The 144,179-nt window shown below is 40.0% G+C and overlaps 2 protein-coding genes and 1 non-coding gene across 3 annotated transcripts; 2 read left to right on the forward strand and 1 right to left on the reverse strand.

The window, feature by feature from the left end:
- Positions 1-314: 314 nt before the first annotated feature.
- Positions 315-71,327, forward strand: HOOK1 (hook microtubule tethering protein 1). Its single transcript, XM_025935232.2, has 22 exons — positions 315-572; positions 8,952-9,037; positions 15,849-15,921; positions 19,559-19,609; positions 21,017-21,149; positions 31,760-31,827; positions 33,724-33,786; positions 35,648-35,731; positions 41,172-41,338; positions 47,952-48,092; positions 49,837-50,038; positions 50,591-50,701; positions 51,763-51,850; positions 51,930-51,990; positions 54,427-54,567; positions 56,646-56,739; positions 58,409-58,443; positions 58,979-59,061; positions 59,680-59,780; positions 63,567-63,668; positions 66,018-66,086; positions 67,804-71,327. Exons 1-22 carry the CDS (start codon positions 510-512, stop codon positions 67,972-67,974), a joined length of 2,187 nt encoding a protein of 728 aa, XP_025791017.1. The 5' UTR covers positions 315-509; the 3' UTR covers positions 67,975-71,327.
- On the forward strand, positions 34,486-34,612 carry LOC112849174 (U6atac minor spliceosomal RNA). The gene has a single exon (XR_003222599.1). It is a non-coding gene; the product is annotated as a U6atac minor spliceosomal RNA (small nuclear RNA).
- Positions 71,328-81,716: 10,389 nt separating the features above from the next.
- CYP2J2 (cytochrome P450 family 2 subfamily J member 2) lies at positions 81,717-112,751 on the reverse strand. Its single transcript, XM_025934853.2, has 9 exons — positions 112,467-112,751; positions 101,588-101,750; positions 97,762-97,911; positions 97,198-97,358; positions 94,509-94,685; positions 92,302-92,443; positions 89,117-89,304; positions 85,926-86,064; positions 81,717-82,155 (listed from the first exon to the last, which is right to left on the reverse strand). Exons 1-9 carry the CDS (start codon positions 112,674-112,676, stop codon positions 81,977-81,979), a joined length of 1,509 nt encoding a protein of 502 aa, XP_025790638.1. The 5' UTR covers positions 112,677-112,751; the 3' UTR covers positions 81,717-81,976.
- Positions 112,752-144,179: the final 31,428 nt, after the last annotated feature.

Genomic DNA, 144,179 nt, shown 5'->3' on the forward strand with positions numbered 1-144,179 from the left:
GTCTCACATTGATTGGTCGGAGCCAAGAGGGTGCGTCCAATCAGCAATCCCTCCTGCGCAACCTATCCCCGCTCTTCCCGCCCCCTCCCGCCCCGCACGCCCCTCTCGAGCACCTACTTTCTTTGTGACTGGTGCGCGCCCTGGTCACTCAGTGCGGCGGGAAGAGGTGTGCGGGATAGGGAAGGAGGGGGGAAGGACGGGAGGGGCGGGAGGGGCGGGGAAGGGGCAGGAGGGGGCGGGGCTCAGGTGCAGAGCCGCGCAGCCGAGCCGGACCCGGCAGGGGGCGAACGGCGGAGCGGGGCGGAGCGGGGACGGGGGCGGTGGCGAGGAGGGGGTTACGCCGGCGACGTCGGCCGCGCGAGGCTTCGCGCGTGAGCCGCGCGGGCGCTGGGCCTGGCTACCGAGCTTTCCCGGCCGGCGAGCAGGTCGTCGACGCCGGCTCCTGGCGGAGCGCGGGGAGGAGGGAGGTGTCGGTGCCAGCGGCGGCGTAGTCGACGGCGGCCCCGGCCATGGAAGAGACGCAGCCGCTTCCGCAGTCCGAGCTGCCGTTATGCGACAGCCTCATCATCTGGGTGAGTACGAGGGGGCGGGGGGCCGAGGGGCCGAGGCGAGTTGCCCCGGGCCCCCGGTTCTCCGCAGGTGAGCCTCAGGAGTAGCCGGGCCACCTGCGCCGCGGACTCGGCGCGTCGCCCTCCGAGTCTCCTGTCGCCCTTGACCGCGAGAGTGCCACCTGCGGGTCGCGGGGCAGGTGTGTACGTGTGGGTGTTGTATGTTTGTGTCTGGGGACTAGGGGCAGGTAAAGGGAGCTCCGGAGCTGGGGCCGGAGGAGGCTCGTCTTACTGCCTTGATCTATCTAGCTTGTGACAGCTGTGGCTGGAGCCAGGCGTCCATCCCCTTTGCTCTTCGCTGCCCCCATTTTCTCCTCCCCGGACTGCCGACTCTCTCGCCTTCTGTCTGCCGAACAGCTTTCCTGTACGGACCTCTGTGCCACTTGGGAGCGGAGGCCCCCTCCGAAACTCCCCTCCTATCCAAACTACTTTGCTCTGCTTGGACACAGGTGGCCAAGAGGTGGTTTTGGTTCCTGGATCAGAGCTCCTCCAGGACCTCCGATTCTGTAGAAGTCGTTTCGAAGGGATATTTGCACACACTTGATATGTTGGAGGTGGGGGTTCCTATTCCTTTTTTCTTGCTGCACCCCCCCCCCTTTTCCTCCTCCAGTGGACAGCATTTTCTTTCAAGAAAAAGACTTGGCATTTTCATTCGCACTTGGTGCGTGTTTGGTATTTCTAATTAATTTTTGTGGTATTTGGACAGACAGGATCTGCCCCCAGTATTCCCGTCAGTAAAGCGATGTCTCACCTTTTGGAGGTGCTCAGCGCCAAAGAGCTGGCAATTCAGGTGTAGCTTCCAACCCACATTGGGCAAGGTTGGTGCTTGATGGTCTGTCCACAGGGTGCTGTTGATGGTGCCCATCCCTAAACTAGTTGTTTGGTTGTGTGTGGATGAGTGTGTGCATAATGGAATGTAAACAGACTGGATCAGGAGGTGATATTCGGTTGATGCTGTTCTCTAGCGATCTCCTCATTTGAGTGATTCAAAACAATGAGAAATCAGAGAAGGTTTCTGGCTGTGTATGAAGTCTATTGGAAATGACCGTGATGTAAAGCAACTTTTACAGTTTAGAGGTAAATAGCTTTGGTTATAAGTGGAATGCAGGTATATAGGGCTTCTGAGTTAAAAGCAGTTAGCTAACTGTTCATCTTTATTTTCATTTAGAGTAAGTATTGGGGTTGAGATGCTGTGTTTTAAGACTCTCATGAAATAAGGCAACATTACTTTTAGCGATGTGTTTTGCTAAAACAAGTGACTAATTAAAGGGGGTATCCTAATCTGTTACATTATTGCTCTAAACATCTGACTTAAGTAGTAAACTTCGTCTTTGTGATGTCATTGACTTATATGAGGTGGTGAAGTAAAGGATGTTTTTGAATTGTATTGCAATGTTTTAAAATACTATGTACTATACCCATTCTTTTAGCCAGTATTTATTGAGTTCCTGCTTTGTTCAAGGCACTGAGGAAGACATATCAAGAATAATCAAGGAACTTTCCATTTTTTCTTGGAGTGGTAGGCAGAGCTGTGTATTTTTATAATGAGAGGTAAAATTCCTTAAAAACTGCAAAAATGCTACAGATGACATAGTAGGTTATTTGCTTCTCCAGTTCTAAGGCTGCTGAAACACTGGAGAAAATGGAATTACTGTGCAGATTGTTGCCTTTAAAAATGCTCTACAGACAAATCTACTTGCTCCCATAACAATGCCCAGCTATATAAAGACTAAGAACAACCACACAGATCACCTCACATTTGTCTTTGCAAACCTCTACCAGTACCCTGTTTGAACCCCCAACTTTTCTCCCCTCAGAAATATGATCTCCTCCTTATCTTGACCCTAGCTCTAGATCCCATCCCTTCTACCTCTTCTAAAACTTTGCTTTTTCATTTCACTCTTTCTCTCCTTTGGATCCTTCCTCTTTACACATAAACTTACTTAAATCTTCCCTATCTTAAAAAGAAAACAAAGAGCCACCACTCCCTGTTAAAACCACACTCTATTTCCCCTTCCCTCTGCAGTCAAATTATTTGAGTTTTGTATACTCATCCTTTATACTTGAACTTTCATTCACTTCTCAACCCACTGCACACGAGATTCTTCTTTTAGGCCTTCACCTACTGGATTTGGCAAACTCGTAACTATTCTTTATTATCCTTATCTTACTTGATGGTTCTTTTGTGAGATCATCTTCTGCCTTAGTTTCTTGGGTACCTGTCTCTTGGCTTCTCTTTACCTCTCCAGATGATTTCCAGTGAACGTTGGTATCTGTCTTTGCCTTTGCCAGCCACTGCATTGTTGATGTCACCTCACTTCTCCAGGTTTTCCCAAACTCTCCCGATGCCCCAAGTCCTCCATGCCGACCATGCTGCACTGACTTTCTATTTCTTGAGGAATCTGCGCTTCTTAATTATACTTTCCTCTACCCAGAATAATCTCTGTCTAGTGAGTGACTGACTTCTTCTCACCATTCAGTTCTCGGATCTGTTGTCATCTTTCAGAGTCAGTAACAGTGAATGACTTACCTGTCCTCCAGTCCTATCTCTTTATAACCTGTCACCCCTTTTCTATGAGTCTGTAACACTTAACACTTTCTGAAGTCAGCCTATTTGCTCCATGGGGTCACAGCCCCTTTGTGACCTGTTTTCTGCTGTATTCCCAGGAACAACAACTGGCTGGGATCTCTAATACAACATTGAATCAAAGTGGTGATAGTCCATATCCTTGTCTTGGTCCTGACCTCAGAGACCAGTATTTCACCATTAAGGGTGTAGGTTCTTGTAGATACCTGGCGTAAACTTTTAACAGTATGATAGAGGATTGATGGATTTCAGCAAGTAGAAATCAGGGGAAATGAATTTTCTAGACACAGGGAAGAAACCCTGGAAGTAATGTAAATGGTCTTCTTCGGCAGTAGATCAAAAAGAAGTAGTGAAGGCACATCCTTGTCATGATATCTCTCATTTCTTAATGTGCTCCCTACCATAGTAAGTAATGTTACATGTTGAGGGGAAGTAGTAGGAGATAAAAGATTAAAAAGTTATGATGGGGCTAAATCATGGAGGTGAGAAGACAGCTGGTAGTAAACTCTGTTCTTTCAGCACTAGACAGTGTTCTAAGACAATAGAACCAACATTAATAGAATTTGAGAGGTCATTAAGAAAACCTGATTAGTACAGAGATGCCTCTTTTGGTGTTTTTTTTTTTAATTTTATTTTTTAATTTACATCCAAATTAGGTAGCATATAGTGCAACAATGATTTCAGGAGTAGATTCCTTAATGCCTCTTACCCATTTAGCCCATACCCCTTCCCACACCCCCTCCAGTAACCCTCAGTTTGTTCTCCATATTTATGAGTCTCTTATGCTTTGTCCCCTCCCTGTTTTTATATTATTTTTGCTTCCCTTCCCTTATGTTCATCTGTTTTGTCTCCTAAAGCCCTCATATGAGTGAAGTCATACGATATCTATCTTTCTCTAATTTCACTTAGCATAATATCCTCCAGTTCCATCCACATAGTTGCAAATGGCAAGATTTCATTCTTTTTGATTGCTGAGAAATACTCCATTGTGTGTGTGTGTGTGTGTGTACCACATCTTCTTTATCCATTCATCCATCGATGGACATTTGGGCTCTTTCCATACTTTGGCTATTGTTGATAGTGCTGCTATAAACATGGGGGTGCATGTGTCCCTTTGAAACAGCACACCTGTATCCCTTGGATAAATACCTAGTAGGGCAATTGCTGGGTTGTAGAGTAGTTCTATTTTTAGTTTTTTGAGGAACCTCCATACTGTTTTCCAGAGTGGCTGCACCAGCTTGCATTCCCACCAACAATGCAGAAGAGATCCTCTTTCTCACATCCTCGCCAACATCTGTTGTTGCCTGAGTTCTTAATGTTAGCCATTCTGACAGGTGTAAGGTGGTATCTCATTGTGGTTTTGATTTGTATTTCCCTGATGGTGAGTGATGAGCATTTTTTCATGTGTCCATTGGCCATCTGGATGTCTTCTTTGGAGAAGTGTCTATTCATGTCTTTTGCTCATCTCTTCACTGGATTGTTTTTTGGGTGTTGAATTTGGTAAGTTCTTTATAGATTTTGGATACTAACCCTTTATCTGATATGTCATTTGCAGATATCTTCTCCCATTCTGTCGGTTGCCTTTTAGTTTTGCTGATTGTTTCCTTCGCTGTGCAGAAGCTTTTTATTTGGATGAGGTCCCAGTAGTTCATTTTTGCTTTTGTTTCCCTTGCATCCGGAGACATGTTGAGTAAGAAGTTGCTGCGGCTCTTTTGGCAGTTATTAAGAAGTTATATTTTATGGGACACCTGGGTGGCTCAGTTGGTTAAGCTTCTGACTCTCGATCTCAGCTCAGGACATGATCAGGACATTTTGGCTCAGGACATGATCTCATGAGATTGAGTCCCACACCTGGCTCTGCGCTGGGCATGGAGCTGCCTTAAGATTCTCTCTCTCCCTCTCCTGCTCCCCAGCACACACTCTCTTTTCCTCTCTCCCTCTCTTTCTCTCTCTCAAGAAAGAAAGAAAGAAAGAAAGATAGAAAGAAAGATAGAAAGATAGAAAGAAAGAAAGAAAGGTGTTTTATTTTATGATTTGGAACTCATCTTAAAATAATTCGTTCTTAGAAATGTTGTACTGCTACTTAGCCAAAAGTTTAGAGCTGAAAGACAAATTTGGGCACCATTTACATGGTAGAGGGAGTATATGAGAGTTTGCAGTATTTGCATGAATATATATTTAATAAACTTGGCTTTGTAACATTTGGAAAATTAAAATTTTGGGACTTTACTTTCACCAATAAAATTAGAATTGAACTATATTTTTATTTTTATTTTTATTTTTTTTTAAATTTTTTTTTTTAACATTTATTTATTTTTGGGACAGAGAGAGACAGAGCATGAACGGGGGAGGGGCAGAGAGAGAGGGAGACACAGAATGGGAAACAGGCTCCAGGCTCTGAGCCATCAGCCCAGAGCCCGACGCGGGGCTCGAACTCACGGACCGCAAGATCGTGACCTGGCTGAAGTCGGACGCTTAACCGACTGCGCCACCCAGGCGCCCCAGAATTGAACTATATTTTTAATGGTTTTCTTAGTTCTTGTGTTCTTTGACCTTGACAGGCAGGTGAAGGAAAAACAAATGCCAAATATATGCCCAAAGGAACAACAAATATTAAAGGCTGAATCATTGTTATGAAAATCTTAAAACAATAATCTTTCTGAAATGAATATTTAGAGGAGGAGAATATGAGAATAGAGCTGACCCAAAGTTGAAGATTTTGGCTGTCAGTTGGGAAGACCCCCCCCCGCCTTTCTTCCTTGATTTTGGTGACATTTATATTGAAGCAATTCAGGAACAATATTTCCACATTTTTGATTATTTGCGTTATTTAATGATAAATAAGAAAGTAAGATTGATTTGCAAGAACCCTGTGGTTACTGATGGAAGCCCTGTCTGCCTGCCCCTTTTGGGCCACTCACCAAAAAGACTTCTGCTTCTTTACCTCTGTGAAGAGTAGTGTGAAAGAGGACGGTTTCCTTTGTCCCTCTGCTTTGGCATCACTACCCACACTGAGCTTTTTAATTTATTCACTCTTCTTGGTTATAAAGCCTTTCTGTTTGGCCAAATGAAATTACATTCTGTGTTATCTAATTTATTTTGCAACTAGGTTAAGAACTTTCAAGAGACACTCCAATTAAAATTTTTTTTTAATGTTTATTTTTGAGAGGGAGAGAGAGAGAGAACACAAGTGAGCGAGGGTCAGACAGAGGGGGGACGCAGAATTGGAAGCAGGCTCCAGGCTCTGAGCTTTCAGCACAGAGCCCGACCCTGGGCTTGAACCCATGAACCGTGAGATCATGACCTAGGCCGAAGTTGGATGTTTAACCAACTGAGCCACCAAGGCTCCCCGAGACACCCCAATTTAAATCCATGTCTAAGAGAAGGAAAAATTGATCTTAATCTGGACTTGGTCAATGAGGCAATACTTAGTATATGTACTACTTTTACATATTTCTTTACTATTTTGCTTAATATTCTGTGCTTCTTAAATCATTCTTTTAAAATAACTAATCCTATCCATTTTGTAAAAAGCTAATGATATAAAATGTAAGTAGGAAGGGTTGAAAAGGGGGAGCCACAGTTTACCTGAAAGTATATGATTATCTTCTTTTTAAAGATACCCTAACCCTGGGGTTTCTCTTTCCTGTACATCCACTTAATTGCAAAATCCTGGTTATTTCATATTTTAAATTCCATGAATTTATTCTGTCCTCTTGGTCAGCATTACCCTATCTGTAAGCCACCTGTTTTATCAACAAGACTATTACAGGAGCCTTCTAACGGACTCAGGTGTAAAAGTTACTCTCTTCCTTTCTCTGTGTCAGTATTGTTGCTATCCTAAATATGCTAAAGTTATCACTCTCTGTCTTACTGTTCTTCAGTGATTCATCATCATCCAGAGCACTGGTTCTAAAAAATTGTTGTGCATAAGAATTGCTGGGGCAGGGGCATATGAGTGGCTCTGAAGGTTAAGTGTCTGACTCTTGATCTCAGCTCAGGTCATGAGTTCAAGCCCCACATTGAGCTCCACACTGGGCGCGGAGCCTACTTAAAACCAACCAAACAAAAAAGAATCACTTAGGCATTTTCTGATTTAATGTGTCTAGAGATTCTGATTTGTATTGTTCTTAGACCCCAAGCTTTGAGGAACCCGAATCATAACTAAGTGCTAACAGCTGCTGAGCTCGTACCAGGCGCTGATCTAAGTTGGCTCTGTTTGCTAATTCTCTCAACCATCTTGTGAGGTATATAGATACAAACTATTCTGCTGTTTCCCATTATAAGGATGATACCATCAAGGGTAAGTCCATGCTTCTTGTCATGGACCTCCAGAGTTCTGACCCATGTCTGTTTTCTTATCTGCCCCCCCTTTGTTGTCACCTCTTCCCCGTTCCTCTTTGCCCTGAAAATCCAGTAATACTGAACTGTATGTTGCCTAAAAATACCATTTCTTTTCAGGTATTTGTGCTCTTATCATGTTCCTATTTCCTAAAGCTTCCTTCCCTTGGTTCTTTCTTTACTCAAGACCTTCTGTTCAGGAATCATCTCTGAGAAGTATTTCCTAAATACGAACCCTAATTAGTTAACTCCTGTCTATTTCTGAATGATTTGTGCATACTATAGTCATGAGACTGGGAATGGCATTTTCTAGAAATAATTTATGTCTTTTTCTCCTGTCCTTAACTCTTGATTGCAACTGCTTGAGAACAGAAAACAGGTGATTTTCTTTTGTAACCCCACGGTGCCCACATAGAGTAGGATCTCAGTAAAGTATCTTTGTGTACTTTGAAAGTAACTGTAGCTAGTGTTATTTGTCTGTGTCATTCTTCCATGTGTATTACCATAATGGAGACTTATTTGTAGAATCTCAAACAGAACCACTAAAGATGAATCATGGAGGGGAGAGACTTTTGTCAGATTAAGATAGTTAAGTGGCAAATTAAGGAATTATAATTGAATAGTAAAGGAGATAAATATATGTAGGAAAAGAGAATCATAGTGTATTTAATTTAAGATCATTATGGGTTGAGATTAGACTTCTAGGAAATATATGACCCATTGTAGCTCTGCTGTAATTTGCTTTTCAAAAATTCTTGTCTTGTATTTGCTTTTTAGAAAAAGACGCCACAGTTTCACTTCTCTTTTTACCATGTACATCAATGTTTAACAAATAGAGATTCGACAAGAATAATATGTAAAGCCAAACTAAATAGAAACAACTTGATGTGGTGGGTGGGCCCTGGACCATTCATGCCCTGAGACTAATTGTTGGATGGCAGGCTGAGGTCCTGCCTTATTTCAGGCCTCACTGGTTAATTAAGTAGTTTTAGACTTGACATTTCTAGACTTTGTTGTCCTACCAAATAATGTGAGTGAAATTTTAAGTTGAAATAGGTTACCTTAAAGTCCTTTCTGATGTTATTCTCCTAACAATGAACACAGTATAGTTGATCTTAAGGTCTGTGCATCTGGCTCTCAGAAATTTGAAGTACTTCCTACATTGCATCAATGTATTTGACTGTTTTAGGTGTGATTATTTGAATTGTTAAGTGTTTATGTTTGTAAGACTATTACACAGCCACGAAAACTTGTTAGTATAGTTGCATTTGTTCGGCCCAGTCTGAATTTAAACAAAACAGGACAATTTATAGTTATTTTTCTCTGTCGTGTTCATATGTTGGGGGAGGGGAGTTGGTAACACCATCCTGTAAGGATAAAGGAACAGTAAAGTCATTTGCTCTGTGTCATTTTAGCTGCAGACATTCAATACTGCCGCACCTTGTCAAGATGTCAAACAGCTGACTAATGGAGTTGCCATGGCACAAGTTCTTCATCAAATGTAAGTAGTAGTCCAGACTCTTTTTGAAGGAATTGTAAACCCAATACCAAGGAAGAAAACTTAGCCGTGTATTCTAAAAGTTGCTGAAACTTTATCCTATTAAGTCGTGACAGGCATTATTACATCTAGGGCACAGGAAAGTTCACCACCTGATTCTTCCTTGCTTGTTCACAGAGGTAATCTTAATTAAATGAGCAAACACGATTATTATCTAGCTAAGAGATTTTCATTTTAAACTTGTTCTGGTCACATTCACAAACTACAGTAACTGGAAAAGACGCTGTTTTAATGAATGGTATAATTGCTTATGATTTTTTGAGTTACTTTACTATCATTGGAAGGTATCAATGCATGGAGATTATTATTTTAGAGAGAATTGAAGTATATAATACTGGATTTGGAAAAAAAATATTAAATTTTAAAATCTATATTTGAGTTAAAAGTAGGAATTCTATGACTCTACCAATAATAAAATGAGGTATAAATGAATTTTGGAATCACAAATATTGGAGAATCTTAATAAAACGATTCTGTTTGGATTAGGCCCATTAGATATAATTATATAGTATCAAAAGTTCCTAAGTCCATTAGTTCATAATTTTTGCCAAACATTGTGCAATGATTATGGTTATAACATCTGCAATATGAGCTCTACCCTTAGTAGGAACAAACAGGGCTAATTTATTAATTGATAGCCCTACTGATTTTGTATTAGCTTACTTTTATGATAATGTATCTTCCATGAGACCAGAATCCTATCTCTGCTATTTGTTTTATAGTCAGAGATGTTTTTTTCAGTGGTTGCCATCATTTTGTCAACGTTTGTTGTGATTGACATTGAAAACCCTGTAGATGGGTTTGCGGAAATTCCTTATCACCCTCAGAAAAACAACTCAAAGTGTAAAAATTGTAGTTACTTTGAATTTTCAACATAATCTAATGTGAATAGACAGATTTTATGGTTAACTCAAGATTAATACATTAAGAGACAAACTTAACATGTTAACTTTTTTTTTTTTTTGGCAGTCATTCTAAAATATGCCTTTCTCCCTTCTTTTCTCAAACGTGTTTCTTAAACATTTTATTTATTTATGCCCTGATTAGTTTCAAAGTGATTTAATTGGTCAGAACCAAGCATTCTGGATATGACCCTTTATTGATGATGTGGGAAAGTCGTCATTATTTTTTATTGTTAGAATGTGCCCCTTGCCTTTTGTTATTGCAGTATGTTGTGGGTATTGGTGTAGATGGAGCTACATTGTGGTTGGTATGGATGTAAGACTGGTACGCATTCATTGACTTCAACAGGGCCATCCAAAGCTGTTATTTATATGTATTGTGGTGGCTCTGGTAGCTTTTATACTACAATACAATAGAAGAGACCTGTTTTTACTGTGATATGATGCATTGGCTCTTTGTCTCCCTGTACTCTACCACTGTACCTGATGTTTATTATTTTTTTTTTATTTAAAAAAAATTTTTTTTAGTGTTTATTTATTTTGGGGAGACAGAGAGACAGAGTGGGGGAGGGGCAGAGAGAGAGGGAGACACAGAATCCAAAGGAGGCTCCAGGCTCTGAGCTGTCAGCACAGACCCCGACACGGGGCTCGAACCCACAAAGCATAGGATCATGACCTGGGCTGAAGTCGGATGCTCAACCAACTGAGTCACCCAGGTGCCCCTGTACCTGATGTTTAGAGTAGGGTCAGTTCAAATTTAGTTAAACTCTACCCTTTATCACTAACTCATTTTCCATAATCTGTTGGATTCTGCTGTTACTGCCGAACCTCTGGCTCTCTGATTTTCCTTTTTTTCTTTTCCTTCTCTCATTTGTTGTATTCTAATGGCTTTTCTGCAAGAATAATAAAATAGCCAAACAATCAGAAAGCTCTCTTTCTTCATAAAATATATGACAGTGACCTAAAATGGGATTGAAACCTCTTTTTTTGCTTTGCCTGTTTTGGCATGTACTTAGCTGTCTTAGTCTCCTTATCATCCAAGAATTATTTAAACTTTATTTTTCTGTTGAATCCCCTTCTAGTTTTATAGCTTTCCAGAAGTCTGGATCTGGATAGTGAAACTTAGAAGCATACATTTTTCTCTAGTTGAATCAGTATATCATATTGTGGCTAGAAGGGCACATTTTACCATATTTCTTTGAACACTCAAAAGCACTTTGTATATGTTACACTCTGTTATGAATTGCATTGATTACTATTGTGACTCACATCAAATCACATCAAAGTTGTAACTGAAGATGAGAAGGGAAATTCTGCTTTCTAAGAAGTAGCAAAATTTAATGAGTAATTATTATTTACCTGAGGCAAGTATGGTAAATAATAAATCTTAAAAATCAATGCCCAAACTATATGACTTAGACTTGGAGAGTCATGGAATTATTGCTAGGGTTTTACAAGTCCTTAATTATTATCTTTGGCCTGAATACTTTTAAAAATATATGTAGATATTTAAAGAACACATGGGGAGAACCTATAATTACAGCTGCATTAGTGTCCCAGGATTGCCATAACAGAGTACCACAGAGTGGGTGGTTTAAAACAACAAAAATTTGTTTTCTCTTAATTCTGGAGGCTAGAAGTCCTACATCAAGGTATTGGCTGGGTCATGCTCTCTCTGTTGCCTGTAGGGGAGGATCATTCCTTCCAGCTTTGGTACCGCCGTTCCCCCCTCCCCCCTCCCCCCTCCCCCCCCCCCCCATTCCCAAGTCTGTGGCAGCATGGCTCCATCTCTGTCTCTTCTCTGCTTGGTTGTCTTCCCTCCATGCCCGTGTCTTTGTGTCCTCTCCTCTTCCAGTCGTATTAGTAATTTAGTTTGATCTCATCTTAATTTGATTGCATCTGCAATGACCCTGTTTCCAAATAAGGTCACATTGACAGATATTGGGGGTTAGAATATGAACATGTTATTTTGGAAGATACAGTTCAACCCACAACAACTATAAATACTATAGCATGTGACTTCCCCCAAAAGAAAGGCTTAATTTGGCCACTTTAAACAACAGATAACTTCTCTGCTTATTTCTTTTGCCTGTCTTGACTAGACATTTTTGCAAGAGGGAAAAGAGCGAGAACAAGAATGTAGAAACCCAGAGGCCTCAAGTACCATGCAGTTATCTCTTCATTCATTCAGTCAGATATTGGAGTATTTGAAATGATGAATCATGATAGCCAACATCTGAGTATTTACTAAGTTATAAGCCATTGTTATATACCCTACGCATATGTTATTTCATTTAATTTTTACTGTTCTGTGAGGTAGATATTCCTCAGTCTATACATGAAACAGAGGTTTAGAGAGGTGAAACAACTTTGGTAAAATCAAATAACGAGTTAATAGCAAAGCCAGGATTGGCATAGCTTTGGCCTGACTCTAATACCTGTGCTCTCCATCAGCTGTAATCCGTGAAATCTAGTATCTTGACCTTCTCCTGATAGATTATTCCTTTGGGGTCTTAATACATAAAAGGCCAGATGTGCATGCCCAAAGTACAGATCACAATTTCATGTGTTAACCACAGTAGGCCTTTTGATTGTCCAAGAAAAACTATGTCAGGGTGTCTCTTGGAGCAAAACAACTATGTTGTGTATAGTAACCGGCAGCTGTTAATTATTGCCTGTATTTAGTTGGTAAAATTGTTGAAGACAAACACTATGAGTGGAGTTAAATAATTTTATACTCATTCCTACTTACTTTTGTTAGACAACAATTGGACCATATTTTGCTTCCTCAGTCTTATGTCCCCTCGAGTTTCACTGAAGTTCTGGGAAGGATGAGATAAGGAGCTAATTGTTCAGGCCAGGAGTCTAGTTAAGACGTGTAGATGTGGCAGTGCAGAAGTGTAAGGAAGGATATGTCCAGAGTTACGAGGTTGGGTATCAAGGGGAAGGTTGGCTGCCGTTAAAAATGTTTCAGAAGAATGACTTGTTTATGAGAAAAGGAAGACGGCAGAAGTTACGAAGTATTTCTCAGAGTGTTATAGGCTGAATGTTGGCATCCATTCCAGATTTCTGTGTTGAAGCCCTGACCCCCAGTGTTGTAGCTGTACTGGAGATGAGGCCTCTGAGAAGCAATTAAGGTTAAATAAGGTCATAAGAGTGGGGCCCTGATCTGATAGGATTGGAATCTTTGTAAAAGAGACATCAGAGAGCTCACTCTCTGTGAGCACACCAAGAAGAGGTCATGTGAGCACACGGACAGATGCAGCCACCTACAGGCCGAAAGAAGAGAGCTGAGAACGAAACCTACCTTGCTACACCATTTTGATCTTGGGTTTCCAGCTTCCAGAGCTGTGCGAAGTAAATTTCTGTTATGTAAGCCACCCAGTCTGTGATCTTTTGTTATAGAAGCTTGAGCAGACTAAGACGTAGGGCTGAAGTTGATTTGGAGTAGAAAGAAAGACAAGGAGGAACACAAGATAAAAGGAGGAAAGCTAGAAGAGGTAATGTCTAGATCCATTTTCTAGAGGTAATTAGAACATAATTCTAGAAGCATATATGATGATATCTTTTAGAAGACTTGTGTAGTAGGGTTCTCCAGAGAAATAGAATTAATAAGACATGGATATATACAATAGGATGGACGCACACACACATACACGCACATGCACACGGGACAGAGAAATTTGTCTTTAGGATTGGTTCACATGATTGTGGAGGCTGGCAAGTCCAGAATCCACAGGTCAGGCCTGCAGGCCAAAGATCCAGGAAAGAGTGGATGTTGCAGCCAGAGTCCACAGGCAATCTCTTGGCAGAATTTACTCTTTCTTGAGGGGGGTTAGTCTTTTTCTTAAAGGCTTCAATTGACTGGATGAGACCCACCCACATTATGGAGGTTAATGTGTTTTATTTAAAGTCTACTGATTTTTTTTTTTTTATTAAAAAAAATTTTTTTAATGTTTATTTGAGAGAGAGAGAGAGAGAGCGTGAGCAGGGGAGGGGCAGAGAGAGAGGGAGACACAGAATCTGAAGCAGGCTCCAGGCTCTGAGCTGTCAGCACAGAGCCTGATACAGGGCTCAAACTCACGAGCTGTGAGATCATGACCTGAGCCGATGTCAGACACTCAGCCGACTGAGCCACCTAGGCGCCCCTAAAGTCTACTGATTTAAATGTTAATCTTATCTAAAAAAGTGTTTTCATAGCCACATCCAAGCATGTTTGAACAAAAACTGGGTATCCTGACCTAGCCAAGTTGATACATAAAATTAATCATCACAACTGGCTTACCTCTTTTACTTAATCTGATGTCGAAAGAAATGAATTTACTTTGATGACAGTTTTGACTTATTAGTAAATCAGAATTTTCAGGCAAGTGCTTGGTTAGAAATACACCATTCATATATTGAGCCAAGTCATTTTGGTAATTGTAGCCTTAGTATCTGGGAAAAGTTGAATATAATTAACATTAATTTGCTCAAAAGAAAATGGTTACATATTCCACATAGATGAATTAGAAATGAAGTCATTTTTGGTTACCCAGTCAAAGCAATATCTTCTGTATTAGAACATCTGAGGCAGAATGATTTGTGGAAAGCTAAGCACTGTGTTCTAGTTTTAGCTTTTCATTTTTAAATTCAAGTTTGGAAGAGGATCCCTTTAATTTCTTCCCTCACTTTTGTTGGCTTATGTGTAAAGTGAAAATCTAGACAAGACCTTGAAAACCTCTTCTAGCACTATTCTGTGATTTTATAGTGTTTAACTCTTTTCAAAAAAAAATTTTTAATGTTTATTTATTTTTGAGAGAGAGAAAGAGAGACAGAGTGCAAGCAGGGGAGGAGCAGAGAGAGAGGGAGACACAGGATCCGAAGCAGGCTCCGGGCTCTGAGCTGTCAGCACAGAGCCGGATGCAGGGCTCGAACCCTTGAACCGTGAGATCATGGCCTGAGCTGAAGTCAGACGCTTAACTGACTGAGCCACCCAGGCGCCCCTGTAGTGTTTAACTCTTAAAGAATGTCTCACATTCTCCTTTGAGTAGAGTTTTTGTGCTCTTTACTTTCCTGCTTTAATAGCTATTTCCCTGAGAGTCATGGTAGTAAATTATTCATCTTTATATTAATCTTGCTCAGTTCCTTACTCAGAGCAAGCATCCAAATTTTTGTTTAGAATATGTATGATCTATTAGTGGAGTTCACTATATAGTCAAATGTTATTCTTTAAAACCTTATTAAATACATAAAAAAATCAATATAGCAATTCATTGTCCTGGCCTCCCATGTTAATATGACTTCATGAGTTTAAAACTAAACTGTCCTTGTAGACTTCTCATTACACTCATTGTCCTCAGTTACAATCAAATAATTTTGGCCTTTTCTATATACTAGTGTGATTTGGGGCTAATTACATAGCTTCTCTCATCTTCATTTCTTTGAAGAGTAAGATTGAGGATAATCATAATCCTTTTCCAGTGACTACAATATTGAAAGTTACAGTATGGAAAAACATCAAGCCCAGTGCTTGATACAGAATAGACATATTAAAATGTTAGTTTTAATTTCTACCTCCCCCCCACTTTAGGATTGGGACTTATACATCTTCCTGCTACCAGAGTGTCTTGTATGAGATATTCAGTAAATGTTTATTAAATTGAAGATGCTAATGAATTAAGTAATTTATTATGAGAAATTCCAAAAGAAATCCTTAAGAATCACTAAAAATTCAGGGGGTTTAGTTAAATAATGTTTGCTATTCGTATTAAGGACAGGCTTTTAGATATAAAATAACTTTATTGATTTAATTTAGTACTTTCCATGCAACAAAAACATTTAAATGTTTTGCATTTGTGTTTTCATTTCAGAGATGTAGCTTGGTTCGATGAATCTTGGTTAAGCCGAATTAAAGAAGATACGGGTGACAACTGGAGAATAAAGGTATACAGAATGAGCAGTAGAAGCACTTAACCCAAACAGTGATTTTAAAATTAGCACTAAGCTCAGCTAAATCTTTTTTTAAAAATTAATTTAAGGGTGCATTTTATTGTGTGCAGTTTGTTTTGACACATGCATGTTCTTAGGTAACTACAGTCATAATTAGGTGTGGAACATTTCCATTAACCCAGAACATGCACTTACGTCCTTTCCCACTTAATCCCCACTCCTCGCTTGGCCCTGTGGATCTGCTTTCTGTCACTGTAGATTTCTAGAATTCTGTATAAATGGTAACGGACATTATTTACTTTTTGTTACTCTTTGTGTCTAGCATCTTTCACTCAGTGTGATGTTTTTGAGACTTACCCATGCTACCTGTATTAGGAGTTATTTATTATTATTATTATTTTCCTGAGTAGTATTTCATTACATTGATAGTCTACAATTTGCTTACCCATTCACCTGTTAATGGATGTTGGAATTGTTTCAGTTTTTAGCTACTATGGATACAGTTACAAAGAATATTTAGTATGAGTCCTTGCGTAGACATATGTCTAATTTCTCTTAGATAAATTCCTCAATGTGATTGTATCTGGTTATGTAAGTATATATTTGATCTTATAAGAAACTACCAAACTGATTTTGTTTCTTCATAAGTCAGTTTTGTTGTGTATTATAGGGCATTTGTGTGTTTCACTTAGGTTGTCCAATTTGTTGGCATACAGTTCTTAACTGTGTTATTTTGCTAGTATAATATTTGCTAATATAATATGCTGGTAACTCTGTGATCTTTAGTGATGTATCCTCTTTCTTTCCCGATGTTGGCAGTTTATGTGTTTTGTCTTTTTTTTCTTGAGAAGTTTGGTTTGATGTTTTTCAAGTTTTTTGTTTTTTGTTTTTTTTTTTAAGAACTAGCTTTTGTTTTTTTATAGATTTCCTCTCTGTATTATTTCCTTTCCTTTACCTACACCTTCTCTTCTTTCTTTATGCCTTAAAGTAGAAAATTAAATCATAAGTTTTAGGCACCTTTTTTTCCCCTAATTTAAGCATTGCCTTACACATCTCACACATTTTGACTTTCCATGTTAGTATTTTCATTCAGTTTAAAATACTCATTAATTCCCCATGTGATTTCTTTTGACCTACAGGTGGATTAGAAGTAGATATCTCAAATTATAAATATTTGAAGATTTTTTTAGGCACCTTTTTTATATTTATTGATTTCTAATTTCCATTTTTGTTTGATAACATAACTCCGTATTGAGAAATTCTTTTACATTTATTGAGACTTATTTTATGACCTAACATATGGTCTGTTTTGGTGAATGTTCCATGTGCCCTTGAACATGTATTCTGCAGGCAGATTATATCAAACTGACTGATAGTTCTGTTGCGTCTTTTATATCTTTATTGATTTTTCTTTGACCATCCTGTCAGTTATGGAAGAGGAGTCCTTAAATCTCTAACAATGATTGTGGATTTGTCAATTTCTCCTTTCAGTTCTGTTAACTTTTATCATGTAATTTGAATCTCTTGTTAGGTTTATATACATTATTTTTTAAATGTCTTCTTGGTGAATGAATCTACTTATCATTATGTATTCCTTGCTCTGAAGTCTAATTTGTCTGACATTAATGTAGCCACTCTAGTTTTATGATTATTTCTTGCTTTAGTGTATCTTTTTTTATTCTTTTAATCTGTATCTTTATGTTAGGTCTCTCATGTACACATCTAATAGTTGAGTCTTCCTTTTTTTATCCATAGAATATCTATTTTTTTAAGTTCGTATTAAAATTTATTTATTTATTTATTTATTTATTTAAAAAACTGAGTTGAATCCTCAGCAGCTTTTTTTTTTTTTAAGTTTATTTATTTTTGAGACAGAGAGAGACGGAGCATGAATGGGGGAGTGGCAGAGAGAGAGGGAGACACAGAATCGGAAGCAGTCTCCAGGCTCTGGGCCATCAGCCCATAGTCCAACACGGGGCTCGAACTCATGGACCGTGAGATCGTGACCTGAGCCGAAGTCGGACGCCTAACCGACTGAGCCACCCAGGCGCCCCTGTATTAAAATTTTTTTAGTGTTTATTTATTTTTGAGAGAGAGACAGACAGAAAGACAGACAGAGTGTGAGCAGGGGAGGGGAAGAGAGAGAGGGAGACAAAGAATCCAAAGCAGACTCCAGGCTCCAGCTGTCAGCATAGAGCCCATGTGGGGCTCGAACCCACGAACTGCGAGATCATGACCTGAGCTGAAGTCAGACGCTTAACCAACTGAGCCACCCAGGCGCTCCTGGTTTTTGTTTTGTTTTGTTTTTGTTTTTGTTTTTGTTTTTAAAGAAAATCTTCCGTTATTTTTCTTACATTCCTATTTCCATTTAAATCCTTGAACATTATTTCTAAACTAGCAGTTTTAACATTATTCTAATTCTTTCATCGCTCATTTCTGGGCTTGTTTCTATTGACTGAGATTTCTCCTCATGATCCATGTTTTTTTAATGATCCATATTTTCCTGCTTCTTCACATATGTAGTAGTTTTTTATTGGATGCTAAGCAGTGTTTGGATGCTAGAATTTCATTGTTGAGTGCTGGATTTTTTGTTTTTCTTCGAAGAGAGTCGGACTTTGTTCTTGCAAGCAATTAAGATACTTATGAATCAATTTGATTCTTCTAAAGTTTTGGGTGGGAGGCAGATCTAGGGTTATCTTTCTTCTAGGGCTAGTTTAGACAAACTACTAAGGTATGACCTTTTCAAAGTCTTTAGTGAATGCTTGTCTATACAGCATTGTCTCTTCACTCTGGCTGGTGGGAATTTCAACCATTTCTGGCCTTGTGTAATCTTTGGAAATTGTTCAGCTTAAAGTTCCCTGGCTTGTTTTTGCCTTGGGAGTTATTCTTGACTGGGGAAAAAAGTGAAATTTTTTTTGTTGAATCTCACTGAGTTTCTCTCGTGCACATGCAAATAAGTATTCAGCTGAAAGACACAAAACACTGTGTAGATTTCCGGAGCTCTTTTCCTCCATAGTGCTCACCTCTTCATTTGTCTGCCTACAAAGTCTAACTACCTTGACCTTCCTGAACTTCTGAAGTCTAACTCCTCAACTCAAGGAGAACCTCAGGCTTTGTTCAGGTTCTACCACTCCATTCCATGGAATGAAAATCCCCTCCAGAGAGAAATCTTGGACTAGAGTTGGACTCATCTTTTTGTTTTCCTTCTCTCAGAAATTAGAGTTCCATCCTGCCCAATGGCTAAAGCTTGGAAACAGTTGTTTCTTTGTGTTTTGTCCTGTTTTCTGTTGTTTTTGGCAAGAGAATAAGTAGAAACCTTGGTACTCATTCATGACTGGAGGTGAACATAGTCAAAGCTAAATCTTTAAAGTTGTACTTTTCCTCATTGTGTCTCATTTTAAATAGAATCACCCTGGTTAACCTATGTAAGCATGAAGACATTTTTAATCAAACTCCAATTAAAGCTTTCATGTTTAAAAAATATCATATGCTTGTATCTATAAAACTCTAATATATGTTTTTGTTGTCATTTTTATGAGGCCAGAGTTCTTATGTCTTTCACATTGGCATAAATTTTCCTTCATTACTAATGTGAAATAATTCATTGAATTCTTATTTTTTTTTCCATTAGGCTAGTAATTTAAAGAAGGTACTTCAAGGAATTATGAGTTATTACAATGAGGTATGAAAAACATCTGATTTGTTTAAATACCAAATCATATATGATGATTATATTGACACTAAAAGAAACTTGGATTTTAGTTTATAACATTTTACTGAAATGTAATTCATAATTAGAATATATTGTTTTTTGCCATGTTCAGAACACTCAAATTTTGTGAACATGAATAGGCTTAAACTAATATATTGGTTTGTAAAATAATGTTCCTTCTATATTGATACTCCTGAAATTGGTTTTTTTCTACAACTGAATTACTGTCATTTCTGTGTGACTTGATTTTAAAAAATGCAAAGTCTGTACAAATAGATTTTATAATTAAGTTGAAGTATTTCCTATGTAAGTATTATTTTGACATTTCTTTTCAGTGCAAGCAGCAGCAAAGGTATACTGTGAAATTATGCTTTTGTGCAAGTGAAATAGAAAATAAGCAAAATGGAAGTAGTATTAAAGTCACTTTAGATAGTACATTATTCAAGTAGGTTTTTTGTTTTTTTCTTATTCAATACCATAACAAGTTTTCTAATAGAGTTATTTGATATAAGAAAGTTTATCGCTTATGTTTGCAATCTTTTGGTTTGGTTTTGCCATTAAAATATTTGGTTTCTATTTTTACTCTTTTAAATTTTTTAATTTTTTCTTTATTTTTGAGAAGGAGAGAGTGCGAGCAGGGGAGGGGCAAAGAGAGAGGAAGAATCTCAAGCCGGCTATGCACTGTCAGCTCAGAGCCCAACGTAGGGCTCGAACTCACAAAACTGTGAGATCACTGCCTAAGCTGAAATTAAGAGTTAGGTGCTTAACTGACTGAGCCATCCAGGCGCCCTGGTTTCTGTTTTTTAAAGTTGTCACATATTTACACTTGTAATTTTTTCCAAATAATTTTAAAGACTGAAAAGTTTCAATTTATTAATGCCTAAAACTTATTTTGGAACTTTTTTTTTAATGTCAAGAAAATTTTTTAAAATGCTAAAAAAAGATAAGGAAAGATTAATCCATTGGATTTGTTAGATTTGCTGTTCTTTTGTAAGTGTGATGATTTATATTATGGTTTCTGTTATTCAATCATGCGTCAAAATATTATGCATATCTTTTGGCTTACGTAAATCTATTTTTGGAAAGGTGTAACTTTTGTCATAATAGATCAGGCTAGGGGTTTCTTAATCCCTTTGACAGTGGGATCAAAGGATATTGATGTAAAACCATTTTAGTTGCTGTTGGTTCGTTACTCAAAATTTTGGGATGCTGCTTGAACTTTGCTTACTGGTTGTAGTAAATAATTATGGATATATCAGTTTGTTGATTTATCTCATGATCCTGTTTATAATTTATTTTCCTTGTGATAATTAAATGTAATAAATTCTTTGTAATCTACATAAATGAGTGATCTAATTTATTGTCTCACTACTGCAGTTTTTGGGGCAGCAGATTTCTGAAGAACTCATCCCTGATTTGAACCAAATAACTGAATGTTCAGATTCTGTGGAGCTAGGGAGGTTGCTCCAGCTTATTTTAGGGTGTGCCGTCAATTGTGAAAAGAAGCAAGGTAAGTGAATTTCAATCAATTCAAAGTCAATCTGGGAATATTTACTTTCTAGGAACAACCTACATTGTTATAGAAAGTAGCCTAAAAATTCACTGTTGCATCTTGCACAAATCACCTGGAAATGTAGCCTAGGAGATCTTAATTCTATCCCTGTTCTGCTGTTAATAAGTTACAAATCTTAGTTGTACCTGGATTCTGAGATTTATATTCAGTGGCTAAATTAAATGTATTTTAGTTTAATTAATTTAATTTATAATATTCAGTGCTAGGACTTAGTGGATATTTAGTAAAAATTGTACTTGTTCATCTGCTACATTTTCTGATAGAAGATAGAATCTTAGGCTGATTCAGATTTTTATAAATAAATATGCAGATACTAAGTTATAACCCAAGCTTCCTCAGATGATATTCTGCTCTTTTCAGAAGAATGCCTGTCCAGCGTACCCTCCACTTAAGCAATCTGATGACACAAAAGGAATTGTTATATTGGTATATCCAAAAACAGTGACTCATATCCTAGTGAATACAAAAAGATCATTTTTGGTTGCATGTAGTGAATGAAATAATGAATGGAACACACCAAAATTTACTTCCTTCAGAGTCTTGCATTAGTCTGGGTGGTGAGATTTTTGTTGCTGATGTTTTTTGCAGGAGTCATCCAAACTTGGTCTCAGTACATCACCTTTATGAGAGAATGTTGGGTGCTTAAGTTTGTAAAAAACTGTAAGCCAGGATTTTAGAAGACAAGTTCAACATTATCTAGTGAAGTAATAATATGAGGCAGGTTAAATTCAATAAGAACAAACTCAGGAAGGAGAAAGATAAAATATATGAAATTTATTCCTTTGTTTTTTTAAGTTTATTTATTTATTCTGAGAGAGCTGGAGAGAGCATGAGCGGGGAAGGGACAGAGAAAGAGGGAGAGAGAATCCCCAGCGGGCTCTGTACTGTCAGCACAGAGCCTGATATGGATCTCAAACTCATGAACCATGAGATCATGACCTGAACTGAAGTCGGATGCTCAACCGACTTAACCACCCAAGCGCCCCAGAAATTAATTGCTTCTCAATAAAAAAGGACAGCGACTGGGTATCAGAAAATCTTGGTATTAGTTCATCTCTATCATCAACTAGCTATTTTTTTTCTAGGGCAAGTGAGTATTTCTCCACAGGCTTTTATTTTTCAGAGATAGTGTCAAAGATCTATGTATTGGGGTTTTTCACACAAATAAGGAGAATTTGGTCATCAAAAGTTATTAACCCTGTCATAAATTTTAATTACAAATTGACAAATAGCAATTAACTTATAAATCTAGCAATTTTCTGTTATTGTGATCCTTTTTATTTTTTATTTGTTTAATGCTTTGTTTTTCAGCTACTGGTTATTTATAACATCTGTTTGCTTAATTTTAGCACATTTGTCAGTTTTTTTATTGAAGTGTAATTGACATTCAATTTTATATTAGTTTCTGGTGTACAGCATATTGATTTGACACTTCTGTACATTACTCAGTGCTCACCATGGTTAGTGTAGTCACCATCTGTCTCCAATGTTATTACGGTGTTATTTACTATATTCCCTAGGCTGTACTTTCATTACTGTGACTAATTTATTTTATAACTTTAAGTTTGCACCTCTTAATTCCCTGTATCTGTTTCACCCATTCTCCCACTCACCCCTTCTCTAACAACCATATAAGTGAAATCATATGGTATTTTTCTTTATCTGACTGACTCCTTTCACTTACCATCATACTTTTTAGGCCCATCCATTTGTTGAGCCAGCTCTCATTCTTTGGCTGTGGCTGAGTAATATTCTGTCCTGTGTATGTAGACTTCTTCTTCTTTATTCATTCATCTATTGACGGATATTTGGGTTGCTTCCATATCTTGGCTATTGTAAATAATGCTGCAATCAACATAGGGGTGCATGTATCTTTTCAAATTAGTGTTTACATTTTCTTTGGTTAAATACCTTGTGGTGGAATTACTGGGTTGTATAGTAATTCTGTTATCTATGTTTTTGAGGAACCTCCGTACTGTCTTCCACAGTAGTTGCACCATTATATATTCCTACCAACAGCACATGAGGGTTCCTTTTCCTCCACATCCTCGCCAACACTTGTTATTTCTTGTGTTTTTTATTATAGCCATTCTGACTGGTATGAGGTGATATCTTATTGTGGTTTTGATTTGCATTTCCCTGATTGTTAGTGATGTTGAGCATCTTTTCATGTACCTGTTGGTCAGTTGTATTTATTCTCTGGAAAAATGTTGGGGTCCTCTCATTCTTAAATCAGGTTGTTTGTATTTTTGGTGTTGAGCTGTAGAAGTTCATCATGTATTTTGTATATTAACCCCTTATTAGATAGATAATTTACAGTTATCTTCTATTCAGTGGACTGTCTTGCCTCAGGAGACATATCCATAAATATGTTGCTAAGGCTGATGTTCAGGAGATTACTGCCTGTGTTTTCTGTTAGGAGTTTTACGGCTTAGGTCTCACAGGTTTCCCAGCACCATTTATTGGAGAGACTGTCTTTTTTCTATTGTTTATTCTTTTTTTTTCTTAATTTTTATTCATTTTTGAGAGCGAAAAAGAGAGAGAGAGAGAGAAAGGGAGAGAGAGAGAGCAGGAGGGGCAGAGAGGAAGACACAGAATCCAAAGCAGGCTTCTGGCTCTGAGCTGTCAGCACAGAGCTGGATGCGGGGCTCAAACCCACAAACCACAGGATCACAATCTGATCTGAAGTCAGATGCTTAACCAACTGAGCCTCCCAGGCACCCCTCCATTGTATATTCTTGACTTCTTTGTCATTGATTAATTGACCGGGTAGGTGTGGGTATATTTCTGGGCTCTGTATCCTATTGCATTAATCTATGTGTCTCTTGTGCCAGTACCAGACTATTCCAATTACCACAGCTTTGTAGTGTATCTCGAAACCTGGGATTGTGATACCTCCAGCTTTGTTGTTCTTTCTCAAGATTGCTTTGGCTATTCAAGTTTTTTTGTGGTTCCATACAGGTTTTAAGATTATTTATTCTAGTTCTTTGAAAAATGCTTTTGGCATTTCGATAGGGATTGCAATGAACCTGTAGATGTTTGGGTAGTATGGACATTTAACAATATTAATTCTTTCAGTCGATGAGCATGGTACATCTTTCCATTTGTGTCATCTTCAATTTCTTTCAGATTTCAGAGTACTGGTCTTTCACTTTATTGGTTAAATTTATTCCTAGGTATTTTATTTTGGCATAGTTGTAAATGGGATTGTTTTCTTAGTATGTTTCTGCCACTTCATAGTTAGTATGTAGAAACACACCAGATTTCTTTATATTGATTTTGTATCCTCCATCTTCACCTCATTTATTAATTGTAGTAGATTTTTGGTGGGGTCTTTAGTGTTCTCTATACACAGTAGTTTGTCATCTGTAAATAGTGATGATTTAACTTCCTCCTTACCAGTTTGGGTGCCTTTTACTTCCTTACTTTTCTGCGGTTGTCGCAGCTAGGACTTCCAGTAGTACTGTGCTGAATAAAAGTGGTGAGAGTGGACAGCCTTACCTTGATACTGATCTTAGAGGAAAAGTTTTCAGTGTTTCATCATTGAGTATGATGTTACCTGTGAGATTTTTTTTATATGACCTTTATTATGTTGAGATATGTTCCCTGCAAAACTACTTCGTTGAGGGTTTTTATCATAAATGGATATTGTACTTTGTCATATGCTTTTATGCATCTTTTGATGTGATCACATGGTTTTTATTAGTCCTGTTGTTGATGTGATGTATCACATTGATTTGTGAATATTGAACCACCCTGGCCCTCCTGGAATAAATTTCACTTAATTGTGGTGAATGATCCTTAAAGTGTTATTGAATGTGTTTTGCTAATATTTTGTTGAGGATTTTGGCATCTGTGTTTGTCAGAGTTATTGGCCTGTAGTTATCTTTTTTAGTGGAGTCTTGATCTGCTTTTGGTATCAGGGTAGTATTGGCCTCATGGGATCAATTTGGAAGTTTTCCTTCCTCTTGTATTTTTTGGAATAGTTTGAGAAGAATAGGTATTAACTCTTCTTTAAATGTTTGGTAGAATTTACTGTGAAGCCAGCTGGTCCTGGACATTTGTTTATTGGGAGGTTTTTGTTTTTTTTTTTTTTAATTACTGATTCAGTTTCATTACTAGTAATAAGTCTGTTTAAATTTTCTTTTTATTCCTGATTCCATTTTGGAAAATCATATGTTTCTAGGAATTTACCCATTTCTTCTAGGTTGTGTAATTTGTTGGTATACAATTTTTCAAAATATTCTGTTGTAATTCTTTGTATTTCTGTGGCATCAGTTACTATTTCTTCTCTTTCATTTTTTATTTTATTTATTTGACTTTTTTTTTTTTAATTTTTTTTTTTCAACGTTTATTTATTTTTGGGACAGAGAGAGACATAGCATGAACGGGGGAGGGGCAGAGAGAGAGAGGGAGACACAGAATCGGAAACAGGCTCCAGGCTCTGAGCTATCAGCCCAGAGCCCGACGCGGGGCTCGAACTCACGGACCGCGAGATCGTGACCTGGCTGAAGTCGGACGCTTAACCGACTGCGCCACCCAGGCGCCCCTGACTTTTTTTTTTTGACTCTTGATGAGACTGGTTAAAGGTTTATCAATTTCATCTTTTCAAATAACCAGTTCTTGGTTTCATTTCATTTCTATTGTTTTTTAGTCTCTTTCCTTAATTTTACTCTAATCGTTATTATTTCCTTTCTTCTATTAACTTTAAGCCTTCTTCTTCTTTTTCTGGTTTCATTAGGTGTAAGATTAGGTTGTTTGGGATTTTTCTTGTTTCTTGAGATAGTCTGGTTTGCTATAAACTTCCCTCTTAAAACAGCTTTTGCTGCATCCCAAAGATTTTGGATTCTTGTGTTTTCATTTCCATTTGTCTCCATGTATTTCCTCTGATTTCTCTGTAACCCATTGGTTGTTTAGTAGCATGTTGTTTAGCCTTCTTGTATGTGTGGGGTTTTTTTCCAGTTTTTGTTTTTAATTTGATTTCTAGTTTCATACCATTGTAGTTGGAAATGATGCTTATTATTATTTCTGTCTTCTTAAATTTATTGAGCTCTGTTTTGTATCAACATGTGATCTTTCCTGAAGAATGTTTCATGCACACTTGAAAAGAATGTGTATTATGCTGTTTTGGGATGGGATGTTTTGTATATATCTGTTCAGTCCATCTGATTAAATGTGTCATTCAAAGTCACTGTTACCTGGTTGATTTTCTGTCTGAGTGGTCTATCCAATGACATAAATGAGATGCTAAGTCCTCTACTATTGTATTTCTGTCAGTTTCTCCCTTTATGACTGTTAATATTTGCTTTATGTATTTAGGTGTCTCTTTGTTGGGTACATAGATATTTACAATTGTTATATCCTCTTGTTGGAATGATCCCTTTATTATTATGCAATGCCCTTCTTTGTCCCTTTGCCACAGTCTTTGTTTTATTTTTTTTATTTTTTTTTTTTTAAACAGGAATCGTGTGCACTTATTTATTTTTTATTTATTTATTTTTTTATTTATTTTTGGGACAGAGAGAGACAGAGCATGAACGGGGGAGGGGCAGAGAGAGAGGGAGACACAGAATCGGAAACAGGCTCCAGGCTCTGAGCCATCAGCCCAGAGCCCGACGCGGGGCTCGAACTCACGGACCGCGAGATCGTGACCTGGCTGAAGTCGGACGCTTAACCGACTGCGCCACCCAGGCGCCCCCACAGTCTTTGTTTTAAAGTCTATTTTATCTGATATAACTATTGCTATCCTGGCTTTCCCCCCCCCCCATTCCATTTTCATGGAATATTGTTTTCCATCTCTTCACTTTCAGTCCTATTTGTGTCTGTAGATCTGAAGTGAGTGTCTTGTAGGCTCATATAGATTTAGCATATAGATTAGTTTTTTCTTTTTTTTTTAATGTTTATTTGTTTTTGAGACAGAAAGAGCATGAATGGGGCAGAGAGAGAGGGAGACACAGAATCTAAAGCAGGCTCCAGGCTCCAAGCTGTCAGCACAGAACCCGATGTGGGACTTGAACCCACAAACCGTGAGATCATGACCCAAGCTGAAGTTGGATGTCCAACAAATTGAGCCACCCAGGCGCCCCTAGATGGGTCTTGTTTTCTTTTTTTTTTTTTTAATTTTTTTTAAATGTTTATTTATTTTTGAGAGAGAGACAGAGACAGAGCATGAGAAGCGGAGGGGCAGAGAGAAAAGGAGTCACAGAATCTGAAGCAGGCTCCAGGCTCTGAGCTGTCAGCACAGAGCTCAATGCGGGGCTCGAACTCACAGACTGTGAGATCATGACCTAAGCTGAAGTCGGATGCTTAACCGACTGAGCCACCCAGGCACCCTGGGTCTTGTTTTCTTATCCATTATGTCACTCTATGTCTTTTGATTAGAGCATTTAGTCCACTGACATTTAAAATAATTATTGATAAGAATATACTTATTACCCTTTTGTTAATAGTTTTCTGATTTTTTTTTTTTATAGTTCTTTGTTCCTTTCTTCTTCTCTTGCTCTCTTGTGGTTTGATGTCTTTCTTTAGAGTTATGCTTGGATTCCTTTCTCTCTATGTTTTGTGTATCTATTATAGGTTTTTGATTTGTGGTTGCCACTGAGTTGATGTATAATATCCTGTGTGTTTGACAATTTATATTATGTTGATATTTATATTAAGTCACTTAAGTTTGAACACATTTTGAAAGCACTAAATATTTACTTCCTTCTTCACATTACATATATAATGTAATAGTTTACATCCTTTTATTTTTTTTGTATCCTTTGGCTAATTTTTGTAGATATAAATGATTTTACTGCTTTTGTGTTTCATCTCCATACTGGCTTTATAAGTAATTAATCTACTGCCCTTAAAATACATTTGCTTTTACCTGTGAAACATTTTCCCTTCATAATATTCTTACATCTGGTTATATCTTTTGTTTCCCAAAGAATTCCTTTTAAAATTTCTTGTTAGGCTGAGTTAATGATGGATGAACTTGTTTAACTTTTGTTTGTCTCAGAGACCGTTTATCTTTCCTTCATTTCTCAGTGATAACTTTGTTGTGTAGCGTATTCTTGTTTGTAAGGTTTTTTCCATTCAGCTCTTTGAATATATCATGCTACTTCCTTCTGGTCTACAAAGTTTCTGCTGAAAATTCAACTGATAGCCTTATGGAATTGTCCTTATATATAACATTTTTATTTTCTCTTGCTGCTTTTAAAATTCTCTATCATTATTTCATTTTAATTATATTTATCTTGGTGTAATCCTCCTTGTATTCATCCTGTTGGATGCTCTGTGTGCTGTCTGGACCTGGATATTTGTTTCCCCAAATTAGGCAAGTTTCCAGCTGTTATTTCTTCAAATAATTTTCTGCCTTCCTTCTATCTTCTCCTTGTGGGACCCCCTAATAATATGAATGTTATGTGTGGTAATGTTGTAGAGTTCCCTTAACCTGTTCTTCTTTTTTTTTTCTTACTTTTTTCTTTTTGCTGTTCAGCTTGGGTGCTTTCTATCACTCTGTCTTCCAGATCGCTGATTTGTTCTTTTGCATCATCAGATCTGCTGTTGATTCCCTCTAGTGCATTTTTCATTTCAGTTATTGAATTTTTCAGCCCTGACTGGTTCTTTTTTTTATATTTTCCATCTCATGAAGTTTTCACAGAGTTCATGCACTCTTTTCTCAAGTCCAGGGAGTGTCTTTGATTGTTAGTTTTAATTCTTTATCAGGCATGTTGCTTACCTCTGTTTCATTTAGCTCTTTAACCATGATTTTGTCTTGTTCTTTCATTTGGGGTATATACTTCTGTCTCCTGATTTTGTCTAACTCTCTGTGTTTATTTCTGTGTATATTAGGTAAGTCAGCTACTTCTTCTGGTCTTGAAGATAGTGGCCTGGTATGGAAAAGTGTCTTACAGCACAGTCCCTCCTGGTCATCAGAACTAGGTGCTCCAGGAGTATCCTCTACATGGGCTGCCTGTGCTCTACACTTGTGGCTGGGCCATCATAACCTTCAGCCCAGCTAGCTGCAGTCACCTGCTTTACCTGCTGTGGATGCACTGGGCAGGATTTGCTCCCAGTGCTATTGAGAGGCCAGGCTGAGGCTGCCATGGGCCAGTTGGTGGGTGGGGCTAGTGGTCAGCCTAGCCACTATACCACAGTTAGCCTCTATACCACAGCTGTAAGTCTCAATGAAGAGCAGGGCTTACTCCCTGTGCAGCCAACTAAGAGGCCTGGCTGCAGGAATTGCAGCTGTGCTCATGTTTGGGATTATTTACTCACCTCCTCAGCGTTGGAGAACTATGGAGTGGGACAGGCCTGGCCAGTGCTACCTGTCAGGTGTGGCCGAGCTGGAGCTAATTTGCAGGGTTGCCTGCCAAAGCAGGCAGGTTGGGTGGGGCATGTCTGCAGGGTAGCACTGGGGCAGAGCTTGTGGCATCAGCGAGCTAGAAGGAGAGTGTTAGAACTGGCTCCCAGAAGCATCTCCTTAGTGGGGGAGGGAAGAAAAGTGGCACTAGCCAGCATTTTACCCTGGGAGGAATCTGCAGATCCTGCCCTTCATGCACATACTCTGAGATTAGTCACTGAATTTCCTTCATGTATACCCCAGGTGCTTTTCAAACGGCTGCTTCTGTGCTGTGTCTAGGGCTGAGTTATTTAGTGTGCTGGCTCTTTAGGGGGGTGGGGGAGGATGAGACTCTGTTTCCTATTGCCTTCAGTAGGAAACTCTCTTGGCGTTGCTGATTTTTAAAGCTCCCAGTGTTAAGTCAGATATTATAGGGACTCATCAGACACAGGGTTGCCCAGTGTGAGGTCTGATCTCGCTTCTCCATCCTTGTATTGCCTGTCCTGTTTGTGGTTGGTCCCACTGGGGATTTGGTTCCCAACCATGTCTTTGCCGCCCCCCTACCCTTTATATGTGGCCTTCTCTCTGAGACTAGCTAAGGAAGGTCTGTTTCACTAGTCTTTAGGTCATTTTCAGAGTTAGTTTTGCGTAGATGTAGCTGTTGCCTTGGTGTGTCTCTGGGACAAGTTTAGCATCCTCTTACTCTGCCATCTTTTCCACATTTATCAGTTTTAATAGTCTTTTTCAAAAAAGTAACTTTGGGCTTTCACTGTATTTTGTCTGCACTATTTAATATCTGTTCTTTTATCTCATTTCATCTCTTTTCTTGTGAATTAATCAGTTCTTCCTATTCTAAGTTATAATTGACATTTTCAGGTGTAATTTTCCCGCGTTATGATTTTGTTACCTTCCATGAATTTTAATATTATTTTCATAATTTAGTTCCAAGCATTAATAGAATTTTTGTCCCCAGAATTTTGAAAGGAAATTCAATTTCAGCATACGTAAATAAAAGTTTAGCAAGTGGTAAATATAAAGAAATAGTTTCACTGTCTTGTTAAACACATCAGTGTTACCTAATTGGATTTAATTTTGGAGATATGTGTGCTCTCAGATTTTAGGAGTGAGCAAATAAATGAAAAAAAAAAAAACTTGCAGTAATTTAATTGAAACCTAAAATACACCCAGCATGTAAAACAGCTTCCACACCTTTATACTTTCCAATGAGAATTGTTTCGAAATGATTCCAAGGTATTGCAGTAGTCTCAGTCTTGAAAGAATGAACTTGTTTGGTTAATAGTACCATATTTATCTTGGTGGGAAAAGAGATAATTTTTTTGAAGGTTTCAGCAGACTTGAAACTCTCCGTTACCCAGAAAATCCAGTTAAAGGAAATCCTTGCATTGCCTGTTGTTTCTCTACTTAACTCTTCCCCTTCCCCTCCCACTCCCCACCTACTGGTCAGGTGCATATCAGAATCTGTCAGAATCTTTGTCCAGTTCTTGACTTCACAAATAAAAGAAAGATTTAGAGAACTTTTGGGAGTGTTCCAGGACAATCATTTAAGCAATAAAAATATTTGAAAATAATGTTTTTTTGGAAATTTGGAATTATATGGAAATTGTTTTAGCTGGAGAACATGCCATCAAAGTTGATTATGTAAATATATGAAACACCTTTTCTTATGGTTCTTCATTTCATATTGGGACAGACTTAACTTATTGCATGTGTGTTTGTGGTAAGGCATAAGGATCTCCTTCAGATAAGACTTGATGAATATTGAGTATGTGTTTATAGGAGGCTGTAGAAGTCCCTTCTTTGAAAGCCTTCCTGAAATGAACTACATAGGTGGTCAGATTTAATTCTCTTGGCTGAAGATTTAACATTCATTTAATATGTATGAATTCATCCCATAATACTGAACATCTAAGAAGAGGGAATAAATTGTCATAATTGTTTTAAGATTAATCATAATTTCTTCTTTTTCTTCTTTTATAAGAAAAGTAGAGGTTTTCTTCTTTAGGAAAAATAAAACATTTAAAATTTGGGCATCTTAATTCTGCTTATATAATTTTGGTGGACTTATTTCTGGTGGAAAAATATACTTGCATAAAGAAGTATGTGTGGTAAATGACCTTTATACTATTAATTGAATGGCTAAAGTAACATGGGAAAGAGTAGATTCTTTTTATCATATGTCTTTTTTTTTAAATCACAGAACATATTCAAAATATAATGACATTGGAAGAGTCTGTTCAACATGTGGTCATGACTGCTATTCAAGAGGTAAGTTTTTATTATTTCACCTATGTATGAAAATCCTAAACCTAATGACACAAAAATTATCACGTAAATCTTATGGATGTATATTTTTCTACTTGTATAAACTTGCCCTTTGCAGCAGGTTTATTTACCTTAAATTAGTGTGCCTTCCTTTCTTTTCTTTCTCCAAAATATCTTAAAAAGACTTCAAGCCCAATTTTAGTACTTCTGTATTTTATTTATTTATTTTTTTTTATTTTTTTTTTTTTAAATTTTTTTTTTCAACGTTTATTTATTTTTGGGACAGAGAGAGACAGAGCATGAACGGGGGAGGGGCAGAGAGAGAGGGAGACACAGAATCGGAAACAGGCTCCAGGCTCTGAGCCATCAGCCCAGAGCCCGACGCGGGGCTCGAACTCCCGGACCGCGAGATCGTGACCTGGCTGAAGTCGGACGCTTAACCGACTGCGCCACCCAGGCGCCCCAGTACTTCTGTATTTTAAAAGATAAGTTAATATTGTCAGGTTCCCTTTTTTTTTTTTTAACGTTTATTTATTTTTGAGAATGAGAGAGACGGAGCACAGCAGGGGAGGGGCAGAGAGAGACAGAGACACAGAATCCAAAGCAGGCTCCAGGCCCCCAGCTGTCAGCATAGGGTCTGATGTGGGGCTTCGACTCACAGACCATGAGATCATGACCTGAGCCGAAGTCAGACACTTAATGACTGAGCCACCCAGGTGCCCCTGTCAGATTCCCTTAAATAACTTCACCTAAGCAGGATAACCTCTGACCAGATAGGAATCTTTTTTTCTTTTTTTTTCTGCCAATTAGAGTAGTCTTTCTTGAAATTTTAAAGCATGTGTGTAAACATATCTTACATTCATTTTCAGAATGGAGGAACTGTGAGCAAATATGGTGATAGGTTTGGGAGTCAGGTAGCCTGGGTTCAAGCGAATCTAGATGTGTAGGTTGAACCAGAACGGTTCAGAATTCACATGGTACATGTTGATTCTTAACATCAGACTGAAGTGCAGTGTAGAGGATGTCCAACGGGAGGTAGAATGAGGAATTAGTGAGTACAAGCAGTTTGACAGGGGCATGATTTGGAAGGAGGCATCTCACAGGATGTTAGCAGTGTGTGCTCTGAGTTTGCGTTGTTGACTTGAATTTAAAGCATCATAGTACAGGGGCGCCTGGGAGGCTCAGTCAGTTAAGCATCTAACTTCGGCTAATGTTGTGATCTCACGGTTTGTGGGTTCGAGCCCTGCATTGGGCTCTGTATTAACAGCTCAGAGCCTGGAGCCTGCTTTGGATTCTGTGTGTCCCTCTCTCTCTGCATCTCCCCTACTATCTCTCTCTCTCTCTCTCTCTCTCTCTCTCACAAATTGAATAAATATTAAAATAAAAACGAAAAGGAAAAAAAAAGCATCACAGTACATACATCTGTGTTTCATATGCAAAAAGGTTACTTTTATAAGATTTTTTTTTCCATATAATTGTAACTCCTACTTTTAAAATGACTTCTCAAATTAGGAATTTTGCTATATCACTCATTTAAAGGCTGTATTTTAAAAGTGTTAATTTTATGGGAGAATCTTTTTTTATTATTATTTGATGTGTTCAGTGTTATTCAGTAGTTCATCTTTTAGAATTTAGATTACAATTTTTCAGCATACAAGTATTTTAAATTTATCTGTGCATTTCAAGTACACTTTATTCCTGATGTCCCCACTGATGTAATAGTTGAAATGTTGTGTTATTTAGCTTAAGTCTCTAATAAAGTTTTTATTTAAATAATATTCTAAGGATCATCAAGGGAAACTAAATATAAAGCATTTTACTGCCCTTTTAAGTAAACTTATTTTTACTTCATAACTTAGTCTCTTTATTGTACTTAACATTGCTACTTTAATTTCCTAGTTGATGAGTAAAGAAATAGTGAGCTGTCCCACAAATGATGCTGTCGGAGAATTAGAGCAACAGGTAAGTATCTTAGTATGTGGGGAGAGTATTGAAAACAGTCATGCAGTTCCTTAGCCAATTACTGTCATAAGGCTTACATAGGCGAACATATGCAAGAATATTCTCCTCCATGAAATGTAGCTTGTTTATCCTATAATATCTCAATTGAATATTATTATGAATTCCTTCATGAATGCAAGTAGTGTTGGTTTCCAAAAGTTTTTATGATCATGTTCAGAGATGAGTGACATTGAACTTTCCTTCCAAAACTTCTGATATATATGTGGCTCATGCTAGATGATTGCACAGTTAAGTAGCAGACAGTTGAAAAAATTCTGCTAAGTTGTCATTTATCTAATATGATAATTTTTGTCATGTTGCTGTCCTCTCTCCTGATTGTGAAGAAACAGCTCCATGACCCTGCGCTCAAGTCCCCTTTCCCCAGTTCTAGGTTCTCTTGCATGCTGGTTCACACGGGGGAGGGCACTCTCCTGGGCTGTGGGGAGGGGCACAGGGACAGGCCGTTACATCTAGTGCTTTTCCTGCTCTACTTTGGAACACCTGTTTTTCATGAGTGTCACCAGGCATCTCACCAAGTATTCCAAACTAAAATTTTCCTAAGAAATTTCTATTTGAATTTAAACACTGTGTTTTTTCTAAATTTTGTGTAATGAAATTAAACATCCTCTAATATTCTGCTGTTTGAACATTTCATAAGGAGTGATGCGTGAAAGGGGAAAAGGTTAGCGCTCCCTGTCACAAGGCTGGAAGAGGCCCTCCGGCCTGACAGCACACAGCTCAGTTAAGGCCTTGTCACCCCCTTCAGGGCATCTAACCATCGTTTTGTTGTTGAATCACTGTATGATGTATGTCACTAATATAACATTCTATGTTAGTGATACTTCAGGTTTTTTTTAAAAAATGCACATTGAACCAGAAAACAAATTTTTTTTCCATGAAGATTTACCTAAAATTTTATTTCTGTGGGACCTTTGCTTTAAATATTAATGAGACGGTGTAAATATTCACACAGAAACAACAAACTGAGACTTATTTGTTAATAGATAAAATTTTCTAATGTTTTTGTTTAAATTCCAGTTTGTTGACATACAGTGTAACATTAGTTTCGGGTGTACAATTTAGTGATTCAATTCCATGCCACATTCGGTGCTCACCACAAGTGCTCTCCTTAATCCCCACCACCTGTTTCCCCCATCCCCCCACCCACCTCCCCACTGATAACCATCAGTGTGTTCTCTGTAGTTAGCTTATAAAACTCAGCACCCAAAAAACAAATAATCCAGTTTAAAAATGGGTAGAAGACATGAATAGGTATTTTTCCAAGGAGGACGTGCAGATGGCCAACAGACACATGAAAGGGTGCTCAACATCCCTGATCATCGGGGAAACTCAGACTAAAACAATAATGAGTGCCCTTCTTTACTGCAGCATCCATGCAGCTGATCTCTGTTAGAGAAAAGCACAGCCATTTATTTGAATTGAGGTCACTATAGATGCATGATTTCCATCTGCAGTTAGGTCTTCATCATTGTTTTATACTAATCAGCACCTTCTCCCATGACCAAACACCTTTTTCACACAACTGTCCATTTGCGTCTGGTCACCCTCTTAAAATCTTCCCCCTCACTCCGACTAGTAGTCGCTTATTTATTGACTGTCCACTACATCCCAGAGACCCTGTGCCGACTGCTTTTCCTATGCTGTCTAATTTGCATAGTAACCCTAGAAAGGTTCAAATGGAGACTTAAAGAGAGTAGACTTGTTGATGAATTTGAATGTCCGTGTCTATGTGTACATACACATATTTTTCAACTTGTGTCAGAACACATCTTTCTAAGAATCAGAACGTTTTCTGTTTCAGCTTAAAAGGGCCTTGGAAGAACTTCAAGAAGCACTAGCGGAAAAGGAAGAACTGAGGCAAAGGTGCCAAGAACTGGATATGCAGGTGCAGAAGAGAAACCTATCCGAGGGAAACTTCCTCTTTAAGTTTACGGAGGTTTTATTGTAAATAATTCATTGGCACAGTGGCTTGGAGGAGGGGTTCCATTCCAGGGAGGGAAATTTTAAAGTGTTTGTTATAGGCTTGAACATTCAAGCATGAACTTCCTAGTTACTTTTCTCTTTGAGTTGAAAATTGGTGATTATTTCTTTGAGAAAATCATTTTAATTGTGGAATTTCAAGTATTTAGATGAGCCCTTAGTTTCTTTTGTAAAAAGGAGAAATTCAAGTATCTACTGCATAGAGCGAATATTTAAATGAGGTCATTTATGGAAGTATTTAGAAGTGCTTTTCTCCCCTTCCCAGTTAAATGCAGGTACCAAGTTTGTTTTGCTAACATGTACATGTATCTGAATCCATGTGTATATAATTCTTATATTCACATGTATGTATATGTTAGCAAAATAAACTCGGCATGAGAGACAATAGTTAACGTTTAATAGGGTAGATGGTCACACTAGCCCACCTATATTCAGATGGTTGTATCCTCTCAAACAAATTACTTAATTTCTTTATAGTTCAGTTTTCTCTCTTGAGAAGTGTTGTGATAATAGTGTGTATCTCCCAGAGTGTTTTCATGAGGATTAAATGAGTTACTATGCATTAAGCACTTAGAGTAATACCTGACGCACATAAGCACTATGTGTATTTGCGCGTATTGTTGTTATTGTTATATGAAAAGTGCAAACGCACAAGTTATGCAGTAAGTCTTAAAAAATTATGCCAAAGGGTAAGTGTACTGGCATAATGTGCTAAATGTATATTGCACGTTTTTGTTCAAATAATGAGTTACATAAATAATTTACTCTCTGAAAAGTAAGAAGACAAGGAACAAGGATTGTGAGAGCATCATCCTGGCTTGATGAGATAAAGATCTAGACTGACAGGGCTGGGTAATATTTCTAATCTGTAAAGGCTTGCACATGAGGAAAAGAGAAGTGACTAGGTCACGGTGACTCAGCTACTTAGGACAGTGACAGCACTGCAGTTTTGGTCTTTTAATGTCATTCTTTAAAAAATCAGTCCCTCTGTGTTTGAAAAGAGTTAATGTTTATATTTGAACAAAGCCAGTACCTCAAAATTAGGGGGCTTTCTATATGTTCTTCTTTCATGTTTCTTGGCCACAGTTATGTCACACATTACAACAATTGCACACACACATACAAAGCATCTGAGATGAGTTATTGCCAAATAGGATCTTATTCACCTGCCAGAATACCTGATATAAAGAACAGAGGATTGAATTATTCAGGCCTTAGCAGTCTTATGTAGTATCTCTGTACATTTTCTAGAAATTCTTATTTGATAAAGAACACAAAATTCTATGTTAGAAGATGTGTTTGTTATACACAGTGAAGAGCATGTGATCACCTGATTTTAGCAGTAAAGTACAGACAACTCAAGTTTTAGCATTTTGATTCTAGTATTAAAATAGAATCAACCCTCAGATTAGCTGCACACAGGAAATGAATGATTATATAATAGAACAAAAAGTAATTAATTAACAACATAGAATCCACATAGGTTCACATGACATATATCCCAATTTTATAAGGGACATTTTTTTTCATTTTTTTTTTAATGTTTATTCATCTTTGACAGAGACAGAGCCAGAACACGAGCAGGGGAGGGGCAGAGAGAGAGGGGGGTGTAGAATCCGAAGCAGGCTCTAGGCTCTGAGCTGTCAGCACAGAGCCCTACGTGGGGCTCGAACCCACGGACTGTGAGATCATGACCTGAGCTGAAGTCGGATGCTCAACCGACTGAGCCACCCAGGCGCCCCATAAGGGAATTTGTTTTTGAGAAATCTTTACTTTTAATCATATGTTACTTGAGAGTTGTTTTTGAATTGGGGCAGAGGGGATTGTTTTAATACCTGACCAAATGTAGCAAAAAAAGAAAAATAAGCTGCACAGAAATGCACCAAGGACAGGTAAACAAGAAAAAGGACGTAACTTGTGAAGTCAAAAAACCGACAGTCAAGGAAAGAAGCAGGCATGTAATGTTGACAGAAGTGCTGCATAGCGAGCATCTGTTCTCCTTTCCTCATCCCTGACCCACGCAGGGGGATCCACGGGAATCTCGATACTTCTCCCTGCGGTCTACACAGTCAGGAGAGTCACCCTTTGATTCTTTTGTTTTCTTTCACTAGACTGGGGAGGAGCAGCTAAGACACTACGGGCCTGACTCCTGATAGGCAGTCTGTAGAGCTACACACTGCACTGGGGAGAGGGCTGATGTCCAAAGGATTTCCTCCCTGGGAGTGGGAGACACTGCTCAGCACTCTGGTGGAAGGTATTTAAACCTCAGAAGTGAGAGTGTAGCCCAGGTGTCGAAAAGACTGCGCCTTGCCTCAGCTTGCCCCCTCCTTCCCTGACCATTCCCAAGGCTATGGAATGGTGTGGAGGGAGAACAGCCTCCACCATAATGAGAGAGGAAGGCACACTGGATCTTCAGTAGAGTGGAGACGTGTTGAGGAGTCTTCAGCCCACACTGGAACATCTGGTGTATCCTGACTGCCAACAAAGCACAAGTTAGATGGAAAGAATAGAAGCGTGACATCCGTGCAAACAGTGCAGACTAAAGTGCACGTAAAAGACTTCAGCCGAGCTTAGAAAAATAATGTTTGCTTCATGTTGTGGAACAGCTTCCTCAGAACACATCAGTAAAATAGATGGGGCGTGAAGACAACAAAGTGAGGTTTAAAAGAAAATTGCAGATGCACAGAAACTAATCACCGAATAATGGGAAACACTAGGCTTTATCCTAGGTAAGCCATTGAACTTCATGAATAGGAGAAGAACGAGTCCTTGGTTGTTCAGGTAGAAGAGGCAAATCACCCACAAAGACCAGACCATCAGGCTTCCCTACAACTTCAGTACCAGAATTTGGAAGAGCAGGATCTACCAAGTGCTTAGGGAGGCGGCATTGTGGCCAGATGAAGAGCTCAGGTGCGGACTCACGAGCTGTTCTTGAAAAAACTGCTTGTTGATGGAGTCTAGCTAGCAAACATGTTTTAATCGAAATGAAGAATGCAAGAGTGGAGATTCTGTGGGGAAGGATCTGGTGAAGCTTGAATCCTTTCAAATACAGAACTGTGTTGGTTCTGTGCAAATTATGGTCATAAATTCTGATTCAGTAAATCAGGAGGCAGGTCTGATTATGTGTACTTAAAAAAAAAAGAAAGAAGAACTCCACGTGATATTTGGATGTGAAGTTTTGAGGAACTCCGTTCCAATCAGGATATTATGGGACCTTCAGGCAAGTTGTGACGTTTGCCACTAGCTTTATTCTGCCCTTCCAGCCACCATTCGTGACCCCCGGCAGCAGTCGGATGCGGTCCTTCACTTGCGGTAATAATGCCGTAGCAGTGGTCAGCCATTCTTGCCTGGGGTACATTAGAGAAGACATGCTCCTGTCCACTATTGTACAAGATACGTTTATATCTGAGGCAGTGATTTTCAAACTTTAATGTGATGACGTTTTTATTTATTTATTTTTTTAAGTGGGCTTCGTGCCCAGTGCAGAGTCCAACGTGGGGCTTGAACTCATGACCCTGAGATCAAGACCTCAGCTGAGATCACGAGTTGGATGTTTAACCAACTGAGCCATCCAGGCAACCCATATATTTGTTTAAATAAGCAAATAGGACACAAGTGTTACGTTAAATCTGGGTAATATAAGAAAATGGTGTTTGTTTTTTTTTTTTGGTTTTTGAATTTTTCTGTCTCATTTTTAAATAATTTGACACAGCAACAAAGGAGAGAGAAACAAAGAAATAGAGAAGAAAAATAAAAACAGAGAAGGATAAAGGCGGTACATAACCTATGGAACTTGTTAAAGGAGATGTGTAGAACCACCACTGGACATTCTGTGTCATAGATGGGAGGGAGGGTGTGCAAGGAATTTGCATGTTTACTACCTTCTCCTTCACGTCTGTGGTTAAAGGTAGCTCTGGAGCCACACTGCGAAACATGGATAGGACCCAGGTTGGTTACACACCAGGTGTTGAAAACTGAATTTGCCCTTATCTACCTTATTTACGTGGTTCTTACACAGGTTGGAAGACTGAGGGTATTGTTTCTCTTTTGTGGATCTTTTTGTGACACCCTCTTCCCTCCAGCTAGAATGAGATTTTCTTTTCTTTGTGTCCCATCTCCTACCCTATGGTATGTTTCCACCAAAGCACTTTGAACATTTCCTGTTGTGTAATTATTTACATTTTTACCATAAGGATGCTAAGGGTACAAACTCTCCTCCTTTTTCATATCTCAGTCATTTAGGGTTGTACATGACAGGTAATAGTCACTAAACTGCTTGCTTGGCAAGGATAGATACATGCGTTGAATTTAGGGAGAAAAATTGCTTTCTCCCGTAGTCTTCCTGGGAAGACTTTTCTGAGCCTTTGTGTTGGTCATTGCCCATTGGTCATTGTGTTGGTCATTGTGTTGGTCAAAGGCAGGTATTTGTAACTTGCCTATATGGTGTTGAAGGCACTCACTTGTTTTTAATTTCCTATTAGTAGCTCACTGTGTCGGTATACAGCCTCCTTCACATAACTGGGTTGAATTAATTACATCTATTGAAAAAACAATTGCAAACCTATGTAGTAATATGTTCAAAATCATAATAGGTCAACTTTTTTTCAAAGGAAGCTTAATATAATCATATGTAAACTTCTGGTCTTACATATGACCAGGTTACAGCCTTTTTAAAAGGTTTTAAAAGATGTTTTTAAATGGAAAAGAAAAAGAACTGAAGCAAATCATGTTTGTTGCATTAATATGTAAGTAAAGTGAAAATGTATCAGGTACTGATAGTGATGTGATTCTAAATTTTTAGCCATTTTAAATTATAAGCAAACAGTCTCAATGTGCAAATGGATTTAGTTCAGCTTTTTGTTACTGATTCATTAACCAAATAATGTGCTTGTCTCTGAAGACATGATATGTAACTGATAATTGTCTGCTGTGAACCTAAAATAACTTTGTGCATGTGTGTGTATTTTAGCTTATTAGGTAACAGCATCCTAATAGTAAATTTATAACTAAAAGAGGAACAAATTAATTTTTCAAAGCTTATCAGTACATCAGATTTTAAAGACTTAGAAAAATTTTTTTACCGAAACTAGGGCAAGCATAACATTTTGAAGATATTCTCCTTGTATGTTTTAACTCGGTTTTCTCTGTAGTAATCAAATTACTTTGATTTCTTTTGTTTGACTCAAACATCCTAGACCCCAAATTCCAGCTTTGGAAGGATCCTTAGAAATTATGTTGTCTGATTGACCAAGCTAATTTAATGGCTTGGTCACATAGCAATGTGGGGCTCTGGACTCTTAAGTTTTTTTGCTATTGATGCTTATATTTGTGTATTTGTTTTTTAGGTGACTGCACTTCAAGATGAAAAGAACTCATTAGTTTCTGAGAATGAGATGATGAATGAAAAACTTGACCAGTTGGATGGATCTTTTGATGATCCAAATACAATGGTTGCAAAAAAGTATTTTCATGCACAGTTACAACTAGAACAATTACAGGAAGAAAACTTCAGGTAGCATTTTTAGTAAAAACCATTCCATGGATTTCTGTTAAGCCAGGAGTTAAGAAGTCCTATCAGTGATGAATTATTAAGCATTTTATAGTGTGCTATAGCATGCTATAACTTTATAGTATGCTTGGAACACTGAAAATAGAAGCTCTGAAAATATCAAATGGTGTAAATAGTTCCTGCCTTCATGGGGCTTGCAATCTAGTTAGGCAAGTGGGATATGTGTATAAAAAGAAAACAGTTCAAAATAACTCGTGATTAGGGCCAAATAAAGGCCATAGGCAAGTCCAATAGGAGTTTAAGGGAATGACTGCTGAGATCTGGGGGGAATGGGGTGTTTCTTACATAGGAGAGGGAACCTGATAATAAATGGAAAAAATGGAAATCTTAACCTAAAGAGGTGCTTTCTATTTAAATTTTTGTATTTTTTCTTTGAAAAAAAAGGTGGTGTACGTCTTTATTTTTTATTTATTTTTTTAAAATGTTTTTTAATGTTTATTTATTTCTGAGACAGAGAGCATGAGTGGGGGAGGTGCAGAGAGAGAGGGAGACACAGAATCTGAAGCAGGCTCCAGGCTCCGAGCTGTCAGCACAGAGCCCAACACGGGGCTTGAACTCACAAACCGTGAGATCGTGACCTCAAGCCGAAGTTGGTCGCTCAACCTACTAAGCCACCCAGGCGCCCCACATCTTACCTTTAATAAACACTGTCTCTTGTGTGCTAGTAGCCTAGCCTTGGACTATATAAGGCCTTGAGAAGAGGCACTATAATTGTACTGTATGTATTTTTTGTTACTTTTTTAAAATATAATTTCAAACAAACACAGTAACACTTGCAAGAATAGCACAAAAAACTCCTTTATATCTTTTGCTTAGATTCTGCAGTAGTTTAGCAGTGTTTTCCATTTGTTTTAGCCGTCTCTCTACATATTCTTACAGATGCATATATTTTTTCCTGAACCACTTGAGAGTACACTGGAGACATGCACTTTTATCCCTGTATACTTTGACATACATTTCCTAAAACAAGAATACTTTCTTATAAACCACAGTGTAGTGATTAAAATTAGGGAATTTGCCATTGATACATATTACCATCTAATCCACAGATTGTATTCAAATTCCAGTAGTTGTTTCATTGTCCTGTAGAGCTATTTTTTTTTCCCATTTCAGAATCCAGTGCAGGATCATGCATTGCATTTAGTATTATTCTTACTCAATGGACTACACATCCATTACTGTCATCAGTTATTTGATGCTGGAATTATCCCAGATTCGACCACTGGGAATCCTTTCAATTGGCCCCTGTGTCCTTTCCAACCTGTCGCTATCCTTTGAGCACGTTCTTACTTTCCTGCACAACAAAATATTCTAGACTCATTCTCCTTCTTTCCAGACTCTGCAGTCAGCCATTTCTCCAAGGATTTTTAATTCCTTCTAGTGGAGCATGTTATTTAGAAACAAAGACCTGTGCTCCAAATGAGTGTTTTGGTCGTTGCTTCTAGGCCACTTTGGAGTACAGAGCTAGGAAATACACTAGCACAGGTTCCTACGACCGATGTTCACACTGCCTGTGTCCACACGCTGGAATATACACATGTCTGCATTTATTCTATTTCTCAGTATGAACAGTGAGTTCATATTGACATCTTTCCTTTTAGTCCCCTGTCTTCGGGGTTCATTCTGATCTGCATTTCCATATTGTCAACTCCTCCAGTGGTGAGAAAACTGGCTCCCATTTTCCTGAACATATATTCTCATATACTTAATCCTAAAACACATAGAAAGCAATTTAAGAATTGCAGTCTTACCTTTTTAATACAAAATATTATTAGACTTCAGTATGTTTATGGTTCTTTTACAAGGTAACATTTACATGTTGTGAAATGAAGAAATACTGCGTCCAATTTAATGTGCTAACAAAGGCATACATTTGTGTTATCACACTTTTATCAATATATAGTTCATTTCAATCACTGAAAAAAGTTCTTTTATGCTTCTTCCCAGTCAACCCCTACCTCCCAGAGGCTAATTACTCTTCTGAGTATTTTTTAGCATTGATTAGTTTTCTCTAATCTAGAGCATCATATAAATTGAATAATGCAGCATGAACTTCTTGGTGATTGGCTTCTTTTGCTCAGCATTTTTGTGAGCTTCATTTATGTTTTGAATGTATCTGTAATTCATTATTTTTTATTGCTAAGTAGTATTCAAATATTTGGAATTATTCTACATTATACCACACTTTTATTTATCCATTTCCCTTTAGATGGGCATTTTGGGTTTCCCAATTGGGGTTAATATAAGTAAAACTAGTCTGAACATTATAATACAAGACTTTTTAAAGACCTATGTTTTCTTATTTCCCATTGGTAAATATATACAGCAGTATTGCTGAGTTGCGCACTAGCTGTTTAATTGTGAAAGATACTTCCAAACCGTTTTCCAAAGCGGCTATAACATTTTATACTCTATGAGCAGAGTTTGCTGCTTATTGCTCTAGTTGTTCTGTCTGGTAGGATATTTTGTTCTTATCTGTCTTTTTAACTTTAAACATTTCAGGGAAAATGTAGTAGTATTTCATTATGGCTTTAATTGGCATTTTTCTGACAACATATGATGTGATAAGCCCCTTTTCAAGTGCTTATTGGCAATATATCTTACTTTGTGAAGTGTCTCTTCACACTGTTGAGCTGTTTTTAAATTGGGTTGTTTGTCATTATCAATTTGTTGTAGGAGGTTTTAAAAATTTGGATACAAATCCTTTTGTCAGATATATGCATAGTAATATTTCACTCATTCTGTGACTTGCCTTTTCATTTTTTAAATGGGGTCTTTCAAAGAGGAAAAGTTCTTAGATGATGTCTGATTTGTCAATATTTTTAATATTAGTGTTTTTTTGTGTATTGCCCAAGAAATCTTTGTCTACTTCCATGCCATGAAGATACTCTCTATTATGCTCTTTTAGAAACTTCACAGTTTTATCTTTTACATTTAAGACTATAATCCATCTTGAATTGTTTTCTAAAACAATGGTGTAAGGTATGGAGGTCAAGCTTTATTTATTTTTATTTTTTATTTATTTTGTTATTTTTTAAAGTTTATTTACTTATGTTGAGAGGGAGAGAGCATGAGCAGGGAAGGGGTGAGGGTAGGGAGAGAATACCAAGCACGGCTCTGTGCTCTGAGCCCAGCACAGAGCTTCATCTCATGAACGGTGAGATCATGACCTGAGCCAGAATCAAGAGCTGGACACTTAACCAACTGAGCCACCCAGGCGTCCTTATTTTTATTTTTGTTTTCCATATGGATATCTAGTCGTTACAGTTGCATCATTGAAGATATTTTAATTTTACTCCAAATTGTTTTGTATCTTCATGAAAAATGGTATCATAAAATTTGGTTCATCTTCTGGACTCTCTAGTTGTTTTCTATTGATCAGATTGCCTTTATGCCTGTATGATGTGGTCTTGATTACTTTAGCTCTAAAGTAAGTTTAAAATCAGGTAGTATAAGTATTCCAACTTTGTTCTTTTCAAAATTTGTTTTGGCTATTCCAAGTCTTTTTGCATTTTCACATCTGTCAGTCAATTTCCATTTAAAAAAACCTTTTGTGATTATGATTTAGGTTCTATAAAATTGATATCTTAACTATATTGAGAATTACCATCTATGAACATGGTATCTTCATTTATTTAAGTCTTTAGTTTCTCCCAGCAATATTGTGTTGTTTCTAGCAGAGAAGTTTTGTGTTTTGTTAACTTTATTCCCATGTAGATGCTATTACCAATACAATTAAAATTATCCTGAAAAGTGGCTGCTAATATGTACAATTCATTTTTATATATTGAAACTCTAGCTTTTATTTTCAAACTTTTATGTCTTCTGAAACTTTTATGTCTTCACTTATTGATTCTAGAAATTGGTTTATGTAGAAAATTCTAAGCCATCCATAGTCATCTATTAATAGAGCTTTATATCTTCCTTTTATTATTTCTGCCCTGTATTTATTTTTCTTGCATTGAACAAGAGAAGACATCTTACTTTATTCCAGGTCTTAGGGGGGAAATGTTCAATTAAGTACCATCAAGTATAATACTTACTGTAAAGTTTTTTAATGTGTTTTTTTTCTGTTTGAAGGAATTCCCCCTTTATTTCTGGCTTGCTAAGAGTTTTTATTACTAATTGTTTTTGTCAAATGATTTTTCTACATCTTGAAATGACAATGTGGTTTTCTTTTTCATTCTTTCATTATGATTGTTTTATTTTTTGATTGTTGAACAATCTTATATTTCAGGGTTAGACCACTTTGGTCATACTTATTATTCTGCATATATATTAACTAGATTCAGTTTGCTTATAGATTGAGAGAATTTTTTTTTTTTTTTGGTTGTCTTCATAATAGATACTGGTCTATAACTTTTTTTCTCTTGTAATGCCTTTTTTTAGGTTGTCAGAGTTCTGCTAGTCTCATAGAATAATTGGGAAGAATTCTCTCCTCTGTTTTCTGAAATAGTTTATGTGTGAATGATATTAAACAATCTAGGCCTATGGTTTTCTTTGTGAAAGGGCTTTTAATGACAATATAATTTCATCAGTGCTCATAGGGCTTCTTAGATTTTCTGTTTCATCTATGTCAGTTTGGTAAGTTGTGCTTTTCAAGGTATATGCTTATATTGTTTAAGACGTTGAATCTATTGGCATAAAGTTGTTCATAATATTCTTTCATTGTCCTTTTAATGACTGTAGGAGCTATACTGATGCTTGCTTTTTCATTCCTGGTATTGGTAATTTGTATTTTTTCTCATTTTTCTTGATCACTCTTACTAGGGTTTCATCAATGTTATTAATCTATTCACTTTATTAGCTTTCCACATTATTAGTTGTACATCTCTGTTCTTTCTTTCTTTCCTTTTATTTACTTTGGATTTAATTTGCTCTTCTTTTCCTAGCCTCTTAAGGTTGAAATTTGGATTGATTTTAAGACGTTCTTCATTTCTAATAAATAAGCCTTTAAAATTGTAAATTCTCCTCCAAGCACTGGTTTAGCCACATTCCCCAAATTTAACTGGTTGTCTTTCTGCTGTTATTCTGTCTGAATTATTTTCCAATTTCCTTTGTGATTTCTTCCTTGACTTGTGGGTTGTTTAGAAACATGTTGTTTAATTTCCAAGTATTTAAGGCTTTTCTAGACTTCTTATTGTGACTGATTTCTAATTTAAGTCTCTTATGGTTAGAGAACATATTGAATGGGATTGCAGTCTTTTGATATTTATTAATACTTATTTTATTGCTCATCATGTTTCATTGTGATTAGTGTTACATGTGCACTTGCAAAAATGTGTGTTCTGTCATTTTTGACTGACATGTTCTATACATGTCAACTGAATCATATTGGTTAATAATGTTCAGATCTCTTCTGTATTTTTATGTTTAGCTTTTTGTTTGTTTGTTTAGTTCTGTCATTCATTAGAGACTGGTATTAAACAATGATTGTGGATTTGTGGATTTCTACCCTTGATTCTATCAGTTTTTGTTTCATGTATTTTAAAACTATTTTTAGGTATATATATATGTTGATGATATGGCTTTCTAGTAATTGACCCTTTTATAATTATGAAACATTTCTTTGATAATACTTTTTTTGTCTTAAAATTTATTTTGTTTGATGTTAACATAACCACCCCAATTTCCTTTGCTTACTGTTTTCATGGTGTTTTTAAATCCTTTTACTTTTAATCTGTGTCTTTATGTTTAAAATATCCCTTGTATAATTAATGTATTTTTGAGCCTTTTTTGTTTAGTCTGATAGTCTCTGCCTTTTCAATTGGTGTATTTAATCTATTGGCCTTTTATGTAATTTTTGTTATGTTTGTATTTAGGTCTGTCAATTTGCTGTTTTTCATTTGTCATATCTATTCCTTTCCTTTATCTTCCTTTCCTGCATTCTTTTGGAATCAAATATTTTTTTAATATTTGATATTAAACACTGTATTTCCCTTTTCCTTTTTTTAAAAAAGTTTATTTATTTTGAGAGAGAGAGAGAGAGAAAAAACAAAACAAAAAACGAACGAGTGGGGGAGGAGCAGAATCCCAAGCAGACTCCTTACCATCAGTGCAGAACCTGACATGGGGCTCAAACTCATGAACTGTGAGATCATGACCTGAGCTGAGTTCAAGAGTCAGACGCTTAACTGACTGAGCCACCAGACTTCTCCATCTTCTTACTTTTTGTTTTTACCATAGAGTTTGAAGTATTTCTCCATAACTTATCATAGTCTACTTAGAGTTAATATTTTACCATTTCACACGTGATGTATATTTTTGAGTAATTATATATCTATACATTTTCTGTTCACCTTTTGAGATTAAAACCCCTTTTAGAACTAGTGATAACCAAGCACCATATTTCAGAAGTGAAAATGAAAATTCAGAACATTAGTTTATTCTCAGCCAGTTTTAAAACCGGGAGCCAGAAGTGTCTTATTCTTTTAGTCATTCTTTTGAGCGTAGAATTTTAAAGAACATTTTAAAAGTATGTCTTGCTAAGCTTATGTCTCAGTAAGAAAACAAATAATGGAAATTACATTATAAATACTTATTTTGTTTATGCAAGGCTTGAAGCTGCAAAAGATGATTATCGTGTTCACTGTGAAGAACTTGAAAAGCAACTAATTGAATTTCAACATAGGAATGATGAACTGACTAGTCTTGCTGAAGAAACAAGAGCCCTGAAAGATGAAATAGATGTCCTTAGGTATGCCATGTCTGAATATAATTATGTCGCTTCTAAGTTATTAGTCATTTCAGTATTCCATATTTTAATCAGGGATTCGTAGGGTTAGTTTTTTTTTTTTTTTTTTAATTTTTTTTTTTCAACGTTTTATTTATTTTTGGGACAGAGAGAGACAGAGCATGAACGGGGGAGGGGCAGAGAGAGAGGGAGACACAGAATCGGAAACAGGCTCCAGGCTCTGAGCCATCAGCCCAGAGCCTGATGCGGGGCTCGAACTCATGGACCGCGAGATCGTGACCTGGCTGAAGTCGGACGCCTAACCGACTGCGCCACCCAGGCGCCCCTCGTAGGGTTAGTTCTACGTATCAAGTACTGATCAGTTTTTTCCAGGCTCCTAGTCTTTACTTAATTTATGCTTGTTAATAATAATTGCAGTTCAAGGATAATATTCAATCTTTGTTAGCACAATTTCATATTAGAATTTGTAAACCCAAAATGATACCTTTTTCTTTTTTTGAGAGAGAGAGTGAGCACACGCACAGCCAGGGAGGGGCAGAGAGAGAGAGAGAGAGAGAGAGAGAGAGAGAGAGAGAGAAAGAATAAGAATGGATCTCAAGCATATCTGACAGCACAGAGCCCGATTCGGGGGGGGGGGGGGGTGATATCTTTTTCTTAAGATTGTGTAAACTGAATTACTTTTAGATACGTTTAGCTTCACCTCCTTGTACTCATTAGTTTATTTTGTGAACTTTTTACATGAGGGAAAGTATTCTCACAATCCATATTTCGGCACTTGATATAAAATAGATATAGGTAAGTATCTTAACATTTATTTCAGGGTTATCCCAAGGTTCTCTTACTGTCTTTGACAATATAAAATTTATATTTAGCTTTTCCTATGAATTGTTAGTCAAGCAAACAGACTATCCATATGCTCTTTATATTTTCTGTTAAATTTTCTTTTTAAAAAAAAAAATTTTAAATGTTTTATTTACTTTGGAGAGTCAGAGAGAGAGACAGAGCATCAGCAGGGGAGGGGCAGAGAGAGAGAGGGAGACAGAATCCGAAGCAGGTTCCAGACTCAGCTGTCATCACAGAGCCCGACATGGGGTTTGAACCCAGGAACTGCAAGATTATGACCTGAGCTGAAGTCGGACCCTCAACCTACTGAGCCTTTTCTGTTAAATTTTCTTAATTAGCCATTTTGTTGCCCAGTTTTTATGTCCATTTGAAACAAAATCTTCCTACCATTCATTTGAACTTGCATGTGATGGAAAGTGATTTGGTTTATGTATTTATTTTTGCTCTAGTTGGCCAGGTAAGCACAACTCTAAAGGGATGTGCTTTGTCAAACAAATTATAAGTCAACTGCCTAAGTATATCAAATACTTAGAATAAAACTGCACTAAATGTTAAACACAAAGCACAATTGGCCTGTAAGCTTCAGAGAAGCTTGGAATTGTTCAGTTACATTTACAAAACCATTCTTTTTTAGACATTGTGCTGTATGAAACGGTTTGATAATTTAGTGTGTCAAATTTAAGGCATTTTTGTTTTGATACCTTTATAACAAAAAGGTTCCACATTGGACTTGAGTCTTTTTCTAAAGTTCTCACACAGTTTAATTCTTTTGCTGTCTGTCCGATTTTCTTTTCTGTTGTTTCAGCCAATTGATAGTTTATCTAGCTGACTAATTTTAGAGCCAGAATAGAAATGTTATGTGCGTTTACTAGCTTTTACCCAGTAACATGTAGCTTTATTATAGGGCTACCTCTGATAAAGCTAATAAACTAGAATCAACGGTCGAGATGTATCGTCAGAAATTACAAGATCTGAATGACCTTCGCAAGCAGGTGAAAACTTTACAAGAAACAAACATGATGTATATGCATAACACAGTCAGCTTAGAAGAAGAATTAAAGAAGGCAAATGCAGCACGCACACAATTAGAAACGTACAAGAGGCAGGTAAGAAAATATGTCAATTTTTTTTAATCATTGTAACTGAAAGAGCTCAACTTTCTTATTCCTTCTGATACTTTAAGAATGTTAGAGAGGTGAAGAACATTGCCTATAACCAGCTGTGAGCTTATTATGATGACAGATTTCTCCTACCTGTAATTTTAATTCCAGGATTGATAGTTGAGTTTGAGTTATCTAGGTCTTTCCCCTTCTTATTCTCTTCTGAGCTTGTATATATTGGGAGGCATTTTACTGCTTATTATTAGCATTTCTGGTAACTAATAATAATTGCCTAGAGAATGGAGCTATAACCAGTAATATTCTGTTTAGCTATTTATCAAGCAACCTAGAGAAACATTAGAGTACAAGAATGATTTTTTTATTAAATTATTATTTGAGTATTTTAAAATTTATGTTAACTTTTATCCACATGCTATTTTCACAACTATTGAGGATTACTAGATTATATTCTTAGTCTAAGTTTTATTTCCAATCAGTTTCTCATTTATTGACCTCTGAAAAACTATTAATATTATATACTCTCGTTTTTGACAAAAGGTTCAAGATCTTCACAATAAACTTTCCTCTGAATCCAAAAGGGCAGATACACTAGCATTTGAAATGAAGCGGCTTGAAGAAAAACACGAAGCTTTACTTAAGGAAAAAGAGGTAAACATGTCAGCACAGAGACTGACATGAACTTGAACTCATGAGCCATGAGATCATGACCTCAACCGAAGTTGGATGCTTAACTGAGCCACCCAGGAGCTCCCTCATCAATTCTTAAAATAACCACAAACTTTATCTCGCTCACTATTCAGAACACCTTTGCAAGGATCTAAGTATCAGCATTTCCATTTTGATGGTGTGGATCCTAAAGCCAAAGAACTAAATAACTCACCCTGCATAATTTAACTAGGAAATAGGGAACCTGGAATTCAAGCCACGATCTTTTTGCCTCCAGAGTCCATACTTTTTACTAATTACTCCACAGTTGCATATTTGTACTCTGTTGCATAATTACATCAGTTTGGTTCAAAGGTATATTATCTTTGAAATCACAAGATTTGTGTTGTATAAAGATTATTTACGTAATTTAGCACTAAAACTAAAATATTGTCATTTTTATTTTTTTATTTTATTTATTTATTTATTTATTTAAACATTTATTTATTTTTGAGACAGAGAGAGAGAGAGCATGAACAGGGGAGGGTCAGAGAAAGAGGGAGACACAGAATCTGAAACAGGCTCCAGGTTCTGAGCTGTCCGCACAGAGCCCGATGCGGGCTCGAACCCACAGACCGTGAGATCATGACCTGAGCCGAAGTTGGACGCTAAACCAACTGAGCCACCCAGGCGCCCCAAATATTGTCATTTTTATTTTTTTTTTTATTTTTTTTTTTCCAACGTTTATTTTTATTTTTGGGACAGAGAGAGACAGAGCATGAACGGGGGAGGGGCAGAGAGAGAGGGAGACACAGAATTGGAAACAGGCTCCAGGCTCTGAGCCATCAGCCCAGAGCCTGACGCGGGGCTCGAACTCACGGACCGCGAGATCGTGACCTGGCTGAAGTCGGACGCCTAACCGACTGCGCCACCCAGGCGCCCCATCATTTTTAAATAGCTAAGTAACAATTAGGAAATTAGTTTGCTAAGATAAATTGTTATAACCATAATGTACATTTCTTGTGGAAACAATTGTTTTGCTCATATAAACAATTCTTTTTTAGAGACTAATAGAACAACGTGATACTCTGAAAGAAACGAATGAAGAGCTTCGATGTTCACAAGTGCAACAAGATCATCTAAACCAAACAGGTGAATTTTGTTGGATTTTTAAAAGTTTTTTTTAATGATAGAAATGCTGAAATGTTGATCTTTCATTGTTGTTGTTTAGATGCGTCTGCTACAAAAAGTTTTGAGAATCTTGCTGCTGAGATTATGCCTGTGGAATACAGGTAAATGTGTTTTTATTAATTGATAATATTAGAAACGTGATTTCTTTAAAAAAAATTATTAGCCTTTAAAATGTTCCATTTTATGAGTCATAGAGCTCAAAATACTTTGTCTCATCTGCTTGAGCTTCTTAGATTGTTATTGCTACTTTAGCAGTTTTAGGTCTTATCAGAAGTAAAATTTCACAGACTTGCTGAATGAGATATTCTGGTTTTTACGATATGACTTTTACTGTGTTGAACTTCTTTCCCTACCCATAAGCTCTACGGAAAACCCTTTTTATACATGGCCTTTAAATCCACATGGGTGAAGCCAATAGGAAAGGGGCTGTCAAATATAGCAGGAGGATTAAGCAGAAGTTAAATAAAATATAAATTTTAGAGATTCTTCTTCACCAGCTTTTATTTTCGTATTTTACTGCTACGTTTACTTGTAGGCATTTGACTAATCTGGTAGTTTTTATGGTTTTCTTTTTTGTGGTAAGAGTTTTATTTATTACTTCAAATTCTAGTTTTTAAGCAGATTTATTGAGATACAACTCACCCATTTACAATTGTACAGCTCAGTGGTTTTTAGTGTAATCCTAGAGTTGTGCAGCCATCTAATTTGAGAACATTTCATTCCCCCAGAAGAATACCCTGTCCCTATTAGCAGTCATTCCTCATTCCTGCTTCTCCTCCAGCTCCAGCCCCAGACAACCAAGAATTGACTCTTTGTCCATTTGCTTGTTACAGAATTTCATATACATACAGTCATACAATATGCAGCCTTTTGTGACTGACTTGTTTCACTTAGCGTATAGTTTGCAAATTTGTTGACTTTCATTTTGTTCAACTTTTGTTGTTAAGACAGAGCTCTTTACCTGTTGGACTGGAAAGCAACTTGTTAGTTAGTATCCAGTGATATTAATATCACTTTAAAATAGCCATATGAGGGGCGCCTGGGTGGCGCAGTCGGTTAAGCGTCCGACTTCAGCCAGGTCACGATCTCGCGGTCCGTGAGTTCGAGCCCCGCGTCGGGCTCTGGGCTGATGGCTCAGAGCCTGGAGCCTGTTTCCGATTCTGTGTCTCCCTCTCTCTCTGCCCCTCCCCCGTTCATGCTCTGTCTCTCTCTGTCCCAAAAATAAATGTTGAAAAAAAAATTTAAAAAAAAAAATAAAATAAAATAAAAAAAATAAAATAGCCATATGAGCCTATAGTTTAAAGTCATGATGCTGTCATTCGGAAGAACACAAACTGAGATTAATTGAAATTAGTTGCTTCTGAGAAATTGCATTTAGGGAGGCAGGTAGGAGAACATTACTTTTTTCTTTAATATCATTCCATGGGGCGCCTGGGTGGCGCAGTCGGTTAAGCGTCCGACTTCAGCCAGGTCACGGTCTCGCGGTCCGTGAGTTCGAGCCCTGCATCAGGCTCTGGGCTGATGGCTCAGAGCCTGGAGCCTGTTTCCAATTCTGTGTCTCCTTCTCTCTCTGCCCCTCCCCCGTTCATGCTCTGTCTCTCTCTGTCCCAAAAATAAATAAACGTTGAAAAAAAAAAATTAAAAAAAAATATCATTCCTATCATTTGCATTTTAGAAAATATGTGTATGTAAACTTTTAATAAAGATATTTTTTGAAAACAAAAATAATCTAGAGACAGTGATAGGCCTGTCATCATTAAAGTATATTTAAAAATATTAAGCAAACTAGGGGCACCTGGGTGGGCCCAGTTGGTTAAGCATCCAACTTTGGCTCAGGTCATGATCTCTCAGTTCACGAGTTTGAGCCCTACGTTGGGCTCTGTTGCTGACAGCTCAGAGCCTGGAACCCTCTCTCTCTGCCCCTCCCTTGCTCTCTCTCTCTCTGTCACTCTGTCTCTCTGAAAAATAAATAAACATTAAAAAAATAAAAATATTAAGCAAACTGATTTCTTTTTTTTATGTTTATGTATTTATTTTGAGAGAGGGAGCGAGTGAAGGTGCTCTGTCAGTGTGAAACCTGATATGGGGCTCGAACTCACAAACTGTGAGATCATGACCTGAGCCTAAATCAAGAGTCAGACTTCAACTGACTGAGCCACTCAGGCACCCCATAAGCAAACTGATTTCTTAAACCTATTGCTTTTAATTTATGTTTTCTGAGGATATACTATATATTACCTTTAGTAAATAGTTTCTAAATTACCAGTGAAAGAACTCCTGTTTCTCTTTGGGATTTGCATAATAAATATTTAATATGATATAACACTTGTGCTTTTAAAAATTCACAACTTGTTTTTCAGGACAGTCTTACAATATATGTAGGCTTTTTCTTAAAAACTTTCAGAAACATTGCTAACAGTTTTAAATGACAGCTATTGAATGAATAGGAATTTTCTTTCCTAAAAAGCTAAGGAAGTAAAAAAAAGCAAAATGTATATTTAGAAAAATTTAAAAATAAATTTTCTTTTCAACATCAGGGAAGTATTTATTCGACTGCAACATGAAAATAAGATGCTTCGCTTGCAACAGGAAGGTACTGAGAATGAACGTATTGAGGAACTCCAGGAACAGCTAGAACAGAAGCACCGCAAGATGAATGAACTGGAAACCGAGCAAAGGTGACCCACTCTTTTGTAATTGTCACAGTGATTCCATTAGGTAGCCACCAAATCTTGACTCACAGAAGAGGGAGATAACATCGTAATTGAAATAGTTAGGAGTTTAGTCTCTCACTCCCATTGCTTCTAGCACACTTTAGTAACCAGGTTTCTCATTCTTGAATTTCACTTATATGTCTTCATAATTCTCAGAAAATTTAACAAATGAGTAAATGACAATCTGGGTTTCGACTGCAGTCAGTGCTTGGATGGAACATAGACTGTGGAGTCAAATTTGAGTGCTACCTCTATTTAAACCTATTAACAGTTTTGTTCTGGGCAAGTCTCTTAAATTCACACTTAATGTCCTCAGCTATAACTGGAGGTGATACCTATTTGCAGGTTGTTATGAAGATTCACAGATAACGTATTTAAAGCAAATGACGTACTTATCTGATACTGAGGAGGGGCTTAAAAATTATAATATTAAAAATATAGGGGCGCCTGGGTGGCGCAGTCGGTTAAGCATCCGACTTCAGCCAGGTCGTGATCTCGCGGTCCGTGAGTTTGAGCCCCGCGTCAGGCTCTGGGCTGATGGCTCAGAGCCTGGAGCCTGTTTCCAATTCTGTGTCTCCCTCTCTCTCTGCCCCTCCCCCGTTCATGCTCTGTCTCTCTCTGTCCCAAAAATAAATAAACGTTGAAAAAAAAAAAAAAAAGTATTTACTAAAGGTAATATATAGTATTACCTTCTAAGCACTTGTTTGGTATTAACTCAAAAAACCTCACAGTAACTCTGTGAAATAGGGACTGTAATTATCTCTTTTATGGATAAGGAAGCTGAGGTTCAAGGAGGTTAAGTAACTTATCCAAAGTTATAAGCTAGCTAGTAAGTTCTCGACTGCACATTTGAACTTTCTGTCATTCTGACTCCTGAGTCTGGACTCTTAAACACTATGCTAACTTGCCTCTTATATATGGCATATTTTTCAGTAAAAGTATGTGGTTTTATTTGACCAACCTTTATTGGATCTTAGAGACCAGGAATTTTAGATACACTTGAACCTGGTTTCTCAAACTTGTATATATAGTATTACATCAACTGTGGTTGAAAAAAGAATAACATTTTAGCTTTGTGAAGGGACCATCAAATATTACTATCCTCTGCAATTCAATATCAGCACTGGAGATAGAAAGTTTCAGCTTTTAGAAAGTTAAAACAGGAAGATAGACATATGAATAGATAATTACATTATCTGATAACTGGAACAATGGGGCATTATAACGGGCAGGTGTGTTGGGTCATATATACATGAAAAGAGAGACAGATTCTCTTTCTTGCTGGAAACCTCAGTAGAGGCAATTCTCAAGCAGGGTTTTAAAGAATGAGGTTTTGCCAAGTTAAAAATCTGCATTAGTTGCTAGTGTTAGTCTCTTTAATTTAAACAAAAAATTATGAAGAGATGGTTGGAAAACGGTGACCTTTGTCAGTACACTATGAAATCTGAAACAAAAAGAAACCTAGTTCCCATTCATTAAAAGTACACCTGTAAGGGGGCACCTGGGTGGCCCAGTCAGTTGACCATCCGACATCAGCTCAAGTCATGATTTCATGGTTCCTGTGTTCAAGCCCTGCATCGGGCTCTGTGCTGATGGTTCAGAGCCTGGAGCCTGCTTTGGATTCTGTGTCTCCCTCTCTCTCTTTGCTGTTCCTTTGATAGTTCTCTGTCTCTCTTTCTCTCTGTCACTCAAAAATAAACATTAAAAAAATTAAAAAAAATACAACTGTAGGAAAACTGAGCTAGTTTTCTAATTTCTTTTACCAGTGAGTACTGTGCAGAAATGATATGCTTTTGCAACTGGCACTTAAGTATCTTGAATTTTTACATGTGGGTGTATATACTTCCTGGATAAATGTCTTCTTTTTAAAAAATATTTCTTTGCAAGTAGCCTACTATATTATATAATAAACCTAGCCACAGATAATTGTTCAGCCTTCATTATTACTATTAAATGCACCAGTTGCACAAATGCACCTTTATAGATCCTTAACTACTTTGACTTTCCATACAAATAAATGTGTATGATCCATCTTACAATAGGCTGAGCAAAGAGCGCATCCGAGAATTGCAGCAGCAGATTGAGGACCTCCAGAAATCTTTACAGGAACAAGGCTCCAAGTCTGAAGGAGAAAGTGTAAGTAACTTGAAAGCTGTAATAATTCTGCTGCGTGTGGACTCTCTGCGAGAGGTCCTAACGCCCAAATTCTTCTTGTGTTTGAAAGTGCCATGCCACCCTTATCAATGAGGGTACCCTTGAATACCGTATATATCTGCATAACGGATGCTGTGATTTTGCCACTTTGGAGCCTATAAATTAATCGTTATGTATTGAAGGTGATTTCTATCTGTCCTACTTCAACAGCTACACCTAACTTCATGGTTGCTGGTGTGCTGCCGGTGAGGTCTTCAATGGCTCTGCTGGGACACCAACAGGGTGGGCCTCAGAAAAGTCCTGGTTGAGAGTGCTCAGTGGTCAGAATTGAGGAAGACTTCTAACAGGAAAAGGGAGAGGGAGAAAATGATCTCTACCAAAGAGCCTTATAGGAGTGGATCATACTAACCTCCAAAGGACAGAAACCGTAATGCAGTTTCGAAAGCATCACCTCGTATTTCTTCCCTTCTTCCATGCTGACTTGTGGCCTTGCCGCTTCTAATCTGTTTTTGATGGCAAACATTGTGAGGGCAGAGAGAAGAGGACTCAGCAGAACTCAACAGCCCCAACCCGAATGCACCTAACAGTGTGTCTGTAGTTTCAGCTCTGTATGCAGGGGGAAGGAAGTAACGACAGAGGGAGGAAGGCATTTAATGGAAACAACAATGAAAAGACAGGGCTGTGTGTGTGTTAGGTACTGGTTAGATGGAAGCTGAGGTGGTTAGATCTGTGTTGACGGGGAGAAAGCTATGAAGAGTAAGTAAAGAGGTGAAAAGGAAGACTGAAAGGGTTGTGTTTCCTCTCTGTCTGTTATATGCTTTATATGATTTTTTCTTTTTTCCCCGGGGGCTTGGAAAATAGAAATCGTCTCATGCATGGCGGCATCTCATATGTGCATATATACGGTATTGTAACCTCTCTAATATGAATATTTTTTTAAGCCACAATAGAGAATACTTTTAAAATGGGATCTCTTAGAGTACATTTTGGATTGCAGTGTTTTTAAATGTGTTCTATTTATCTTTTAAAAATAAATTATTAGTGTCTTAGTTATGTTTCAGATTATGTATTTTAAACCCTTCAACTTTTCAGTAGATGGTACAGAGCTAGTGTTGCAATTTAAACTCCTGCTTTTTAAAGAGGAAGTTTTATGTTTTGAATTTTATTTTTTAACAAAATCCTCTTCATTTTGATGTTAATATTAAAGTGCTTGCATTTATAATGATAAAGCTTTATTATAAAGATAATTATTTAAGTCTATTCTTCACTAAGGGCCTAACATCTTAAATTATGTATTTTAAAAAAGGATTTTTAAATGTTTGATACTCCTCAATATATCGCATTCAGCTTGCATTTGGTATTTTTCTTCAAGTCCAAATTTTATTTTCATGGTATTCAGAAATATGAAGCACTTTTCTTTCTACTCTTGTACTCATCCTTATGTCATTTCCTAACCTCCTTTCCTTTCCCTTTGAAGTAAAAAACACCTGAAATTTTATGTCTTTACAAGTATGTTATTAGAAATACAAATTGTTAAAAAATTTATAATTTTAAATAATACACTTCAAAAGGAGGTAAAGAGATTTTGATGTCTGGAAAATTTATCTTGTCACAATAGTTATCTTACAGCAACTTTTTTTAATTTTTATAGTCCAGCAAACTAAAGCAGAAGTTGGAAGCTCATATGTAAGTAAACTGATATTTCTTTTCAAATATGAGAGGGGAAGGGTTTCAAAAACTTCTAAAGTTAGTATCCTTTTCTGACTTTGTTTGTAAGAGAAACCCCCTGATGCCAATTGAATGTTCACCACTGCCATCAAGAAGTGAAAAGAAAAACGCGCTAAAATGTTCAGCCTGCCTGTCAATGATCTCAAATCCTACATTTTTCCATCACTAATGTCATTTGAAGAGTTTACAAAGTAGACAGCTGTCACATGTGGAGATGTGGGATGTTTAACCAATAAAATATTTCCTCTGACTTTCTTAGGAAGCAAGGATGAGAGGGAAAAATTAACATTTTTAGCACCTGTCATGTGTCAGGCAGTTTACCCTCTCACAACAAGCCTATAATATGTGTCAGGTATTATGCCCATTTTACAGGTGAGGAGATTCAGGATCAGAAAGTGATTTGGCTACAGTCCACAAATGTCCTGTGGCAGAAATCAGTTTTCATTCTCAGGTCTGTTTGCTTCCAAAACTCCATGCTCTTTCCACTACTTAGGGAAAAACTAACTGAGGTCCAGGAAGAATTACAGAAGAAACAAGAACTCATTGAAGATCTTCAGCCAGATGTAAACCAGAATGGTAGGTACTTGTAAAAACCTGGATCAGACTACGACTAAGGACTTGCCTTTTTTAGTTGAAAGATGCAAGAACTGTGTATAAGTTTTCAGACACTCCATAAATGCGTGCATTGCAAATAAGAGCCATGATAATGTTTTAGTGATTTCAGTGATTAACAAGTGATCTGATTTTAAAGCGAAAAATCTAATAAAATGAACTGATTGATATATAGGAGTATCAAACATGGTAACATATAATAGAATTAATACTATAATGTAAATAAAATAATTTATAATAAAATTAAATTGAGCCTTAAACAGTATGTAGAAGGACTGCTTTATTTTCTTATGATGATTGTGCTTACATGCTGAAGTGTATTTGCTCATTGAAACACTTGATAGAAGGGAGAAAAGCTGGATAAAGCAGATTATAGATATTTTTAAGAAAAAATAATATGAAATGATTGAGGATATGTTGTAGTTCAAAGGTTTTAGATACGAATTCACTACAAAGAAGAAATAAACATTTCTCTTTTAAGTTCTCTTATCAGTCCTTTCGAAAAAAATCAGATAAGTATAATTTTTGTGTGAGGAGGGAATATTTTAAATTGGTCATGTTTCATTTCATTTTCAATAATAGTGCAAAAGATCAATGAACTTGAAGCTGCTCTTCAGAAGAAAGATGAAGATATGAAAGCAATGGAGGAAAGATATAAAATGTACTTGGAGAAAGCAAGGAATGTGAGTCACTTACCTTTCAGAGCTCAAGTCTTCTGACTCAGGTTCTCATAAGGCCCATTCCACCCATGAGGTTATCTCTCTTAAATATGCATCATGTCCCTTTTCTGACTCTACCCTGCCTTGCGGGTCAGTCCTCACAGTCTCTCCCTCTCACTCATCAGCATCATGTAAAACAAACACAGGGCTGTTCTTGGACAGTTTAAACGGGGACCACAGTGACCTCATTAGAGAAGATGACTATTAGAAAGTATGGAATCGTGGGGTGCCTGGGTGGCTCAGTAGGCTCGGCGTCCGACTCCGGCTCAGATCATGATCTCACAGTTTGTGGGTTTGAGCCCCATGTTGGGCTCTGTGCTGACAGCCCAGAGCCTGGAGCCTGCTTCGGATTCTGTGTCTCCCTCTCTCTCTGTCCCTCCCCCACTCACTCTCTGTCTCTCACAAATGAATAAATGTTACAGAAAGAATTTTAAGGGGCGCCTGGGTGGCTCAGTCCAACTTCGGCTCAGGTCATGATCTCATGGTTCGTGAGTTCAAGTCCCACATTGGGCTCTGTGCTGAGGGCTCAGAGCCCGGAGCCTGTTTCAGATTCTGTGTCTCCCTCTTTCTTCTGCCCCTCCCCCGCTCTCACTCTGTCTCTCTGTTTCTCAAAAATAAATAAACATTAAAAAAAAATTTAAGAAAGTATGGAATCTTTAGCTCTTAAATTTTTTTTTTAACTTTTATTTATTTTTGAGAGACAGAGCATGAATGTGGGAGGGGCAGAAAGAGAGGGAGACACAGAATCTGAAGCAGGCTCCAGGCTCCGAGCTGTCAGCACAAAAGCCCGACGTGGGGCTTGAACCCATGAACTATGAGATCATGACCTGAGCGGAAGTTGGATGTTTAACTGACTGAGCCACCCAGGTGCCCCTGGAATCTTTAGTTCTTAAAATGAATGTTTGCCTTTGTGAAAATTTTGCTCTTCAAACTTGTTTAAAATTGTTTTACCATTTAATTTAGATTAGATAGTTAAACACTCTTCTAATATTTATCAGACTGGTCTTTTTCCCTATTTCCAACTTAAATATCTGTCAGAACATTCTCATAAAATCGTTTATTTCCATGAATACATGTATTTTCTTAAAATATTCTCTCTTAGAGAATATCAATATACTCTTTTCTATTTGTTGAATAAACAAGAGGATTATATGATGAAGCTTTAAAATACTGCTAATGTATCTATTCTTTTTATGTTTGAATTTTGTATTTATTAAGTTGTCCATATTGCCTGCAACAACAGATACACCTCAAGATCTCAAGGCTTCACATGAAGTCCATTTTTCAATGGGGGAGGGGCTCTGCTCCGTGCAGTGTCCCCGAGCCCCCAGCTGACAGAGTCTTTGCCTTCTTGAACACAACGTTCCCAGCTGTACTTGACTTAGTCCAGCTGGTAGACAAGGGCAGCCAGCCTAGACCATACCGGAGATAGTAACGGGGTGGGCCTGGGAGCCACATGAACCACTTTCACCCTCACTGCCGTGGGCAGAATATAGGCACACAGCTGCACTCAGCTTCTAGGGAGTCTTGGTAAATATCCAGACAGTCTCTGCCGCAGTCTAGTGTCTCTCAACTATATAAGAGCTTTTAGTAGAAAATACAAAACATAGAAAGAATCCCTTTCTTCTTAACTGTGCATTTTTTTCAGTGCATACTACGTCCATGATTGCAGACATAGACACACACAATTTGTATGATCATAGCACATACAATTTATATTTTGAAAGTTTAAAATAATTCCCTCATGTTATATAAACATACTTTAATATTTATTAAGCAGCTATTATACTTAGCACAGGGAATAGAGAAGTAAACAAGACAGACGCTTCTAGAGCGGACTGTGCAAAGTAAAAGAATGGCTATATAATATTCAGTTGAATGCAGTATATAGTAATTTAGTCATCATCCTGTTGTTGGAAATAGTTTGTTTCCATTTCTTTTTCCTTCTTGCTTCTAGAAATAAGACTATAGGCAACTTATTTATATAGAAAGCTTGCCCCTTATTTTGGCTTATTATGTTAGCCTTGTTCCTAAGCTAATGGGTCAAATGGAAGTTTTAGGTCAAAGGATAAGAACATTTTAATAATGTGCTTGATACATATATCTAAATGATATTCTAAAAGGATCACAGTTAAGTAGACAAAACAGTGACCATGAATACCATATTCTTGTCATCATCAAGTACTATCATTTAAAAAAAAAAATTGCGGGGCGCCTGGGTGGCGCAGTCGGTTAAGCGTCCGACTTCAGCCAGGTCACGATCTCGCGGTCTGGGAGTTCGAGCCCCGCGTCAGGCTCTGGGCTGATGGCTCAGAGCCTGGAGCCTGTTTCCGATTCTGTGTCTCCCTCTCTCTCTGCCCCTCCCCTGTTCATGCTCTGTCTGTCTCTGTCCCAAAAATAAATAAACGTTGAAAAAAAAAATTAAAAAAAAAAAAAAATTGCTGGAGCGCCTGGGTGGCTCAGTTGGTTGACTTTGGCTCAGGTCATGATCTTGCAGTTCGTGAGTTCAAGCCCTGCGTCGGGCTCTGTGCTGACAGCTCAGAGCCTGGAGCCTGCTTCAGATTCTTTCTCTCTCTCTCTCTCTCTCTCTCTCTCTCTCTCTGCACCCCTCCCCCACTCTCTCTCTCTCTCAAATAATAAACATTTAAAAAATAAAAATAAAAAGCAATTGCTTGTATGATAAACATGATTTCATTTCTTACCTTTACATTATTTGGAGGGAGAGGTTAATTATAGTAACATAATGTCCATGATAGAAAATTCAGAAAATATAGAAAAGTCACAATCATACTTTTTATTACTTAGAGGTAAAAAATTATGATGTGTTCTCTGTAATTAAATTATGATTTAAACTCTGCTTTTACAATGTGAACTCCTCGAAGGCAGGCACCAAGCCTCCTGTATCCCACGGGCCATAGTCAGTGCCTGCCATATTCAGCACTCAGCAAATTGTTTTTAATGAACCACAGTCATTTTTAGGCATATTACCTTTCAGTCTTTTTCCTTTACCTCAGTGAATATAGGTGAAATCTTTAAATCAGTTTAAATCTTTTTGAATAGATTTGTAATTACATCATACAGCTGACCTTATTATTGGAAATTTGTTTTTGCTTCTAATTTACACCTGATATTTTCAAGTTAATTTCCTGTTATACTGCTGGCTCCATAGTTTAGTTGAGTCTATGAACAGCATTCTGAGCAAAATCTCTTTTCACCTAACTTTTAGTGACTTCCATAAATGTGATTGAGCCACTCTAGGGATTGCAGGCAAAGTCATCAGTTTCTAATAAGTTGATCTTACATATTGAGTTACATTTCACTAGATAATGGTAGTGAAAAAGGTTGTTGCTAAGAATTTTTTTGTTACTTTGTACAATGAGTTCCTATATAATTAGCAAATTCTTTTAATTTTTTAAAAAATGTATCTGATAAATATGGAAAGTATTGTTTCAAGACCTCAGTGCTCAAAGTTTAATAAGACTAGATTACTATCCCTGAGTACTGAGCCTTGGAGAAAGGAAATTTTATTTTGAGATAGGGATCTTCCCATTTTGGTACTGAATTATAATATCATTCTACCTCTATAATGTTATTTTTATTACTCAAATTTAATTGTAAAATAAGTCATAGTTCACACCTGGATCACTTTCTGGATAATTTTCCACTTTTTACATAGAGGTTTATAGGTTCTTATATTTCAGTACTTGATAATGTAAAGTAAATGTAAAATATTTTTTTTTCTTTCAACAGGTAATAAAAACTTTAGATCCCAAACTAAATCCAGCATCAGCTGAAATAATGCTACTTAGAAAGCAGTTGGCAGAGAAAGAGAGAAGAATTGAGATTCTGGAGGTAAAATTTTCATATTCACACGTCTCCTTTTAATTATTCTGTATAATCCTGATAATTAATTGCTGTCCAGCATCTGCCATTAATGATCAAGTTTCACAAGAAGTTGAAATCAGGAGCTGGCAATGCCATGTTTTAGCGCTCAGTATGTTTACCACAAAGCATCTCACCAGCCAATAGGAGTTTATCTACTCTGCTACATTGTCTCTGTCACTCCCACAACAGCCAGTCCTGTGGATAGCCCTTAGTGGCTAATAGAGTTCTGTTATAATGTTAGCTCCTTTTAAAATTATGTGGGTTAGAGTTCATTCAGAAAATATAAGTAAATAAAGGAAAAAAAGGAACCAAACTCACCTTTAAAAAAAGGTACTCTACTCTGTTAACTAGATTTTCCTTCTCTTTTCTTCTCCCTATTCCTCACTGGAACCTAAGTAAACTCATTAGTTGCAATTCCTGGGGGAAGAAAGTGCTCATAGAATCCAGTAAGTCCTTGCACTGAAGTGGCAGTCTTGGTTGTTAACCATGCATAGTTATGTTAGCGATGACATCTTCTCATTAATTAGCCGGGTCTTTAGAACTTATTTTTTGTGCTGATGATCATATCATTTTTACTGGCTGGGTTAATAAGTATGTCAGTCTGGAACTGTATATTCATAGATTTTATAATTGGGCATGTTCTAGTTTCCTTTGCAAAGTGTTTTACAAAATTATTTAATACTGTGGTGAGATGCGATACTATTCTTGAAGTCATTATGTGCTTCCTTATAATAATGTATGTGTAATTGCAGAGCCATGATGAGATCTGTATACTAGCCTTGAAATTTGAGTAATTGATAGTAGGTTTCTTTTTAAATCAACTAGGAATGTTGTATTTCAGAGAAACATGTTGTATTCATTTACCATTTTCTTCATATTATTTCTGAGCCAGGGTGTATGGACTGTAGTGGAACTATTTTGTTTAAAGACTTAACATTCAGAGTGCACACCAGCCTATGTGCCCTTGCTAAGTGCTTGTCCAGGCCTTGTCAGGTGCTGTAAAAAAAAAAGCACTGGATGGGGGCATCTCTCTGCGGAAATACTGTCCATTCTTCAGCATCCAACTCACATGTGTCTTCCTGGATTCCTTAGGCAATGTTGGTTATTTCTCCATAGCGATTCCATGTATTTTGAACTCATTAATTCAACCCACAATAGCATTGTTCTTCTTCCTGGTGTGTGTCAGAGTTTGAGGGCAGAGCGTGTATCTTATATACCTGTACTCCCAGCATTAAATATCACATAAATGAGAGGCCAGGTTTGCTGCTTTATTGGTAAGTTCTCCTAAAGTTATCACCTCTCCTCTCTGGTCCTAGGTCTCCTCATCTGTAAAATAATGAGACTTGGACTGAAAACCCCCTGAGCTCTGAGTTGCCCTGATTATCCACCTCCCAGTGAACACCAGTGAGCGTGTGCAGCATCGTCAATGCTTCAAGTGCAGCTCCCTACCAAGTAGAAAGACAGAATGGCACCTCTGATGATAGGGCTTTGAGGAGAAACTTGGGTTACATCACAGCATATGGGCTTTGGTTCATGTGTACTTCTCTGCGCATACACTGCAAGAAGCAAAAATGAGAGAAATATAAATAGCAGATGTTATTCTATCTGCCATCGTTCTTGGGGAGTCATTGTCTGGAGTAGGTGTGAGCCAGCAAAAGGCCATCTTGCCCCCGTCATTTCTTGCGTCCTTTTGTACTGTGAGCATCTCGCTGTAGGAACACTCACGTGTTTATGTAGAATATTTACGTGAGCCAACTGTATCTGGTGCTCAATGAAATTACTAAATTTGCTATATTTGAGCAATTAAGAAATGGATGTCAGCCTCTAGGTCAGCACGCAAGCATGGCCACAGGCAATCTTGTATACAGATGACCGAGGAACGAGCGAGAAAAATTCGGGTTAAGCGTTACAGGAGATCTTTAGGATTTTCTGGCATATGTTTTACTACATCCTCTTTCTCCTTAGTTTTGAGTCCTCCACAGATGCTGGTCTGTTTTGTCATCTAACCCAGTTATTACTTTCGTCTCTCTTTATAGGTGACAGTAGCATGAGAATCATGAGTTTCTTATTTGTTGTTGCTTAAGTGCTGTCCTACCAGTAAAATTTTTGAAGTTAAAGGTTTACTAGTCACAGTCTTACTCTTTCTTAAAGGTATTGTGCATGCTTTCTCCATGATCCAGTTCAGATTTTGACTGCTTTATGTGCTACACGATGCATTTTTCAAATTCTCTCAATGAGCAGAGTGAAAAAATGATTCCAGTTTTGGTAGTTTGGGTTTATTTCTGGGATTTTGATAGTCCTTGTGTCTTTTTCCAGAGTGAATGTAAAGTAGCAAAATTCCGTGATTATGAAGAAAAACTCATTGTTTCTGCCTGGTACAATAAGGTGAGTTGACATTCAGCCAGTGATTGGATGTTGTGTTTATCAAATGTTTTGACCAGGAGCCACAGAAAGAAATATATTTTCTACCACAGATCATTACACATGCATGCTTACGTATATAAGTAAACAGAAGTTACCCTGTGTGCATGTACCCAGGTATCTCCTGACATAGTCTCTTCTTTTTAATGTGAGTTATAATCCAAATTATATACTTTAGTGTTTTTAGGTGATGCACATGAAGCACACACACAACAGCTCACAAATATTTTAAAAATTGCCTTATTTGAGCTAAAATATTTAATTTGTGCTTCATGCAGTGTTTCTGTAGAAATGTGAATATCTGTGAAATGAAAATCCCGTGTTTCTAGTACTCAGCATTTGTTTTAACATCCCATAAATCCTCTAAGTGTGTCTTTCACTGTGTTTTGTTTTCTGTTTTGTTTTGTTTTTAATAAGAAATACTCTTCGGTAGTTGTATGTCTGTGTTAAACAGGAGAAAATAGTGTAAAATTATTTGAAGTGCATTTTATTTTGTCATCCTTACTGTCAGTGGGATATTTGCAAGCATTTCATGATGTATATGGTTCATTTGGATTATTTTAATCGAAATAGAAAATAACACAGCCATTATCTACCTTAGCTGTTGCTTATTTAGTAAGAGAGAGTGTGGACTCCCATGTCTGAACCCTGTGCTTCCCCACAAAGAGCGGGCTGTCCTTCCTCAAACATGCCTGTTCTTGTATGTCACCATATTTTTTGTCTGTGCTCTTGCCTTCCCTTCTCTGTTTGATAAAATCTGGCCTAATTTAGCAAGGCCTTAAAGGAAATCATATGTGAAGTGTTCCCAGAACTTTCCCTCATAAGTCAGTCATCCAAGTTAAGATTGGTAACTGTGTATTATTTTCTTTGTTCATCCACAGCCTCTCAACACATAAATCATTAAAGATATTAGATCCAAATAATGCATTACGTGTTCATTTTCTACCCATGTCTTTTGAGCATTTACTATATTCTGTGTGTTATACTAATTCCTAGTGATTCTAAGCTTAGTAAAATTCTATTACTTGGGCTAGTGAGAAAAAGTAATTACTTTTCTTACTAAAAAACCCAATATCCACAACTACAGTAACTTGTCATGTATCAATGTGTAGATAGACAGTAGTGAACTATGGTGGTTCTCACACTTTGGCATGCATTAGAAGACTTGTTAAAACACAAGTTATTGGATGCAGCTGCAGAACTTCTGATTTAGTAGGTCTGGGTAGAATCTGCAAGATAGAATTTCCGTTTTTTTTCCAGTGGTGCAAATATTAATCTGAGGACCTCATTTGAGAATCTTTGACCTAAGCTTTTCTCTTGTGTTATGTCTGCTCATAATGGGTGGAGTGAAGGCCCAAACAGAAAAAATTACTTTGGAAACTTTTTTTATTGTTATAATTAAGCTTAATGTTAGAATACTAATTTAAGCTACTGTTTTTGATGATTTCAAGTTTAGTGGGTTAAAATAGAGAAACTGAGTTTTATGCCTTTGTTTCCTCCTCCTTGCTGGTGTTACAATGTACAGATGAATTAGCTTCTGAACCCTTAGCTTTTCTACGAAAGGAGAAAAACATCAATCAGCTTTATAGTAGTGTTTTGAGGAAATGACTTTATATTTGTCAAGTGAAAAGCACTTGACAAACTAAGTAGTCTTGTTCCTTATCTGCTTATGTTTGTGCAGAGTCTAGCGTTCCAGAAGCTGGGGATGGAATCTAGGCTCGTGAGCGGCAGTGGTGCCTGCAAAGACCCTGGTGCGTGCGCTCCCGCACGGTCTTTCCTGGCACAGCAACGGCACATCACCAACACCAGAAGAAATCTCTCTGTTAAAGTTCCTGCTACAACACCTGATTAAACTACAGAAGAAAACATAAACAGAAGTGCCCTTAAAATATTTTGTATCCTTCAATTAACTGCCAGATTGAAAAAGAAATTTATGACGCTGGATATCAGCTATTTTAAAATTAACATGCACAAAATTAATTTTGTCAGCTGACTTGGAAAGCAAAATATAGAGTCAGCTATTTCTCTAAGGGAGTATATTTGAGTAATTGGAAGATGTAATTAGGCACACATCTCAAACTTTTGTCTTCTGAGAGTGTTATAATTTCAAATTGACTGTATATTTTAATGTTTTCACTTGTACCAGTAACTTGGTTAATTTGCAATGTATAATCAGTAATAAGTAATTTACAAATATATCTATATTTGCTTTATTGCGTGGGTCCATATAAAAATAGTCTTGAGTAGGTGCATGGAGAACTATACAAGAGTTACGCTTTTTGACTCGATGCATAGAAGGTTTTACCTCTATCCTCAAATCTGTCATCAGATGGGTCTCTTTTATCATGTGATGGATGTTATAACATTTGGAAGATTGACTATTGAAATGACTTTTTGCCATAGTAAAAGTGACTAACTGGAGATTTTGCAGATTCAGGAAACTTCCTAGTTCTCATATGTACCTACTATAAACAAGGGCTTCTGTACAGCATGGTTGAAAAGTTAAGGATATGGAAATAAGCTGACTTTTATAAGTGATTTTTCTGATGGGAAGTAAGGCAAAAAATATAATTTGTGTGAAACGTCCACACATGTTTTAATATAATGATCATAATTATTGCTTTTAAGCATAAAATTATCAGGGCATTTACTAAAAAACATGCCATAATAGTTTTTCCTCTTCACTGCAAAGAGATGGTGTGGTGATGGAATAATCCGGAATCAGTTTGATTTTGTTTACGAATTAAAGAAGCTGTCTGGGACTGAGTTTATGGTATTCAGTTCACTTCTATCCAAAGCTTTTCTCTTCAGAGGTGTTATTTTCTAATTTTTTTGGCCTTTTTTAGGAGTCACACTTTAGATCTTGAGCTAAATCTGTGCTGTCCAGCATTCTAGCCACAAGCCACATGTGGCGATTTAAATAAGATTAATTAAAATTAAAAATTCAGTTCCTTGGTCACATCAGCCACATTTCAAATGCTCAACCGCCACATGTGGCTGATGGCTCCGGTATTGGAGAGTGCAGGTATAAAAAATTTCCATCATTGCGAAAAGTTCTTTCGTACAGTGCTGTGATCAACCTTTCTTTAGTAACTTGGAAATACTCTTTGATATTAGACCACAAACATAAAAAGAAGAAAACTGTTAGGATTCTTTCAGATATGAAAAGGAATTGAATTGTGGCACAATTAGCATTTTGCATTCCGTATAGTTGAATACCTTAGGTTGTGACGTTTGTAGTTCATCCTTCCAGTGCCGTTCGACAACTGCATACCTGTCAGCATATGTCTGAACTAGGGGTCAGCAAACGTTCTGTAAGAGACAGATGGTAAACAGGTTAGTAAACACTGTCAGCTTTTTGAGCCATATGATGTCTCCCAAGTACTGGACTCTGCTGTAAGTGTGAAAACAGCAACCATAAACAAATATGTAAACAAAATGGGTGTTGTTGCATTTCAATAAAATTTTATTTAGAAAAAACTGGCAGGAGGACGGATGTGGCCTGCAGGCTGTAGACCCCTGGTCCAGATTTTATTTTCAGCCTTTCTTTGCATATGTGAGTATTGTTCCACTTACAGTATTATTCATTTAGATACTTGCTTTTTAGATTATCTACCAGTACATTTTTCATAATCACTGAAAATACAAGAATTTCATACTGCATTTAGGTCTCTTAAGATTAGGGAGCATCTGTCAGGATATATTGTTTCATCAGGGTTACTTCTGTTGACTACCTCTTAGATTTTGATGGTTTTTATTGGTGCAATTATATTGTTGGTTTGCTTTTTTGTATATTCCTATAGTCTGCCTGCCTGCAACTTTTAGTGAAATGAAATAGCCCTTTGAAAATATTTTAGCATGCTGATTAAAATTTTCCAAATATTATGGCATTTTGGTATATTTTGGTCAGTGTAGGACATCTGCTCCTTTGGTGTTTACTATTTGCTCATAATTGAGATTTTACAAGTTCTTCAAGCTCCCTTTTATTGGAATTTGTTGTAAACATCAATTTCAATAATTTAGTATTTTCACAGTCAATTGCTCATAAATTTTCAATTATTATATTTGGAATTTCTAAATAACTTGTGCAATTTCTGAATAAGGACAGAAAGCTAGATTCTTTTTTAATAGAGAAAAAGCAAATTTTGTGATTTATCACTTTTCTAGTTGATAAGTAGAATTTAAAATGCTTGATACAGGAGTATTTATACAAGACTAATGTAAAGTTCTGTATTATTGTGATTAACCTTATGGAAATTCAGGAACTGATCAGAAGTGAGATTATTTTCCACATCTGGTTAATGTAGTGAGATTGACACCCTGTGGGTGGTACAGCATTATAAATATTCATCACGAACTATGATTTATGTCTGTGTTTTGAGGCTTGAGTGCATATGCCAGGGAAGAGAAAGCCAGCATCTGTTTGTATGGTAAGGTCTTGAATGCCCCACTGATAAAAGTACAACCCCAGACCAGTTTGGAAGCGATCTTTAATTTTGAGCATTTGCTCTAAGGTTAATATTCCTTTCTCTTTTTAAGTTAAAAGTGTGTATACATATGACAATGATCACTTAATGTATTGAGAAATATTTGAAGTTTATTCTGTTGTTTTTTTTTTTTTTTTTCAGTGAATCAGGCTGTTGAACTCTTATGATTTAGTATAGATTAAGAATTAATGTCTTATCTAGAAACACTAAACTGAGTATCCCTCATTAAGATGTCATCATCTGATAACTGGATTGCTAATTTGAATGTTAGATAGTGCTTCTACATCTACACCTGTTTCTGTATAGTGGCACATTGGGCTCTATGGGGTGGCTTTTAGGCCACAGTACTATGTTAGGTTCTCTATAGGCATATTTAATGAGAAACATTCCTATGTAAAAATGTGTATGTATGGCTGTATGCGTACATTCCTGTTGTGAACCTGTACATTACAAAGAAGTAGCTTGGGAATTTGTAAAGCACAGCCATTAAAGAAAATAGTGTGCAGTTATTAAACTTGATGTAGCTTAAATGTTACGTTTAGTTTATAAAGGTTCTTTCTATTTTCTATGGCAAAAGACTTTGACACTTGAAAAATAGAAGCAATACTTGATTTATTTTTGTAAGTATTTAGGATATTATTTTAAATAAATGATTGTCCAATAACAATATAATAAGTTGTGAAACGTTTTAAATAAACTTTCTGATTTCTGTGTCTGACGGTGATGGTGGATTTTTAGTGGCTACAAGTGCACATTTATTTGCTGCTTTAAATAAAGGACTTAGGGGCGCCTGGGTGGCGCAGTCGGTTAAGCGTCCGACTTCAGCCAGGTCATGATCTCACGGTCCGTGAGTTCGAGCCCCGCATCAGGCTCTGGGCTTGATGGCTCAGAGCCTGGAGCCTGTTTCCGATTCTGTGTCTCCCTCTCTCTCTGCCCCTCCCCCATTCATGCTCTGTCTCTCTCTGTCCCCAAAAAAATAAATAAACGTTGAAAAAAAAATTAAAAAATAAATAAATAAATAAATAAAGGACTTAAAGTGTTTAGTTTGTTAAAGAAAAAATAATTGCATTAATTCTTCTAATTTAGTTTTTCATTTGAATTTTTTGGTGAAGTGATTTTTTTGGTGTTCCCTTTTTATGTCTCCAGTTTCACATGGGGATCTAGACATTTTCCATTATCATGAAATCCAGAATATTTCTGGGTCTTCTTTGGCAGAGATTGCTGCTTATCCCTCAATATCCATTATCCCCTTCTTCCTCTGGTAACAGAATGCCATATTTTAGCTTGTGATTTCACTATCCAGTGACGGGGGTGGGGAGGATAACTACTTTCCAGACCCCATTGTAACTACATGGGGCCATTTAAGGTCTGGCCAAAGAGATGTGACCCTCAGGGACGATGGAATAACAAAGACTAAGGAGCTCGGATCCCTAATACCACCATTTAGCCATATCAGCTGCCACTTCCCACCTGAATTTCTCTTAAGCAATGTTTCTTAAAGCCACTTTGTTTTGTTTTGTTTTGTTTTTTGTTTTGTTTTGTTTTGTTTTGTTTTGTTGTTTCCAGCATCCTTATTTCCCATTCTATACATGTGTGTCACAATGAATTGTGAAATTTTTAGGAAAGTACAACATGTCTTGGAAAGGCTTCATTCTGTTGCTGCTAATAGATGCCCAGTAAATATTTGTTTTATCACATGAATGAAGTTCATGTGCCAGACATGCAAAAATGAGAATAAAGTCCCATCTCACTTTAGACAGATCCCCATGTTGCCAAAAGAACATGATTCCATAAATTGGACTTTCAGAATTTTACAATAAATGCTGGCCCAACATCATCCCATAATTTTGTGATTAGTTCCCTACCAGAGATTCTTGACCTATACTGACCAATGTGGTGGTTCTAGCCACAATATGTATTTAAACAAATTTTAATTAAGTTGTATTTCCTCATTAGCCTAGGGGCTACAGTACTGGTCAGTGCAAGTAAAGAAATTTCTGTCATCACAAAAAATTGAATTGGACAGCTTGTTCTAGATGCCTGGGTTGAATGGACACATTCTACATCTCTGAAGTTTCCAGTGATATGTGACCACAGAAATGTCGTGAAGTGAAACCTTCAGACACCTTCCTGCACACAGTGACACGCTCAGGGATAGAGCTGAAGTTGGATTGTTAAGCCGGCCGTGATTTTGATGGTGAAACACTTGGTTCCCTTGCCCAGCTGGGCCACAGCAACTTGCTCTCAGTAAGTAGTAACACTTGCAGTTCAGACCCGCTGCTTGCTTTACCTCAAATATTTCCCTCTTTCATAAATCCTTCCAAGTTTTCTCGAATAAGATGACAGATCTGTCTTTCTGAAGTTTTCCAATTCTTTGTCTTAGTGGCTGTAATGTGATCAACCTTTTTTTTTTTAATGTCCCACTACACTAAGTTTCTTGAGGTCATTGGCCATATCTGGTTCATCTCTGTTTCCCCTCCAGCACTTTGGCACGGTATCTTCTGCACAGTCGATACATACATACTAGCTGAACTAGACTTGCTAATGATGGACAGAATGTTTTCTTTAGAAATCCAGTCTCAAGACTCTCTGAAGAGATAAGGGAAATGCATTAAAGGAGTATCTGAGTAGGCAAGAAATTAAGAAATGCTCCACCCGTGGATTCAATAAACTGTTGCACATGGATTGGTATCTCTGAGAGAAATGCAGAAAAACACTTGAGAGAGATTTGTGCGTACCAGGTGACTAAGGAAATACCCACACTGAAACAGGTAAGAAGAGCTGAGGCACACTTTCACCATAAACCCCACCCCCAGCAAAGCACCACACAATTGGGTGGAGCCCTGCCCCCACCCCCAACAAGCAGCTTCTCCCTAGGGAGTGAAAGGCTTGGCCCATACATCTAGCATCCCAACTTTTATGGTTGCTACCTAAAGAACTAGCTTCTAACTAAGGCATCATCTCTGGGAGCTGATGAGGCCTGGGATGTGCTAGTGTCCTGGGACCTCACACAACAAGGACATGGTTTTAAGTGGGCACGCAAACACTTCCCAGGGCTCTTCGCTTGGCTCAGTGCTGAGTGGCAGGCAATAAAGCTCAGTTCCCTGCTTCACCCTGGGACAGGTCTGACTGCACATCTGGCACTGTAACTTTTCCAGCTGCTGCCTGAGGGCTGGCCTAGTCATCAGCTTGCATGTAGAAGCTGATGGGGTAGGCAATCCCCAGTCCTCTGAAAGCATGATCAAACCGGTGGGTACTTCCTGTATTTACCCTCCTACCCCACCGCCCCTGGCTGACTCCAGTGAAGAAAACCTAGCCATCAGCTTCTCCTTGGAAGGAGTTGAACTCTACATCTAGTGCCCTCACTTTTCCAGCTGCTGCCTGAGGGTCTAACTTCTAACTTTCTTCTCTCTAGGAGCTGACAAGGCCCAGCCTTCAGTAGTCCCTTCGGGTGCACAGAGAAAGCGACAGCTTTCAATGATCCTGTAGGCTCTTCTTAGGACTCCTCATTTCAGCTCACTCCAGCAATAAAACCCAGCACCTCTCTGGAAGGTAGACTATACTACCACCCTGACTTTTCCAGTTGCCAACCGACAACCTGGCTTCTAACTTGCCTGTTTCTGGGAGCTGATTGCACAGGTAATGACTAATGTCTGGGATTTTTGAAAAGGTATATGGGTACTTCCTTCCTGCAGCTCCTATACTCAGCAATGCTGCAGCAGTAAAACCAAGTCCCCAGCTGCTCCCTAGAAACAGATGGACTTTAGACCTAACCTCCCTCCCCTCAGCCTTTTCAGCCACTACCGATGGGACTGGCTTCTGACCCAGCTAGGAGAGCTATGTGACTCAGCATTTATGAGGACCCTGGGGCAACAGAAGACAAAGTAGCCATTTGAAAGAGTGTGTGGCCTAAATGACGGAGGAGGAATTTGCCACAGTTCCTCTGCCCAGCTCTGTGATAAACTCTGGCTCCTAGCTTCTCCCTGAGGAGGGAAGGAATAGGACTACACATGTAGTGTTCCAACTTTTCCAGCTGCTGTGTGAGGAACTGGCTTTTACCTCACCTGTCTGGAGGCACTAACAGGACTTGGCATTCTCTGCTCTCCTGGGGGCCACCAAAAACAAGGATGACAGCTTGGACAAGCACAGAGGTTTGAGAGGCATCCACAATCTCTGGCCAGGCTGATTTGTGAGGCTCATCTCCTATGTGAGGCCAGTCTGTGAAGACTTGGAAAGGTGGGTGTTTTATCTAATGTGCAGAAAGCAACATAGAGTGTCAAGGAAAATGAAGAAAGAGGAAAATCTGTTCTGGATAACAGAACAAGGTGAATCTCCAGAAACCCTAATGTAATGGAGATTTGTGATTTACCTAACAGAAAATGAAAAATAATGATCCTAACGATGTTCACCAAACTCAGGACGACAACCATGAGCAGAGTTAGAATATAAACAAAGAGATAGAAAATATTAAAAAGTACCAAGCAGAAATCATAGAGTCGAAGAATACAATAACTGAACTGAAAACTTAAAAAATGAGCTTTACTAACAGAGTAGATTAAGCAGATGAAAAGATCAATGAAACTAAAAGGTCATTGGAAATCATTCAGTAAAATGGGCACAAAGAAAAAAGAATGAAAATGTGAAGATAGCTTAAGTGACTTAAGTAATACTCCTTATGGGAGTTGTGGAAGGAAGAAAGAGAAATGGGTGGAAAGCTTTACTCAAAGAAATAATACCGGAAAACCTTCCAAACCTGGGAGAAAAAAATTGAAAACCAGATCCATAAAGCCCAAAACATACCAAATAAGATGAAGGAGACTCACCAAGACAAACTGTCAAAAGTTAAAGACAGAATTTTGAAACAGCAAAAGAAAAATGGCATATTACACACAAGGGAACCCCTTAAGACTATGGGCAGAGTTTTCAGCAAAATCTTGCAGTCTGAATAATCAGAGTGGGACCATATATATTCAGAAACCTGAAAGGAAAAAGAACAAAAACAAAAACTACCTATGAGGAGTACTAATCCTGACATACATGTCCTTCAAAAATAAAAAGGAGGTAAAGACTCTTAGATAAACAAAAGCTGAAGGAATTCATTACTACTAGACCTGCCTGACAAGAATTACTAAAGGGAGAGTGGGTGGCCTGGATGGCTCAGTGGGTTAAGTGTCAGACTCTTGGATTTCAGGTCAGGTCATGACCTAGTAAGGGTCAGTCTCAGGGTGGAGCATGCAGTTTGCTTTCGATTCTCTCTCCCCCTCACCCCCTGCCCCTCCTCCATCATGTGCTTGGGCTCACTCTCTCTCAAAAAAAAAAAAAAAAAAAAAACAACTAAAGGGAGTTCTTCTAGTTGAATGAAAGAATGCTAAATAGCAACAACACAAGAACATAAGGAGGTATGAAACTCACTGGCCAAGGTAAATATAGACAAAAACAGAATACTGTGTTACTATTATAGTGGTGAGTAAATGATGAGAGTATTCACAGCAACTATAAATGATGTTGATGCATACACAATATAAATAGTTGTTGACTGTGACATCATTAGTATATAATGGGGGGAAGAGGAGAGGTAAAAGTGTAGAGATTTGTTTATACGTGAAGTTACCCACTGGAAATAGATTGTTATAACCATAGTTTATGTAAGCCCCACATTAACTACATAGAAAATACCTACAGAAGTTACACAAAAGAAAATGAGCAAAGAATAAAAGCCTATCAATAGAAAAAAAAAACAAAAACAAAACCATGAAGAAGGATAGCAGGAGAGAAGATGAAAAGAGCTACAAAACAAACAAATCAGTTAACAAAATGGTAATAAATTCTTCTGTATCAATATTTTAGGTAAAAATTGATTAAACTTTTCAACCAAAAGATACAGACGCTGAATGGATTTAAAAAAAAAAAAGCAAGACTATGTGCTATCCATAAGAAATAATAGGGCAGGCTAGAAAGTAAGGGGATATTAGAAATGGAAGACAGTCCTCTGATGTGGCAATAAGAAGAAATCAGGAGTATTTTTCAACCTTTGAAAAAGAAGGAAACACTGCCATTTGCGACAAGGGTGAACCTGGAGGACACGGTAAGTGAAGTAGGACAGACAAAGAGAAATACTGCATGATCTCACTGAAATGTGAAATCTAAGAAGCCGAACTCATAAATGCACAGGGTAAAATTGTGGTTGCCAGGGGCTGGGGGGTGTGGGAAATGGGGAGATGTTCACTAAAGTGTACAAAAATGTTCAGTTATGTGGGGTGAAAAGTTCTGGAGATCTAATGTTCATCGTGGTGATGGTAGTTAACACTACTGCATTTTGTACTTGACGTTTTCTAGGAGGATAGATCTTAACCACCACCACCCCCCCCCCCCCCGCCACACACACACAAGGTTAACTATAAAGAGGATGGATAAGTTATGTAGCTTGATTGTGGTGATTTTTTTCACAGTGCATACTTACATATAAAGACAAGTTGCACACCAAAAATATGTGCAAAAATATCTCACATTAAAGTCTTTTAAACTGAAATAAATATTAGTTAGAATTTATTAATAATTTAAAGCTGTTAAAAATAACTCATCTTAAGTTTTTTTTGTTTCATAAATCCACTGTCTGGGCATCCTCAGGGAGTTTCTGTTGTTTGCTCTGGATCCTGTGTGTCGGCCATAGTTTCCTGTTTCTTTACGTGGTTTATAACTTGTTTGTTAAAAATTTGACATTTTAAATGGTATAATGAGGAGACTCTGGAGATCAGAAACCACCCAGGTCTGTTATTATTACTGTTGTTATTTTTGTTGCTTGTTGTCTGGTGACTTTCTGGGGCTGATTCTGTAAAATTTCTGTTCCTCCTTAAGGGCAGCCGGTGGGCATTCTCCTCTGTTATCACTGACTTCAGCTACCCTGTGGACAGAAGTTTCCTTAAATGCCTTGAAGCCTCTCAGGGCTCTGCATAGGAGTCAGGTTACATCTGACACTCTAGCAGGTACTTTACAACTCTGTCTTAGCCTTCATTTCTTGCTTTCCTCCTGTGAGCCTCAGGCTTGGCCAGAGTGAGAGATCTGGGCCTTGCCAGGTCCTTCCTGGCCACACACACGGTCCTTGCATGTACCTGGCCATTTAGATTCCCAGAAATATGCCAGAACTGTTGGAAGCCCCATGGACATCTCCTTCCCCGGTTTTCCCTTTCCATCCTCTCGTTAGCACCATTGGGTATTGCCACCTGGGGTGACCATAGTGTGGTAAAATTGTTACCGATTTTTGTTTTAAACGAATGCCTTATGGTGTGGTTCACACAGACTGAACTTTGAGTCAGGTCAAATAAAGATATGCCCTGAAAATGGGGTTTTTCAAGGAACTGCCAGACAGGTCAGGTAGCCACCAACCGCTGTTTGGGCACGGTGCCTTCGGGCTGCTCCAGCCACCCACCCTCCCCACCTCACCCCTACCCCGCTCCCTCCAGTGGTTGCTTGGCACTTGGCTGTCTCAGCTCCATAGTTGGGAGGCTGCTGCTTTTCAAGGAGACTGCAGAGCTGGGGAGAAGAGAGCAGGAATAGGGCAGGTTCACATGCCACAGCGCTTGCCGTTCTGATTGAGACCCAGCTCTTTTATTTTTATTTTTTCTGCCTTAAACAAATGCTCAGATTGTTGCAAGACTTTGGTTACTTTTCAGGGTTCCAGAAATGCTGACTCTGACAACTTTTGCTACTTTGCTTGTTGCTTTTATAGAGGAGTGGCTTTTGGAGGTCCTTGATTTGCCATTTCGGAAGTTCTTCTCCCCATAAATCAGGATTCTGGAAGTAGCAGGGACCTTAGTATGCAGTCTCTGACTGTGAACTTGAGGCACATAGAACTAAGAGTCTTCTTGCACAGCAGCAGGAAATGCTTGACACCCTGCACCTTTAAAGCTTCTGTTCTGCCGTAGTCACTTGGCGGCTCACCCCCAGCCCATAGGTCCAACAAACATTTACCGAGCATCTCCTATATGCACCAAAACTCAGGCACAGGCACCCCCCAAAAGCTCAGGGTAACTGGGAGAGATTACACGGATATAGGACTTTAAAGCTTTGAAATAAAACTCTCAGAGAATGAAGGAGGAAGCAACCAACCGGCTGAGAGTCAAGAAAAATGTCATTGAAGAGCTGACATGTAGGGCTAGGTATGCCACGTGTGATGAGAGACTTCTTATAGAAAAAAATAGCTTATATAAAGACATGAAAATGACAGAGGACCTAACCTGTCTAGGGAATTGATAGGAGCTCACTAGCTTGGCAGAAATACTGAGAGACATGGTTGATGAGGTGAGCAGCTTTCCGATCACAAAAATTATCCTACGCCCGCCCGGCCAAGGAGCAGGCCCCTACCCATGGCCATCCACAGTCCAACTCCAGAGGACGCCACTCACTACAAGGGGAGGACAGCCAGTGGTAGCACCTGGGGTTTCACCATGCAGCAGCCCTGCGAAAGGGCCTATGCTGACCCTGGAGTCAGTAGGGGGAACATATTGTTCTGTGACTCCACTGAGGAAAAGATCAAATTGTCTAGAAAAAAAGGTGTAGAAATAACAAAAATGTTTTGTCTGAAATAACTATAATAGCATTGCAACCACCCTTTATTATATGCCAAATACACTGTTACTTTGTTTAATATAATATATACGATATACACTATATGTAATATATAAATTTATGTTTAAGTATTTAATATGTATTAAAGTAACATTTTGTATATTATGTATATATAGAGACACACACACATATATTTGGTGTTCACAGTAACTACAAACATAAATCTATATGGTCCTCACAATTAAAATGCTGATGTGTCTGTCAGTTTAGGATAACTTATGCTGCATAACTAATAATCCCGAAGTCTTAGTGGCTCACAACAAAATAGGTTTGTCGTATCTCGTGTCCATCTTAAGCCAGCTAGGACTCTGCTTTCTGTCTTTGTCACCTGGATGTGGGCCGCAGACCCTTATCTGGGACATTGCTGGTCTCATGGCAGAGAAAAAAGAAACATGTTGAACTTGTGGAACTTGTGCTCTCATTTTACTGAGCGAATGTCATGGCCATTCTTGGATGTATCAGGGTGATTATATAAAAAAGTCCCGTGGAAAGAGCACCACAAAGAAAGGCAACCCAGAGAGGGATAGTGGGTCTTTTGACCAGTCTCATCATTTACCAGAGCAGGTGTTATTTAATTCTATTTTGCAGATTAGGATGTGAATTCAGGAAGATAAAGTAGCCTGTTTAATTCACAAGCAAAAGTGAATAAATGGTAAAATTTAGAACTGAATTCAGGCCTGGCCCCCAGTCACCTGACTCTCCATGCTACACTCCCCCACCCCACCCACATCTTTTAATGTTGTTATATATATGACAAGAGCCCTGTGATATCTTTGGACCTTTCATGTACTGGGGCTAAGAGAAGCCTCTCTTCTGACCCTGACTGTTGCAACAGGCATCATCAGCGATTCTGTGCCAGCCCCTGAAAGTGACCCGTTGCATTTGACCCTTTATTCTTGCTTAATTTCACTTCTTATCTGCTTCAAAAGCACAGGGAAAAGTTCTTAGCTTTTCAGAGCAGAACACATAGCTCACGGTGAATGCACAGAAACACAGTGTGAACCAGACAGTACAAAATACCCATCCAGGGACATCAGCCTGTTCTTGAGAACTAAGCCTGGGGAAGAGGGATAGGTGGCCCCATTCCAGAAAGCCACCTGGGAAATGGAAGGAAACAGTGAGGTCAGAACAAACCTGTACTCCTCCACTGTGTTCCTAAAGGATTCTAACAGAAGTTGGCATCAGGACTGAGAAACAGGTCATTAGAATGAGGTGACAAGGACAGAGGCGCAGCGGCAGAGACCTGATTTGGAGCGATTGGTCCAATCTAACATTAGCCCACAATTATTCTACCTTATTTTATCCATTAATTCACTATCTATTGAGCCCTATCATGTTCAGGGCACTGTTCTTAAACCAGACGGATACTGTTCCTACCCTGTAGGAATGTATTCGTTAACTATTGTCGTATAACAATACAGCTGAAAACATAGTGGCTTCAAACAACCGTTTAACTCACAAATCTAAGGTGAGCGGTTTAGGCTGAGTTCAGTTGGGCAACTCTTGTCTCAGCTGGGATCACTCATGCATCTACGTTCGTTCGGCTGCTGGATGTGCTCAGGTCCAGCTCACGTCGGAGGGTCTGAGCACAGCTCGGGTGGTTGGGTAGCTGGCAGCCAGGGCAACATAACAGTAATACCTGGGCTATGTGTTTCTCGTCATCCATCAGGGTAACAGGAGCTTGATTCACTGGTGGTAGCAAAGTTCCAAAAGAGCAGGCAGAAGCACACAGAGTCTCTACCTTAGGGGAAAAAAGATCTTCTATGTGGTTTAGTCCAGTTTCCCAGGTGGCTTTGTGTGTGTTTGCATTGGGGTTGGTGTCAAAACTCCACGGACCATGAGTGTTACTCGGCCGTCCATTTTATGGCCATTGTCTCCCTTCAGCAAATACGTACAGAAGGGTTGAGCAGGATCCTGGCATTTCTGGTTCCCTACTATAAACTACTACACCAGGGCTCAGTTGAGTTTAGGCTGGTAATACTTACCATTCAAAAACGGAGCCATCTACTTGCAAGAAAACTCACACCTACCACATAGTTAAATCCAATGTGAACAGCTTGAGAATAAATGCCTGATAGAGGAATTGAGGCAAAGAGTGACCCTCAAAGAAGATAATTCCACACTGTTTCCCAAACCTGTTCCCCAGGTTTAGTTGACAGTGGTCGCCCTCTGCTTGCTCCTGAGTTCAAGGCCAAGGTAGTGTTTCTTTAGGTAAACCTTACAAACTGCTGCTTCTTAGAAACCCGCCTATAAATAGGGGGTGACAGTTGCCCTGCTGACTTGCCAGAGGGCCATTCTGAGGCCGGAGCAAGATAATGCTTGCACAGTGCTACCACGAGTGAGCGCATTTGTGGCTAGCCTCTGGCTGCCTCAGGGTCCACATTCTAACTCTTACCAACCATTTGGCACCACTTTGACCTGAGCTACCTCCACAGGCCAGAAGCAAATCCGTGTCTAAGGAAGCTGGCAAGAAAGAGGCAGATTTCAGCTAGAACTTTTATGATAAGCTTTATGGTTTCCGAATCACTCAAAGTCCATTCTCCCTCTGGTTTTTGTAATAGTTCTTCCTTGAGAGCAGGAACCATTATCTGCTTTTCATCTCCTGGATGAAAAGGGTAAATCATTCACAACATAAAAGATCTGCTCAAGGTTCCATCAGAGGAGACAGCAAAGCTGGGATTTGCATGGAGCTTCCTGAGTCCAATTCCTCCGATCGTCCCTCAGGGTCACTCCCTGACAACTTCAAGACCGAGGGACTGCACAGAGGCGGTGGCTGACTGGGGAGACTGTGATGCCCATTCTGAACTTCAGACTCAACTCCTCATTGTCGGGGGCCCTGAAGGTAAATTTTTGCACAAGGGAAGTGAGGAAGATAAACAGCTCAGACTTGGCCAACTGTTCTCCAAGGCACACCCGCTTTCCTGGAAGACAAAAGCATAAGATAGGTCATCTTCCCATCTAGTGTGGGGCTGACATCTACTTCTTGCAAAACCTGAGTAGGAGAAGGGGCTGGAAGGCCCCACAGCTTTACGTTTGGAGGCTCCTTTAATCTGATAGCCAGCCAGGCCGAGTATAAGTCTGGACTCCAATGCTTTCAAGGGTCAAGCAGCTGACGCACAGGGCGAAGGTACAGGGTGAGGGACCAGAAGAGGAGGGAGGCCTGGGTTGACCTAGAAGGTGAATGTGTAGCCTAAAGACTTTTCAAAATCAATCAGCAAACAACAACACTAGCAGATAACAAAACTGTTGAAAAGTAGAAGCCAGTGAATGTCAGAGCAGGTTTTCTAAAATGTAGGACATCTGTCCCCCATGTCGTGTTTTCCTTCTTAATGACTGGGGACCTCACGGCCATGGATGGCCCTTTGCATTGGAATTATCTCAGGTTCCCTCCTTGAATAGTCCTTCTTATATACAGTGGTCTTTCCCCCAGTGGGGTTTTTGCTTCTGACGTGGGGCCCTTGCTGGATCCCTTAGCTCACACTTGGCACCAACCTAGCCACATCCCAATCCCTGTTAGTGAGGGAGGACCTGGAAGCAGAAGAAGGGAGAGCCAATTCAACTCCTCCAATTCTAGCCCTGTGATTTGGGACTAATTAAGTAACCTCTTCAGTTATCAAGGGAAACTTCTGTGTGTGTGTGTGTGTGTGTGTGTGTGTGTAAGATGGGAACTTTATTTTATATATTGTGTGGGCTACATACTGAATCCAAATAGAGCAAAGAATTCAATAACTTACACAGCAAAACAAAGTATTTTAACATATCACCTGGATAATAATAAATATTCTAGCTGCGAAAGAGCTTAGCATTAACTTCATCTGGTTAATTCTCAAAAATTGGAAGAATATGATTGAAAACACTTCTTAAGTGAAACATTTTGGGTGGCAATATTATTAAGATAGCTTTCTGTATGTAACAGTTATTTATTTACTGTTATACTTTCCCTATCATGCCTTTTATTCTGAAACACTTTCAAAGTACAGAAAAGTTGCAAAAATAATACAAAGAGCTTGTTTCTCCCAAGTTATCTGAGCATACACTGTCTACATTACCTGTGAACTCTTTAGTATGTGTTTCCTACAAACGGGGACATTCTCGACATAACTACAATATAACCACCAACTCAAGGAAACACCGATGCATCACCACCATTTCCTCCTGAGATCCCCAGTCAGGTTTTGCCAGTGGTCCCGATAGTGCCCTTTATTGTAAAAGGACCAGTTGAGTGTCAGCTGTTGCATTTGGCTGACATGCAAGTGATGCCTCAACTTCCATGACTGGCATTTTTTTTTTTTTTTTTTTTACAAAGCTGTTTATTTTAATTGCAGGATAGATAATATACAGTGTTATATTAGTTTCAGGAGTACACCATAGTGCTCCAACAGTTCTATTCATTCCTCAGTGCTCCTCACAACAGGTGCACTCCTTAATCCCCATCACTTTTTCACCCATCCCCCACCCACCTCCCCTCTGGTAACCCTCAGTTTGTTCTCTATAGTTAAGAGTCTGTTTCTTGGTTTGTCTTTCTCTCTTCTTCTTTTTTTTTTCCTTTGCTGGTTTGCTTTGTTTCTTAAATTCCACCTACGAGTGAAATATGGTATTTGTCTTTCTCTGACTTACTTCGCTTAGCATTACACTCTCTAGCTCCACCCATTCTCCTCCTTGGGATCTTATGGCTACCATGTAAACAAACTCAGGCTAGCTTGACAGAGAATGAGAGGTAACATGGAAAGCCCTGTGGCTGCAGCTGAGGTCCCAGATCAGCCTTTCAGCCAGCTGACCTCCCAAACACATAAACACACCCAGCTAAGACCAGAACTCCCTAACTGAAGTGTAGATTTGTAAGCACTAATATTGTTTTAATAACTTATCATTTTAAGCCGCTGCATTCGTGGACTGTTTGTTATGCGTACGTATGCTGACACCTGTGGAATGAACTCTGAATCAAAGTGAAAAGGACTTGAAGGGGGAAGAGAGTTATATTCTAGTCGTGCTAAAGACAGCAGTAGATGAGAAGTATAAAACCTTAACTCGTAGGCCCTGTTCTGCCTCATTCCTTGGATAAGAAACCACTCTGTTATTCTTAGTTTCCTTATATGAAGAAAGGAAATACTGATCGCTTTCCTAGTTATTAATAACTGGGTGGCTGCAAAGATTAAATGAGATAATGTGCTTGCAAATGAAGTCTGTAATTAAGAGGGTGTGATAAAATTCTCAATAGCAAAGCACCAGTGAGGCAAAAATAATTATAGTCCAATCCTTGAAATAGACGGCTGGGACTTGGTACTGAAATATAAAACTTGAAGTTACTGTAGACAGAAGACTGGAAGGTGTTCCTATATCTCACAGCAGCTTTCCTATCAGGGAGGGATTTGTCCAATGTGAGCAAAGATGACTTGGAATCAGGTGAAGAAAGACAAAGAAGCTCTAATCTCTAATCAGAAATCAGCCCAGAAAACAGGGTGGTGCTGCACCTTGGACTTCAGGTCTTATCAAATTCCAGTTCCTCCCCTTCTGAGCCCTAGTGTCATCAACAGCAAAAGGATATCGCATCAGAAAAGCAATCTGTATTTATTTTTAAGTTAATGATAAGCAGACTATCGTGCATTCCACAGTATGGGCTCCGTGTAGCATTTAGTTATATGTATATAACTAAATAATATAACTATATTATTATATATACGTACATATATGTGTATGTTTAGGAGACAGTGCTAGGAAGAACACAGGCTTTAGTTTTTGATAAATCTGGTTAACACTGAGTTGTAGCTCTGCCACATGAATTTGAAGACTTTAGATGTCATACCCTTCTAAGCCTCAGTCTCTTTATCTTTGAAGTGGTTCTAGTAATGTGAACCCTGCAATGTTACACCACAGTGCATGCTAATGAGAGCAGTTTTTTTTTCTTTTCCACTTCATTCATTGTCAAATCCTCAGAGTTGATGCTTGACACGTAATAGATGCCCAAGAAATCTTTATAGAATTCAGGAATCGGGGAATTACTTGAAAAAAAATCTAAGCAACATACCCTAACTCAATACCTGGAATATTCTAAGAATTTTTGTTATTCATTTTACAATGTTAAGAATTAAAACACCCTTTTGGAACTGGCTGGCTTAGAAACATGTGAGAGTTTTCACTACATCCTCTTTTGTACTTTACAAGCTTTGTACCATATAAATGTATTAGCCAGATTTTTAAAGGGTAATTAAAATTGTAAAAATCAAAAGCACCTCTTAGGGTAGAATCCCACCTAGTTAGGACAGTGGCATCCAGAGTCATTCCTGATGGCCATAATGATAAACAAGTAGCCCCTTTCCTTGCCCCACCCCCATCCTATTTTTATAAATTGCCTCTAGCTCTATGTGAGTGGGTGGCTTTTAAAAAGAACTTGAGACATTTAAAACCTCTACAGAGATAGCAAATATCCAACCTTCTTTGTGAGCGAGAGATGGGGACTGAATCTCTGTCCCCAGTGCTCTGGGGAACAGAACAAAGTAAAGCTAAAACCTCCATCAGATGCAAGCAAGGGCTGAGGAAGTAAGGATCCACAGGTGCGGAGAACAGCAGGAGGGGAGTCACGCTGAACAGGGCTATCTGGAAACCTTCAAAAAGCCAAGCATGACGGGGAAAAGGGTAGGGAAGGGCCAAAAGAGGGACTGTGGATTCTCACACTCCTTCTGTCACAACTCACCTACTGAGAAAGGCAGAAAGTATTCCCTTTTCTTAAACTGTCCATTCTCCAGAAAATGCTCCGGATTGAACCTGTCGGGGGTGGCCCATTCTGTTGGGTCCCTGTGCAGTGCAGTCAGATTGGTAACGATCACGGTTCCCTAGAAAAGGCAGAAAACACTCAGGCGAGGCTTGACCCATGCAACACGTGTACTCAGAAGTGCAGCAGTCACCTGACTCCCACGCCAGGGCTTGACCACACCCCAGACTCCCTCACACTCCCCAACTCACTGTCTTCTGAGCCTAACCCCTACCCACCCACCACCCCCTCCCCTGCAGCCACCCTGCTCTTTGTAATGGTATAGCTTAAAATGATGGGCTTGCAGGGAATTTTATCAGAGGAGTGTAGCTTCTACTGACTGCAGAATGGATCTTTCTACAGGGACATGTCTACACCAGAGAGAATAATGCAACAGCTAGCTAGTCAGTACTATACCCAAATCAACCCAGCCGCTCAGCGAAGTGATAACTCTGGCAGCTCTACCCAGGTAAAAGATACCCCGTGCATCTCTCTTTTTCCCATTCTCTTCCCTTTAGTGTCTGGTATACTCCACAGAAGGCTTAATAATAGGATCAGGTCCCCCAGTAAAGGGAACCACTATTCATCGAAGGACACAACGAGAAACCAGAAGTCCTCTGTGTTGTCTCCCTTTCCCTCATTCTGCCTTCAATCCTTTAGTGAGGCGGCTCACTTTTACTTTAAATGTCTCTTGGTTCTGTCACTTTCACTCTGTGTCCACCCCCGCCTCTGATCCAGGCTACCAGCTGCCTTGCCTACAGTCTTATAAGAGCTGCCCACCATGCCCGTGGCCTCTCTCGCCTTTCAATCTGCTCCATGCTGTAAAAGCAGAGTGAGCTTTGGACATGATAGAATGATGCCAACCCCCAGCCGCCCACCCACACCCTGAACACCCTTCACTGGCTTCCCATCACCCTTAGGGGAGAGACCCATCTCCTGACCCCTGTCTGGACCACTCTCCTTCTTCCTGCACTTGCACTCCAGACGCCTTCTTTCAGCTTCCCAAACATGCTATGTTCCCACTCATTTCTAGGCCTTTTTATAAGCTGTTCTCCTTGCCTGGATGCCCTTCCTCCCTACTTTGTCACTGAGCTAAGTCTCCATCACTCGTTAATCCTCAGCTCACACACCACTTCCCTTTGGAAGCCCTCTCAGACCACTCGTGCCCCTCCTCCCCATTCCAGCTGGCCTGTATCTTTATGGAAACCAGCGGGTTCTCCCCTCTGGGCAGTTTCCGTGGTTTATAAGTATATATTTGCATGATTATTTTGTTCAGAGTTGTTTTCCCAGGTGGGAGCCTTTTAGATGCTTACTGGATATTTGTTAAGTTAGTAAATCACTGCTATTTTGAGCACTTTCTACACTAAACACTACATGCATGACCTCATTTTCTCTCCATCCATGAAGTAGTTTTAAATGGCATTTTACAGATAGATAAGTCTTAGCTCTGAGAGGTGAAGTGATATGCCCAGAGTTACGCAGTGGGAAGAGGTAAAGCCGTGATCTGTACAAGGTCTAGTTCATGTCAAAGGCATGGCTCCTGGCCTCTACAAGATATAGTCACTAAGATCTCTCTTTATTTTTTTTTTAAATTTTTTTTTCAACGTTTATTTATTTTTGGGACAGAGAGAGACAGAGCATGAACGGGGGAGGGGCAGAGAGAGAGGGAGACACAGAATCGGAAACAGGCTCCAGGCTCTGAGCCATCAGCCCAGAGCCCGACGCGGGGCTCGAACTCCCGGACCGCGAGATCGTGACCTGGCTGAAGTCGGACGCTTAACCGACTGCGCCACCCAGGCGCCCCTCCCAGGATCTTTATTAAAGCTGATCTTTAAAGCCAGTGGTAGAATGAGTCTGTTGAGCTAAATGAATTGCTAGAAAAATGCACACTGCACCTGTGAAATAATTTAGACTTAAGCCTTCACCCACGAGATGTCTATCAATAAGAAAACAGTGAATGGAAACAGCCGTAGGAATAGGATAGGAATAGGTAAGCTCCCCTGGTTCTGCCTGTTGAGAGAAGTTCCCGGTAAGACACACACAGAGGGATCTAGACAAACTGGAATGGATCCACAGAAGCCGACCGACACCCTGAGAAAGCAAAGGAACTGTAAATGTGCAATGTGCAGAGACGACACCAGAGGGCAGAGGAGAGCTGTCTGCCTAGATCTTAAGACTGGTGGGCGGAGAGAACAGAATTTCCTTTGTGAGGACAGGAATTTAACAGGGGCCAACTGAGAACACTTGCAGGGAGACTCTTTTAAAGTCCAAGTAAGGCAACTCCTGTGGAGAGAACATGGTGTAGTACAAAAAAGATGAGCCTGGGAAACAAACCGATCTGGTTCTGGAACCCAACTCTTGTCTCTTTGTAGTTGAGAGATCTTATGCAAGCTTTATCACTCCTGAGCCTCGACTTTCCAATTTATAAAATGGGAATAATAGGTATTCTGAAGACTGATGAATACATTTTGAAAGAATCTATATAGTCCATGTTACATACTCATTGCTTAATAAGTATTGGTTCCTTTCTTTTTCTAATAATTCATATTGCATACACCTGGATTGGTTTCCTTTGTGAGGCAGTCCCATGACAGGTCTGTAAGTAAAAGCTGGAAAAAATACTCCAGCATTAATGTGATATTGACCCAGGTGGTCTCAAATGTCCCTTCCTATTTTAATGTTCTAGAACCCCAGGATTGTGAAGCAGAATTTTCCAGGTCTGGCAGGTTCCTAGCACTGTGAGAAGCTCCACAAAGGCAAAGAAAAGGGCTCCGTGGCAAAGTCTGAGAACTGCTGCTTGCTGTATCCCCACAAAGACACATAATGCACATTACATAGTAAAACCAAACAAACGAATAAAAAAACCCACTGAGACATCCCACAGCAAAGAAAAGCCGGTCTCTGCCTAAACATATTTGACCTAGGAATCCCCTTTCCCCTCCCTAATACCTATTAACGTCTCATTGGATTAATGTTCCAAAGATCACACATGGAGAAAAAAACTAGTATTATCTCAGGTATAATATATCTCTTTCCCATTTAAGTGATTCCCTAAGGCAAGAGTATGAGTCACTTTCCAGTTCAGAGCTCTAAAAGATGGGTTTGAAGATCTGAGGCTGAGAGTCCCTGGTTACCTTGGGCAGGTAGTAGCCAGCTAGCGTGGTATCATCTACCACTTCCCTGGGCACATTCAGGGGGATGATGTTTCCCATTCGTTGCACCTCATGGATGAAGGCATTGGTGTAGGGCATGGACTCTCGAGCGGCTGTGCTTGGTATGTGCGACTGGCCAATCACCCTGTCGATCTCAGCTTGGACTTTTTCTGGAAAAGAAGGTTCTATTATTCTACTCTTCCACAACTTTCCTTAAGCCCGATTAAACTAAAGAATGGCATAACCGGGGCGCCTGGGTGGCGCAGTCGGTTGAGCGTCCGACTTCAGCCAGGTCACGATCTCGCGGTCCGGGAGTTCGAGCCCCGCGTCGGGCTCTGGGCTGATGGCTCGGAGCCTGGAGCCTGTTTCCGATTCTGTGTCTCCCTCTCTCTCTGCCCCTACCCCGTTCATGCTCTGTCTCTCTCTGTCCCAAAAATAAGTAAACGTTGAAAAAAAAAATTAAAAAAAAAAAAAAAAAAAAGAATGGCATAACCAGGATCAAAATGGCTAAAACTATAGCAGGCTCTATAGACTCTGATTTCTCAGGAATTATATGAGTGGAAAGTGGGCCTGGGTTTTAGACAAATCTGGTTGCAAACTCTTGCTCTACAACATTACTACTGCAAGTTACTTAAACTCTGTGAGGCTGTTTTCTCTTCTTACCAGTAAGGATAAATCCACCTTCCTCTTAAGGACGTCTTGAGATTTACATGAACTGGTTTAGGTGAGCACCCAACACATCAAAGACGCTTCTAATTGTGCCCCAAAATAGCTGTTTTCCTTTTTTTTTTCTACAATAAGAGATTTTTAGCTGGACGCCTGGTTACCCAGCTACATACTACATTTCCCAGATTCCCTTGTAAGTGTGACCATGTGATTAAGTTCCGGTCAATAGAATAATGTAGAAGGAATGTCTGGTACTTGAAACATGTCCTTAAAGGAAGGGTGTTTCCTTCTTCCCTTTCCACTTGTGGAAAGGCAGCCCTCAAGGTGAGCCATCTTTAAGAGTATAAACAAGGCCATCATTCTAGATACAACAGAGCAACATGTTGGAAGAAGCTTAGAACCCAAAGTGCTCTGCTGAGTCAAGCTTAGATTTTTTTAATTTTGATAGAAATAAGAATTTTTTAAATATATTTTATTTTTATTTTAGAGAGAGTGAGCGGGGGAGGGGGCAGAGGGAGAGAGAGAGAACCTTAACCTGGCTCTGTGCTAAGTGTGGAGCCCAACATGGGGCTTGATCCCATGACCCTGGGATCTTGACCTGCCTGAGCTGAGATCAAGAGTCAGACGCTCAACTGACTGAGCCACCCAGGCACCCCTAGAATTTTTTTTCCTGACCATTTAATGAGTTTTGAAAATTATGGTAAAATATATGTGACCTAAAATTTACCATGCTAACCACATCTAAGTGTATAGTTTAATAATGTTATGCATATTCACATTGTGCAACCAATCTCCAGAACTTTTTACCTTGAGAAACTGAAACTGTACATCCACTAAACAATAACTTCTCATTTTTTCCTACTCTAACTCCTGGCAACCCCCATTCTACTTTCTGTTTCTATGAATTTGCCTACCGTAGAAACCGCATAGAAATGGAATTATACAGTATATGTCTTTTTGTGACTGTATTATTTAATTTAGCATAATGTCATCAAGGTTCATCAGTGTTATAACACATGTCAGAAATGCCTTCCTGTTTAAGGATGAATAATATTGCAATGTATTCCGTATTTTATTCATCCTTTCTTCCATTGATAGACACTTGGGTTGTTTCTACCTTTTGGCTTATTGTGAATAATGGTGCTGTGAAGATGGCTATAAACTATCATTTAAAATTTTTGTTTAATATTTATTTATTTTTGAGAAAGAGAGAGAGAGAGCAAGTAGGGGAGGGGCAGAGAGAGAGGGAGACACAGAACCTGAAGCAGGCTCCAGGCTCTGAGCTTGAACTCACGGACTGTGAGATCATGACCTGAGCTGAAGTTGGATGCTCAACTGACTGAGCCACCCAGGTGCCCCTATCATTTTAAGCTATTGTTATTTTGGAGACCCTATTACAGAAGCCAACTCTATATCCTAATGAGATAGCTTTTAAACTTTTTAGAAAATGTAATTCAGAGTTCCAAACGCATTTTACACCATAAATCATAAAACATACTTTTATGTAAATATATGGAAAGAAATAAAGTTTGATGAACAATCTTATCCTTCGTACATGGGAAGTACTCTGATCTTTATTTTTAGTTTAGGAAAAAATGTTGGTCTTGATCCACTAAATTGATTTTATATCCCGTTAATAAACTGTTATCCAAAGTTTGAAAAACTGTATCCTAGCATCCCATCTCTCCAGCTCAAATTTGCTCTGGGTCCTGGAGAGAAAAAAAAAAAAAAAAGATTATAACAGTCACTGCCTTTGAATGGATGACAGTCTTTGGGGAAGATATATGAATAATGTGCAATCGCATAGTAATGGAGGTGTGTTAGGTTATCTCTAGAGGAGGAAAATAATCCAGTAATAATAAAGTCATTTCTAGAGTAAGTAGTTTCCTATTAGAGTGGGGAAGCATCTTAGAGGAGGTTGTATTTGAGCAGATTCTTCAGGCACACCTGGTGATTTACAATGTAGAGAAAATGGGGAAGCAGATGAGAGGGAAGAGCAAGCTTGATGGCAGAGGCATGAATAAGGACAGTGCAAAGAAAACAGCATGTAATTTAGTGAGGCCACCATGTACGGTGGGTGGAGCTAAGGCTGGACAGGCAGAAGAAGGAACATCAGAGAGCATGATAATCCAGACTCAGGAGTCTGAACATTATCCACAGGCCAATGGAAGACATGACTTAAAAGGCTAGAAGCTTGTAACAAGATACATTCGTATAAGAATGTAAGTCTTTTCCTGAAACTCACCACAGTGTCCATTGACTTCACTGTTTTCACTCTAGATTCTGAGTTTCCTGAGGGCAGGGACTCTGTTACACTGGGATTATGTGAACCCATCACAGTCCTAACAGGAAAACTGAAGAACGTGCCCATTCTCAAGTCCATGTCACCTCAAGACTGTTTTTCCATTCTACCATCCTATCTTCTAGTCCCAACTTGGGGGCCGTATGCTCTAGGAGACACCATTCTGTCCTGCCCCAGGCACACTCACTGGCATGCTCACCTTGGATTTCTGGGTATAAGGCCAAATAAAGCAGACCCCAGCGCAGTGTTGTGGAAGTTGTCTCCGTTCCAGCAAAGAAGAGGTCCAGGGTGCTGTAGATGAGGTTTTCTTCGTGGAAACTTGAAGTAGCATTGCCCCTATTCTAGAAAGCACAAGGTTATAGGTTTATTCAGTGGGTTCTTGGTTGCTACAACACACAGGGGCTTCATCCTAGGGAGAGGATGTGGAAGAAAAGATTCCCAGGAGAAATATCTTTCCCTTTGGCCATCTCAAGAGGTAGAGACTTTATTTCAGCAAATTAGCATCCTCTCGCCCCAAGTGCTGGAAACTTTTGCTGGCTTTGGTGGATGAAAATCAAGACACTTATTTTTTTTTTTTTATATCTATAATTTGGGAGAATCTATTAGTACAGTGGGAAGAGAATCAGTTCAGTGGAAAGACAGACTAGGGTTCCAATATTAGCTACACCATTCACTCTCTGTATGACCTAGGGCAAGTCACTTAATCTCTCTGTGCTTCAGTTTCCTGTTTCAGAAAATAGCAATGAAATACACATGCCCCTTAAGATGACACTATAAATTACATGAGATGAAAAGAGCACATAACAAATACTCAACGTGTTTGTACTGATACCAGGAAGAATAATCTGAATTCCTCTTATGGAGAACAATGCTCGTATCTCCCTGTTAATGTCTTCCTTTCTAGGTGAAACCACTCTCATTCCATCAACCATTCCTCATGGAATTCCTTCATCTTTACCACTTTGCCCCGGAAGCTTCAATTTGCCAACAATCTGCTCAGTGTGTGGCTCCATACCTGCACAGCATTTAGCAAGTGACGTCTCCTCCTTTGAGGAGAAATCAATGCTTCTACTAATGTTATGCCATTAAGGTGAGATAAAAGGGGAGATGGATAGAAACCTACCAGTCTGGTCAATCCCAAGAGGAGACACAACTAATCTGACGAGTCAACGATTATGACAGTGATACTGATGCATCGAGGTATATTGAACACAGGGGTGACTGGGCTAAAGGCTACACATCCAATTTGGCTTTTCCCTCCTTCTTTCCTCCTATAATGTTGGAAAGTAGATGATAGGAAGATCAAAGAGGAAGGCAGAAGTCCCACTCAGGCCCTGAGGCTGAACTCTGGCATCCAACTCAGCTTTTCTTGTGTTCTGCACTGGGGGGTGAGGGAAGGGGCAGGCAACTGGGCCCAGATCCAAATAACAATGAAAGAGTTCTTTGAAGCTCAACTGTTAGCTTTCCTTTTGTGTATAGCTCCTTCAGATATGGGCAAAGAGCAGAGAATAGAAGATGAACAGGCAGTATTTGAGTATCCCCAAGGACTCAAGCCAAATATCATTTACCCCTATCCTTATTTCTACCTGCCTCATCAATCCTGAATTAATGCTGCTTCTATACTCTATGAAATACTGCTTCTATTTTGACTCCCCGTGGTAAGCTAAATAATGACCCACAGAGATGTCCATATCCTAGTCTCTGGAACCTGTGGGTGTTACCTTATATGCTAAAAGGGACATTATAGATACGATTAAGTTAAAAATTTTGATATGGCAGGAGGCCCCTGGATGGCTCAGTCGGTTGAGCATTCTACTTCAGCTCAGGTCATGATCTCATGGTTCATAAGCCTGAACCCCTCGTTGGGCTCTGTGCTGACAGCTCAGAGCCTAGAGCCTGCTTCAGATTCTGTGTCTTCCTCTCTCTCTCTGCCCCTCCCCTACTCACACTCTGTCCTTCTGTACTAAATAAACATTAAAAAATTAAAAAAAAAAAAAAAAGAATTTTGATATGGGAAGATGATTCTGGATCATTCCAGTGGCTCCAAAGTAATTACAAAGGTCTTTATAAGAGAGAGGCAAGAGAAGGATGACAGCAGAGAAGATGCTCCATGCTGGCTTTGAAGATGGAAAAAGGGGCCATGAACAAAGGCAGCCTCTAGAAGCTGGAGAAGTCAAGGAAACAGATTCTTTTCTAGGGCCTCCAGAAGGGACCAGCCTTGCCAGCACCTTGATTTTAGCCCAGTAACACTGATTTCAGACTTCTGACCTCCAGAACTATAAGAGAATAAACGTGCGTCGTTCGGAGCTCCCAGGTTTGTGGTAATTTGTTACAGCAGCAATAGGAAATGAGTACGCTCCCATTTGCTCTTTAAGAACAAACAGGAAACAACTCTGATTTCCTCACCTTTTCCATCTCCTTGAGGTAAGCGTCAATAAAATCTTTTGTTTGGTCAGGATTCCAGTCTCTCTTGTGGTTTTCAATCATCTGAGCAACAAACAATTTCAGTTTCTCCCAGTTGCTGAAGAGTGTTTGGTGGGGTCCAGGAAGAAATTTCATAATCCATGGAAATACATTGTAGAGCTAAGTGAGAAAAATGAAACACTCAGAGAGACAATTTGGTGCCAATTTTTCGCTTTTTGAGACAAGACAATCGATATTCTCTTTCCATTTCTCACTTACTGGCTCTTAAAACCTTGGGGTCACCTTGACTCTTGTCTGTCACCCTCTAGCAAAGCACTTCAGCACTCCATCCAAAATGTGTCCAGTTTCAGACCACGGCTCACCACCCCAGCCACGTTCCCCCCTAACAAACACCCAACATTTCTCACCTGGATGCTGTGCTAGGCTTCATCAGCCTCACTGATTCCATTCTTAACCCCCTCCAGGTCTGTTTTCCAGAGCTGCCAGGGGCATCACTTTATACCTTCATCAGATCATTTCACTCCTTGGCTCTCAATCCTCCAATGACTTGCCATGGCTTTCGGACAAAGCTCTACATCATGCTCCTGGCCTATAAGCTCTGCATGGGCCAGCCACCACACACACCTGTCACCTCCTTTGCTATCACTTCCCGCCATCTTGCTCTTTCTCACTCTCTCCAGTGCAGCACCACTGGCCCCTGTGATGACATCAAGGATGTTCTTGTTTGGGTCTTTGCATTTGCTATTCCTTCCACCTAGAACACTCTTCCTCTGAAATCTGTATAACTCTGGCCCTCGCTTCATCAGGGTGCTGTTCAAATGTCACCTCCTCGGAGTGGTCTTAGCCTGATGATCCTATAACCCCTGCCAGCCTCTCTCCGTTCCCATATCCTGTTTTATTCTCCTTCATGGTAATTATCCCAAGTAAGTGTGTGTGTGTGTGTGTGTGTGTGTGTAAGATATAGATAGATGATAGATGCATGTCTTATGGATTTGTCTGCCCTGCTATGATGTAATCTCCATGTAGATAAGACATATTTTACTGAAATAAAGTATTTTTGAAAACATTTTCTCTAATAATATCTTCTGGTAGAAAGAAGCATGACATAATGGAAAATCACTCAGACTTAAACAGATACAGGTACAGGTCTATTAGCTCTGCTGCTTTCCAGCCATAATATTCTGTTGATAATAATGACGATGATGATAACAATGATGTAATCTGTTGCTCCTTAGTTTAACCAGCTGCCAGTGGGGGGCCAGGATTTTTCTGGTGACTGAGCGACATGAGATCCATACAGCACCTAGGACGGAGCCAGCAGATCACTATCTGGATTTGCTTACACACTCCCATACCTGCTTGCACACACCATGACGCTCCATTTCATCTTTCAAGGTTTTTTTGCAAGAATTAACTATGGTAAAGTATGTATTGCTGTCCATCAAGATGCCTGGCCTATGTGAGGACTCCAAGAAATGCTTATTATTAGCCTTACCCTACTGCCCCTTCCAACCCTCTCAGGAATTACTTTTCCCTGGGGAAGATAAGCTGGGTACCCACTAAACTCTCATGACTTCCTAGGTTCTGCATTCATGGGGCCAAAGAACATGGGGTTATTGAATTAGGGACTAGGAATGAGAAAAAGGAATTCAAAAATAACTTTGATAATAATAATAATAGCTCACATTCATTGCACCCTTTTAATGCGCATGGAATCATGCTAATGCTTTATCAGTTTTGATTCACTGGGTCCATAAAGCTCCAGGCAAAGATGTTTGTCAGGAATAAATAGAAACAAATCCACTTCTAGATACAAGAAATGTGACCTTAATAGTTGGGGCTGCTTTGGCCATAGAAGTGTCTTCCAAATCCAGAAAAGTGGCTGAGAGACCAAGAAGCTGAACAGAGTTTTTGACAGACTCACAGACCCAGAGGGACAAAATGGAGTACAGGGCCCACCAAGGAAGGGGTGAAGTTTGAATCCCAAGGGTCTGTACCCTATGGAATGAGAAGATTGGTAATATCAAGTGCCGATGGGCATGTAAGTAGTGTAACTGCTTTTGAAACCTTTAGGCATCTTTTATGTCCCGGTATAAATTCAAGAGAAATGAATGGACGTGTCCACATGAACAACTGTACAAGAATGTTCATAGCAGCTTTATTCATAACATCCCCAAACTAGAAACAGCCCAACTGTTCATCAAGACAGGGACAGAGCAACAAACAGTGGTGTATTCATACACTGAAATACTATTCAGGATTTAAAAAAGAGCAATTAATCGAATCCGCAATCTGCAGAGGGAGAAGCCAGGCACCAAAGAACACTTCTGGGGCAGGGGAGTGCCTGGGTTAGGGAGGGACGTGGAGGGGTGGGACTCAAAAGGCAGTGGCAATATCATGCTTTTTAAAGAAAACAACATGGATGCATAGGTGTATATCATGTAACGTTTTGTACTTTACATGAATGTTAGAAATGTTCTTTGTATGGAGTAAATATCTGGTTATATTATCAGAAAACACTAAAGTCAACAGATTGACTTCCAGTAAGTTTGAGTGAAGTCAGTTTCAAAGGGTGATATTTTAGCTTAAACAAACCAAAAGGTCAGAACCCATCTGTTTTGAACATCGGCTCCAATATTCTAGCCCAAGATATTGAAAGAGAACCTCTTACCTGGCATCTCTTTGATGCCTCCTGAAAGGTGACGTCATCCAGCAACCTCAGCAGTTCCTGAAACTGTGCATCCTCATAGTCAAAGCGTTTCCCAAAGGTGATAGAGCAAATAACATTGGAAACTGCATTGTTCATCTTGAAGTGAGGGTTAAAAGGCTGTCCTGGAGGTGGAAGAAGAGACGGATCTTTCGGATTGGTTTGTTTCTATTTTCTACAGAGAGTCTCCTTTACAGGACATAGGACATAGGACATTTTAAGTATAGAATCGCCTATGAGGCTCTAGCCACAGTCCCCTACTTAGGGTCTGACATATAGCAAATCATCAATACTTGGGAAGGCAAGCTGATGACCACGGTTTAAAACTGGTAATGTGCTTAATATTAATCTTCCTGCACTTAATCCTAGAGCTCTATGAAGGCAAGGTCATGGTTAGCTGTTCACTGCAATATGCTCAGTGCCTGGCACAATGCTGGGCACAGGTTAGGTACGTAAGGCACTTAATAAGCATCTGTTCAATGAATGAATGAGTCACAATCTCCTGCACCTGTCCTAGGAAACACTCACCATTCTCCTCTTTTATCGCTTGGATGAGGTTACGGGCCTCCTCCTGAATGCATTCCTCTAAGCTCTTCTTTCCTAGACCAAAGTTCTTGAGTGTTGCCAAGGTGAACCTTCTTTGCTCCTTCCAAGTCTGGCCATTGGACATGATCAATCCTGAAAGGAAAAAAAAAAAATGCCAACATTATGGTTTTCTTATTCTATAATGTAAATATCTGGCAAATGGTATGGCAACGTGCATTGGTGGGAAGGAAAAGGGCACTGAGGCACTTGAAAACTATCCAGAGATACAGTAGATATCTCTGGATATGCAGTAGATACAGTGGCTAGCATTACTGCATTGCATTGCTGGCACTACAGGGGCTTTGGTATTTTTACTGCATTATGTCACTGGTACATACAGAAACACTATGAGGTAGGTATAATCATTACGTCGCCCTCCCATTTTGCTGATGAGAAAACCTTGGCACAAAGGCTAACGTCAACTTTGTAAGGTTACAGTTAGTAAGCAGCTGAACAGACGTTCAAATTAGATTCCAAAGCCCATGCTTTGATTGCCAGTCACATAAGTATATTTAAGTATTAATTTTATGCTACATACTAAGAATGCACCCATGGACAAGAAAAATCTATACCCGTAAGGAGGTAAGGCTTTCCAGGAGACTCTTACCTAAGCTAGAACTTGAAAGATGAAGGAATGACTCAAGAAAGCAAGGAAGACTATTCCAGGCAGAAATAGCACATGGAAAGGCAAAGAGCCAACCCCCCCCCAAAAAAAAACAAAAAACAAAAACAAAACCCCAGAAACAACTCAGTGTGTTCAATAGACCATCATCTGATTTCCAACACAGATAAGGCCACACTCCTTTGTTTTCTTCACCTCCAGAGTGTTCTGCAGCCTCTTTTAGTGTCTGGCTTTGGCCTCCACCATTTCCACGAGGCAGCCCTCTTTGTCAAACCTTTTCAGTGTTATCTTGAAACTTTGTCAAAACTTTTCAATGTTATCTTGCTTGATCTTTCAGTAGCACGGAGCACTTCTTTCCTGAAGCCCTCCCTTCCAGCGTTGCTCAGGACAGCATGGCCTCCAGATTTTCTCCCTTCCCATACCTTATGCTGGTTCATCTTCTTTTATCAAATTTTGAAGTAATGGAGTACTTCAAGATAAGGTCTAACACCTCTTCTCTTCTCCCTCAATACTCCATTCCTGGAAAATCTCATCAACTCCTAAACTTTTAAGTGACATCTGTTGATCGTGACCACTTCTTTCTGCCCCTGAGCTCCAGACATACACAACTGTCTGCCTGACTTTGCTGACTTAAAAGCATTTCAAACTCAGCGTATCCATGATCGGCTTCGTGATGCTCTCCATACAACTCCCCACTCAAGCCAAACTAAACACCTGCCCTCTTCCACATGAGGCAGACATTTGGGTGTCCACCTCAACACCTCACTCTCCTTTCCATCGCCCATGATTTAGGTCATCCTATCTTGTTGGATTTACCCCCTGGATACCTTAAATCTATGTATCTTCACTGCCACTAACCTGGCCTAACCTTCTTGCCACCTCCCTAGTCCAAGCTAGTACCTTCTCTAAGCTAAAATGCTGTAATAATCTCTTGCTCCCTTTATACCATTTTCTACACTGCCACCTACATAGGTTTTATAAATGTACAATGTAAACATGATGATTCCTTTCTCCACTTGAAACCATTCTATAAATATGGGGGTACAAGTGCCCCTATGCATCAGCGCTCCTGTATCCCTTGGGTAAATTCCTAGCAGTGCTGTTGATGGGTAATAGGGTAGATCTATTTTTAATTTTTTGAGGAACCTCCATACTGTTTTCCAGAGCGGCTGCACCAGTTTGCATTCCCACCAACAGTGCAAGAGGGTTCCCGTTTCTCCACATCCTCGCCAGCATCTATAGTCTCCTGATTTGTTCATTTTAGCCGCTCTGACTGGCAGGAGGTGGTATCTCAGTGTGGTTTTGATGTATATTTCCCTGATGAGGAATGACGTTGCGCATCTTTTCATGTGCCTGTTGGCCATCTGGATGTCTTCGTTAGACAAGTGTCTATTCATGTTTTCTGCCCATTTCTTCACTGGATTATTTGTTTTTCAGGTGTGGAGTTTAGTGAGTTCTTTACAGATTTTGGACACTAGCCCTTTGTCTAATTATGTCATTTGCAAATATCTTTTCCCATTCCGTTGGTTATGCTAAGTGAAATAAGTCATACAGACAAAGACAGATACCATATGTCTTCACTCTTATGTGGATCCTGAGAAACTTAACAGAAGACCATGGGGGAGGGGAAGGAAAAAAAAAGTTAGAGAGGGAGAGAGCCAAACCATAAGAGACTCTTAAATACTGAGAATAAACTAAGGGTTGATGGGGGGTGGGAGGGAGGGGAGGGTGGGTGATGGGCATTGAGGAGGGCACCTGTTGGGATGAGCACTGGGTGTTGTATGGAAACCAATTTGACAATAAATTTCATATTAAAAAATAAATGAAAAAAATAAAATGAAAAAAATCACTAAAAAAAAAAAAAAAATTCTAGAGTTTCCCTTGTTATTGAGCATAAAACCCAACACCCTTAGCAAGAACTTGCATGAACAATTCCTGGCACTCAGCAGCTGAATTTCCCTCTAATTATCTCTATTTAATCCCTATACTTGCCACATGGGCCACCTTTCAGTTCCTGGAGTTCACTGTCCTTCTTCCCACCTAAGGGACTTTTCCTATTCTATTCCCTCTGCCTGACTGCTGCTTCACTTTGTTAAATTGATTGCCATTTATTTACATTAGCTTTCCTTGAATCCCAGGGCTAGATTAGATGCCCCTGATAAATGCAGCCTGCACCCAGCTTAATGATACTAATGCATTAAGTTATTAGCACTCATTGATAGTGTCTTTCTGAATAGAATGTAAATTCCCTAAGGACACGGATTTTGTCAGCACTACTCATGGTCATGTTGCTAGTACCTAGCACCGTGCCTCACATAATAAATGGAGTGGAGGTAGCGTTAAAAGACAAACTATTTCAAAAAGCATCTGGGGGAAAAAAAAGGCTGCTTTGGTGGAGTAATACATTTGAGTTATCCATTTAGATTTTTAAATGTTTATTTAATGACAGTTTTAAGTGTTCATGCCAAACTGTTCCAACACAGAGTGGAAGGCTCGAGATACCTTGTGGGGCACAGCCCTAACAAGAAAGCGGAGGAACTAGAGGCAAGAAGAGGGACTTCCATAAGGAGCAGAAGGAAACGGTGCACATGAATTTTCCCAGGGGAAGAGATTTGAATGGAAAGCAGAAAGAACAAGAATGCATTGACTCTTCCCCTGCTTTCACTGAGTAATCAGTGCTTCCAGAGCGAGTTCATGCAGGAGACACAGCTTCTCTCAAATCCCTGACAGGACCCTGCCAAGTTCTCTAAAGTGCCTTTTAAAAAAAAAAATTTTTTTTATGTTTGTTTATTTTTCAGACAGAAACAGAGCATGAGCAGGGAAGGGGCAGAGTGAGAGGGAGACACAGAATCTGAAGCAGGCCCCAGGCTCTGAGCTGTCAGCACAGAGCCCAATGCAGGGCTTGAACCCACAAACCATGAGATCATGACCTGAGGCAAAGTTGGATGCTTAACCGACTGAACCACGCAGGCGCCCCTAAGAGGGTGCCTTTAATAAGCAAATGTGGGAATCCAGCTTTCTTTAATTGTAGGAACTTTATAATGGCCCAGCTCCCTGGGAGTATTGGAGAATTACAGTCACAAGGGCACCTTTAACAGATCATAAAAATATCAAGCATACACGCCGTACATTAGTTAAGAAACTTACCATTGTTCTTAAAGATACGTCCTCGGATAGGAGTTGTAGGGCGGTTCACAAAGTTTTGGTTCTGATCGACAAGGACTTCTTTGATCAAGGGCAATCCAGTTATAAGAACTAAAGACATGTCACCGAGCTGCAGGCTAAAAATGTTTCCATATTTCTCCACAAGCTGAAAAATAGTCAAATAGTCACAACTGATTATGCACATGTCCACGTGTCCAGGAATGGAGGGGTTGTGTGTCGCTGAGGAAGGTCTTGTACTGAGCAGAGTCTGTGTGTGCACCTTGGTATGATGGGAACGTTCCTCTCTGCTCCCTCTTGCCTCTTCCTCTCAGCTAGACTAGGATTAAAATCGCTCCAGGATGTGCTTCTATACCTCATAAACATTCATTCATATATTCAACCTACACAAATTGAGTGAGCATCCAACACTGTCCCGAGAACAAGACAGGAATATGTAACTAGAATAAAACAAACAAGGTCTCTAACCTCAAGCACCTTAGAGTCTAGTGAGGGGGGCAGAATTCAGAACATGTGACTCACCAAAAAAAAAAAAAAGGCTGATATGCTTAGTGTAACTCTGGGTTGCAAGCATGGACTTCTCAGTAAATCATAAGAGTTTAACTGGAAGAGAATGTCCCCTTCCTCAACACGTGCTAGACAACTGAAAATTCATGACAGGGCTGAGGCCAGCTGTGCGGAAAAGCACTCTAGTTCCGGAGCTATGTGGGCATCTTAGCTCTATAGTTGGCTAGCTGTGGCTCTTGGGAAAGTTGCTTCACAGTTTTTGAGCCTCAGCTATAAAAAGGAAAAAGTGTTCCTCCCTTAAAGGGTTCTGTGAAGAAGAATGAGAGCAACAGTGTGAAAGGCACTTTGTTTTCTGGTACCTGGCGCACAGCCGCTTGAGTCCCTGAGGAACAAATGGGCTCTGTGTGCAAAGGGATGAAGACACACGCTCATGGCAACAGAGAGGACGAGCGCACACGGGGATGTGCTGGAGGAGGGCACATGGACGCCGGGGGCCATATTAGGCCCCTTTCTCTGTTTATCTCATTTGATCTCGCAGCCAGCCACCCTGTGGCATTAATGATTTTCCTTGTCTTTCAGAAAAGGAAAAAGGAGTCGTCGAGGAAGTAATGTCACCGAGATGACAAAGCTGTTGAGTGGTGAAGGGAATTTTCCAGGCGTTAGGGAAGATCTGAGGACAAAGACTTGAACCTGAGAAGCCACCAGGCCTTTAGAGTTCAGTGGAAGGGAGAGAAAGAGGGAAGGAGGCAGGGAGAGAATGAAAGGCTGTGTGGTGTGTACAGACATGGGCTGGATGTGCAAGTGGGCTGGATGAGAACGAATGGCTACTAATCAAGGTGGTTCCTGACTTGTTCCTTCAAGAGACGACTCTGAGTAGACCCTACGCCTGCCTCTTGTCCACCCGGGGTTGTGGCTAGTTGCAGGCAGTGGTACCAAACAGAAGGGCCCCATTTCCTCCGAGTGTCTGTGGCCCCTCCTTCTCAGTCTCCATGCACGCATGCTCCCCCTTGTCACCCTTAGCGCCTAAGACCCCACCACCCTGCTCAGAGCAAATACAACAGACTACACCAGCCTCATTTCGCCTCCCTGCCCCCACATTAAAAACCCAGCCCGAACTCAATCTTCCCTTGTTCTCTCAGCCCAGAGCCTTCCATCAGTCTTTGTTCCTGTCTAGCTCCTATCTCCCTGGAAAGAGTAAAGCCAAGATTCCCTCTCAAATTCATCTGCCTCTAAAGTACACGTCTTTGTCTCTAAGACATAGCAGGAAAGGGCCCATAAAAATCAAGCAAAATCTTTTTTGTTTCATCTTGCTGACTGCCTCGATGAACTTCTTAGTCTTTATGAGAAAGATTTCTTGACTAATTTATTCTATTCAGAAAAGATGTTTTTGGAATGGGTGAAAATCTCGGATTAAGCTAAATGACTCCTGACAATGTGCACGTACAACCTAGAATCTCAGCTTGTACTTGGAAGAAACAGAGCACTCCATTAGTATTTGCTGAACTGAACGACTTCAGAGTTTCTGCTCTGTCAGCTCTCCACCCACGTATGAGTCCAAAAGAACTGCATCAGAAACTTTCACGGTGGGGTGCCTGGGTGGCTCAGTCGGTTGGGCATCAGACTTTCGCTCAGGTCATGATCTCACAGCTTGTGAGTTCGAGTCCCGCATCGGGCTCTGTGCTGACAGCCTGGAGCCTGCTTCGGATTCTGTGTCTCTGACCCTCCCCCACTCACGCTGTGTCTCTCTCCTTCAAAAATAAATAAACATTAAAAAAAATAAACAAAAAAAATTGAAAAAAAACTTTCATGGCATACTCAGCTGTGTAAACATAGGTCAAATGACCTCCCTGAGCCTGTTGACTATGGTGTTGCCTAACAGTTCCTACATGCACTGGGCTGGGCACTATGCTGATCGCTTTACATGGATTTAAGCGTATGACCCACCGGGCATCTGAAAAGACTTTGTAAGGTAGACCATACTGTCGAATGTACAACCATAACCAAGTCATTACTCAAATGAGTAAGAGAACAAAAGAGGTTAAAAATAGGATGATTCAGGAGGCTAAAATAGACTTAATATCAGAAAGGAAAATAGAAAAATAAGAAAAGAATTAATGTGGGAGCTATAAAAGGTGAACAAAAGTAATAAGAGGGAATTTGATACAAAGGATTAAAAACCCCAAATGTGGGATTAAGTGCTTACATAATAAGGTGGAGCGAAATAAATGTTTAGAATAATGAAAAATTAGAAGGGGGGGGGGTTTAGTGAGACAAGTGCGTGAACTACGATTACCAAGAGACAACTGTGAGAGATTCTACCTCATCTCAGTTCTTAAACTCAAGAGCCAACATAACAAAGACACAAAGAGAGGAAAAGTGTAGCAATTCTCACTCCATGGGCAGCAGGTGAGAGGGTGTGCTCCCCCAAACTCTGACCAGCATTGAGCTGTGTGTGTGTGCAGGTATCATTCAAATAAGCCCCCTAAAATGCACGTTGTTTCTATATGTTACTAAGATTTATCATCTTTTCCCCAATATGTACAGTATTGTATTTTTTTCAACTTTTAAAAAACGTTTATTTTTTTTTTTTTATTTTTTTTTTTAAAAATTTTTTTTTCAATGTTTATTTATTTTTGGGACAGAGAGAGACACAGCATGAACGGGGGAGGGGCAGAGAGAGAGGGAGACACAGAATCGGAAACAGGCTCCAGGCTCTGAGCCATCAGCCCAGAGCCTGACGCGGGGCTTGAACTCACGGACCGCGAGATCGTGACCTGGCTGAAGTCGGACGCTTAACCGACTGCGCCACCCAGGCACCCCAAAAAAACGTTTATTTTTGAGAGACAGAGAGACACAGACAGACAGAGAGACAGAGTGCGAGTTGGGAGGAGCAGAGAGAGGCAGACATGGAATCCAAATCAGGCTCCAGGCTCCAAGCTGTCAACACAGAGCCCGACGCAGGGCTTGAACTCACAAACTACGAGATCATGACCTGAGCTGAAGTCAGATGCTGAACCGACTGAGACACCCAGGCACCCCCACAATTATTTCTATCCAATAAAGCAAAGAAGAAGAAGGAGGAGAAAAAGAGGGGGAGGGGGAGGCAGAGAGGAGGGGGCAGGAGGACAGGAGAAAGAAAAACAGACCTAATGAAATTAGGAATAAACCATCATTAACAATGGTTCTTACTCTTTTTGAATCACAGAATCCTTTGAAAATCTAGTGTATGGCATGATCCGCTCTCCAGTAAACTCCTGTACACATGAGCACAGTCATGCATGTAGTTTCAGGGGTTCACCAGTCCCTTGGGGCCCATGAGCCCCTGCTAAGAATATTGGCGTCACAAGTAGTTCTTGGGGTCTGTGCTAGGCTTCTGAGAACAGTCTGTGGAAAGCAAATTCAAGTTCAGTTCTATACGTTTCTATAAAATGCTTAAGAGTTGCCAGGCACCCCGTGACATTGTTATAACACATGGGGAGGTACAAAGGTCAATATGATTCAGTGTTTTCCTACGGCATCAAAGTCTCTTGAGCAATGCTGACTGCAGAAAACACTAACGCACAGCAGAAGTGATACATGCTATAGTGCTGGTAGAAAGGAACATGAAGCCATTGAAAGAAGAAATGAATTTCCACCCCAGATGTATTAGAAAACCTCTAAGGGGCGCCTGGGTGGCTCAGTCGGTTAAGCGGCCGACTTCGGCTCAGGTCATGATCTCACGGTCCGTGAGTGCGAGCCCCACGTCGGGCTCTGTGCTGACAGCTCAGAGCCTGGAGCCTGTTTCAGATTCTGTGTCTCCCTCTCTCTGACCCTCCCCCGTTCATGCTCTGTCTCTCTCTGTCTCAAAAATAAATAAATGTTAAAAAAAAAAAATTAAAAAAAAAAAAAAGAAAACCTCTAAAAGGGGATGGTATTTCAACTAGATCTTAAACAAAAGCTGCCAGCAAAAGGACATGTAATGTGGGAACAGGATACGCAAATACAAGGTAGGAAAATGGAGGTGTTCAGGGACAAGTAGGCGGTGTGGTTTGACTGGAATGCAGGGTTCATTCAAGAGCACTGACCATGTGGTAGGTCAAGGCCAAAGGCTGGGGATACAATGAGTCCTTAACTTAAAGCACTTCCGGGGCGCCTGGGTGGCGCAGTCGGTTAAGCGTCCGACTTCAGCCAGGTCACGATCTCGCGGTCCGTGAGTTCGAGCCCCGCGTCAGGCTCTGGGCTGATGGCTCGGAGCCTGGAGCCTGTTTCCGATTCTGTGTCTCCCTCTCTCTCTGCCCCTCCCCCGTTCATGCTCTGTCTCTCTCTGTCCCAAAAATAAATAAAATCGTTGAAAAAAAAAATTAAAAAAAAAAAAATTTAAAAAAAAAAAAAAAAAAAAAAAAAAAAAGCACTTCCCAGTCTAATGGAACATATGGAAAAATAATCAGTTCTTATTTTTACGATTCTGTACAAGAAATCATTTGACGAGGGAAAGTAAGGAAGCACATAAAGGGAACCAGGCACCAGGACAGGTTTCCTGGGAAAAGTATCTCCTCACTTGAGTAAGGAGATAGGAAACAAGGCTGGGCAAGGCAATCCGAGATAGATTGAGGACAGCCTTCATGCCAGCTGAAATAGTTTGGATCTAGTTTTGCTTGTAATTAGGAGGCCAAAGATGTTAGAATAGGAGACGTAATGTAAATGAGTGTTCAAGAGCTTGGATTGTGAAGTCATACAAATCTGTTTGAACCCACTCACAAATCACACTCACTGTGTGATTTGGTGGCAAGTTATTTAACTTCTCTGTATCTCAATTTCCAAAGGTATAAAATGGGGGATATTGCGGGTTCCCATCTTTAGGATTGTTGTGATTAGTAGCCACAATACTAATATTAATAACACAATTACTTGTTGTTATTGATCTATCTGGGAGTATATTTTAGCAAAGGCATTCTGATACGATATTGACAACGGAATGAGGAAGAGGCCAGAGAGTGGAATAGTGGAGCTCATCCAGCCACTAGGCAGACAAGGGATGCCTGGGATGCAACAGCACTGGCTCTCCTTGAATTTCTTGCTTTAAACTTTTAAAGAAAGGGGAATAGTGGTAGATGTGGAAATGAGTATCAACTATGTGCTTGGCACTCTGGCAACAAGTTGATATTCATGAAGTTATCTGGTTCTTATAACAATCCTAGAAAGCATTTTCAGTATTCAGAAAAGTAGGCACAGAGATTTAGCACCTAGCTTGTGGGCATAAAGTCTGGGCTCTAGAGAGAGGCTTCTGGGTGGCTCAGTCTGTGTCCGACTTTCGATTTTGGCTCAGGTCATGCTCTCACAGTTCGGGAGTTTGAGCCCCACATCAGGCTCTGCACTATCTGTTTGGGATGCTCTCTCTCTCCCCCTCTCTCACTCACGTGTATGCTCTTTCTCGCAAAATAAAAATAGTTAAATGAAAGGATGGAGATATTCTCTTTTTGTGAGTGATGGCACTAAGTGTTAACTAGCCACATGACTTTCCAATCAAAAACCACATTCCCCAGCTTCTCCAGGTGTAGCCAGTGGGACATGAGTAGTGGTGACGTGCGCGTTATCCGGGTCTCATCCTTAAATGAAAACTGCTTACTCACTACCTACCCCGTTCCCCTTCCCGTGGACCAGAACTTACACACAGTGGGGTTGCAGGACCAGAGCACAACAAAGAAGGAAATGAAGTTTCTGGATCGTCTTGAGGTATAGAAAGCAGTCTCCCTATCCCGGGCTTCCTGCCTACATCTGAACTCATTTGTGGGAGAGAGGTAAATTTCAATCTTTGTTTACACCACTGTATTTTGGGGTCTCTGTTATAAGCAGCTCAATGTGTACCCTACCTAATACATTTACCCATCTTATCTACCATTTTCCCACTTTAGTACAATAAGCTTTTCTCTTATTTGGATAAATGCTCCTCTAATTGGCCATATAGCCATGATAGAGAAAGTTTTAAAATACAGGGGGAAAAATACAAGGAAAGTTCCCATCGTACCATTTAAACAGGCTAGTTTCTTCACTGTGCTGTTGCTGTGTTTTAGCTCACGCCACTTTGTCCCATTTAAAATCTCCTGTCCCCTGAACTCCGCGTGGCCACTTGCCTAACATCCATTTAACGCTCAGCTCAATTTATTCCAACATTCTACACGACGTTCTCTCTAGGGTTTCCCATTCCCAGGGATCCCATCTCTTGATACTTCGTTTGGTTACCAAGAGTCTACACCACACATTGCATCATATACTGTTTTGGGCCGTGCCTGTCATACGGTAAGCGCTTCATAAATGTGTGTTCGATAAATGAATCCATGGATAAATTAGTCATCCTTTCACTGTCATGAAAAGTCAAGTAGCCCAAGTACAGAATAGGTGTAAGTGTCAAACAGTTCTGGATTGAAGTGCTCGTTTTGCCGTCATCTATGCTGAATAACTCAAGCAGACAACTTTACTATTTGCAGCCACTTTCCTCAGTGGCAAAGTGGAAACCGCACCAGCTAATGACGAACCTGTGTGTCTTGTGTGAAGAGTAAATGAAAATGAACAGATAAGTCCTCATACAGGATCTAGCAAATAGTTGGTACTTAATGTTTCCGAACTGCTAGAGTGTAAATTTAGTTATAACTAAATGCACCATTTGACTCCATTTGTTTTACAACCAGATACATAAAAAATGCAAACCTGTATGCAGTAAAATTTAATAGTTCCGATGAAAAAACATCGGGCCATGAATAAGATCCTAGCCTCGGTTTCATCACTAGCCAGTTTTATGACAGGCAAATCATTTACCCTTTCTAATCACGTCTATCTTAGTAGTAAACCAGAGGCACATATCAAATTTATGATTTCATACAAGATTGAGTAAAAGCATTCCATTGTACTCCCCTACTATTCATGACACTAATTGGCACAGACAAAAATAACTCCAAGAAAGGCTTGCTTTCTCTAGACAAAGTTTCAGAAAAAGGCTAGCCTAATAGGACAGAAGCGGTTTTTTTTAAAGTTTGTTTATTTATTTATTTATTTGGAGAGAGACAGAGACAGCCTGAATGGTAGAGGGGTGGGGATGGTGGTGGAGAATCCCAAGCAGGCTCTGCACTGTCAGGGCAGAGCCTGATGTGCTGCTCAAACTCACAAACCCTGAGATCATGACCTGAGCCGAAATCAAGAGTGGGATGCTTAACTGACTGAGCCACCCAGGTGCCCCAGGACAGAAGCTTTTAACTTTATAGGGTTAAGTGTTTAAAGCAGCTATAATATGTTTTAACAAACAATTACAAATACTCTCAAAAATTTTAAATAGAAAATCTTACCAAAGAAATAAAAGATAGGTATAAGAACCAAAGGGAAAAATTAAAACTTAAAAATGCAACTATCTAAACAAAAACTCAGGAGAGCAAATCAATGGTAGAAGGGTAATGACAAAAGAACCAGTGAAACTTGAGAAGATCAACAGACTGTATACAGTCAGGACAACACAGAGAAAACAGATTGAAAAGAACAAAAACTGAGCCTCAGGGACCTACGTTAGAATAACAAAAGATCTAACATTTGCACCATCAGTGTCCAAGAGTCCCAGAAAGGAAGGAAAAAGACTGTGGAATTGAAAAAATATTGAAGAAACAATGGCTGAAAACTTCCCGGCTTTGGTAAGAGATCAACCTACAGATCCAAGAACCCAATAAACCCAAAGAAATCAACACCACGACGTACCATAATCAAATCTCTGAAAACTAAAAGCAAAACGACTTCTCGACAGCAGCAGAGAGAAACAACTGATTACTTATGGGGAACAGCAATTCAAATGTGGTTTCTCACTAGAAACCACAGAGGCCAGAAAGAAGTGGAACAACATTTTAAAATGTTGAATGAAAGAAACTGTTAACCTAGGATTCTATATTAAATGAAAATATACTTCAGAAACGAAAGTGAAATAAAGACATTTTTTAGGTAAGCGGAAGTTAAGAGAAGTTTTTTGCCAGCAGACTGACTCTAAAAGAAGGGCTAAAGAAAGTTCCTCAGGTAGAAAAGAAATGATATTGGTAGAAATCTGGAAAACTGTGAATAAAGAAACAGCAAAATAAGGGTAAATAAATGAGTAAATGTGCTTAACAGTTAAAAGCAAGTTTATAATATTGTCTGATGTGGTTTTCAATATATAGAGAGATAATATTTAAAAAAAATTTTTTTTGCATTTATTTATTTTTGAGAGACACAGAGACAGAGCACAAGTGGGGAGGGGCAGAGAGAGAAGGAGACAGAATCTGAAGCAGGCTCCAGGCTCTGAGCTGTCAGCACAGAGCCCAGGGCGGGGCTGGAACTCACAAACCGTGAGATCATGACCTGAGCCGAAGTTGGACGCTCAACCGACTGAGCCACCCAGGCGCCCCATAGGGAGATCATATTTAAGACAATAATAGTGTAAAGCGGGGAGGATAAAAGGATCTAACATTTGTAAGGTATCCACATTGAACTTGAAGTGGCAAAATATTGACACTAGTAGATGACCATAAGCTATATGTGCCTATTATAATCCTTAGGTAGCCACTTAAACACAATGCAAAGAGATATACTGAAAAGCACAATAAATAAATTAAAATGGAATTCTAAAAAAAAATGTTCAAGTGACCCACAGGAAAACAGAAAAATAATAAATAGGGGAATAAAAAAGAGGGAAAAATAGAAAATAAATAAGATGATCTAAACCCACCAATTAAAAGACAGAGACTGGCAAAATGAAAAAAAAAAAAAATGACCCACCTATATGCTGTCTACAAGAAACTGATTTCAAATATAATGATACAAACAGGTTAAAAGCGAAAGTATGAAGAAGCATATACCATGCAAATAATCATCAACAGATAGCTGGTGTGGTCACATCATATCAGCTAAAGTTCGGGCAATAAAAATCACCAGACATAAGGAGGGATATTACATAATAATAAAAGAGTCGATTCACTAAGATAATATAATAATTTTAATGTGTATGCACCAAATAACAGAAATGGCAAATACATAAAGGAAAAACCACCAGAATGGAATTGGAAAATAGACAAACCTTCAGTTAGAGTTGGAGACTTCAACATGCTTCTCGTAGTGATTAATAGAATTGGTAGATAAGAGGTCAGAGTGTAGAAGAAATTAACAGGATCATCCAATGATATCTAATTGATATATACAGAACACTCACCCCCCAAATTGTAGAATACTTTTTTTTTTTTTTTTCAAGCATGCATGGGACTGTATCTTGGGTCATTAAACCAACTTTAACAAATTTAAAAGACCTGAAATTAGACAAACTATGTCCTTTCACCATAATGGCAACAAACTGAAAAATCATTAACAGAAAGCAAGCAGGAGAATTTCCAAATGCTTGGAAATTGAACAACACATTTCTTAAACATGGGTATAGGTTTAGGAGCCTCGCTTTAAAATTCTGTGACTAATCCTGTCACTTAGTGTTACCAACTGGGTGTTTCTCCAAGAAAGTGATAAAACCTTCTCCCTCTGTACTTGAGTATAGACATGTGTTTAAAGTGCTCCAGGCATGTCTAGGGAAAGGGGACTAATACTGTGCACCTAGTAAAAGCCATGTCTGACCATTGTTTTTATTTAACCTTCACAACCACCTATCACAGTGTTGTCATTCAGCTAGGTGCCTGTGCTGAGTGGTAGGAAACCAGCTGAGGATTCTTGGGAGAAGTTTGGATGTTGGAGGGAATTTTAAGTAAATCAGAGGAGCCAGGGTTAAGGAGCCCTGGCGGGATATGATTATAAAAAGGTGGAAAGAGGCTTAGTCAGAAAGAGTTCCAAGGGGCTCCCAGATAAGTCCTCACTCTGGAAAGCAGTGGGAAGCACTAAGAAAATTTAAGCCGAGGGATGACATTTTACAACGATTACTTTAGTGACAGCAGATCGCAGGGAGAAGAGATTGAAAGCGAGGGGCTCGGTTATTGAAAAGTGGTGAGGATTTAGGTAGTACTGTCACCATTTTACACTCAGTTAAACACAGCCTCAAAGAAGGTAAGTACAGCGTTTTTTTCCCCCAACGATAAAAATATTAAAGAGGACAAAGTGATCATATCCTAAATACGCTGTTCCAGTAACATTTCACAAGATACACAATAAAGAATGTAGCAAGTCTGGCATACTTTAATAGTAAACAGTGACTATTATTTCACTTCTAGAAAGGGCAGGTGTAACCATGCCAGCTGACCATTGGGAAACCGGGGCTCAAAGCAGGGTTTACCAGGGTCCCTGCATTAGCTGCACAGCCCCCCAGCCTCCCGCCCTCGATCCCCGGGACGGCCCCTGTCCCGCAGGTCAGGGTCAGGGCACCTTCACCCGCTCCTACCCGCTGAAGCTGCAGGTGCGACCGCTCAAAGTCCAGATGGAAGAAGTTGCCCACGAAGGGCAGGGGTACGGGGCCCGGCGGGTAGTTCTTGGGGCGCCGTCTTTTGAGGAAATCAGCAAAGAACAGAAAGGCGACGGCACCCAGCAGGACCGTGCGCAGATGCAGCACTGCCCAGACGGCGGCCGCCAGGGAGCCCACAGCCGCGAGCATGGCTCGCAAAGTCCTCTCGCTCGGCTGAGCTCGGAGCAGGCGACGTCCCCGCCGGTCCCTGCAGCGGAGCTCGCGGCACTGCCGGCCCGCCCCCGACTCCGCCGCGCCCCGCCCCTGCCGCGCCGAGCTCCCCCACTGCGCCCCGCCCTCCTGCACGGTCCCGGCTCTTGGCCCCGCCCGCCTGCTGCCGCGCCCAGTGAACTTCCTCTTCCCCTGCTTCCTTCCCCGGACCCCGGCCCCCGGCCCCCGCCCGGGCGCGCTGCGCTCCCGAAAGCCTGGCACCGAAGTCGTGGGCGGCCCCGCGCCGCGCGTCTGGAACAGGCCAGGCCAGGCGCGTTGTTCTTCTCTGTTTAGAAAGCGCGTCTCCGTCTGAGACCACTGGGGATCTTGGGTTCGTGGTGCATCTCCCCGAGAGCGCCACAGGCACTGGAGCTCAGTGTTTTTCAATCGCCCTCTCTCATCCAAACGTTGGAATCTTGCCGGGTGAACAGGACTGATAAGGGCAGCACTTGGCATTTCTTGGGCGCCTCGCTGAATGCCAGGCAGCACCCTCGCGTCTGTACGTGAAGCGTTTCATTCTGACCAAATTACGCAAGAGATGCTCTTTTTACTTCCGTCCTGCCGTGGAGGAAACTGACACGGAGAGGTTAAGTGGCATACACGTGGTGGATAAATAAATCCACTGGTGCGCAGCACCTCGGAACAAGAGCCTGCAATTGTAACTCTTTGAAGACGAAAAAGCGTTGCATCAGAGCCTCCAGCACTGAGCCTAGGTCTTCAACAGGGGCTAAATTAACGTTGGAAGAAGGTGTTTTAGTCCTCCTTTTGGGTACGCCTTGTGAGATTTCCCTTCTGAAGCCCCAACACGGTGCTAAGGCCCCAGGTTCCAACTTCCCATGCCCTCCCGTGCGTGCTACCTGTGTCTCACCGTCCTCAAAACAGGAAGCATAGTCCTGGAGTACTATAGCACATCCCCGTGTACTTAACATGTAGATAAACAGTCTGCGTAGGATAGGATGATCTGTTTTCCGCCTTTCCGGAATCAGAACCTCTTCTCATACACTCTGTATGAACCAAGTGTTGGACTTTACCTGAAAGCCACAAAAATTGATAGTTTGCATATGTTTATGATAAGCTGCTTTACACTTCTCTAAGAAGAAAAATTAAGACCACTTATTTGAAAACAAAGATTTCTATTACTTGTCTAATCTTCCACCACATGAGTGCATTAACGATTAGAAGACACAAGTGTTTTTCAAATGCTTTTAAGAATGTAGTGTAAAAATTGATTGAAGTGATGTATTACTTTTGCTAGGAAGTAACTTGGCCCACCAATCTTTTATATTTGCTTAGGATATTTCTTCCCCATTATCTGAAAGTTGAAGGCATTTCTGTCATACTGAAAACAAACTTAAATGTGCCAAAAAATGTTCGTGTGTCCTGTATTAGTATATCTTTGATGCCCTGGAAATCTGAATGCTGATCTAAACTGGCATTTAGAATATTCAAGAAGAAAAAAAAATAGCTACTTTAATACCAACTTCTTAGATTTCATGAAGGTTTTGGTGAGGAACAATAATACATAATATAAGTATTGACTAAACTCTAAAAGTTCCTTTCTATAAAATATAAAATACTCAATATTTAAAAAGAGTCGGGCAAAGGAGATCAGTATTTAATACTGGATATTTTGTGTCTTGTGTTTGTATCATAGTATTAAAATAGCAAGGGGGCGCCTGGGTGGCTCAGTCGGCGTCCGACTTCAGCTCAGGTCACGATCTCGCGGTCCATGAGTTCGAGCCCCGCGTGGGGCTCTGGGCTGATGGCTCAGAGCCTGGAGCCTGCTTCCGATTCTGTGTCTCCCTCTCTCTGTGACCCTCCCCCATTCATGCTCTGTCTCTCTCTGTCCCAAACATAAATAAACGTTAAATAAAATTTTTTTTTTAAATAGCAAGTATAACATTTTAATATTTGCTGATATACTTTTATAAAAGTGAATCCTAACTTAGTAAGCTTTTGTAAAAAACGAAGGAGAAGTAGTCATTTTTTCAAACAAAAAATTGAGGGAGTTTTCTGCCAGTAGAAATGCCTTACAAGAAGTGTTAAAATAAGTTCTTCCTAAAGAAGTAAAAAGTTATAAGTCAGGAACTCAGGTCGACAGACAGAAAGGGAGGGCATTAGAGAAGAAATTAACGAAGGTAATATAAATCTTGTGTTTTTCTTATTCTTAATTTATCTAATAACAGTTTGATCAAAATAAAGATAGCAGCAATGTATTCAGTGATTATAGCTTATAAATAAGTGATATGAATGATGAAATGTTGTAAGGGAAGGCAGTAGGAAAACTATTATGAGGTACCTGCACCACTAATGAAGCAGCACAGTGTTATTTGAAAGTGGATTTGGGTCATTTGGACATGTGTGTGGTAAATTCTAGGGCAACCGCTTGACTAAAAAAAAAGAAATGTAATTGATCTGCTTGAGACAGCAGAGAAAATGGAATTGTATAAAATGCTCAGTTAAAACCAGAAAAGGCCGAGGCAATTGAAGTCAAAAATAGGAGGGGCGCCTGGGTGGCGCAGTCGGTTAAGCGACCGACTTCAGCCAGGTCACGATCTCGCGGTCCGTGAGTTCGAGCCCCGCGTCAGGCTCTGGGCTGATGGCTCAGAGCCTGGAGCCTGTTTCCGATTCTGTGTCTCCCTCTCTCTCTGCCCCTCCCCCGTTCATGCTCTGTCTCTCTCTGTCCAAAAATAAATAAAAAACGTTGAAAAAAAAAAATAGGAACAAAAATCAAGCGCAAGGAGTAAAAAACAGCAATGCGTGTGGTACATATCCATACAACTGTATCAATAACCACTTTAAATGTCAGTGGTCTAAATACACTCGTTAAAAAACAAAGTCTGTCAGAGTGGATAAAAAAATGACCTCTTTTAGATTGTTGTCAGGGTATAGAAATGCAACTGATTTTTGTGATTTTTAAAAAAATTTTTTTTAAATGTATTATTTTTGAGAGAGAGAGAGTGCAAGCAGGAGAAGGGCAGAGAGAGCGCGGGGCCAGGGCAGGGGGGGGGCGGGGAGGAGACAGAGGATCTAAAGCAGGCTCTATGCTGACAGCTTAGAGCCCCATGCAGGCCTTGAACTCATGAACTGTGAGATCATGACATGAGCTGAAGTCCAATGCTTAATTGACTGAGCCACCCAGGTGCCCCAAAATGCAACTGATTGATTTTGTATCCTGCAGCTCTGCTGAATTCATTTGTTAATTCTAACAGTTTTTTGTGTGAAATCTTGAGGGTTTTCTGTATATAAAGATTATGCCATCATGAAAGAGATAATATTAGTCTAGCTTAAAACAGAATAAAACAGGGGTACCTGGGTGGCTCAGTCAGTTAAGCTCCCGACTTCAGCTCAGAGCATGATCTCATGGTTTGTGAGTTCAGGCTCCCATTGGACTCTGTGCTAATGGCATGGGGCCTTCTTTGGATTCTCTGTCTCCCTCTCTCTCTGCCCCTCCCCTGCCCTCTCTCTCTCCAAAATAAATAAATAAATATTAAAAAAAAAAAAAAAAAAAAGAACAAAACACTTGGGAATAAAACAAGGAAGCAGGGTACCTGGGTGGCTCAGTTGGTTAAGCGTCCGACTTCAGCTCAGGTCATGATCTCACAGTTGATGAGTTCAAGCCCCACATAGTCCCACTGCTGTCAGCACAGAGCCCACTTTGGATCCTTCTTCCCCCTCTCTCTGCCCCTCCCCCACTCGCACTCTCTTAAAAGTAAATAAACACAGGAAAAAAGGAATTAAGCAAGGAAGCAAAAGGCCTCCACGCTGAAGACTATAAAACATTGTTGAAAGAAATTTAAAAAGACACAAATAAGTGGAAAGACACCCCATGTTCATGGATGGGAAGACCTGATACTGTTAAAATGTCCGTTCTACCCAAAGTGATTCAATGTGATTCCTATCAAAGTCCCAATGGCATTTTTTTTTTTTTTTACAGAAATAGAAAATATAATAGCATAATTCACATGGAACCACAAAGGACCCCAAATAGCCAAAACAGTCTTGAGAAGGAAGAGCAAAGCTGGTGGGCTCACATTTCTTGATTTTAAAACTTCTGATAAAGCTATAGCAATTAATAAAGTACTATAGTGGCATAAAAAACAGATACGCTAACAAATGGAACATCATAGCCCAGAAGCAAACCTGCATACAGATGGTCAAATGATCTTCATCAAGGGTGCCAGATTTACACAATGGGGAAAGGATAGTCTCTTCAATAAAGGGTATTGGGAAAACAAGATCTACCTGCAAAAGAATGAAATTGGACCCTCATCTTACATCATATACAAACATTAACCCAAACTGGATTAAAGAATTAAACATAAGACCTGAAACTATAAACCTTCTGGAAGAAAAACAGGGGAAAATCTTCATACTTAAGTGAAAGGGCACTTTTGAGAATTAGAAACAAATGCATGCAGTATTCCCTTCACAAAGCTTGTGTTCAGATCATTGTAGTTAAGAACTTCAGTGCAATGTGTCCTGAGGAGACTGATCAGTATAGATGAGATTTCACACTTGTAAGGTATTAGATATTTCAGAACTTGTAGCTGAATCTATTTTCACAACCCTCTCTCTAAAGTGAAGTTATTATTCCCATTTTACAGATGGTCCAATAAGTTCAGAGCAGCGAAGTGTTTTGCCAAAGCCCACAAAAGCAGATTAAGTGCCACTGTGAAAATAGGAACCCTAGTCTTTTTATTCAAAGACATGTACTCATGTTTCACTATCACTTACAAGAAAATAGATTATAGCAACTGTGAAACAGGGTACGAAGGAGTTGTCACCAGCATCATTCAAAGAGAAATCACAATAGGTTATCCGGAGAAGAATGTAACTGTCAGGAGGAATGCTGGATTAGAAGGGTTTTAAGACTCTCTAACACTGAGCTTCTATGATTTTATGAGTCCTCCAGGGAAAACAGAGTTAGATATATAGAGATGGATGTATACCACATACCCTTTAAAAAATTATTCTTATTTTCTGTTCTTTGCAGGTAATGGGTAGATACCATTTCGTGAAAGATAAAGCCATCTGATGCAACGTGATACCCTTTGATTTATATATAACTTTTTAATGGGTTGATGTTCAAATTTTAATTCTAGAAAAACTGATCATTTTTCTACAGTGAGGCACATTTAAAATGCCTCTCTTATTTATGTAAATGCATGGCGAGTAGCCCCTTTTGCCCTGGGATTACGGTGTGAAAAGCTTTTAAATCACTTGTTGAAGTTTATCATATACCCAGAAAAGTGCACAAATGATAAGTGCACAGCTCAGTGAATTTGCAAAAAAGTTAACTCATCCTGTATAAGTAGCACACAGAACAGGAAATAAAATATTACCAGCAATCTGTCCTCTGCCACTTGCCAGGCATTATCCTTTATCCCGGGGTAAGTTTTACCCTGGTTTATAAAACTCCAGGTTGTCTAATGCTTGTTGAACCAAGCTGAACCCTTGCTGGTCTCACTCAGGAACCGGTGTTCCAGGAAATATTTAGGTAGCTATTTTTTAGATCGAATTTTGTTCTCACTTTTGATCATCTTACTGACTTTATCCTCTTCAGTGTCTGCCTCCTTGTCCGTTTTCACATCATCCCTTCAGACTCTGGCTGTTCAGCTGGGGTCCTTCATTCCTCATTGGAAGGATATGAGCTAAGTTCTGAGAATATTAAACACCTTCACAAAAGAAACAAGGTGACTCCAGTCTTGTAACTGGTGTGAAGGAACACGCCATACCTTGGGCGTTTGATTCTTCAGTGGGAGAAACTGAGAATAAAATCTCTTCTTATACCTGAGATGAGAATTGTAATCCTCCGGGCTTCCTATATAGAAGGATTAGTAGGACATTTTACGTTATTATTTCACTGAATCATTCTAACAGGCTTGCGATGCAGGTGCTATTGTCCTAACTTTTCAGATTAGGGAACTGAAGTTTGTAGATGTGAAATCATTTGTTCAAGTTCAAAACGCCAGTGAGCGGCAAAGCAAAAAATCAAACACAGCTTGCCCGAGAGCAGAATTAGTGCTGTTTTCCTGAACTGTATCGGGAGGGAGTTCCTTTCTCCTGTGTTACCTATACACACTCCCCCTCAGCCTCCAAAGCCTCCAAACTTCTTGCCAGCCTCCTTCTTCCCCAGCCTGACACATCAGATGAAGCGTCCAGTTATCTTCAGAAGTGAACTCTGGTTCCATGCAAGCCTGACTTCACACTTTGTTCTATTACCCATGTTTATTTTCACCTTTGGACATATTCACCTCTTATCTCCTGCCTGGAGCGCCCTGGCTGCTCCTTCTATATATCGTATTCATCTTTCAAGGCTCAACTTAAGTCCTACTTGCTCCATGTATATTTGTGTACCATGCTCTATCTTACCATTTACTTTTGGTTTCTTTGGCCACTCTCTCTGCCTGGAATATATGTTAAAATTCTGCCCACACATCAAGGGCCAGGTCAAAGGAAATATTTAGGTAGCTATTTTTTAGATCGAATTTTGTTCTCACTTTTGATCATCTGCCTCCTTGTCCGTTTTCACATCATCCCTTCAGACTCTGGCTGTTCAGCTGGGGTCCTTCATTCCTCATTGGAAGGATATGAGCTAAGTTCTGAGAATATTAAACACCTTCACAAAAGAAACACGGTGACTCCAGTCTTGTAACTGTTGTTACAATTGTTTCGGGACATGGGATTCGAGCAATTGTTTCGGGACATGGGATCAAATCTTCCCCTGTGGATTATGGGGCTCAGTTATCGAGAAGACGTGAGTGCCAATTGACCCTAGAGCTGGATCTAGGCAAGATCTCCGCATCCCCTCCCCTGTCCTTGGAATGTACAACTGGCTTGCCTTCCCTGCTCCCAGAAGCTACCCCAAGGATACAACTTTATAAGTGTGGTGTTGAGACTATCTGGATGGTATATATGGCTGAAGCCAGTTAAAGCCTCTCTATAAACTTTTAAGATTTGGCAGCTGGGTGTGGAAACCTAGTCATCTTGTGGCCACCGAAGACAATCCTGTTTTAGATCCAATAGCAAAAGCACAATCTATGAAAGAAAAAGTTAAGTTGCCCTTCATTGAAATCTAAAAAAAATCGCTCTGTGATGGATGTTCTTAAGAGAATGGAAAGTCATTGGGGCGCCTGGGTGGCTCAGTTGGTTGGGTGTCCGACTTCGGCTCACATCATGATCTCACAGTCTGTGAGTTCGAGCCCCACGTCGGCCTCTATGCTGACAGCTCAGAGCCTGGAGCCTGCTTCGGCTTCTGTGTCTCCCTCTCTCTCTGCCCCTCCCCTGCTCATGCTCTGTCTCCCTCTGTCTCAAAAATAAATAAAAACATTAAAAAAATTTAAAAAAACGGAAAGTCGAGCCACAGACTAGGAGAAAATATCTGCACAAAATATACCCTATTAAATATATCCAAAGTACGCAAAGAATTTGTAAAACTCAACAGTACAACCCAATTACAAAGTGGGCAAAAGATCTGAACAGACACTTCGCCAAAGAAGATATACAGATAGCATATGAACAGCTCCTTGACATTATATGTCTCTGGGAATTGCACATTTGAGCAATAATAAGATACCACTGCAAACCTACGACAAAAACAAAACAAAACAAAACAAAAAAACTACAATACCAAATGGTGGTAAGGATGTGGAGCAACGGGAACTTTCATTCATTGCTCATGGTGGTACAAAATAGTACAGCCACTTTGGCAGATATTTTGGCAGTTTCTTACAAAGCTAAAGATAGGCTCCCCGTAGGATCCAGCAATCATGCTCCTAGGTATTTATCCAAATGAGCTGAAAGCTTATGTCCACACAAAAGCCTGCCCGTAAATGTTTATAGCAGCTTTACACATATTTGCCAACCATAGAAAGCAACTGAAATATTCAAAAGGTGAATGGATAAGCAAATTGTGATCTGTAGATACAATGAAATATTATGTAGCAATAAAAAGATTTTAGCTATCAAGCCACAAAAAGACATGGAAGAAACTTAAATACTTATTTTTAGTGAAAGCAACCAGTCTTAAAAGCCTACATACCGCATGACATAATGGAAAAGGCAAAAAGTATGGAGACAGTAACAAGATCAATGGTTACCAGGGGTTTGGGGGATGGAAGTAGGCAGTGAACAGGTGAAGCACAGAGGATTTTTAGGGCAGTGAAATTATTCTGTACGATACTGTAATTGGATACATGACATGAATTTGTCAAAACCCATAGACCGGTGGAACACAAAGAGTAAACCCTAGTGTAAACCTGGGACTTCAGTTAATGATAATGTATCAATACTGGCTCATCAATTATAACAAATGTATCAAGATGTTCAGATGTGAGTACCAGGGGAGACCGAGTGAGGGGGAGAATGGTGTATGTGGGAACTCTGTAGTATCTGCTCAGTTTTCTGTAAACTTAAAACTGCTTTAAGAAAACAATCTATTCAAATGACAGAACTTTTCATTGTATCAATGCTAAATTTTTTTTTAAAAATGTTTTGTTTATTCATTTTTGTGGGGGGGTAGGGGCAGAGAGAGAGGAAGACATGAAATACCAAGCAGGCTCCAGTCTCTTGAGATGTCAGCACAGAGCCTGATATGGGGCTCGAACCTGTGAGCTGTGAGATCATGACCTGAGCGGAAGTCAGACACCTAACCGACTAAGCCCCCCAAGCTTCCCTCAATGCTAAATTTTCTAAATGTGATAGTTTATTATGATTATGTAGGAACATCCTTTTTTTTTAGTATATACAGGCTAAAATGTTTAAGGTTAGATATTATGATGCCTGTAATTAATTCTCAAATGGTTCAGATAAACAGAAAAGGGCCCGGGGAGGGCAGGAAGAGAGGGGAAGCTGAGGAGGAGGGAAGCAGGGAAAACAGGAGCACAAATGCAGTAAAACCTAAAAAACTAGTGAATCTAGGGGAAGATTCTAAGGGAGTATTATGAATAATTCTTTTGTAAGATTGACATTTTGGGAGAAAAAAGATAAAAGGGAACTATAATATAAAGAAAAGAGAATTAGGGGTGCCCGGGTGGCTCAGTGGCTGAGCGTCTGACTTTGGCTCAGGTCATGATCTCGCAGTTCATGAGTTCAAGCCCTGTGTCAGGCTCTGTGCAGACAGCTCAGAGCCTGGAGCCTGCTTCAAATTCTGTCTCCCTCTCTCTCTACCCCCTCCCTGCTCATGCTCCGTCTCTCTCTGTCTCTCAAAAATGAATAAACATTAAAAAATTAAAAAAAAAAAAAAAGGAAAAGAGAATTAGGTGATAGGTCAACAACTCATAGTCTATTCCTAGTTTTGTTTCTTAATAGCTGTAGGGCTTTCTGGAAATGCTTTGGGGCTTTCTGAACAGCACACACTCTGGCACTGAAATGGAGACTGGCCGTTCTTTTAAAAAAAAATTTTTTTTTTCAACGTTTATTTATTTTTGGGACAGAGAGAGACATAGCATGAACGGGGGAGGGGCAGAGAGAGAGGGAGACACAGAATCGGAAACAGGCTCCAGGCTCTGAGCTATCAGCCCAGAGCCCGACGCGGGGCTCGAACTCACGGACCGCGAGATCGTGACCTGGCTGAAGTCGGACGCTTAACCGACTGCGCCACCCAGGCACCCCGAGACTGGCCGTTCTTAATTGTCCTCCTCAAAATAATCGCAGGGCCACCCCAGTGAGATAAAGAGGGTGAAATTGATCTGTGAAGTATCTTTATTATTTTATCTTACATTCCCCCATTCTTTAAGAAGTTTCTCTCTGGAGCATTTACTTTCTGCAGCACTTAGTTGACATTCTCTGATACTAAAATGACTCAATTTGAAACTTTTAACTTAATAACTTTCACAAACTCACTTATTGCTATGCTCCAGAACAACTGTACCAATTCATTCCACCACGCATGAGCACACACACGCATGTGCAAATGGTATCACTGACTGCATATACTTGTAAGTTATTGCCTTCCTTTGTGTTATTATTTTTTAGGTTTTTTGTTCCATTTAGTTTTAAGATGACTTACAAATATTATTCATCCAGCATATCTGATAAATACAGAAAAAATTGGGGGGGGGATGGAAGTGCTACTATGATAAAGGTATTATTTCATTGGCTATTAGAGATAAAAATTGAAGTGATAAGATGATGCATGTATATTGCATGTGTATTATATGTACAATATAAATATATATAAATTTATATACAAATATATAGTATATATAATGTAATATATACTATATGAGATATATATTATATATTTATATAAATATAAATGATGTATAAATAGAATTAAATATTTGATTCTCAAGAATAAAGAAACAATCTTATAAGCAAAAAAACCAAACAAACAAAAACCAATTCTAGAAAACTTACAAAGGGACAGGATCGGAGGACCATTTAAAGATTTAGAGAGGAGGGGCGCCTGGGTGGCTCAGTCGGTTGAGCTTCCGACTTCAGCTCAGGTCACGATCTCACGGTTCGTGAGTTCAAGCCCCGCGTCAGGCTCTGGGCTGATGGCTCGGAGCCTGGAGCCTGCTTCCGATTCTGTGTCTCCCTCTCTCTCTGCCCCTCCCCCGTTCATGCTCTGTCTCTGTCTCAAAAATAAATAAACATTAAAAAAAAAAATTAAAGATTTAGAGAGGAGGCTTCAAACCAGGACAAAATCTGGGACTGGATTAAAGCCTGTAAGGGGAAGAAAATATTTCCCTTCTTTCCTTTTAGGTCCTTTGGCTGGACTTACAGTTAAATTGATAGAAGACAGATCAATGGAGAAAAGCAAATTTAATTTTGTACCTAGGGGAGCCCCAAGAATATGAAGCTCAAAGAAGTGACCAAAGCAGCTTTTATACCTTTTAGACAGAGAAACAATAATTTTTGAAGAATTGACAGTTCAAAGGGGTTTGCATTCGAGGTAGCAAATTGTAATGATGAAGTTACAAAATTTGTTTATACAGCCTTCTTGGCCGTGAATTTCCTATATCTGGTGTAAGAATGTCCTCTTACCCTCCAGGTGTAGGGAGGGTTCATTTCACATGAGGAATTTATTTCCTAAAGCTTTCAGGAGGTCAGAGGAGAGTCAGAGTGTCCTCACTGCGCTGGCTGTTTCTTAAGTGATTTTAATTCAAAACAATCAATATGCCAAAGCAGCATGTTTTAGGGCAGCCTGCCCTGAACCCCATGAAGATATCTGTAGGCATCTAGGCTGCAGGAATCATTCCACTATCCCATCTAGTGCTGCTGGAAAGCATGAACTCTACCTCCTTTCCCCATCTTTCAGGGCTCCAAAATTTGAGATTCCTGCCGGTCTAGCTTAGATTATGCACTTGCTCCTCTGCTGGGGGATTCAGGTGCCTTGATTTACAATCCCATTATGGTGTAACACAGTGGGGAACCTGTAATTTCCCAAAAGAAAACTGGGTGCTGTTAAGATATGAGAGATAATGGATGCTAAATGGTCAATAGGTATATATATTTTATATACATATGATATATATACACATAATATGATTTATACATACATACACACATATATACATATATATACACATTGCTGTATGTGCAGTATATATAAAAGTATATAAATATACATATATACATTGATACACACACATATCTATACTTACATATTGCTATATACACATTGCATCATACAACATATGACACATGTTTACAGGTGATAAGAATCAACAAGAAATGGCAAAATGGGATGGATAAGATAGAAAAACGAGAACACGGGTGTGGTTAGAAGGTTGGCATTAGTGGGGAGCCTGGGTGGCTCAGTCAGTTAAGCATCCGACTTCAGCTCAGGTTGTGAACTTGCGGTTCCTGAGTTCGAGCCCCGTGTTGGGCTCTATGCTGACGGCTCAGAGCCTGGAGCCTGCTTCAGATTCTCTCTCTTTCTCAAAAATAAATAAACATTAAAAATTTTTTTAAAAAGATTGGCATTAGTGTTTGATGCCAATTTTTTCCTAATGTTGGTACAGAAAAGGTTGGGAATTAGAACATTCAAAGGTTCTATATAAATTCAAATATAAAATCTATTCAAATATAAAATAGAGCCTAAACTTGAAAATTCCCTGAGCAGACAATACCATGTAAGTCATGTAAGCAACACACAATCTAGCTTATTTTATGAACATAAGCAAAACTTTGCTTGGATCATTTTTTGTAAATGCCCTCATAATCATAAAAGAGACTTCAGTTACCTTCCCAAAACGCTGTAAGATAATCTCTTTTACCAATCTCCTGCTGTCTAGAAACGCCCACTTCAATAACCAATCCTTTGTAATGGTTAAATAGCTTCCTAATTTCAACTGTATAAGCCATCCTCCATAGTCATGTCTCTGAGCTTCATATCATTTTGGGGCTGGAAATTTCCCAGACTGTGAACTGCTATTATGTGCACGATAAACTCTTAATACTACTTTACTGATCTGGTTTAATTTGTACTGTTTCTGAATTTTCGGCAAGGTGAAGCCTGACAAAATGGCTGCTGATGAAACTTGTTGCAAACCGTAGACAGTGACCAGGTCCCAAGGACACTTAACCCTTAACCCTGCCCTAGACAGGTGAACCTGGTGAGGTGATATGTGTGCACACTGCAGCTGCTGAGGAATAGTATTCATTTATTGCTCAACAACCATTTATTGAGCACTTATCACAGGTTGGTTTCTATTCTAGGCACTGGAGATACAGTGGTGAAGAAGACAGGCAAGGCTCTGGCTCAGGGGACATTATGTTCTAGTTGAAGGCAACTAATAATAAAACAATAAGAAAAAGTCAGATAGCCCTACGCACTATTCAGAAAAGTAAAATAGAGCCATGCCAAAGAGCATGATTAGTGGCTCCCTAAGGCTTACTGGTCTAGGGAGATCTCCCTGAACAGGGAACTTTTTGGCAAGGAGCCAAAAATGCTAGTGTAGTTAAGGGCGGGGGCAGAATCCATAAAAGGACTAATGGCTCTATGGTGAGAAGAAACTTGGCATATTTGTGTTTCCAGAGCAGAGTGAAGAGGATGAAGAAATAAAAGGGTTAGGGGAGTGGTTGAGAGATAGGAGGAGGGAGATCATGTCAGGCAAGGAATTTGTAAGCCAGGGAAGAAGTTTGGGTTTTATGTGAATTTTGATCAGAAGCCATTGGAGTTTTTTAATCAAAAAGTGACATGATCTGATTTTTCCCCCTGGTAAATGACACTGTCTTCCTTGAAGAAAATGGATTGTAAGTGTGAGAGCAGAAGGAGGGTGGGGCGCCTCGGTGGCTTGGTCAGTTAAGTGTCCGACTCTTGATTTCGACTCAGGTTGTAATATCAAGGGTTCGTGAGATCAAGCCCCGTGTGGGGCTCTGTGCTGACAGCACGGAGCCAGCTTGGGATTCTCTCTCTCTCCCTCTCTCTCTGCCCCTCTCCTGCTCACTTGTGCACGAGCATGTGCATGCACTCTCTCTCTCTCTCTCAAAAGTAAAAACAAAACAAAACAAAAAATATTAAACAAAAGAGCAAAGAAGGGAGAGTGGTTAGGAAATCATTGTAGTAAGCAGACTGGTAGATAATGGCTTAGCATGGCAACAGTAGAGGGGATGAAGAGAAGCATTTTGGATTCAGGATAGATTTTTGGAGGCAGGGTCTGTAAGATGGGCACGGTGATGGAAAAAGTAACCAAAAATAATGATGACAATATCTCTTGGTATTTTACTCAATCCACATAACCATAGTCTGAAGTACATGCTGTTATGAACCCATTTTCCAAATGAAGAAATGGAGGCACCGAAAAGTAAAGTATCTAATTTTTGACAATTAAACAAAACTAGGTCACTGTTCTTATTGTAGGTAGTAGTGCTATTTGTCAAGATGGGGACAGCTCGGGGCGCCTGGGTGCACGGAGCCTGACGTGGGCTCAGACCAACAAACAGCGAGATCATGACTTGAGTTGAGATCAAACTGTATGCTTAACTGACTGAGTCACCCAGGTGCCCTGCCCTGCATTTAAGAAATTCTTGAGTGAAAATGTCTCCAGGGTAAATTCATAAAAGTAGACAAATTGGATCAAAGAGTTATGTTCATTTAAGTGCTGATGTAACTGGTTTTTCTAGAGTCTCCACCACCTCTGTATGAGGAGGTCTGTTTCCCTACATACTTGCCAACTTAGAACTAATGGTTATTTGCTGATTGGATTAGTGAGGAATGATTGCACTTTTTTTTTCCAATTTTATTACTTACTATTTTTAATTACATTATTTTTAACCTCAAAAGTGATGTGGTGCATATCTTTGTGAGAGACATTTACATTTATTTTTCTCTGAAATCATGGCCTTCACCCAGTAGTAGACTTTTATCTATTATTTATGTTATTTTCTTCATGGTTTTCCTGGTCTTTTTGGATTTGATTCTAGTATTTTTACCATATAGAAGTGTTTGTTTTTTAATGTAGAGTCAGAATTACCAATTTTTTTCTTTTTTTTAGGGCTTCACAGCTTTGTGTCATGCTGAGAAAAACTATCCCAGCTGCAGTAATATAATTTCCCCACATTTTCTTTGAATTCTGCTGTGGTTTGATTTTTACTTTAATATTTTTGACCCATCCAACCCTTATTTTGCTGTGAGAAGGAGGTATAGCTCTAACTTCATCTTCCCCCCAGTGGCTATCCATTTACTAATTAATTCATCTTCTTCCTACCAATTTAAAATACTATATTTTTTCTTTAGAAAGTAAAATATTCTTTCTCCCTCCCTCTCTTTATCTATATATTTACGTATGTATATATGTACCTATCTATCTATTGATGGATCTAAGATTATGTGAGCCCTCTGTCTGTTGATCATTCTATCTATTCATGTGCTAATACATGTCTTTTTTTTTTTTTTTTTGAAATTTGAAATCCCAGAAGCTTAATTATTTTCTTCAATAAAGTTTTAGCCTCAGTCCCCCTACTCCACAACTTTCCTGTATTTCATATTTTCTGGCCATTCTTTTCATCTGATTTTCATTATCGACTTGGGAGTCAGCTGACCTAGCCAATTACAAGGGAGATCATGGTGGTAAAACCTGATTCTATTGGCATCAAATCACATCTCTTGGAGTCTTCCAGACTCTCAGAAGTGAGAAGTCCATCCTTCTAGGTTCTCGGACAAAGAGCTCTCACTTCCTCTCTTTCTTATACTTCAAATGTAAATCAGGAAATTCAGTTGAGGTGATCTTCAAAATACATCAAGGACCCAAGTATTTTTCTCCCCACCGCCTCCACTGCTGACGATCGTTTCACAGGTTATCATTATCTCTCACCTGCATCATTGCAAAAGCCTGGTCTTCCGGTTTCTGTGGTTGCCTTTTGAAACATGCAAGCACATTCATGCCTGAGCAGTTTTTGTTTTTTGTTTTTGCTTTTTTCCCAATGGAGCTAGAAGTTGGTTGCATACACGGCAAGCGAGTAGCAGGTAGGATAGCAAAGGAGAGGCTGTCTGGCAAGAGGCAGCGGTGGGGGCTGTAGTTAAGGGAGGGGGAGGGGTAGTGTGAGGTATGGGAAAGTATGGAATTGTGCCCAGTTGTAAGTAGTCCATTGGTCAGCTAGGGCCTATGGCTATTTTGAGGTGGGTCACCTAAGGGGCTTGTTTAGCCTATTGGTCATTGTGGACCCTTCTACCTTTCTCAGGTCTCCATTGCTCAAACCTGTTGCCTTAAAGTGGCCTCTGCATTCCCCTCTGACAGGTGGACAATGATGAATCTTTGGCATTTGGGTGGAGGTCTCATCTTCAGTAGCTGCTTCATGCTGGGGGAGACATACTGTCCCTACCTAGACTTGTGGGTCCATCAGGGGTTCTGTGCAGTTCAAGACTAGAGCATGGTGTTTTATCAATGTGTTGGTAGGCGATTTGAGTGAAATTCCTTGGTGCTCAGGTGCATAGAATTTAGGGGAAGGGGATCCTCTGATGGTATGGGGTGGAATCCTTATTGAGCCATCATTCGTATATGGAATTGTTGGATTCTAGAAGAATCTCTTTGATTTAACAAAGAGATTGACGAGGGCGGGACCAATAATCAGGAGCCAATAGTCAGGAATATGAGTATTGAGGCCAGGGGTCCTAACAAGGGAAGAAGCCAGGGTAGCCATGACCAGGTTTCTTTCCAGGAAAACCACCTTTGTGCTGCATGGTCCCAGAGGGAGGAAGCCACTCAGATGTGTACAAATGTATTTTGCCTGTAGATCAAGGAGGAAGCTGGATCCACAGGAGCAAGGGAAAAAAAGGGAGGCGGGCCTGAAAAAAGCAAGGTGGTGGCTGTACAGATTGAATCCATAACATGCGCAGGTTCACCCTGGATGAGCTTCGGCTCCCAGTTGTGGCGCACATTGGGGGGACAGAGTGGGAGAGGCAAGGAAGGGGGTCCTTTGCCCTCACAGGATCTGGCTGTCTGACCTGTTCACCCTCAGACCTTCAGACCCTACCAGGGAGCCACCTTGGCCAGAGACCTTCAGTTATCTGTACGAGGGTTAGCCTGCTGAAGGGCCGAAAAGAGAGGAGAGGGAAGGAAAGATCCCTCCTAAGGGCAAGAGGGGCAATCCCTCATGCTTTTGGGCAAGGGTGGTCTGGCTGGCTCTCTCTGGAGATTCAGGTCCTCACCATGGAGTAACCTTGGCCAGAGGTAGTCAGTTCCCCAGGGAGGACCAGAGCCAGGGCCACCAAGAGAAAGTCTGGAGAAATTCCTGGATAATCCAGGGGATGTCCTGGTCTGGCATAAGTTTCCTGTGAGGTCACCACAGGTGGGAGGACCCAACCTCGTTGGACCGGTGGTGTGGGTGGTGAAAGAACTCACTGAAGGCAGAACAAAGGATGTAGAAGTTTATTGAATATACTGCAAGGGAGCCATGGGCAGGACAGCAAAGGAGAGACTGTCTGCCTCAGCAGTTCTTTAAAAAAACAAAATCGGGTCATATCATTCGTCTGCTCATACAGCTGCTGAATGGCTTTAATCCTCATGATAGCCCCAAAGGCCCAGTATCATCTGGTTCTTGTCATTTCCCTGCCCTTGTCGGTTACTCCCCCCTTTCAATCTGCTGCAGTCATGGTACCTTCCTGGAATGCGTCAGGCACACTCCTGACTCAGGGCCTTTGCACTTGCTCTTTTCTCTCTCTGCAGTGCTCTTCTGCCAGATACCTGCACGGCTCTGTCCCAAACCTCCTTCTGGACTTTGCTCAGAAATGATCATTTCAAAAAGGATTTTTCTGACTGCCCTGCGTAAAATGACAAAGTCTCTCCCTGCTGTTCCATTTTTCTTTATAGCACAAATTCTCATTCGGCATGCTACAATGCTCTGATTTGTGTTTATTCTCTCCCTCTGCTCCCCACTAGAATGCAAACTCCACAAACAGAGGTGATTTTTTTTTTTTTTTAACTTGCTTCACTCACTGTGGTATCACCAGTGACAAGCACATAGTGGATCCTCAATAAGTATTTGTTGACTGACTGTGTCACAAGAAGAAGAAAGAGGAGGAGGAAGAGGGGGAGGAGGAAGAGGGCGGAGGGGGAGGGGAAAAAGGAGAAGGAGGAGGAGGAGGGAGGGGAAGAAGGACAAGGAGGACTGGAATTCACACCTTGGAAGAAAATAAAGCAATCTGAAGGAGACATTAAGGAAAGTAGGTCAAATATCCAGAAAGATAGTGAAAAGATGAGCTTCTGTAAGGTGAAAATGGGGTATTTCACACGTAGCAAAATAACTCATATTTGTATTAGCACCAATAGAATTTCTAAATGTGAAAACATAATCTTTGAAATTATTATGAGACTTAATGTGTGTGGTACTTGTTAAGTACTGACTTCATTGGAAGCAATTTAAAAAGGATTTTTAGAAACTAATTTAATCTGAGGAAGGTGAGACGGGGAAGCCAAGGCACAGAAGAGAAGGAGCTTGCCCAGAGTTATTTGGCCATAAGTGGTGAAGACAGGATTTAGACCCAGAAGACCTGTGCTCCCAATCTTTCCTGTTGTGTTGCTTCTCTGGCTCCTTTCATTTCCCAACTGTACTGTTTCCTCTGGTCATGGCCCTGCTTGGGACTTATCTGTATCTTTCTCATCTATAAGATGGAGGTAATGGGGTTAGCCTACATGGTGTGCTGAACTTTGTAAAGCAAGTGGGGTTCACAAGCGGTGTTTACCCTGGCTATAGGTCCTATGGGATGCCGTCTGTGCACTTTGAAAACTAAAAGAACAGGTAAGAACCTGACATGGGAATCTCAAGGACTGTTAATGAAAATCCTAAAACACCCATAATTTCCAAAAAGTGCGTTCTCCCAAAGACAGGCAACGCTAAACGCCACCAGGGTGTGTGATCATTTAGGACGGTGAAATCTGTGGGAAGTTCTGAGCGGAGCCTGAGAACTTTTGGGAAGCAGTGGGTTGAGTCCGCCCCCATGTGGTCATAAGGTGAAATTACAGAAGCTTAGTTGCTTGGGGGAATTCTTGCTCTGTCCTTGTTGCCGTCCAACCCCTGTGTCCCAGATCTAAGGCCATTGGTGGAACTCTAGCCATGCCAGTCTTTATCTCAGAGAACATCCCTTGTTTAAACTGGTCACGGGATACAACTTACTTAGGGAGCATAGCATTTCTAGCCTTTTGTGATCTGAGGCCAGCTAACCTTTCTATCCTCAGTTACATCCAAGGGCATTTCTCTGTTCCCTGTACCTGCCAGACACACTTCTTGCTCTGGACTTCTGAATGTATGATCCCCTGGCCTGGAATGCCCTTTGCCTCCCTTTATATCAGAAGAAATCTCTGTAACTTTGAGCTAAAAAATACTGTGGACCCCTGTGTCCTTGCTACCAAGAGCCTGAGTTATTTTTGGAGGAATGCAGTGCTTTTGTGAACTTGCATACTCCAGACGCATACTCCAGACCCTAGCACTATGCAACCCACTAGCAAAATTGTCACCTTGCTTTGAAATATTCTTAATTGCATTTTATTGTAAGAGTTTTAAACAATGGAAAGCAACTAATTTGGACACCCTTACTTCCCACCTTGACTACTGAACTATCCTCTTAAATGGTTTCCCTCTTTTCATTCTTTTTCTCCTTCAGTCATTCTCCAAATAGTTGCCAGAGTGAAATGTCTAAAAATTGACATTAATAGACTACTAAGTTGCATGGAACCCTCTGCTGGCTTTCCATTACTTGCCAAGTGCACTTCAAACGTTTTGATTATGCACATTTATTAGTAAAATGCTTTTCAGCATCCACACACAACATAGATTCGTTTAGGTATTTACAAATCATATTAGGTACAACTATAGTCATAGATCATGTATGTTATAAAACATAAAAGTAAAAAAGGTTAAAAATAACAATTCATACAATGTTTTAATTAACCCTGTAAAATATCTTGCTGTATTAATACTCACATTTTTATGGTGAGAGCGATATTATTGGATGTACTTGGGTATTTTTGAAACTTCTTATTCTATTTCAGTTTTATTTGAGTACTTCATTTCCATGGCTATTGTTAGCAATAACAATAGAAGCTCAAACATTTTTTCAGTATCCCAGCAGAGAATGAATGAAACACTTGGTGCAAATGAAAATCCATCTGGAAACTGCCTACTTAAAGAAAAGGATCTGAACTCTCCAAAATGGCTTTCGGGAGTCTTTAAAGCTTGACACAACCCACCCTTCCAACCTGGCTCTGAGAATTGTCTCCTTTGAAATACTTGATCCTAGACCTTCCAGACAACTTATGGGTCCCAGGTGGCACTGTACATTTTCACATTTTTGTGCTTTTGCATATGCATGAAACGCCCTTGACCTCTTTTGTCTGCAGTCAATTTCTAGACATCTTTCAAAAGTATGCATATAAAGGCCATTTGCCTTTGAGCTTTTCCAAATTCCAGCCCTAAACCCTAGACTCAATTGCTTTTTCATTGGGTGCTTGGATAACATCTTTACATTCCCCCCAGCTACACACACACACACACACACACACACACACACACGTATATATATTTTAGTGTATTATAGATGTTTGATTTATTTGCCCAATTTTCTGCAAGACCAGCAAAGAAACTATCCGTTGACAAGTTCCAAGTTTATGGGAGAAGTTCAAAAAGTGATTTTAGAATGAATGAGTGAATGCCAATAATTGCCATTGAGTCTGAAGACTGCATATGTTTCCCAAATAGTTCTATCATGAATAAACCTCAGTCACCTCCAAACATGACAGAGGCAGGTCCCAATCTCTGTGGTGGGACGCCTTGATCTCCTGTGGCGAAAAGCCCATATTACTCTTCCTTTGCAGGAGACTTCTTGCCAGGGACTTTTCATAATGGCCCCAGTCACCTGAGGTTGTTCTGCTCCATTGCCTGTATTCCGCCCCAGGACTGCTGCTCTTATCTGTGCTACCCCTCACTGGAGAAAGAGGACAATATCCTGTGGATATTCTTGAACACATAGGTTTATTTTCCTTGCTTCTTTCCTTCCTCCCTTCCTTCTTTCGTCCCTTCTTTCCTCCCTCCCTCCCTTCCTTCCTTCTACCTTGTTCTCTATCATCCAACGTGAGAGGATTTGGAGGAACATGGTCCAATTCAAGAAGCCAACAGGAAAATGAAGACTTTCTAAGAATTAATGAATTGAACCTTGGGCTGCACGTTCTGTTGTTAACTTGACGTCACTAGCACTCCACCCAAGGACTCTAAGAAGCTACGGGCTCCATTTGCTGGAATCCCCTTCCTATGGGATTTCAGGTTAGAACTGGCCAACGAGCAGCACTAGCAGGGGATTTGGAGGATGGAAGGGAAGGAGAAGCAAGAGTCAGCTGCAGCCCTACGCCAGGGCAGATAGGGAGTTCTCAGAGGTTTTCCTACAAGCTCTTGATACTATTTGCTTTGCTGCTACATAGTTGGCAGGAGCTTCACAGACATCTTCATCAACTTTATGGCGAGCTCTTTAGAATCACCCCCTACAATTCCCAAGGCTGAGTGTTCGGTGTTGGCCCCCCTGATGGTTGCTCCTCCAGCTACTCCAGTGAATGTTCAAGTCCTTACTCCCATAAGGAATGCCTTCTTCCTGGAATACATGGAGTTGTTCCTGTTTTGCTGACCAAACTCTGCCACCTCTTGTGGTAGTGAGGGGTATAGAATGAGTTAGATAGTTGGGTTGTTGACCAGTGGTAGTGGGCATTGAAATCATCCCCAAACACAGGGGTTTAGAACAACAGCCATTTCATCGGCCCCCATTCTGTGGGGTAGGACTTTGGATGTTTGGAGCTTAGAGAGTATGTTCATGTCAGTTCCATGTGGTGCTGCCTGCAGTGGCTTGACTGAGACTGGGAGATCCAAGATGGTGCCATGTAACACCTGAGGCCTAGATGCTGGCTACCTGCTGAGGCGCCTTCATTCTCCTCCGTGTGGCCTCTCTCTCCACGTGGTCTGCCACCACTCAGGAGTCGAGACTGAGTTTCTCTCCATGGCTTCCAAGAGGGGAAAGCGGAAGCCACGAGGCTTCTTAAAGCCTAAGCCCTGAAACCGCAGAGCGGTATTTTTGCCACATTCTGTTGGCTCCTTAAGAAGGGAAAAGCGACAAAGTCACTTTTTAAGGAGTATGGGAGGGAATGTAGCAGCCACATTCGAAAACCATCTCCACACTATCTGAGGAAACTGAGATATAGAGAGGTTAAGTAACTTGCCCAAGGTCACTCAGCTGCACGGGGTGGGGGCAAGATTTGCCTCTGATCAGTTTGACCCACATGTTCCTGTTTCCTACCACTATGCTACATTGCCTTACAAGTTCCCTTTTATTTATTTCTAAAACTCTTCCTGACTACACGTTTATGTGTCCAATTTCCATGGCCCCTCCCCTCCAAAACGCTATCTTATCTCTTATTCTAATCTTGAAATAAATAGCCTTTTAACTCAACCCTCCACAACATTTCTCTTTAAGGTCTCACATTAAAAAAATGAAGCAAAAAACCTGTCTCTATTTCAGATAACTAAGTCAGACACTTCTGAGTGTCCTAATACTTTAGTTAGTATATGGAGTCTTTATGTTTTACTTAAGCCTGTCAGAACCCTGTACCTGGGCTTAGATCTTGTTTACCTTTCTATCTTTTGGATCCTATAGCATGAGGGCTAGTGCATCATAGGTAATTAACAAATATTGATTGAAGAAACACGCAAACAAGCCCACCCTGTTTCTTAAACACCATTCTGGCCTCTCTGTGCCCCAGGAAATGTTTGGTCATTGAAAGTAAGATCTAGGAGCCTGGGCCCTGCTCCTCTTAGTGACTCAGGACCCTCGAGGCTTCTCCCCTGCCCTTGCTCTTCTCCTGTTCCATGTTCAGCTAATTTCTGGCCTTTGCCTTAGTATCATGGCATTGGCTCAGTTTTTAAGTGATGGTTTTGACACTCTTGGCTTTGACCTTTAATGACTTTCGAGAGCCAGTTTGGATTGGATCTTACCTCGCTTCCCATGTCTGTCATTAAGATCATGGTTTCAGTGGCTCCATTATAATCTCCACAGGAACGGGGACAGTGTCTGTTTTGCTCACCATGACTAACTACACAATACAAATTTCAAAAAGTATTATGTGGGTTGAACTAACTGGTGCCCGGAACCAGGCCCACCCTGGCCCCTGATGAGACTTCTGTTTGAGACAGAGTGAATGACAGAAGTATCTAATGAAGTGCTATGGGGCTGCTTTTGCACTAGGGAGGAGCATAAGGACAGATTTATCAAGAGGGGCTTCCCATAAGCCAATAAGCTGAATAATCTCGAGTGAAGCATGCTTAACATAGCCATAATGAACCTTGTGTCAGAGGGGCCAACCGGTTGCCAATTCTCTATGCATATGGTGCTCTTTTTTGCTAAACTCCCCTGGAGCTCCTTTGCTTATTTAACTTTCCTTAATAACCAGCAGATGGCTTCTGTCTGGGCAATCATCAGCTGGTGCTTAGCAATGGCAGATTCAAGAGGAGGCATGGGACTTGTTAGGGGTGGGGGAATCCAGATGCCAACATACAGAATGCCAGGTGAAGTTATCAGGCATTGTCTAATTGGTGTTGGAGGCAGGGAGGACAGCTGAGAGGGGTATTAGAAAGAACCCTAATCAGGGAGCTGGGCAATGGTGGTGGAAATCAGGAGTAAATGCAGAGCAGAGACTAGTTCTGTTCTGAGTGTTCACCGTCTAGCTCTGTGTATTATGCACGCAGGTATGCAGTCAACGTACAGGGAATATAAACTGGGGCCCACCATTTATTCACATATCCTTCCATTCAACAAATGTGTGTTGAGGTCCTAACTGTGCACCAGACCCCATCCAGTGCAGCCAGGCACTTGAGATACAGCAGTGAACAAGACAGGGTCCTTCTTGTATCTGTGATTGGTTGGCAGGAACATAAGTCAATACATTCATGTGGTACCATAAGCAAAAAAATGGGTCCCTTCCCTTTAGAGGAAGAGATTCGGGTAGACGGCACAACGGCATGGAAAGGATATTCAGCAACTGGAAGAGTCTCAAAGACTGGGTAGTCAGCTGACTGACAGAAATAAGCAATATCGTAGAGATGGAGAAAATCTAGGAGAGTCCAGGAAAAGCTCTTCTCTGGTTGGTCTTAGTCTTGCTGTGTAGAGTACGAATAATGGCCAGGACATATGTGATGAATCAGACTCCTTACAACAGTGGAGGGCTGCCCTTTGTCTCAGAGTCCAGGCCTGCTCTCCACTGGAATGCTCACCAAGCCCCCATAACCTATCTTATGGAGGCTTATGGTCTGGCGACGAGTGGGGGAAACATTCATTTATGCGTTCAGCAACTGTTTATTGAGCCTCTTCTCTGTGCTAGACGCTGCTCTACGCCCTGGGGCTACCATGCTGGGTTACATAGAGACAACAAAAACAGACTGCCCCCATTCTAGAGGAAAACAAAAGAAAAAGGCAACAAATAAATATATGATATTATGTCTGGTAGTGACAATTGCTGTGAAAGAAGATGAGGTGGATTAATTGGCTAGAGAGAGACACCAGTGTGTAGAGGTACTTGAGTCAGAGATGGCCTTGTTGAGAAAGTGGCATTTGAATGGGGCCTTAACTGGACTGAGGCAGGAGGCCGTGTGAAGGTCACGGGGAGAGCATCCCAGGTGGGGGAGAGCATGTGTGAAGTGTTTCTGATGTGGTGAACATTTGGTAAGTCTGTCTACTTACCAAGGAGACCAGTGTGGCCAGAGTATAATCCAAGAAAGAGAATAGAAGATGAGTCGGGAGTAGCAGGCAAGGTTGTATTTCATAGAGATTTGCAGGCGAGAATAAGAAGTATAGACCTTATTCCAGGAGTGACAGGAAGACATTGGAGGGTTTCACCTAAGGAATGTTGCGGGTGTGAACACTTCTGCGTGTTCCTGAATGCAATAGATGCAGGCATGTTTTTCACCTATGTTACATTTGAATCTACGCACACGCGTAGAACATTTTAGAAAGAGCACAGCATTGTTGTTGTTGGTTTTTTTTCCATGTTCAAGCTTTGGCTTTGTCTTTTTATCCCAACTAATCTTAATGGGTGAAATAATTTACAAGGAAAAACAGGCACTGCCTCTGCATCGATGTGCTACACTGCACAGGTTTACTAAATGCTAATTTATTCCACCTTCATTTTACCTGCTGGTTCAAAGGCTGGCAGCTTGTGTTCGTTGTCTGAATGAATAACTGAATATTGATGCCATTGGCGTTGCCCAGTGGACCCTAGATGATGCAGCACAATGAGCAAATGGTCAGGTTGGGATGGAGTTTGGTGATTGTCTGAGTTCAGTGCCAAAACACCAGGCTGGCACTCTACCTCACAAGTTGAAAAGTGAATCTGGCCTCACTCTAGGGTCTTTAAACCATCTACTCTGGGGTGTTTATCCCACCGATCTCTGAGAAAAGCCCATTCCAGTTCTTGGTGACGATTCAGGTTTTGAATACTTCTTTGTTTTCCCCAGTGATCCAATGGGTGAGAACTGATGAGATACTATCATTTTTAATGTTTCAATAATTGTTAGAATTGTTTCATGTTATCCAGGACATTTTACTTTTTTTTTTTTTTTTAATTTTTTTTTTTTTCAACGTTTATTTATTTTTTGGGACAGAGAGAGACAGAGCATGAACGGGGGAGGGGCAGAGAGAGAGGGAGACACAGAATCGGAAACAGGCTCCAGGCTCTGAGCCATCAGCCCAGAGCCTGACGCGGGGCTCGAACTCACGGACCGCGAGATCGTGACCTGGCTGAAGTCAGACGCTTAACCGACTGCGCCACCCAGGCGCCCCCAGGACATTTTACTTTTAAACAGCTTTATTGAGATTATAATTGACTTACATATGTATAATCTCACACTGAGATGCAGTTGTCTCATTTAAAGCATACGATTCAGTGTTTGTTGGTATTACATTATCAAATTATATATAAACGCAACATGACATCCTATGTTATATTTTTAAGTGTATAATTCAGGGGCATTAGTTACATTCACAGGTGTGACCATCACCACTAATTACAAAACTTTTCCATCATCTCAAACAAGAAACTGTGAAACAATAAGCAATATTCAGCAATAACTCCCCCAAACCTCCACTATGTAGTCCTCAGTAACCTCTAATCTACTTTCTATCTTTAAAATTTTGGCTATGCTAGATGTTTCACTTAAGGAGATGCATACAAAATTTGTCATTTGTGTCTTGCTTATTTACCTTATCATAATGTTTTCAAAGTTCATCCATGTTGTAGCATATATTAGAACTTCATTGCTCTTTAGGACAATGATATCCCATTGTGTGTGTGGAACCGTACGTTACTGATGCATTCGTCTGTTGGTGAACATTTGGGTTCTTTCTATCTGTTGGCTATTGTGATTAATGGTGCTATGCACATTGTTGTAGAAATATCTGTTTGAATCCCTACTTTCCATTGAGACACCATCTTGAACTAGAACTTACATGGATTTGGGAGTCAGGAGGCCTCAAGGCTAGCCCGGCATCTGTCTATGAATAACTATAATTTCCTGTACAAATAACTTTCTCCCTGGGCTCAGTTTTCTCATCTATAAACAAGACCGGCTTTAAAATTTTTTTATTAGAATGCTTTTAGATACTAGAGTATAAGATTTCACTCGAAAAATAAACACATAAAAGTTTTATTCTATTGGTGCAAGCATATTTTATAAATTCACATCTATAATGCAAAACACTGACTATCATTTATGCTGTTTTGAAACCTAAGGAATGAAATACGAGACTATTAATGATGGTTTTTATCTATTTGGCCCACTGATACATCTCTTTTTCTAAGCAGAAGACCATTTACCTCATTTTTCTTCAAGGTGTCGAGTGATTTGGTCTCTGATTAATCATGGCAATAAAGAAAACCCATCTGAACCGGTTTAAAGCAACACATAAACAAGTATTAGGTGGTCAAAGGAACTCCAGGTTAGATAGAGAATAGGGTCTAATGGTTGCACAGGCAGAACAATACCCAAATGCCTTTCTGGAATGCCTTTCATGCTGTCTCATCTCCACCAGGCACTGGCAGTGTGGAGACAGAGAATGTGAATACTACCTGGAGGACATCTGGCACTGACGTCAATGGAAGCTCACATCAGCACTCTTTGCCATCTACCCACTCCAGGAATGGATTCGACCAGTGCCTGCTTCCTTACAGTGTATGTTGTGAACGAAGGTTTTGCCAAGGTGGCAACTAATGGGCAGGGCCTAGGTCACATACCAATATCCTTGCTGTAAGGGAGACTGGAAAAAGTTAAGTCTGACTTCTACTTTGGGGAGATGACATAAATCACACAGGGAGTTCCCCAAATATAAGAAATATATAAGGTTCATGGTTGGCCACCAATTGGACTGATGTCCCCTGAAGTCTTGATTTCTTTCCTCTGGAAAATGAGATGACTATTCCATATTGTGAATTTACTTAAAAAATTATAGGTTGATAAATTCAGCAAAATTTGAGTGACTATGAGGGTTTTCAATGTGATTGATTGCCTTTTATTCTGAATGCCATGGAAGCCAATAGAAGGCTTTGAGTGAGAAATGATATAATCTGGCATATATTTTAAGAGAATAAACTCTTCATGCTATGTGGAAAGAAGATTTATATTGGAAGGGGATGCAGTTGAAGCTTGGGGCCTGTTAAGAGTCTGTTGTAATAATGTATGGGAGCTTTGGCCAGAATGATATTTGGAAAGTCACAAAAATAGGTCAGAGTGAGGATACATTTTGGGATGGGAGTTTATAGGACTTGCTAATAGCATGGATGTGGAATATATGAAAAATAGAGGCATCGAGAATGATTGTAAGGTTTTGGCTGGATCAACTGAGTTGTCATTTTTTTTGAAAGAGGGCGAGGCAGGTTTGGAATTGTGATGGTGGCGGGGAATGAGTTCATTTTTTGGAATTGTTAAATTTGAGATAACACTTAGACACACAAGTGAAGATACCTAGTAGTGAGTTGGATGCCTGCAGTTCAGAGGAGAGGGCCAGGCTGGGGAGATAAGTGAGAAACACTGGGTGTAGGTGGTATATACAAAGCCATGGGCTAGATGAAATCAGCCTGAGAGTGCCGGTGGACAGAGAAGAGCAGTGTTCAGAGAGCGGACACCTGGGCTACTCTAACTCTATGCTACAAACACAAAAAGAGAGTTATTATGCTTGTGAGAAAAGACACAGAGCATAAGAGACACCATGAGTGGCCACCCACTGCCAGAGTGGTCCAGCTTGTCTGTTCGAAAGTATGGACTCACCAGATACCCTTTTCCTATGCCTGCTGTGTGGTTGTCCAGGCATCAGCATCCCAATGGAACGATGGCAGTGAGCTTGGTGTCACAGCATTACTCTGACCAACACAGGCATTATGACTTTGTGCTAATTGGTAAGTTCTCTTGTCTTTGGTGTATGGCAGGGTTCATTTCTTTTGGAGGTGTTGTGGTATTCAACATCTACCTTCTGACCTGTATCGTAGATCCTTCCTGGTCCCGTCATTAGTTGACCCAGGAGCGGGAGGGTAGAAGACAGACGTAATATTGGTTAAGCTTGACCCTCAGTCAGGTAGTAATGTAGGCTCAGCCCAGTCTTCTTATGGTGGTGCCTCAACTTTTCATGGCAGCGTTCTCCTTCCCCATCTTTACCTGTGTCCAAAGCCTTCCGGGGCAGTCTTTACTTAGAGTCCTTCATGAAGACATTTATAAAAGGCTTGCTACATCCTGGGTACCTTAAGAATATTTATTGTTTCATTTAATTGAATTATCAAAGCAATCCTATGATGTACATTTTCTTTAATTCTTACTATCCCCAGCTTACAGATGAGGAGACTGAGGCTCAGGTAGATCATGCAGCTGGTAAATGGCAGAACTGAGAAACAAGTACGGGCCCGTTTGACTCCCAAGTCCGCGTTCTTGCTTTATTGCACTAATGACATATCTAATGTATTAAGAGCAAACACGTGACAAACCTGTGAGTGGTTGCTGGTGAGGACTCAGTGGGTTTTCCTAGGAAAAATGCAGGTGGGGCTGATTAAAAAAAAAAAAAAAAACAAGGAAACAAACAACACAACAGTTGGATTTCTCTAGCAGGAACATCTTTGCAAAAGCAAAGAGTGGGAATGAAGGCAGATGGGAAGCTCCAGTTGTGCCTGTCTTCACACACCAGCTAAGTTGGCTGAATTCATGTTGGAGGAAAGAGGTAAATAGTATACATTTTCATCCAGGTCACCAAACCAAACACCTGTGATTGAAGTTTTTACTTTCTGGGTGATTATTAATGCACTGTGAAGTCACGGCATTTATGTCTCAGTGTCGGTGGGGGGTGGTTGAAAAGGACAAGTTATTCAGATCAAGGAAATCTAAGGGCTTCAGGCAAACCTACTCCCCAAACCAATCATTTTGCGTTTACAGTGTATATCTAATCTTCCTCCTTTTTCTCCCACTGAAATGTGACCTTAGCCTTCATCTCTGAGCCAACCAGCCTTTGAGCAGATGCGGTTTTATGGCTTTGGTTGAGAACTCCAGATACAAAAGCTTACACAAGTTTTAAGAATGAGCTGAGATAACTACGAAAGAAAGCTCTTGCTGGAGGGGCCATGAAGCCAGGAACAAATCTCCAGGCCATGTAATCACAAGGGGTTTATGCAAACCTCTTAAAGGAGGTTTACACAAATACACATCCAATTTCTCCTTTAGAAAGGGCTGTTCCTTTCCAATGAGTCAGTATTTAACAGAGCTTGGCAAAGCGTGAGCCTGTCAGCTGGAAGAAGATGAGGTTTTAAAACCCAACCTATTCTTTAAAGGAGAAAATAACCCTTAAGCTGCATTAACATGGCCTACCATGAGCAGCAGGGATGGGGATTCTGTTATCAAGGCATCCTCTGGGCTGGCGTTTCCTTTCCAGGCTGCAGCAACCTCTGCTTGCCTGCACCTGCCTTGTTATCTGCCTCCTGCAGACGAGACTTGCCTTTGTGTGTGCCGTCTCTGAGTATGTATCCGTGAGCAAGGCTTGGCTTTCTGGGCTTTAATTTTGAATGAGATGGAAAACACACTCGGCACAGCCTCTGCCTCCTATGTCTACGTCGTGGGGCAAAGTTCACGTTCATGTTCCTATCTCATGAGAAAGAATGGGCTGCACTGGGTGTAGACATGATGGGATTATGCTCTAACGTGCTATTGTTAAGTCCTGAAATACTGGCCCTTTGGGTAGTATCATACTATTTTATTAATACTTTCACACATCTGAGTCATTTGTGTCTTGAGATCAAGATCAAAGACTCAACAGTTTCAAAGCACGTGAAAAGACACCTTGCCGGACAGTCTTCCAGCCTGGCCAGGTCTGCAAAGCTCGCATCCCCAGGAAGCCCCCAGGTCATGTATCACACAGCTTCTATTGCAGGAATGATTCTTCTGTGCTCTCCCAACTGGGCGGAATGTGAACTGAAAGAGATGTAGGTAGCCCCGTGCCCACTGGGATCTCCAGCTGTAGATGGTAACATTGCATTCAAGGAAACAGAGGGGAATCCAAAATGGCTTATTTGAAACCAATACTATGCTCTCAACACAAACCCTGTGGTGTCTGCCCCTCTTTGCCCCTTCCCCGAAACGTTTGTTTAAAAACCATCTTCAAAGTTACCAAACAAGAGATGGGATTATTTGAGTGGCATCACTTGAACATACTTGAAATTATGTTATAGCCCTGTCTTTTCACTACTCTCTCTCTCCTTTCTCCTGTTACCCTCCTCTCTCTCTCTCTCTCATCTGTCTTGAATCCCTACTTCATTTCTTTCCCTTCTTGGCCCCAGTTGTCCCCTACAAGGAGGTGGCTAGACTCTCCTAGCAGAGGACAGCTGGTGGGGTTGGTGGAGAACCAGGGAGGGGAGATAGGAAAGAGGTACAGAAGATAGGGCAGCTGGGTGCTGGCTCTCATGCCAGAGGGTCCCAGCAGAGACATGGGACACCCCAGTTCCGTCATCAGCACTGGCTGAACAGACAGGAACAGTGTGTGTGGTTCCATGGACTTGTCACCAGTCAGAGGATGAAGCTGTGGGGGAGGTGGGCAGGCATGAGGGGCACTCATGAGGGGGGACAGAGCACACAGATTGATAAAAGGGCAGTTCTGTGCCATTTTTGTGATGGCATGTGCCTCTCTCAGTGGCTCCATCCAAGGCGGAACTCAGTGGCTCATGCTACGTAAGTTTTGAAACCACTGAAAAAGTTTTAATCAGGGGTAAGCAGATGTTCTATAGCCCTGTGTATGAGGAATAGGACAGCTGGAGTTTTGAGTTCCATTCCTACATGTAATCTTCCTTTGTTGTAAGGATGTTAAATGAATGCAATAAAAACCCCCCTTCATATTGTTGTTCATTTTCAGCTTGTTGAAGACTGATCTGCTTCCATGAAGGAAGAAAACCATGGGGTCAACAGCATATCTGTTGAGTCATGTAGAGGCTCAATAAATATTTGGTGATAGTTCACGTTCCATGGAAATGTGTTCTCTATGTTTGTTGTTTTTTTTTTTTTAATTTTGTTATAAAAGCCTAGTAATCCCATGGCCCAAGTCTCTCAGGAGTCTGATGGATGCTTGAAACGGATCCGGTGATGATTCTATGTTACAGCTCGTAAAGTATTAGAACTGAAGGGGCCTCTGACCCACCTTGCACAGAGGAGGAGAAATGAGTTTCTCAATGACACCCGGAGAGTTTTTCACAGAGAGAGGAATTGTTGCTTGATTTACTGGGCAAAACTTCCCACATACCATTTGCATGAAGCAGGAGCGTGGGACCAGGGGTGGGTATTTCCACAGCCCTGAGAGCCAACCCAAGGAGCTCTCTGACCTCAGCTTGCTCTTACTTATTCCCCATTACTGCCTCAGATAAATCCTTCCTCAACCCATTTCTCTTAATGCTATCATTGTTGGTTGGAAACCCTATCGGGAGCTTCCCAGGTGTAATCAGTCTGAAACCA

Source organism: Puma concolor, chromosome C1, assembly GCF_028749965.1.
Source record: "Puma concolor isolate L17-30 chromosome C1, mPumCon1.1.hap2, whole genome shotgun sequence".
In the NCBI taxonomy this organism is placed as follows: Eukaryota; Metazoa; Chordata; class Mammalia; order Carnivora; family Felidae; genus Puma; species Puma concolor.

Coding starts and splice junctions, on each gene's coding strand:
- CYP2J2 (XM_025934853.2), bottom strand. CDS start 112,676: ATGCTCGCGGCTGTGGGCTCCCTGGCGGCCGCCGTCTGGGCAGTGCTG. Junction 101,751..112,466: donor CGCACCTGCAGCTTCAGCGG/GTAGGAGCGGGT, acceptor ACTATTTTTCAG/CTTGTGGAGAAATATGGAAA. Junction 97,912..101,587: donor ACGTATCTTTAAGAACAATG/GTAAGTTTCTTA, acceptor TTTTCCTTTCAG/GATTGATCATGTCCAATGGC.
- HOOK1 (XM_025935232.2), top strand. CDS start 510: ATGGAAGAGACGCAGCCGCTTCCGCAGTCCGAGCTGCCGTTATGCGAC. Junction 15,922..19,558: donor GTGACAACTGGAGAATAAAG/GTATACAGAATG, acceptor TTTTTCCATTAG/GCTAGTAATTTAAAGAAGGT. Junction 19,610..21,016: donor TTATGAGTTATTACAATGAG/GTATGAAAAACA, acceptor TCACTACTGCAG/TTTTTGGGGCAGCAGATTTC.